General features: G+C 43.2%; 4 protein-coding genes across 7 annotated transcripts in view; 3 read left to right on the top strand and 1 right to left on the bottom strand.

Moving 5' to 3' along the window:
* Window positions 1-64605: 64605 nt before the first annotated feature.
* jam3b (junctional adhesion molecule 3b) lies at window positions 64606-98470 on the top strand. Its single transcript, XM_018755431.2, has 9 exons — window positions 64606-64744; window positions 91548-91616; window positions 91803-91916; window positions 92202-92354; window positions 93306-93508; window positions 94224-94323; window positions 94719-94848; window positions 95359-95413; window positions 95682-98470. Exons 1-9 carry the CDS (start codon window positions 64696-64698, stop codon window positions 95715-95717), a joined length of 909 nt encoding a protein of 302 aa, XP_018610947.1. The 5' UTR covers window positions 64606-64695; the 3' UTR covers window positions 95718-98470.
* An 87-nt stretch (window positions 98471-98557) lies between these two features.
* On the bottom strand, window positions 98558-114416 carry ncapd3 (non-SMC condensin II complex, subunit D3). The gene is made up of 35 exons (XM_018755432.2): window positions 114321-114416; window positions 113797-113951; window positions 113551-113713; window positions 112575-112750; window positions 112176-112346; window positions 111087-111148; window positions 109280-109367; window positions 108969-109102; window positions 108626-108698; window positions 108380-108505; window positions 107846-108098; window positions 107545-107583; window positions 107335-107430; window positions 107086-107159; window positions 106812-106946; window positions 106509-106729; window positions 106049-106240; window positions 105779-105876; window positions 105548-105657; window positions 105170-105277; window positions 104934-105048; window positions 104399-104497; window positions 103835-104073; window positions 103340-103419; window positions 103078-103215; window positions 102863-102996; window positions 102361-102566; window positions 102135-102245; window positions 101843-102037; window positions 101492-101616; window positions 101184-101311; window positions 99664-99744; window positions 99051-99113; window positions 98887-98944; window positions 98558-98695 (listed from the first exon to the last, which is right to left on the bottom strand). The coding sequence occupies exons 1-35, from the start codon at window positions 114370-114372 to the stop codon at window positions 98626-98628; spliced, it is 4368 nt and encodes a 1455-aa protein (XP_018610948.1). The 5' UTR covers window positions 114373-114416; the 3' UTR covers window positions 98558-98625.
* Window positions 114417-115233: 817 nt separating this feature from the next.
* On the top strand, window positions 115234-122971 carry vps26bl (vacuolar protein sorting 26 homolog B, like). The gene is made up of 6 exons (XM_018755598.2): window positions 115234-115663; window positions 117878-118034; window positions 118625-118789; window positions 119037-119212; window positions 119461-119603; window positions 120119-122971. The coding sequence occupies exons 1-6, from the start codon at window positions 115441-115443 to the stop codon at window positions 120251-120253; spliced, it is 999 nt and encodes a 332-aa protein (XP_018611114.1). The 5' UTR covers window positions 115234-115440; the 3' UTR covers window positions 120254-122971.
* An 8580-nt stretch (window positions 122972-131551) lies between these two features.
* Window positions 131552-144179, top strand: part of fez1 (fasciculation and elongation protein zeta 1 (zygin I)) — a 16913-nt gene continuing 4285 nt past the window's right edge. The window contains exons 1-5 of one of the 4 annotated variants that reach the window (XR_003797632.1): window positions 131552-132035; window positions 132259-132373; window positions 139134-139461; window positions 141949-142048; window positions 143354-143440. Coding sequence is in view for 3 of the 4 variants with exons in the window: in XM_029251327.1 (XP_029107160.1) it covers window positions 132343-132373; window positions 139134-139461; window positions 141949-142048; window positions 143354-143440 (546 nt within the window). In the remaining variant the exon portion in view is untranslated. The remainder of the gene's footprint in view (window positions 132036-132258; window positions 132374-139133; window positions 139462-141948; window positions 142049-143353; window positions 143441-144179) is intronic. The other 3 variants (XM_029251327.1, XM_029251328.1, XM_029251329.1) reach the window with 3 other exon arrangements.

Below are 144179 nucleotides of genomic sequence, written 5' to 3'. Positions count from 1 at the left end.
ATTTGTATCTGTCTCTTGGTGAAATGAACTTTTCTCTGAATTGTAAGTTGGTTTGGACAAAAGTTTGTGCTAAATAAATATATGCAAATGTAAATGCTATCTGTAAATAGTCTATACTTTTAAAAATGAACAAAGCTATGTTGACTCTAATTGGACATGTTGTTGACATGTTGCTGATGCCGGAGATGGATTTCATTGCTAACTTTAAATTAAACGTTGAGTGTTATGCTACAAGGGGGGTGCGGTGGCGCAGTGGGTTGGACCACAGTCCTGCTGTCCGGTGGGTCTGGGGTTCAAGTCCCGCTTGGGGTGCCTTGCGACGGACTGGCGTCCCGTCCTGGGTGTGTCCCCTCCCCCTCCGGCCTTACGCCCCTGTGTTCCCGGGTAGGCTCTGGTTCCCCGTGACCCCATATGGGACAAGCGGTTCTGAAAATGTGTGTGTGTGTGTTATGCTACGCTGCAAACAGTGATCACAGTGAGCACCTTCATCTTTTGAAAAGCATAATTTGTTTAAACACACACACACACACACACACACACACACACACACACACTTTCTGAACCGCTTGTCCCATTCGGGGTCACGGGGAGCCAGAGCCTAACCTGGCAACACAGGGCATAAGGCTGGAAGGGGAGGGGACACACCCAGGACAGGACGCCAATGTTTTTTTTTATTTCCATTTATTTTATTTTAGTGGGGGCGCGGTGGCGCAGTGGGCTGGACCGGGTCCTGCTCTCCGGTGGGTCTGGGGTTCGGGTCCCGTTTGGGGTGCCTTGCGACGGACTGGCGTCCCGTCCTGGGTGCGTCCCCTCCCCCTCCAGCCTTGCGCCCTGTGTTGCCGGGTAGGCTCCGGTTCCCCGCGACCCTGTATGGGACAAGCGGTTCAGAAAATGTGTATGTATTTTATTTTATATTTATTTTTAATTTTTAAATGATCAGCTCTTTATTTCCTGTCATATGTCACACAAAAAATTAGAATTCCATCTTTATTTTTAATGTATGGAATACCAGGTTCTTTCATTGTACTTTGACAACCTGGAACTGAATGACCTTTCCACTCTCCGCGGGGCTGTGTGAAGATTGACTGCAAAGTAATTTGGAAGTCTCTGTGAAGATAAAGGATGTGGGCTGCAATTTTGAGTTTTTGTCATTTTAAGTTTTTTTTTAACATTGTTATCACAGTTTTATCATTTTGTCATTTTTATCATTTTTAAAATCATTTTAACATACAAATATTCTGTGTCACACCCCCTCCATCACTGAATTGACAAGACCTGCACCGAATCAAAGGAGCAGTGTATGAAGGGAAGACCTGCAAGCTCCACCAATGCAGACCTTCATTTCTAAGTCACCTCAACGCTCCATGCTTCTTTGGTCTCCATGCCCCTTTGTTACTGTGCTCCCTGGTTTGACCTATCGCTTGAATCTTCTCGACCCTGAGCCTGTTTGTTCCCTTTGGAAGACAACTGACGTTTGACCGACCCTTGCCTGGACCTCGACTACGCACTTGCCCGTCCCCTTTGCTGATGAACATAACGAGCCCGCATCTGAGTCCTTCACTCTCCTGAACCCCTCCTCCGGCCATGACAGAAGAAAGAAATATCATAATCCACCAGAAAGGAACACAGGAAATTGTTCTGACAGTGCACATTAGACAGACTCAAACATCCAAAATTTCCATGAGAAACGATCAATAAATTTTAAAAACCACCTTTACAAGTAGGAAGATTATCTGAAACCAACCTACTGCCAGCATCTTGTGGCATGCAGGTCCACAGTGTGTACAAAATGAAATAAGTATCAAATTCAATTCAGCTATCATTTAGACCAAACTATTATGCAAGCAGCCCTGATGAATACATTTTCTGAGTTAATTGCATCAAAGTTATTGGAGATGTGACCTTACTCTATTCATTATGTGTCACAGAAGAGAACACTGGAGGAACACATCTCTTTACAATGAAACCAGATATCACAACTTAAAATGATCAGCAAGTTTGGACTGACATCAAAGCAATTGTTCCCAAGTTTAAAAAACATCATGTTTACTTTGTTTGAATGTGGTGGTTAGTTTCCATGACAAAGAACATTCATGTCCATAACTTTGGATATCTTTTGTTGTTGTTATATTCCTATTTTTTTGTTGTTTCCACCAACACTGACAGGCATAATCGTCACTGGAGGAGGTAGTTTACATTGGTAATAAATGCCAGCCACTGAAAATAACACTACCAGCATGAAGGTCCCTGACTGTCCATTACTCACCGTGCAAATGTAAGGGCCATGCTCTGCTGGATGAATATGAGTAAAATTGGAATACTGTCCCACCTCCACAGCAGCTGTTTTAGATAGAAAAAGGCTGAGTATGTTTGATCATGTCTTCAAATATGTGAGATGGCCTCAGGCTCCAGTGACATCGTTCGCTTGCATTTCCTGACCACGCACTCCTTTGCAGGCCTCTCAGACGTCAACCTTTGCTCTGACGTCAGAGAATGTGAAAGATCTTTCTTGAATGCAGGCCATAACACTTACTGTTCTAATCAAACCAGAATTTTAAAGTCTTTGGCAAGGAAAAACGTCAGCTCGGGATGATTTCAGTGTTCACTGTTCCTCCGCGAACATCATTCATCTTGAATAATTGTGCGACAGTGACTTGACAGCAAGGCTTTTCATGGTCCAGCTGTTCTTGCAGAAGGGATCTTCCCCAAATTTTAAATGTTTGTACTCCGATTTAAAAGCCTGAATGATGCAAGGTGATTAGAGGGTGAAAGCCCTGTGCTGGTTCATTTGCACATGTCAAAGGATCACAGGACAGGAAATAAAATGGTTCGGTGTAATAACATGAAGAAATCTGGCCAAGTGTGAGCTAAAGCAAAGCATTTTTTGGTTCTGAAGTAAAGAAAAGCAGTTAGACAGGTAGGCCCATAAGAGCGGTGCGACAGCCATAGACTAGACTTGAATTGTGCTTTACTATACATTACATTACAGGAGTAGCTGCATGAAGGTTTGCTCATTGTTTAACAGGTATGATCTCAAAATTACAGTGCATGAACTTTTACACATTGCATGAACATAAGAGATCGTGGGTGAAGTGAGTCTGGAAGAGGTGAGTTTTAAGACCCTTTTTAAACGTGGACAGAATTTCAGCAGTTCTGAGTGAGAGGGGGAGGTTGTACCATTACATCGGAGCCACAACCAAAAACCTTTGTGCTTTTGCTTTCGGGCCTGATGTGTGTGGGACCACCAAGCGAGCAGAGGTGGAGGAGCGTAGCAGTCTGGTTGGGATGTAGTAGATGATCAGGTCTTGTAGATATCTGGGAGCAGTTCCATTTATGCTTTTGTAGGACGTAACCAAGGTCTTAAATTTGATCCAGGCAGCTATAGGAGGCCAGTGCAGAGAGCCAAAGAGGGGAGATACGTCCTTACCTCACAACTGACTCTGCGTAACTAATTTCCAGGCCATGTTGACATCCCGTCTGGACTACTGCAACTCTCTTCTTTCTGGCCTTCCTGCTACTGCCATCAGACCTCTACAACTGATACAGAACACTGCTGCACGAGGTTTACTTAAGCATCGCATGTGTGCAACTATGTCTGTCTTTCTCCAAATGTAATGCACAAATTGTATTTCTCTGAGATGTACGTCGCTTTGGAGAAAAGCATCTGCTAAATGAATAAAAGTAAATGTAAATTTAATGATCCCCATTTTTTGTATAATTTTTGCTGACCTTCAAAGGTAATTTCAAATAATAATATTTACTATAAAAGAAAAACTTTCTGTGTGAAAAAAGTTTCACTGGGCACAGTATAGAAGTCTGAAGAGTGAAACAAATTTTGGACAAAAAAGTGCATTATGGAATTTCAAGGCAAATTATTTCAGCCTATTTCACAGAAATTTGCTTTTGATACACATTAGGAAGGAAAATTCATTTTGAGTGATTATGTTTTACTCAGACATGTGCTGTCATACTTCTATGTGTATGTTTAAGATTTTATTTCATTACGGATTTATTATAACATAAAGAAGTAATCATCCTATTCTGGTGTCATGTTTGCTAGGGTGATGCGGAACCAAGTGCAGTTGCACGGTGTTATTCTATACAGAATCGGCAGAATGCATTGTCGCAGTGAGGGTCACTGATGAGCAGATGTCAATACCTGGAGAATCCTAAGCCATAGTCCAGGAAACGAAGCCAATGGTCAGGGAATGAAGAGAAAGAAGAGATGGGGGACTGGGTTTGGGGAGGACAGGAACAGGGTGAGGCAGGAACAGGAATGGGAACAAGGAGGAGGAGGAAAACGGGGATCGCAGGGGATCGCAGGGGTGGGTGAGAAAATGGCTCAATGAGGTTCCACGATCTGGTCGGTCCGACATTATCCTTGTATGCTCAGTCTCCCTGATCACCCCCAGGTGCAGTAAGTTGTGATGAGGTCGTGGGCGTGACATCTGAAGTTTATGCAGCACACAGTGTTAGTGTGGGAAACTATTTTGAAATTCAGTAGTGGTTTAACAAGTCTAATTTAAAAAATAAAAAATTCCCCATGGTAGAATTATGAGAAAAAGCAAATTTGTTAGTCACCTGTAAAAAATTTTGGCAAAAACTGTTTGTATTTCTATGCAGAGCATTATTTTACATAACCTGGTAAACCTATTTAAAATCTTTTATTCGGCAGTAGTGCTGAACATAACCCCAAATAGTGCTATCCTATGAAATAGAGATAGATGGACATTTAATCAAACATTTACTCAAAGAAGTCATTTGAAGGCAGGGTGACAGAGGCACAGTGACATGAATTTTAACGTGATCAAATCAATGGAGATTCAACGCCTGCAGCACTTTCATTACCTCCCTGGGCTCTGAGACTTTGTGTTTAGCAGTCAGACCCTCACTGTGCTGCGGCATCTGGGACGAATGTGAGGAGAGCAAATACCTGTGACCTTTCTCATCTGATCCAGGATGCTGCGTGCATTATGGGGTGTACTCCTGTATGGAAATTAGACATAATGTCGAACCAGACCTCGCACCCCCGTGCCCCACCCCCAGCCCCACAATTCATCCACTGCTGCGTCTCCACCCAAGTTTGCATCCCATGGGGAACCATTACTGTGTTTAAGGGTACGCTCTGGAAAATCGCCCAGTAACATTTCTAATCATTTACACGTTTTCATGTTCTTTTATTCCTCTCTAAAGCGCCTTTCAATTTTACACCATACAACAGCATTCCTCTTTCACTCTCAGTGGCTTTCTGGAGCTACAGATAAAACGTTCATTAAGCTGAAAGGATAAGCAGAGAATGCTGAGGACCCTGTCGCTGTTTCCCACGGAGATAAATTATAGCCTCGCAGAAAACATATTTGCACTGTGTGTAGTGACATTTTTAATGCAAATTGGTTTCGGTTTATTAACCACAATGCTGCGGGGAGGTGCTCCTCAGCCCGAGTCGAGGAGACGCTCAGCTTCAGTTATAATCGAATAAAAATGGCGACCTGGTGATAAGCCTGTGTGATTGCAAAGTGCTCAAGCACAAAATAAACAGGCATTTTGAGGAAATGTAATTTTATGAGTGGGAATAAAAGACAGTGAAGGAAATTTAATGTAAATTTTAAAAATCATTACAAAATATTATTGCTCAAAACCAGCTACGTTAAGATTGGACTCTATAATGCAAATATATCTTTTACTTGTCTGCAACATACAATTATGTACAATTATTATACAACTGTGTTAATATAATTACCGTGCTAGAGGAATATTTAAAAATATCTTTGACAAATGTAGGTGTAAGTGCAGTTACTGTCATTCCACTAATGACAGACACCATCACATAAACTCACCATTGTACTTACATATACAGTATGTGGGAAATTTTGTCTTGCTCTACGTGTGTGACAGAAAAGATAACTGCAACAGTTGTCACTTCCAAGGGCAGATGATGGCAGATGAAAAAAACTAATTCAAGAACCACAAACAAGCACTCAACAGCTATTGACAGATAAACGTGATTTAAAAGAACGCCAGATGGTGGAGATTCTGGGGAACAGCCGTAATGATGTCACCTCACAGCCACAGGGTTGTGTATTTCAACCCTGGCAATATGTGCAGTTTGGCATCCCACACAGCATGAACTTCAGATTATACATTATTACATTTACATGTATTAATTGACCTGACGCTTTTCTCCAAAGTGACGTACATCTCACAGAAAATACAATGTGTCTATTAGATTAGCAGAAAGAGAGACTTAGATGCAGACATGTGATTCTTAAGTACAGTTTCTTTCCACCATATGAACCAATGTACATCACACGAGTTGTTGTATAAAGGTTTATCCAAATAATTGACAATTCCTAATCACATTCTGAACAATTATTATTTATTTATTTTTTTTAAAGAGACATTACATGAGTAAAGGGGGGGCGCAGTGGCACAGCGGGCTTGGCTGGGTCCTGCTCTCTGGCAGGTCTCGGGTTCAAGCCTGCTTGAGCTGCCTTGTGACAGACTGGCATCCCATCCTGGGGGTGTCCCCTCCTCATTCAGCCCTGCACCCTGTGTTGCCGGGTTAGGCTCCAGTTTGCCGCGACCCCCCTCGGGACAAGCAGCTTCAGTCAGTGTGTGTGATTACATGAGTTGCTGTGTGATGGTTTATCTGTTCTTTAACAGGCATGATCTCAAAGGTGTAGAACATGAACATTTACACATTACATGAATTGAAGAGATCATGGATGAAGTGAGTCTGGAAGAGGTGAGCTTTAAGACCCTTTTCAAATGTGGATAGAGATTCAGTAGCTCTGAGTGATAGGGGAGGTTGTTCCACAACACTGGAGCCAGAACGGAGAAACTTCACGCTTTTGGACCTTTTGTGCATGGATCCAACAAGCGGGCAGAGGTGGAGGAGTGTAGTAGTCTGGTTGGGGTGTACAGTATGTATGGACCATACTATACTGCACATTAAACATCACTATGAAAAATTAAATATGGTTTCATAGAGAATGCTCCATACCTCATGCACTGTCTAGTAATAGGTTCTAAGCCCCAACAACTCCATCTACACAGGCAGTTACTGAAAATGAGTATCTGAAATGAATATCTGAATAGTGGGGTTGCCATTTTAAATTTCCTGATTAAGATCAAATTTGCGCTTCATAAACACCTCATACCTCATCACGCTACCAGGTCTTTACTGCAACCTTGCCAATAATCTCTACCCATAAATAAATGTATGTCAAACAGTACTGCTGCAATGTTTTTAAATACATGAAATTCTTTTCATTTGTAGAGTGGACTTAAATTAGTCACATCAAGTCAAGTTAAAACTGATTAAAGTGACAAAGGTACGTGCTCTTCTTATATAAAAAGTGCTGTTGTAAGTAACATTGGAAAAAATAAGCCGCCCAGGAAGCATTTCCTTGATAAATTACAGTATCAATAATGCTTCAGTATATTTTTCCTTATGGCTGGTACATGTTGCCACTTATGTGCCGCTGGAGAAAATGGAAATCTTTACCCCAGTTGGCAACACGGAGTTCTGACATGAGGCCAAATTGGATTTCTGAGGGGTGGGAAAAAAATAATGAACACTGGGGACTGGCAGGAGGAAGAGGAGACACTTGACCAGCCCCTTTGTAAGAGCAATCTCACCACGTGCACATGTGACCCTGTGAGCCTCGGTTGTTGCTACATTTGGGGTTTTTCCGATAGAATAAATCATCTACAACATAAGCTCTGCACTGCATTTCTGGCAAAATATTCTAAATAATACACTGCATTATTAATGCAATAATATTACAAATTATTTTACATGTCCTCATTTTAACTGGACTGACACTTTATAAATTTACTGCATATCTTTACTGACAATGTCGTCAACATTCGGATAAAGTCTCATGGAACTACTTGTGTGATGTACATTTGGGTCATATGGTGGAAAGAAACAAACTAACTGCAATTATAAATCACGCATCTGCATTTAAGTGTTTCTTTCTGCTAATGTGATGCACCCCTTGTATTTTCTATGAGATGTACGTCGCTTTGGAGAAAAGTGTCTGCTAAATGAATAACTGTAAAAGTAATGTAACGTACTGACAATATTTTTACCTGAGGATGTGTAAAAAAAACCACATAATTTATGGCTATAAAGTGTTTAAAGCCATGACATTAAAACCTAAATCAACAGTGTCAATGTGCCCATCAAGATGTTCCTCTAATGTGGATATTAGTATTACATGTTTCCCACACTCAAGCCTCCCATCCCTATGGGGCATCCCATGGCGTGAGTCTTGTACCTTCACTGCTCACTGTGCCCCAGCTCTGTGGTGGCAGGTACCGCTGGGTCTGGAGGCTCCCGACATGTCAGGGCTGATTCTCCAACCCCTCCTGTCCCCTCTGTCAGATTGGGGTTCTTTCTCCTTCTGCAGGGAGAATAGGTTGCCCCTTGATTGTGTCAGGCATGCTAATGATGCTCCCTGTTCCACGTCTTCTGATGGTTATCCTTCAGTCCTATAGCACCGTACATAACTGCACTTTTATGGAGTGCTTGTTTCTCCTGCTGTCTTTTACATACAGCCCCAACTTCAATCATGCATAAAAATTTCATTTTCCAATATCACTGTCAAGTCCTGGTACACAGCACATTCCACATTAATAAATTCCAAGGATGTTATTTCCACATTAATAAAATCCAAGGATGTTATATATGATTCGGTGGTGCCATCAACGGAAATCAAAATGAGACTCATTTCCTCATCAGGGGGCCTAGTGAACTCATATTCATGTCCTCGAGTAACTGAGTTTGTTGCCATGGTTGCCATTTGTTTTTCTTTTTTGTGTGCTGACCTGCACCAGCACTCATAAGACCCTCTTGTGGCAAAGACCCCCCTCCCCCACATCTCCAAGGCAACAAAACAAGTATATGGACTATATTAATTAAGATTCAGCATCTCATTTAAGATCACAGCTCTGCGAGTTACATTGTGAGGAAGGCATAGATAGCTTTGGATATGCTTTCAGCATCATTTTAATCACAATGAATAATTAACACCTGATTAACTAAACAGAGATTCTGCATTGATAATGTTTATGTAAATATTCTAAAAATCGCTCCACTATTTGTCAGTACAATGGATGAGATGATTCTTGTTTAACTGCGTTAAGTAGCTGGAATGCATCCATTAGAGGTTCCGATGGGACTCTGAGTGTGTGTGTGTGTGTGTGTGTGTGTGTGTGTGTGTGTGTGTGTGTGTGTGTGTGTGTGTGTGTGTCTCTCATGTAGTAGGGGCAGGAGTGGGCCGAACAATAGATCAACCCTTCTCCTACCCTCCCACCCCTTTCCCTTTACTCAAGCCTTACAGTGATTCCAATTATGATCAGGACTGAGTGCTGACTGGCCATCCATCTACAAATGGACTCTTATCACTTCTGCACCGGGTCGTGCCACAGAGGGAAAATCTATTGATAAGACATCACAGTTAAATCAACCAGAAATCACAAGTGCACTCGTACATGTAGACATGGCCTTTTTGCTGCTACGCAGGCCTGCAAACCTAGAGCTTCTGGCAGTAAATATGCAGCTCTGTATTATCACCTATTGTATACCTGTTGAAAAGGAAGAATAAATCACAGCATCATAAGCATAAATCCCAATTAGACTTCAAGGTTATTGACATCAACCCTGCAGGACTGAAAATCACAGATTTTACCTGTTGTCTATGTATCTTCATGATGACTTAGTTTTTGAAAAGACTAAATCTTTTAAATGTTCTTATGTTCTCTTTAAAATCAGGGAAAAAGCTTACAATGAAATTGTGCAATTCAGCATAAATTAACTTTTTATTGTCTAAATGAAGGGGTGCAGTGGCGCAGTGGGTTGGACCACAGTCCTGCTCTCTGGTGGGTCTAGGGTTCAAGTCCCCCTTGGGGTGCTTTGCAATAGACTGGAGTCCTGTCCTGGGTGTGTCCTCTGGCCTTACGCCCTGTGTTACCAGGTAGGCTCTGGTTCCCCGTGACCTTGTGTGGGACAGGTGGTTCTGAAAATGTGTGTGTGTATATTGTCTAAATGAACACCTACTGTACTTTCACAATATGTATCATATAAATACAATACTTGGTTCAACTTGAATTTATTTCATCTTACTGCTATTAATATTGTTTAGTTCCTACTAGGCACATGGATACTTTACATGTTACAGGCACTGCTGGAATTTGAACAGGAAACCTTTAGGTTACAAGGCAATATTATTGATCAGTATGCAACCCACATCCACTGTTTTAACAGATTTTAAAACAACATGCAGAGACTAATTACAAATCTCAATTTTTCTTTCTTTCTTTCTTTCTTTCTTTCTTTTCTCAAAATCTCAAGTTTTGGTCTTTGGTGCCTTCAGTGCCTTGGGATCTTTGAAACCTGAGTCTGTGTTCACCCCACAATTTATGTTATAAAAAAAAATGGAAAAATCTGAATTGCAGACTGGAGTTGTTGACACCAACAGGAATATTTCACTGGACAGTTGGAGGGAGTGGCAAGTGAGAGAGCAAAGCCTTGAGCACATGACTACATGGATAAAGGACAGCATCTGCACTGACCAAACTGAAATATATGGAAAGACTGACCTGTGGAAAATAAACATACCCTGAAAAGCAAGGTATGTATAAGCTTATATTTATAGTTTTTACATACAAAGCCTACACAAGGTTTGGCACCTACCCAGCAGAACTATCCCAGTGTGAGTTGGGAATTCAGGAACACTTTCAAAGCAATTTTTGTTCTACAGTGCCAGCTGATGTAGCTTTGCTGTCTCTTTTCAGTGAATTGGATTCCAGTAGCCCATCCCATGAATGAAAGGAGTAGCACTTTACCACTTGTATTACTCTAGAAAATAAGGGTCTGGAACAGAAAATGCATGGCAGTCTGTCTCTGCATCGTGACTGCGGCAGGTGACCGAGAGCGACGGCTGGCCTGCGGCTGGGAGGAATAAAGGTGCACTATAACAAAGCTTAGTGTGAGATCTAACTCGCTGCTGTGATGTCCTGTCAATCCTGGAGACTGACAAGTAGGGGCCAACACTTAGGCTCATAGCAAATAAGCAAAGTGAATGTTTGCTTGAGGAAAAGTTTACAAAAAAAAAAAAAAAAAAAACACTTTACATTTAAAGGCGAGTTTTATATCTTTGCAAAAATAAATAAATAAAAGACCAAAAAACAATTATCAGTCTTAGTTCTGCATTTGTGTGCACTGATTGTTTTGAAATGTTAATGTGGCTCATTAGAATGTTTTCACAGCTTTCTAAAGAAAAGCAGATTTCGGCATTCTTTCCTTCTTTATGAAAGTCGGGCTTACAAAAACGATCCCCAGAAATTTTCCTAGGGATCTCTTTTGGAATTAGATTAGCAATCACTTCCTTAAAATGCAGTTTTGCATATTTTTTATTGCAGTCCATAAAAATATGTAAAAAATTTCAGTCAGCCATTTCACAGATTTTCACTGGGGTAATAATGGCATAATTAAGACTTATGTGCATGAATTGCCACAAACAAATCCTTGGGAAAATCCACTAATCCTTATTTGTTTTAAAAAAAATCAATAAGAGCTGCATAAATAATTTAAAAAATGCACACATATATAGATACTCAGCCAAACACACTTAATTCAGAGCACAGAGACCAGATAAGACATAACCATTAACAAGGTCAAAGCAGAAGGCTGCAAATTTTCATTCAGCATGCATGTCATGTAGTATTCTGGAGCCTCAAAAATGCATCATATCAAACTGTAAGACTGTTTCCTTATGTTTCCTCAAGTGAAGTCTCAAACCAGCAATGCTCACATGATGTAAGTTTTCACCTAAAAAACTCAATATGTGATCTATCCATTAACTCTATTCCAGTTCTCGCACAGAAACTCCTGGACAAGCTGAAAAATGAATGAGGGATAAACTCTCACCCCCCCCCCCCCATTGTATGGACGTTTAATTATGCAGGCCTGAAAAATTTGTACCACTCATACCAGTAGACAGACTGTTTCTGATTATTCAGACTTTTCCGTTCATAAGTGCACCAGACTCGAACATCAGCGAAGAAGCAGGATGAGACTCAGATGGTAACTGGTCCCAGCAGGTTAGCACACAAACTGCTGTGAGCACAGGCAGATGATGCTGGGAACAGATGTCTTGTCAGTCTGTGCTCACATGAAACCTTTTACAGTGTTGTGTTCTTGTGTATTTTTTCATTGATTTTTCTGCGTCATTTCCTTATTTTGGTTTGATCAAGGTCCCATTACAAGAAATACGCTTAAAGTATTGCAAAAGTAAAGAGTAGTGCCTATAATTAATAGGTAGTGCTCTGGATAGAGCTGTGGCCCCTGGTTCAAATCACCATCCTTCTGTCGTACACTTGATTCATGGATTTACACTGAACTGACACAGTAAGAACACACACACATACGCATTTTCAGAACTGCTTGTCCCACACGGGGTCGCAGGGAACCGGAACCTACCCGGCAACTCAGGGTGTAAGGCCGGAGGGGGAGGGGACACACCCAGGACGGGATGCCAGTCCGCCGCAAGGCACCCCAAGCGGGACTCGAACCCCAGACCCACCAGAGAGCAGGACCCGGTCCAACCCACTGCGCCACCGTGCCCCCTCATACAGTAAGAACACTCAGCAGCATAAACTGGTAAATTATTCTTGTATCATAATGCACTGTTGTCCTCGCTCCAGCCATTGATAAACCATGTTCACAGTTTGCTCCGTAGCGTGTCCATTCTTCACTTTAACACTTCAGTTAAATTTTGTCAAATACACACACACACATCTCTTAAATAGTGGACAAATAAAATGTTTAAAATAATGTTGTGCTACCATTCCTGTGTAACTGTAAAAATGAAAGCAGCCCTCGGTTGGTGGTGTATCCATAACACATCCATTCAGTCACATCAAACTGCAAGAATAGTACCTTATGGAACTGGACAATAAAGGCAATTAGCTTGAAAGGAGGACATTCTTCATGAACTTCATAACAATAATAATGATTTTATGTGTTTTGACTTCTGAGTGAACTTGTGTTGCTCTGGGAACAGATTAAAATTTTTCCCATAAGAAATAATGGGAATAGCTTCTTTGGTATCTGGATTTTCGCCTTGAGAACAGATTTTCAGGAGCAAATTAGTTTCAGACTAAGGGGGTTAAGGAAACTAGTATAAAAGAAGAATAGCAAAGACACTGACAAAGGCTTGCTTTTCATAGCCAAAGATTTGTACAATTAAATATTTTACTTTCCCACTGTTTTGGAATTGAATATGCCACATGGAGGCATTACTCTAGTGATCCAGGACGTGTTAAACCAATTTTTGTGCAAAATAATACAAATCACCTAGGGCTGAAGATCACCATCTCTCTGCATCATACAACACAAAAACACCTGTTTCTGCCATTTGTTTGTTTTGATTCCATGGCAACAATGTCAGTGAGCAGCCTAAAGACTATTGCAATAATTGTAAGCATTAGAAAAAAATGAACTCTTCTGTATACTGTACAATATTTTAAAGTGTAAAGATACATTAAGGTTGCTGAGACAAGCTGGATAGTACACTGACTTTAAGAATGTACACATACAGCAATGTGGAAAAGCACATGAAAGCCAAACCACGGAGTGCAAAGCAACGCAATCGCTCACTGACAGCTTTACACACAGAACGGCTGTGCGCTGTCAGACTCTGCTTTATGCACAGGTACGCTGTCTCCTGCTGCTTCCAAATGGCTGGCATCTGCCATCGGCCACATGGGATGCTGTTTAATGGAAGATGTACTGCTGCCTTGCTGCCACTGTGCTCCAATTACACTGCGCAGCTATTGTTCCTCCGCCAAGGCTGCTACAGAACAATTGCTCAGACATAAAGCACAGCAGTGCTCTGCATGGAAGGGCCCTCCGTCAGCACTTGCTGCAAGGGAACTGTGTCCCTTTTAGGCAAGAAGCTAAATCTGCCCTTACAGAAGGGACAGACGTTTCAGACAGTCTTGCCTTCTTGTTGAGAAAACAGGGACCTTGTTTACTATATGGGAAAAACTTTGACATGAAATCGGTTGCAAAGCTTATTGATGTTTTTTTTTTCCTTATTTGTGTTATCATTGGATTTCCTGAGTGATTTGGTTGGAGAACAAGACCACTGAAGAAAGTGTCCCCTGTGGGACATGAGGGTCATCTGCAAGTAATCTTGAGCCAATGGCATCATGAGGCCCACTTTGACACCAGTAGATATTACCTTACAGGAATATTTTACTGGGTGGTGAATAGTACCTGTTTTTGACACCAGCACTTAAACATGGCAATCAGCTTAGTTTATGATCCAGGACCTTTTACTGGAAACATGACCTTGAAAGACATCTGGTAGTGTTGTGGTTAGAGCTGCTGGCTTTGGACACAAAGCTTTCAGCTTCATATCCCAGCTGTAGTACCATTAGGTAAGGTACTAGGTACTTGCCCTGAAAACTGCTCTAGCTGTATAAATGGGCAAAGAATTATAAGTAGCCTAAAATTGTAAATCACTTTAGAGAAAAGCATTAGCTGAATAAATAAACGTAAGAAAATGCAATATAATGTTTTCATGTCAGTCAGGTGAAAGCAAACTACAATTTCTCTTCAAACCTAAAGATGCATAGGCTTTTCCATGCTTTCCATATCTGTAGTTTAATTCCATTTTTTTGAAAGTAACATTTCATGAATTTCATTTGAAAATAGTAATTCATCAGACTTTATTTGAAACATTGCATGACATTTGTAATTAATCTGGGGCAATGGAAAATATTTCAGGGCTTTTAGAAGCAATCTCTCTAGTAATTATGAAGTTTCCTTGCAAATGTTCAACAAACGGTGAGATATGAAAATGGTAAAGTGATGCACAGTGCTAAGGCTGCTACTGAACAGGACACCAGACAAAAGAATGCGGAAGTGAAATAAGAGAAAAGGAGTTTAACTGGATGCAAGAGCATGAGAAGAGAGAAAATGGAAAGGGGAGGAGAACACGAATGCCAGATAGGCATATTGCACTAGAGGGCCTCTCCACTGTTATGAGATGAAATAGTACAGTCGCTGTGCTTAATTACGCAGAAAACAAATGACGCTTAACGGATTATCCTGAACCGCAGCGGGTGACCATTAATATGTCAGACCACATTGTACAGTGTTCCATATGCACAAAGAGGGCTGCCCGAATTATGACAAGCTCTGCCAGTGATGGTCTCTTTTAAAGGATAAGGGAGGTTACGATGTACCACATCTATTAAACGTTCCCGTGTTTATTTTTTTTAATTTGCAAATGGAAATGTAGCTAGCCCCCCTGCCTGACTTTTAAACATTCTCGAAAAAATAAATTAAAAACCCAAGGTGGCAGGACAGTTTCCAATGTGAGCACTGTCAGAACACGTATTATTTGGTTTTCAAGTTGAGACTAAAAACCCCTTCCTTGTTTTTTACTGTAAAGTAATGTATTAGCCAATTACCATTAAAATGAACTATCCCTGGTCTACAGACTGGAAAGAACAAGTTGGGTGCAGCATAGACATTGTACAGGTTGCACTTTGAGAGGGAGATATAACTTGAACTAGCTACTAATAAAATTGGGAAAAAATTGTTTAAATAAAACAAAGTATTATCATTTACATTGGTTTTCTGTAGCTGCTGGCATCAAGTTCAAGACTCAGATTATGGCCTGCAAGACCATCTGCTCCCCAATTCCTGAAAGGTATAACTGCTTCCTACGCCCCAACCTACGCTCCTCCATCTCTGCTTGCTTGGTGGTTCATTTCTGACTCCAATGAAACAGAATGGGACAGCTGGTAGTTAGAGTGACTGCCTTTATACCTGAAGGTCACAGGTTTGATTCCCACCTCTGGCTGTAAAACCTTTGAGCAAGGCATTTAACCAAAAATTGCTCCCGTGAAAATCACCCAGCTTCATAACTGGGTAAATCATTATAAATACCTTAATGTTGTAATTCATGTTAGAGAAACTGTCATCTAAATGAAACAATGTAAATTATCCCTCTTTCACTCAAGTGTTGAACCCATGTCAATGTTCGAAAAGGGTCTCAAAACCTCTCTTTCAGACTCACTTCTTTCCTAATCTCTGTGCTTGAAAAATCTGTAGTATGTTGTCTGTTTACACACACACACACATTTTCAGAACCGCTCGTCCCTTACGGGGTCACGGGGAACCGGAGCCTACCCGGCAACACAGGGCGTAAGGCCGGAGGGGGAAGGGGACACACCCAGGACAGGACGCCAGTCTGCCGCAAGGCACCCCAAGCGGGACTTGAACCCCAGACCCACCGAAGAGCAGGACTGCGGTCCAACCCACTGCGCCACCGCACCCCCACGTTGTCTGTTTAACATTTTTTTAAAAAAAATCCTATATACAGCTACTTGCATAAGGTATACTGGTTTATACTGTAGTATACGACAAATTGACTGTACTCTAGAATCATGTGTCGGTATCATAATTTCTTCTTATGGTGTGATGTACTGTTGTATTATTCTCCGAGATGTATGCCTGCTAAATGAATGAATGTAAAGGTACATGAGGATGGCTAACCTATCTGCTGAGTGCCTTCCTCTAGTGTTACACCTCCAATGGCTGCCTTCATCTCAGCTCTGCAGATTTCTGTGCTCTGAGGGCTGTGTGCTGACCTGCTCGAGCTACTGCTTCATCACTGCCAAACCCCACCAGACCAAGGACCTTCCCTGTCAACTTCAGTCTGTCTGGAGCCATTGTGACTGAAGCTTCCTCTGTGGCATTGATGCTACTGTGTTTGCTACATCTTATGAGTTTGTGTAGACAACTACGCTCATTGGCCACTTTATTAGGTATGCCTGTTCAACTGCTCAACGCAAATATCTAATCAGCTAATCACATGGCAGCATCTCAATGCATTTAGGCATGTAGACATGGTCAAGACAATCTGCTGAAGTTCAAACGGAGCATCAGAATGGGCAAGAAAGGTGATTTAAGTGACTTTGAACGTGGCATGGTTGTTGGTGCCAGACAGGCTGGTCTGAGTATTTCAGAAACTGCTCATCTACTGGGATTTTCACGCACAACTATCTCTAGGGTTTACAGAGAATGGTCAAAAAAAGAGAAAATATCCAGTGAGCGGCAGTTCAGTGGGTGAAAATGCCTTGTTGATGCCAGAGGCCAGAGGAGAATGGCCAGACTGGTTTGAGGTGATAGAAAGGCAATGGTAACTCAAATAACCACTCGTTACAACTGAGGTATGCAGAAGAGCATCTCTGAATGCACAACACATCGAACCTTGAAGCAGATGGGCTACAGCAGCAGAAGACCACACCGGGTGTCACTCCTGTCAGCTAAGAACAGGAAACTAAGGCGACAATTTACACGGGCTCACTAAAATTGGACAATAGAAGATTAGAAAAACATTGCCTGGTCTGATGAATCTCAATTTCTGCTGCAACATCTAGATGATAGGGTCAGAATTTGGCATAAACAACATGAAAGCATGGATCCATCCTGCCTTGTATCAACGGTTCAGGCTGGTGGTGGCAGTGTAATGAAGTGGAGAATATTTACTTGGCATGCTTTGGGTCCCTTAGTACCAATTGAGTATCATTTAAATGCTACAGCCTGTCTGAGTATTGTTGCTGACCATGTCCATCCCTTTATGACCACAGTGTACCCATCTTCTCATGGCTACTTCCACCAGAAGTGCCATGTCACAAAGCTCAAATCATCTCAAACTGGTTTCTTGAACATGACAATGAGTTCACTATACTCAAATGGCCTCCACAGTCACCAGATCTCAATCCAATAGAGCACCTTTGGGATGTTGTGGAACGGGAGACTCACATCATGGATGTGCAGCCGACAAATCTGCAGCAACTGCATGATGTTATCATGTCAATATGGACCAAAATCTCTGAGGAATGTTTCCAGCACCTTGTTGAATCTATGCCACAAAGAATTAAGGCAGTTCTGAAGGCAAAAGGGGGTCCAACCTGGTACTAGCAAGGTATACCTAATAAAGTGGCTGGTGAGTGTATATAATGTAAAAGAGTCACATAACAGTTTACTCTTCTATTACTTACTTAGAAAACTCCTAAAAGTTATATTCTATTCAGAACAGTTTGGATAGAGACATTTTCCTCCATTTTAAATTATGGTGGTGTGGAATATCTTTTCTTTCTATGAAAGAAATAATACATATGAGATGAACTACTCAAACACAATTCATTGCTGTTGGATTGTGTTGCTATCAATATATTTTCAACTCAGGACTGAAGACTGCCGTCTATTAGTCTTTTTTGAATTTAGCACTAATTGCAGAAAGCTTGCTCTGGAGATCTTTTCCATTGCTTCCTATCACCCGGTTCTGAATATAGTATGAATGCATCCATTACTCCTTAGTGAGCACTTTCTGCTTGCCTTGAGACTTTCATTTTAAATGTAGAATACATTAAAGATGATATCCAGCTGTGAATCAATCGCTCCCAGCTCGAGTGTTCTCTAAAGATGTTTTTAAGGAACAGATGCACAACATTTTGAGAGTAATCTAAATTAAATAACATCTATGCCATTTAAGATCTTAAAATGTCTTATTCTTAAGCCTTTCTAATGTAAGGACAGCTACAGAGAATGTCTTCTCGGACACCAGAAATGTAAAGCATGGGCAGGAAAGTGAAAATCAGAGTGAACAACGTAATACAGTGTATTACATGGCTACATTTGCATAGCCAGATGTTTGTCCAGATGTTACACTGGGAAAAAATTGTTTTCAGCCAAGACAGACACTTGGTATGAATTTGTTGCTCTGGCAGAAAAAACAGCAGCTTCACATGTGAAAGATTCAACGTTTGTTCATGTTTTTAATGTTTAAGATGCAAGCAGCACAGGGAGGAGTGCAACTCTCCTGTGGCTGCAGGTCACATAGTTTTCCTGGACAGCCAGCATGTCCCTTCCGGAAAGTGCCATGCTGCTGAGGTACTGATCTGAGCTGGCACCCCTCTGAGAAGGGCTGTAATGAATCTTGGTCTGACGGGTGTGGCAGCCATTCCATCCCATAGGATTGGGTTTGTGGGACGGACAACTCATTGTGGCGGGGACCAGAGAATGCGGCTGAAGCTGCTTCATCTCATCTGTCAGAGCTGATCCAGTTGACCCCAAGCTGATGCTGACCATGACATGGGACCACAGCTGTCTTATTTAGTTACACTGCATTCCCCCACCCCCTCCTGGAACCTTCAGGTAAAATAGGCTTCCCAATCACTGTTACTGGTGTGGTCATAGGGTTTTAGAGCTGCCTCCTTTTGAAGTGAAATATGCAGGTTTTAATCCCACCTCCTGCTGTAGTAACAATGCCCAAGGTGCTTACCTTGAATTACTTCCGGTAAAATTTCCCAGCTATGTAAATGGGCAAATCACTGTAGGTTGTTTTGGAGAAAGTGTCAGTTGAATGGATGGATGCCCTGTCCATCACTGTAGTTCTTCATGGGGACAACTGGACAGATGTCCTTTCTGTTCCTGTAGGGGTCTGTTACTGTATGTGGAAAGCGAGTGATGTAATATCCTTCCATACAGAAGCTGGGATTCAGGGAATTAGCCACAACACCATAGGGCCTTGAAATGTATTCCACTGAGACGGTCAGCCCAGCAGGTAGACAGCCTTATCTCTAATGGAATCGAGGAATACAGGCCTATCTAGAAGCTGCAGATGTCTGACTTAATCGGAGAGCACTTCACACATTTTATCTCCTGTCAGCTTTTTTAACCAAAGGCCCCTTCATTCCTATTTGCATAAAGAGCACTAGACAGCTGACACAAAAACTAAGGACTTGGTATTATATCTCTATTATGCCTGAGCCAAAATGTGTTTAAAGATTTAAGTGCATATATTTCTTCTGTAGTAAAACGGGAGTATTTGCAGTAGAACTTCAACCTCAAAACACATAAGTGATAATTTCACACAAGCCTGCCTTGAGTGCCAAAGTATTATATTACTCCCTGCACACATCACCAACCCAGAAATGAAAAACAAAATACGAATACCTGTCCAAATCCGTAACAGCTGTCAGATGTGCACGCCTGTTTTCTAGACTTACCCACGTTACCCGCAAAAATATTTACTCCTGTTTTTTATGAAGTTCTGGACAGCTGAGTGAGGGCGGTACAAAAAGACTGGAATTTACAGAGGCAGAGAATCCAGCTGAGTGCAGTGGAATTGCTCACAGTCGCTGTGATAGATTGTTCCAGACAAATGGGGATAGATAACTGGGTGCTACCAAAGAGCACTGCTCTCCGTGTTTAGCAATATTAATGCAGTGACAACGATGCTTCTACCCCAGCAAAGCCTGAATGGGCATCCTGCTACCCTCTGAAGGTTTCCTATCTGGGGTAGAATGCACCTCCAGGCAGCACCCTGCTTCATGAGATGTGCCACCATCTCCACCTCCTTCAACATCTCCACCTGCCCTCTTGCAGGGCTCTCTCAGAGGGCCAAGGAAAAGGTCAGTCACAGTTTCCGATTCGCCCACGGCTGCAGGAAAGAGAGGACGTGGTCTCAAGGAGAATAGGCAGAATGAAACAGCAGAGCCACATCCACCGGCTCAGCCTCACCGGACCTCACCGGTGCCTTCAAAGAGACTGAAGGGCCACCAAGTATTATTGCTCTAGACTTACAATAAATGAGATCTGACAGTAAGGCTTTAAACTAAACAGAAACTTTTAAACAAGTATTCTACACTTGGAACTAGAGTAGAGAAAAAGCATAGGTTGAAAATTAATAACTTGAATCTCCTGGACACATCTATGAGACGTCTGCAATCCTACGTAGTACAAAATATAGCCAGTATACGTAAATACTGTAGCATTCAACATTAGGTATTTAATGGAAACAAACACACAATTAACAGCTCCAAACAGTGATTTCATGAACATGGTGACCACTTTTTCTAGTGAAACCTTTCCTCGCACAGCTGGAGCTCAAGGGTAAAACAGCATTCCCTTTTGTCCAGGTGTTTCTCCACAGCACCAGGCACTGCAATGCCATAGATATCAAGGTTAACGGAGCATTTGTGAAGCAGAGGTGACTGTATTGTGTTCTGCTTGCCCTTTAAAAGGCAAACCATCTGGATTTCCACTGCTTACTTTATAAGTAATCTTCCTAAAAGTCATGTCCTTTCTTTCAAATGCCAGTGTTTTCACTCAGATCCTTTTGTGTGTTTCAACATCTTTGGACATATAATCCACAGTGATTAAATTTCAGAAGGAATATACCCATCATGTACTCACAGAGCCATGAATTGCAGTGGATTCAGGTGTGAAGTTTATTTACAAGTGCTTTGTGTAATAATAGGGGGCAGAAGAAGTCGGTACTGTGATGCAATGGTGATTTGCAAATGAAGGAGCACAGGAATGAGGAAATAGTGAGTGGAGACCTTGGAGGAACATGAAGATTTGGGAAAGCAGGACCAGGGACCTGCTGCAATCAGTAGCTATGCAGGAATAGGACTCGATAAGGTCCTCTAAGCTAGGACCTGTATTCCCTTATATAGACCTGGTCATTAGGTGATTAGATCATTAGCTCATTGGGAAGAGGTGTCCCAAGTTCAGTCACCCAAACCTGAGTGTGTCCTCTGGTTGTCACTGGAGCTACTACAACTAGGGGTTGTGACAATGCTTATAATAAATATGAGAAATACAGTATCTCTGCACTCTCATGTGGGGGGTGCAGTGGTGTAGTGGGTTGGACCGGGTCCTGCTCTCCAGTGGGTCTGGGGTTCGAGTGCTGCTTGGGGTGCCTTGCGATGGACTGGCGTCCCGTCCTGGGTGTGTCCTCTCCCCCTCTGGCCTTACGCTCTGTGTTGCCGGGTAGGCTCCAGCTTGTCGCGACCCCACTTGGGACAAGCTGCTTCAGCCAGTGTGTGTGTGTGTGTGTGTGTGTGTGTGTGTGTGTGCGCGCGCGCACTCTCATGCAGTATCTTCACAGTAAAATCTCTGCACAGTCAACTGAGTAATAATTACTCTCAAAGAACCAATTTTCAAGAAAACTGGGCAGCTGTCTTATTTATAAAAGTGAAAGATACATGGGCAGTTTGGTGTCATCTACTACCCTGGAAAACACACACACACACACACTCACACACACACACACACACACACACAGAGTCTGAACTGCTTGTCCCATACAGGGTCACGGGGAGCCGGAGCCTAAACCGGCAGCACAGGGTACAGGGCTGGAAGGGGAGGGGACACACCCAGGACAGGACACCAGTCCATTGCAAGGCACCCCAAGCAGGACTCAAACCCCAGACCCACCGGAGAGCAGGAACTGGTCCAACCTACTGCACCACCGCACCACCACAACCCCGCCCCCCCCCGAAAAAACATCCTTCAAAAATATCCCACAGCGCTACAAGGGAAAACTTACAGGATTTCCAAAGAACAGTAGGACCTTTTCCAAAGACTCCCTGCTTGCAGAATCTCTTTGATACAACTGTCCCTCCTCCATTCATGAGGCTTCCGCAGTGCCTTACCTGGCTTCCTCTGTGTAGCTCCCTCCTTGTTCCCTCACCTGTCTCCTTGGCCCTGTTCCTGTCTCCTACGGCATCGAACCTTGTTTCACTACATCGACCAAGTCTTTGGATTCTCCTCTCAAACCATATTTGCACCTTGGATTTAGCAACCCTTATCCCTGACTATGAGTATTGCTTTGATCCTTGTATCTTTGCAATTAACGATCCCACAATTGGGTCCACACCCTGGCTCTCCAGTCCGCTTTTTGCGACACAGGTATCCCTTGAAAGAAATAGCTGCTATATAATTAAATATTTCCTTAGTAAAACCTGTAGGCTTCCGCAGCTGGTGTCAACTGACTCGGAGTTTTGTACTTCTGGATTAAACAGAATTGTACTTATGGATAAAACAAGCGATGCTGACGATGCTTCCAACAGGAGAAGCAAAACGTTGGAACCAATGTCCCACATGACGTGGTTTAATCCAGAAGTACAAAACTCCCAGTCAGTTAAATATTTCCTTAATCACTTTCCAGGCCAGCGTCCAATTTCCGGGAGATTATGGATCACGTACTGGAGACATGAAGGAGATGGTGATTTCTTGGAGTCTCTGCCTGTATGGGATAACCCCAGGTGTGGCCCCCTAGCAACTCCGTTCACACCACTAGTAATGGCTGTAATTACACTGCTCAGGTTTTTTACACAATGGCAGGATAGGTCTGTTCATACCTTGGCTAGGATTAGTGAAAAAGTAGTCACTTGCTTATGACCCATATACAGTAATTACCTTGCTGACCAAACTATTGTACTTTGAGGATCAAATACTTTTGTTACTGCTGTTTTGTTTCTGTTCTTTTTGAAAAATAGTTCATAGATTGGTATGATATTGCCCTGGACTGCTATGATTTCTACAGAAGTATGTGTGTGTAAATTATATTAATATATGATTTTTTTTTTTTTTACATTTGTTCTGTGTTGCACCATGGTTTCCGAAGAAACGACATTTTGTTCCACCATATACAAGCTATACAGAGGAATGACAATTAAAACAACTTGAACTTTTATCTCCATTACCTGTAACAGAATCCATTAATTTACATATATTCCAATTGTTTTCAGTACCCAGTTCACTTGAGTTATTTACTCATTTTCATTCAGTATAACTAAATAAGCACTGTATGCTGCATGTCTCAACCACAGGTAATATTACCCTGGGCATGTCTGAATTAAATAGCTGACACAAACACCCCATTAAAATACTGTATATTATTCAAAATATAATAAGTGTCATGACACATGTAATTGCATACGAGGTTTTATATGTACTGATTTGGTTAAGCTGAATAATATCAACATTGCTTAGGCTGAGGAAGCATAATTACAGTGATTAAATCTAAAATTATGATAATTATGGACACTGTCATGTCTAATATACAGGTCTTTCTATTTTACAAGATCACTTGTGGGTATGTACCTTTATCAAGGGTATTACAGGATTCAAGGTAGGGACTCAAACCACTGTGTTACTTGCTGGCCCATTTTATTATGTTAAAGATTCATTGTGAAGTCAGTTACCATGTTTAAAAGTGTGGCTGTATGTGAAAGCAAGAAATTTATATATTATTTCAATGCTGATTTGTTGACTTTCTGAATTATAACTGTGTCATCCAAAGAAATGCTGCAGAAATTATGCACTAACAGTTAACCAAAGAGCATTTACTGAATGTGTTGGCACACAAGGTGGTATCCCATAACATCAGCACTTCTGCTTGTCTACACACACACACACACACACACACACACACACACACACACACACACACACACACAGACACACACACACACGCAAATGTGCACAGAATTTGATATCAGACTTAATATTACTATTGCACACACTTACACATATATCCACTACTGCTCTAAAGTATGTGAACTCTATAGGGATGGTCATTATTCTTGTAGAAAACATTCTAGTAAACTTAATGTCTAAATGTTAAATCTTAAAATAAATGTATAAAATTAATGAATGACTATGATTTACACACCTGATTCTACTTACCTGTTTGTTCAACCACTACAACTTGGGGTTCACTTATTTTTACATCTGCACTACTTCTGTTTTTCTACTACACTAATGATTTCCTCTAAAGAAACATATGGAACTGTCTTTACACACCTGTTTTGTTAGATGAGAAACACTGCTTCTATTTAAGTTACAATTTTGTGGTAAAACTAAACACAAGAGATTGTGTTTAGTCAATGGTACTGTTGGGTGGGGAAAAAATAGTGAGATCTTACAAGTCAGGGTGTCACATCCCCCGCAGTCAGCACATCGGCGACACCTGCCGTTTCCTAATGGGAACGGCAATAAAGAGGGAAGCCGAGGAAGCCCAGATACGGAACCTTGTTTTGCCTCCTTTGTTTCTCTTCGAGCCGTGCTTCAGTGAACCTACTCCGACATCGACCTTTGCCTGTGTATTCCCGACCACGTTCTTTGCCTAGCCTTTTGTACTACGTTTGCTGATCGCCTGACCCACGCCTGTCCCTCGACTCTGCTTTTTGGATTCTGATTTGGCTTCATTAAACATCGGTGTACGACTGCACTTGAATCCGTCCTTGCTAAGCGCAACCATGACAGAAGGTTCCTCCAACTACCAGGACTCAGCGGAGTATGCGCAACTGCGTATGACGCTTACCACGCAAGGCGACATTTTGGGAGCACAAGACCAGTCACTGCAGCGCCTACAAGAAATGATCGAAGGATTGATCCAGGCTCTCCTGGCAAGAGGTATTCTCCAACCTGCCTCCCAGACGGCACCCACGACTCCTGCTGAGCCTGCCCCGCCCGCACCACCCAAGGCATCCGGTACGGTCGCACGGATCGCGAACCCAGAGAGGTATGACGGTTTGCCCGATCAATGTCAGGACTTTCTGATGCAGTGCGAGTTGGTCTTTGAGTGTTCTCCTCGCATGTATCAGACGGACGCAGCTAAAATCGCTTTTGTCCTGTCCTTGTTGACCGGTCCAGCCTGGGTGTGGGCAGCTGCTGGGTGGCACACTCGCCAAAGAACTACCTATGCCGCTTTTCGCGAGAAGTTCGGAGCGGTTTTTGACCACCCACATGAGGGGCGTGCGGTGGGTAATTGTCTCACCCAGGGAAATAGAAGCGTGGCTGAGTACGCTCTTGAGTTCAGACCCCTCGCGGCCAAGAGCGGATGGAACTCTCCTGCCCTCCTCACCTGTTTCTGCAAAGGGCTGAACTCCCGGATCCAGGACAAGCTCACGTACAGGGGTGAGGATGGGGACTTCGACCGGTTTGTAGAGACTGCCATCGCCATTGACAACCTTGGCAAGAGTCGACAACCCCGGGGAGACCAGACCCTCCCCCAGGGGCCGGCCCAGAGGAGGACCAGCTCAGGAGAGAAGAAAGGAGACAGCGCCTGGTGGGGAAACTGTGTCTCTATTGCGGGTCCCAGGAGCATCTCCGTGCCGCATGCCCAGTGCGACCACCCCAAGGGACCTCCAAAGACACGAAGGTGAGTCCGGGGGAGCACCAGGGACAGTTGCGGTTGCCAGTGAATATTTCCTGGGGGGCAAGCCGGGTGCAAGCAAGTGCCCTCATTGATTCAGGAGCAGCGGGCTGTTTTATGGACGTGGGCTTTGCCAAAGCGCACTGTGTCCCTCTTAAAACCTGTGAAGTCACCCTGAGCGTGAAATCCCTGGATGGTCAACCCTTGGGGAGCGGGGTGGTTGATACCCGAACTGTACCTCTCCTGCTCGAAACAGGAGCTTGTCACCATGAGAGACTTACCTTCTTTCTGCTCCGAGCTCCAGACACCCCGATCATTCTGGGTTACCCCTGGTTGGCACGCTATGACCCAGTCTTCAAATGGAGTACCAATGAGCTGGTTTCCTGGGGAGATTCCTGTCGCTCATCTTGCCTTACCCTTCCTTGTCGGGCCACGTCGGTGGAAGAGGTAGAGGGCCTTCCCCCACCGGTCATACCCCCGGACTATGAGGATATACGAGAGGTCTTCAGTAAGGCCCGTGCCACCGAACTGCCTCCTCACCGGTCCTGGGACTGTGCTATTGACCTCTTACCAGGTACCATGCCACCTCGGGGTCAGGTGTATCCCCTGTTGTTACCAGAACAACGGGCCATGCAGGAGTACATCAGGGAGGCCCTCGAGGCCGGCCTGATCCGGCCGTCGACGTCACCAGTGGCGTCAGGGTTCTTCTTTATCGTTAAGAAGGACGGGGGATTAAGGCCATGCATAGATTACGGGGGGGGTTGAACGCCATAACCGTCAAATACCCAACACCCGTTATCGTTGATCACCTCGGCCTTGGAAGGTATTCATGGGTTGACCTGGTTTACTAAATTAGACCTCCGCAGCGCGTATATCCTTATTCGAATCCGTGAGGGGGATGAATGGAAGACGGACTTCTCCACTACGCTAGGTCATTATGAGTACAGGGTCATGCCTTTTGGCCTAGTTAACGCCCCCTCGGTTTTCCAGGCCTTTCTGAATCATGTGTTGGGCGATTTCCTTAATCATTGCATCATTGTCTACCTTGACGATATACTGATCTACTCGAGGACCCGAGAGCAGCATATCCAGCAGGTCCGGGCGGTCCTCAGACGGCTCCTACAACATCAACTGTATGTCAAGGCAGAGAAATGCGAGTTCCACCAACGCCAGGTCTCCTTCCTGGGCTACGTCCTGAGCCAGGAGGGAGTCTCCATGAATCCCAGGAAGGTGGATGCGGTGACCTCCTGGCCTCGACCCACCACGGTAAGGGCGCTCCAGCGCTTCCTTGGGTTTGCCAATTTCTATCGTCGCTTCATACGAAATTTTAGCACAGTAGCCACACCCCTTACCGCACTAACGGCTAGTAAGGACCGAAGACTCCCTTGGGGGGTGGAGGCGGAGAAGACTTTCCGGGATTTAAAGAAACGGTTCACCTCCACCCCAGTGCTGAAACAGCCGGACCCTTCCTTGCCTCCTCGGTAGGGGTGGGTGCAGTCCTGTCCCAGAGGTAAGGGGACCCTCCGAAGTTGTACCCCTGTGCCTTCTTCTCCAGGAAGGTGACCTCCGCCGAACGTAATTATGACATTGGGAACCGGAAACTCCTTGTTATCAAGCTCGCGCTTGAGGAGTGGCGTCACTGGCTGGAGGGCACTGTCCATCCCTTTGTGGTGCTCACGGACCACCAAAACCTTGAATACCTTGAGACCGCAAAAAGGTTGAACTCCCGACAGGCACGATGGGCCCTGTTCTTCACCCGTTTTCACTTTACTGTTTCCTATTGACCAGATACCAAGAATAGGAAAGTCGATGCTTTATCGTGGATTCATGACCCAGAACCGATGCCCACCAACCCAGAGGGGATCCTACCTCAGGGATGTGTGGTGGGTCCTGCCACTGGCAACTCCTGCAGGACATCCAAGAAGCCCAGGACAGCGAGCCAGAACCTCCCGGGAAACCAGCAGGCCGCGTTTATGTGCCCATTTCCTTCCGCACAGCAGTGATGAAATGGGCCCATGAGGCTCCGGAGGCAGGGCATCCCGGGATCCGACGTACCCTCTCCCTAGTACAAGGACGGTTCTGGTGGCCTTCGATGTCCGGTGACGTCAGGGACTTCGTCCAGTCCTGCACCACCTGCGCTCCACCCAGGACCGTACCCGAAAAGGCGGCTGGTCTCCTACAACCCTTGCCTACGCCAACCTGACCCTGGACCCATGTGGCACTGGACTTCCAAGTGGACCTACCGGTCTCCGAGGGTAAGACCGTGATCCTCTCTGTCATAGATCGTTTCTCCAAGGCCTGTAGACTGGTGCCCCTTCCGAAGCTGCCTACAGCTCTCGAGGTATCGGAGATCCTGTTCGAACAAGTCTTTAAACTATACGGACTCCCCGAAGACATTGTTTCAGATCGGGGGCTCCAGTTCACCTCTCGGGTATGGAAGGCCTTTTGGGGCCGGCTCGGAGTAACGGTCAGCCTTGCATCTGGATACCACCCGCAGGCCAACGGCCAAGCAGAACGCCTACAGCAGGATGTATCAAGGTTTCTCCGAGCCTACTGTTCCCAAACCGCACCAATGGGCTTGCTACCTGGCCTGGGCAGAGTATGCCCACAACTCCACACCTCATACATCCACAGGTATGTTGCCTTTCCAGTGTGTGTTAGGCTACCAACCTGTCCTGTTCCCTAGAGAGACCTCTCCGTGTTCTGTTCAGGCCGTGGAAACGTGGCACAACGAGAGCGCCCGCGTATGGAGGACGGTCCGGTCCCACCTGCTCCGCAGGGCGGAACGCCACAAACGTCAGGCGGACTGGCACTGGCGTACCCTTTTGTTCATGCCCGGGCAAAGAGTTTGGCTCTCCACCTGAGACCTTAACCTGAAGATCCCCTCAAAGAAACTCAGGGCCCGCTACATCGGCCCCTTCAAGATAATGCGTCGCTTCACACCGGTTACTTACCGCCTTCAGTTGCCTCCTGACCTCCGAGTGCACCCTACGTTCCATGTCTCCCTCCTGAAACCGGTAGGAGTGCCCTTGCATCAGCCCCCAGTGGACACCACACCACCGCCTGCGCTACCCCTCGCAGGGGACGATGTCTACACGGTTCGGGCCCTGCTGGACTCTCGCCGACGGAGAGGTCGGTTGCAATATCTGGTAGACTGGGAGAGGTAGGCTCGGAGGAACGTTCCTGGGTAGCCACTTCGGACATCCTGGACCCCGACCTGATTGCTGCCATCCACAGAGACCATCCAGAGTGCCTGGCCCTGTGCCCTCAGGGGCACCCTCCTTCTTGGCCCAGGGCATCCGGGGCCACCCATGGGGGGGGGGGGGGCTTACTGTCAAGTCCCCCGCAGCCAGCACATCGGTGACACCTGCCGTTTCCTAATGGGAACGGCAATAAAGAGGGAAGTCGAGGAAGCCCAGATGCGGAACCTTGTTTTGCCTCCTTTGTTTCCCTTCGAGCCGTGCTTCAGTGAACCTACTCCGACATCAACCTTTGCCTGTGTATTCCCGACCACGTTCTTTGCCTAGCCTTTTGTACTACGTTTGCTGATCGCCTGACCCACGCCTGTCCCTCGACTCTGCTTTTTGGATTCTGATTTGGCTTCATTAAACATCGGTGTACGATAACGCTGCACTTGAGTCCATCCTTGCTAAGCGCAACCATGACACAGGGGGGTGGTGGTACAGCGGGTTTGATTGGGTCCTGCTCTCTGGTGGGTCTGGGGTTCGAGTCCCGCTTAGGGTACCTTGTGATAGACTGATGTCCCATCCTGGGTGTGTCCCCTCCCCCTTCAGCCTTGTGCCATGTGTTGCCGGGTTATACTCCGGCTTGCTGCAACCCTGCTTGGAGCAAGCTGTTTCAGACAATGTGTGTATTTGTAATTCAATCTTCTGAATTTGCATTTATGATAAATGAGCGCACTTAAAACAAATGTGCATAGTGATATATTACAAACTGATTTTTTTTAATCTCCAGTGGAGTTAAAATTGTTATTTTCTGATGAAGGTTGCTTCCTTTTATATTAATGTACTCATTTAAAATAAATGTTTGGTAATATGAGATTTGAGGTGACTTCAAAATGTGGTATTGATCACTACTTTGGAATATCTAATGCATTAATGAGGCAAAAAAATCATGTCTGTAAGCAGCTTGAAGTGAAAGGATTGCAGGTGAATAAAAAGTGATCTTGCTTTCAGTACTGCCAGATGAAAAGTTCATATACCACAGTAACATTAAGTAAATGAGATATGGTACATTAACTGCATGTCAAAAAATCTACTTTAATTCCACACCGAAAAATTAATTTCAAACAATAAGATTTTCCTTTTGAGAAAAAATAACACTAAATTACTTTTAACAAATTTAAATCATTTTAAATTTTTCTACAGCAATGATGGATCACAGGTAGATTGTTACAGTACTTGTTCAGATTAAAAGCATTAAGGCATGATTGCATAATGGCTTTTTACTGGCCCACAGCAAAAACATTTGGCCAGGTTATAAGTTTTGTTTTACCTCAGCCAAAAAGTCAAAGTGCAGGAATAAAAGTAGTCAGCATTTCTCTCCTAATCACCACTGCATTTATAACCAGTCACAGTAGTTTCAACGTTTCGTCAATACAGTATTTGCAGATTAGCTACATGCATTGCATACAGCTATAAGGGGAGATGATAGTAGTAAGACAATGCTGTAAAACCAGATTGTTGTCAAAACAAGGTAGGATGTCAAAAAAAAAAATTCTTTGCATTTATAAATATTACACATGCATTGTGTATGTATTATTACATTTATTTAGCTGATGCTTTTCTCCAAAGTGACTTACAATGTCAAGGTTACAGTTAGTTACCCATTTATGCAGTTGGGTAATTTTACTGGTGCATTGTCTGATGATGTACCTTGCTCGAAGGTATTGGAGCCAGGGTGGAGATCAAACCTGTAACCTTTGGATCAAGAAGCAGTAGCTCTAACAACTATACTATCAGCTGTCCCTCTATAAATGTGTGCCACATCATAGTGTTAAATTATTTTTCATTCTTACTGATTGAAGTCATCTTACTGTCAACAGCCACTCCTCCTAAGGTGGGCCCCAGCCTACCCAGCAGCGCAGGGCACAAAGCCAAAGGGGAGAGGGGACACACCCAGGACAGGACACCACTCCATTGCAAGGCATCCCGACAGGGCTTGAATCCCAGACCTACTGTACGGCAGGCACCATCCACAACCACCATGCCACCACAGCCCTCTGCCTGAAGTCTTCTGGACATAAATTACATAGTGTATGACATGAGACCCCAGTGAACAACTGGTCAGAGGGGGTTTGACAGGTTTAAAGGCCATACACATTTGTTTTATATAAAAACGGCTTTTCCTCCACGGTCCATGAGCCATAACAGAGCCAAGGGAGCCGTCTGCTGCCCGAAGACTGCTTACCCAGTCACAACTAAGCCACATGAGAACATTCAAAATGTTCATTGGCGGATACGTATCCTCTAATATCATATTCAGTACCCTGGGCCCCCCATCAGTACTCTTGTGGGCACTTGTCAGATGTGTTCAGTGACCACTGGTAACTGTATTTTCCTTGACAATATACCAGTAACCCATATATTTCATCTGCTACAAACCTCTTTATTTAAATGGCATATTGTCGTGTCACTTTTAAATTTGTGATGACAGTGTTGGTTTTTACTCTTGTTCTAATGTTGCTTTAGAGCTGCAATAACATCTTGGGTTTTTTTTCTCCACACACAGCATGTACACACACACATACAGTGTCTGAAACTGCTTGTCCCAAGTGGGGGGTTGCAACAAACCAGAGCTTAACCCAGCAACACAGGGCGCAAGACTGGAAGGGGAGGGGACACATGCAGGTCAGGGCGCCAGTCCGTCACAAGGCACCCCAAGCGGGACTCAAACCCCAGACCCACCGGAGAGCAAGACCCGGCCAAACCTGCTGCCCCACAGCCTGTGAAGGAGCAAAAAAATGGTGCAGCAACAGGGTTGCCAGTGAACAGTCACAAAGTACCCCTATGGCTCAGGGGCTTAATGATGCACAGGACAGCCATGGCGAGACTGCTGTCAATGCTCCATGCCTCACAGCAATGGAGAGGGCAATATCAGCCGCGAAGCAAGGCCACACAATTTAATAGACAGTTTTTAAACAATGAGCGAGACCTGGTAGCGTGTGCAATGCCAATAAAAAATAAAAGTTGAATGTTTCTGCCCAGGCACTTATCGCAGGCTTATAGTTTGAATAAAAAGCATTTAGTTCTGCATTTTCTACGCAGTGAAAATCCAGTGGATTAGATGTAAACACATCATTTTAATGTTGAAATTTACCAATTGTATGAGGAAACAACTCTGGACTCTGTCATTATTTTAATAAATGACTGTTTTATATCTTGCCAGTGCATGTCTGTGAAACAGCAGTAGACAGCATGGTGGTTAGAGCTGCTATTTCTGGACTCACAGGTGACAGTTTTGAATCCTACCTCCTTCTGTAGCATCCCTGAGCAAGGTACTTATCTTCAGTTGTTCTAGTAACAGTTTGCCAGTCGTATAAATGGGTAAATAACTGTAAATGCCTTAATATTTGAAGTCACTTTGGAGAAAAGTGTCAGCACAATGAAAATATGTTGACAGTGACCTTCAAGTGTGACCAACAGTTAGGAGGTGGATTAGGGTGGACATGGAGGACTGAGTCACAGTAGAGGCATCCTCGCCTGTCAGGCCATGCCTTGTGAATTCTGAGGTTTCTCGCCGTTCGGAGACGAAGGTGATGAGAGGCCTGAGTCATGGCTCGCTGTGCAGGCCCACAAGAGTGTTCACCTCACAGCATGTAGGCTTGTCAAGAGCTCACTCCACACCCACATCTTCAAGTCGGCCAGATCTTCGGTGTCTGAGCACATGCTGTTCCCAGATCTGGAGCAGTATAAACACCGAGGTGGTGACAGATTCATTCTGTGTCACACTCTTTTGACTCCTGTATCGTTCTAAATCGACTTGTGCATGTCTGATCTGAACAAGGTATAGAGATTGAACTTGTTGCTTAAAGTGAGCCAATGAATTTGCACCTAACCCCATGTACTCTGCCTTATTTAGGTTTTTTCCACCACTGAAACCAGAGAACCTGGGTTTTTTTTTTTTTTTTTAATTGAATAGCGAATTTGTGACCTGAATTGAATGGCAATGGAATGCATTTTATTTCTATGGTCTCTATCTGAAGTGCCCTTTGTAAATATGTGGTTGACCATTATCTTCAGCTAGAAAGATCATTGTTGGATCGACATGATAATTCAAAGGAATTCTTGAACAACTGGACATCCTTCTGGAATGCTGTGTGATTATATCTGTAAAATATTGCAACCTTTTGACCTTCTGCCCTTATTTTATGTATATAGATATACAGGTATACCTCTGTTTAAGAATGTAATTTTTCCTGAAAACCGTTCACATAACGAACATCCGTTTATCAAAACCCAATTTCCCATTATTTCTTATGGGAAAAATAATAATGCGTTCCTGTACTCTTATGCCCCACCTAAAATCTCTTTACATTCATTTATAAACACAGTTAGACTGTTGTATATTCAGTTATACACCAATATATGTTAAGAGAAGTAAAAGTAAACATAAAAGCAAAGTAAGACAAATGAACTAAGCAAGTACTGCACTGTAAATTTTATTTACTAAAACACAATGACAAGAGCATTCATAAAAATCAGAAAGATGCAACTTCAGTGATAACAGTAAATTATGCAAGGGTTTTTGAAGACTGTCCTACTTTTGTCTTTGATTGCCCTTATCAGTCAATAAAAACATGCCAGAATTCTGAAAGAAAAGAGAAAAAAATACTTCCAGTGTCACACACAATGTCTACAATTGCTAGCCCTGAGGCAAACTGGAGCCTCCCTCACCCAGCAACATAGGGTACATGGGACACATCCCACACAGGACACCAGTCTGCTGCAAGGTGGTCCCAGTAGGACTCAAGCCACAGATCCACCACAGAGGGGGGGCTTGACCAAACCCGCTGCGCCACCACACCCCGCTTAAGACAAGAGATGTCATGAAGTTCCTATTTTTCTGTAGCTGGCAAGATGTTTACGGTGTGGGGTAGCTAGCCCCACACCCAACCCTCCCCCTTTCTCAGCTGGGCTTGGGACCGTCCATGGCAGAGCTGTGATCGGTGTCACAAAATGAAAACTTTTGTTTCAAGCAGAGTATCTATATACAAAGGTCAATTGGCTCATTTGCAAAAATAAAATGTAACATCGCAAAATTTGTTTTTCAGTTGAGAAAAACGCCTAAAAAACATCCAGGCACACCTTTCCCTTCCTCCGGTGTGCTCACGAATACCTGTGATGTGTTTGGGGTAGGCCTCTCCAAGGCAGAGCTGTGGTGTGACATGCGGTGTGCGCACATACAGGAAGGGTTACTACAAAGTCAAACAGAAGAAAATAAAAATACCTTTCATTATACGTACTGTTACATGTTACTGATAAACACATGCCATTGTTATTATGCATTGTTTAAATACATTGAAAATAATGCAATATATAGCACTAATAGTAAAAATATAAAATTTACATTTATTTATTTACCAGACACTTTTCTCCAAATTGACATACATCACATTGTATATAAATAACAATAATAATAATAATACAGTCCTGGACATTACGTCTTCTTTTTGGTTTTTTGAGTGTAAATTTCCATTCTGGCTAGGGTGCATACTGATGTCAGGTTTGTAATTTTGAAACCCAATCATGTGCATATCGAGGGAGGGTATTACTATTAATTTTCTTACCTCATAACTTCAAAGATTCATAGAGCGAAGATTTGTATATTGAGGGATACCTGTATTTGCAATTATTTAAAAAAATAATATTTGTTGGGATCATTTAAATGTTGGTGTAAGTCTTAAAAGAGACTGAACTGGCATTACACTGGGCTGTTCATTTTCATTTCATTTCAGCATATGTTTTTTATTCTATGCAAGTTATGCATTTACTCACTAAAACAGTTTAGTATGTTTCTGCAGCAATTCAAGAATCCATCAGCAGCGTCCCTTATTGGACTTGAACTGATAACCTTTGGTTTATAGATCTGTCTCTATGGCATAGCATTGCCTGCTGCATCCAGGTAACCAGCTTTGAATAAGACCTTTTAAGGACTACTAGCCTACAAAGAAATAAATTGGAAGCGATCAAGTGGAGCATTTGTTCCCTAGTCATGGTCGCCCCCATCGCCACTCACAGCTTTGCAAACCCAGCAGGGTCTATGTTATATTTCAATCAGAGCTAGCACAACGAGTACCCTACCTGACATTTCTTGGCATGAGTCACCAGTCCATCTGTAGCGTGGAGTAGTTCATCACTGATGGGGGAAATGGGGAGGAAAGGGCTTGTTCACTCCTACTTAAAGCATTATACATCAAGTGTGAGTCAGTGAACCCCCAGCCCTGCCTCCCCCAGGACCTCCCAGTCACGCACAGAGGAGGCGCTCGCTTAAAAAGGACTAATTAGAGAAACGAAGGGAAGCACACCAATGAATCAGTCGGCAGGCCTACCTACAATGCTCGAGAGGTTAACTGTCAGCTGGCGAGTGCCTTTGGAGAACAGCGGCGCGCTCCCACTCCTGCGTTGCCTTGGTTTCCAGCGCATGCGTCACGAGAGCGGGTGAGTCCCCGTACAGAGCGATGCCAGACTGTTTCACGAGGAATGGAGAGGAGATCACTTGTTCTTCCAGTGCCATAATGTATGTACTCGCCATGCTGCCAAAAGTGGCGTATGCCCAAAACACTCGCAATTTTTCATTAACCGAGGCCCTGAAACAGGCAAAGTCTTGCACGCAGTAGCTAGATCAAACTCATCCCTTTCTGCTTTTTTACTGTTACTTTTTAAATTTTTCCTCTATTATAAAATGATGTGCGCTTTCAAGGTGTGAAACTAATGAGGGAAAGGCAAAATCCCTCTAAAGGTTTCGTCAAAACACGAGTGCCACAGTATTTATGCTAACTGGCTAAGTCATTATCAGTGCAGCTAAAAATAGGCGCACACATCACCTGGGACCCGACAGTCTGTTGGAGCACGTGGTGCACATGAATTACATCACTGAAAACAGAACATTACATCATCATTAAAAGAGCTACCGGAGCTGTCAGCCGACAGCAGCAGCACATGAGGTGTCCACCGTAGCGTATTCGGACTCTCAGAGCAGCTAAAGCACTGCTTCCTCTGGACTAAATGTCACAAATGTCACTTCTTTATTCTCTTTCTGTTTGAATATCTAGCTGAATAGTGTAGATGAGCACAGTCGAAAAAAGTATTCAGCAGATATTAATTTTCATTGTTCTCTCACCATTTCCACTGGGTAAATACTGAAGCTGCTCGTGGGTGGGTGTGTACAGAAGGGCTGACCCACCACCCGTCTACCTGAGGAGCCAGGTACCAGGAAGCCCAGAGCAACGGGAGACCGAAATGGAAGAACATGTAGAGATTTCATGTCTTTATTAACATGGGTGTCTCTGGAAAGGAGGAAAGGAAGGGAATTAGGTACAAGAACTGAAGTCGTTCCCTCTCAGACCCTCTCAGTCTCAAAACACATTTCTTTCAGGTGTACTTCTATCCGGATCTCCTGTTGTCTCCATTAATTTGTGTTATATTAGCTATAAGAAATACCTTTGTGTTAGCTACTCATGTCACATTATTGTTGGTTATAAAAAAATTGTACTCTCCACCAATTCTGTGGACAGCTACCCACGTAATGTGTACTGGTTTAAACGTGACATCAGACAAGCTCACTGTACTTCAAGAGTTGCATGTCTGTATCTATGTCTCTATCTGTTGGCGAGATGCCCTTTTGTTTATTCCGATTTGTACGTCCCTTTTGAGAAAATCGCCTGCTGGATGAGTAAATGTGAATACGGATGTAAATGTGGTCCTTCTTCCAGTTGCAGACCTGTGGGGTTTTTGAAAGGTCTCTCCGGAAAAAAAAAACTGTGAGAATTGACAGTACTGCTCAGTATAATTAGTATGTCCATCAAGTGCAGAATCTCAAGTGCACTTTCCATTCCCCCCAGTTGTGGGAGAAGTCTAAACCATGGGAAATTTAATCAATGAAGCAAGTAATGGAATCCTTCTCTTAAAGACAATGAAAGGTATAATTTCTAAATGCCAACAAATAGCCAAATGGAACAAAATAAGTAGCAACTATACCTGCTGTAACTGTAGAATAAGAAAGAAAATGACACAATGGAATTTCGTTGTATTGCCTTGAAGACACCTTCATTCGGGGAAAATTACACAGCTTATAGTTTTACGGTTTTGCAATTTAAAAAGTTTGAAAATTACAAAAGGAATAACTAAGTGTATCACTCAACAGTTCAACAACAATTAACCTTCATCCCTCTAGATATTTGAACCCACATCTCTTGGAAACAGATCCAATTCCTTACCCATTAATGATTATAAATACAGTTTCAGGTGTATAGTGAGAACTGACTGGAAATACAGTCCTTAGGAAAGGTGGCTGGATTCATTGGAATCATTCTCAACTTCACCACGGAAGCCTTGAGCTTACACCACGTAAACCATCATGATCAAGAGGGGATGCTAAAATGTTCTAATTCCCCATAATAAATCCAGAGGGATGTCATTGCCTGGCAACCAAATGATGGCAAGGCCAAGTCTGAGGTGGGTCACACTCATAGCAGCCTGTGTGTGACAGCCATCGAGAGCAAAAAACTCTGTGTTTGGCAACAGGTGTCATCAGCAGGATTGCGCGGTGCGTTGCAGCACTGTTACCTACGAGCGATGACTTGTGTAATAAGTTGACTTGACAGCAATGCATGATGACAGATCATTACCAGCTTAATAGGGTAACCTGTCAATTCTGGTAGACCTTCAAGGACAATATATCAGGCAATAACTTTAATACAGTCAGATCACTCACACAGGCATGCAGCCATTACCTCATGTTGTTTTTGGCTGAAAAAATATAGACAAAAACAAGACCTTTCGAAAAGCCCCGTCAGAAATTTGCGGAGCATTCCCACTGTGTTGTCACCGCAAAATAAGAGCTAGATAAACGTACCTGTGCAAGAGCAGCAGCGACTAAAAGGTTTAGGATGAAATAATAGCGGATTCGCTCCAGCGCTTAATGAGAGACGAGCGCTGCTGCATTAATGCCGTGCTTCATAATCTGTGCTGCGTTCAAATCTGAATTATGTCAAATTGGCCACACTTGGAGCAGAGTTTAACACAAAACGAGACGGCCATTGTGCTCCCCGCCCCGTGCGAGGAGACCAGTGATGCTTCAGCTTTGGCTCTCTTTGGGGAGAGGTTAATAAAATCCCCGCCGGCTCCAAACACGGCCTCTCTATTAGAGCGCGCATAAGTACGAGCGTTTGTGGCATTAATGAAACGATAAGCCGCATCCTGGCTCCCGAAAGCCCTAATTCCCAGAACTTTGCGAATGGACGCTAATCAAAGATGTTTCCACAGAAATGTGGCCTGCTCAGGACTGACAGTGGGAGAACAACTGCTTCATTAGGCTGACTCCAAAGGAATGGGGGAAGGAGCGAATAAGGGAGAATGAAGACTCTCTGAATATGGAAACCCGTCTGCTGTGTTAGTTTTGGGCTCCTTATGCTGATCGCTGCTCAAACAAGCCTGTGGGAATCCAGCAAAGTGAGATGAGGCTCTCGCACTTCTGTGCTTATTTTAAACACCGAACACTGCAAAGGCACACTTTCACCGGAGAGGAACGTGACCTCTGGCGTTATGCGAAACGCAGGACCCATGGTTCGCACCCAGGTTTATTTTTAGGAGTCGCCAATGACATAAGGATGATTTTTGCATCTTACTTTATCATGACACAACTCAATGCTCTGATGTGGCTCTAATGAGATGAAGAAGGGCACAGGAAGGTCATCGGTAGTGTTGAAACCACCAGTCAAGATGTTGTGGTCCTTTCCATAGAACCCATTCACTTATTTAGCTGATGCTTCTCTCCAAAGCAGCTTACATTGTCTACAGCTATTTACCCATTTCTACAGCTGGGTAATGTTCCCTGGAATCATTGAGGGTAAGTACCTTGCTCCAGCATTTTACAGCCCAAGCTGGGATTTGAACCTGCAACCTCTGAGTCAAAAGTTGGCAGCTTGAGGCATTACACTTCTGAGGAAACTAATGTCATATGAGCAATCACTAATGTGCACAAATCAGCGCAATGATCTTTCTCTGTTAAACCCCCTCACTGTATAGAGTAAAATAAGTTCACATAAGAAAGTGCAGCCAGTGGCTACTGTTCTATTAATAAATGTTTGCCATAAAATACTCTTATCCCTATTTGGATTTGAACACATTTCACAGCATCTTGCAATGACACGAGACTGCGCCGGGTTGCCTTGCAATACACTGGCGTCATGTCCAGGGTGTACCCTGCTTGGTGTTGTGCCCTGTGCTTTCCGGATGGATTCCGGACCATCACAACCCCAACTTGGACAAGCAGTTGAGTTAAAGTAAGCAACATGGCAGCACAGCGAGTAGCGCTGCTGTCTCACCGCGCCTGGGCGGCACAAGAGGATGTGGGTTCGATCATTTCTTGGTCTGTGTGGATGAGGATGTTTGCATGTTCTCCACCCTTTCTCTGCAGGTTTCCTCCCATAATCCAAAGACATGCTGTTCAGGTTCCCCCATAGTGTGTGAGTGACAGGGAGAGTGTGTTCCACTGATATATGGATGAGTGACCCTTTGTAAGGAATGTACCTAGCAGTGTAAGTCACCTTGGTGAATAAGATGTGTGGGCTGATAACACTACATAGAGTTCACTGGAAGTCACTTTGGACTAAAGTATCTGCTAAAGAAATAAATGTAAAGTGAGTGAGTGTATTAATTTAGTGCTGGACCATAGATATACCCACAAAACCCACAGAACTTCTTATACAGTCTGCTGAGTGGGATCTGGGTTTATGACCCTGAAATGCTTTGTCAATGAGCATACGCTTGTGAAATTAGCATATAGCATAACAAAATTATCATTGCAGCCACAGAGGTGGCACAAAGACTAGGAACCTGGCCTTATAATCAGAAGATTGCAGGTCCACGAGACCTTCATACCGTACCTCCACGTCAGGTACAGAAATCTGACATCCAAACACTACAAGGTGTACAAATTGCGTTGGAATTAAATAGAATAAGAGCAGTGTATTATCGCTGAAATGGACAAATATTTGACATTTTCTCCTTGGACACCTGCGCTTGCCCTTGCAGTCGTAGTTGTCGGACTGACAAGGATTGCCCTCTAGTGTACATGGGAGGAATTTCAGCTCCCAGTGCCAGTGCCCACATGCACCCAGTCCTGAGAACATGCCAGCTGTGACATGGGGCAGAACCGCTGTGGTGAACATCATCAGCTGGGTACAGTGCAAACATTTACACACTGTCAGACACAGTCTGGTCTAAATCACAGTTTTAGGGTCCAGCAGAGGGACACTGGGAAGCGAAGCATTTGTATTTGGTCCCCGAAAAGCCCATTTGCTCACAGGTTCTGGGACATCAGGCAGTGATGCACCATGTGCTCAGGTGGCATCCTTCAGAACAGGTCACATGAGTTATGTTGACCCTTATTCACTGGCATGTTATCGATTCCCTTCAGCAAGGCCGTTGCTATTCATTGATGCTGGGTTTTGAGCTACTTTCCTCCCACACCCCAAACCCATTTTTTTTGTTCCAGACCGTAACTAGAGACGACTGCATTACGAACATCACACATATGGTTAGTGATATTGGTAAAGATACACCAAGTGTCAAAATTTCCAGAAATATTACCTGTTATTTAGTTGACACCTTTGTTCAAGGCCAGTTTTAATGTTAGATAATCAACTTTACATGGATATATTCACCAGTGTACTTATATTATATCAATTCAGAGTAAGTACGTTGATCAAGGGTGCCACAGCAGGCGTGGGATTTGACACAGGAGCCTCTAGACTGCTAGAAACATTGTATTACCTGCTGCCAATGAAACATAATTTGCAAGTTATAATAGATGGAAATTATAACAGATCATTAAAATTTTAAAATGACGGGAGATTGGAATGAATAGATAGACATGCAAATTTTGCCAGCACACTGCTGGAGATTTCAAGAGGCAGAGTCTTACAGAAGGTAGTTCAACAGATGGGAAACAAAAATAGAAAAAATACACGCTTGTATACAGGACACCATGTAAATAAAATCCTAGATCTGCCGAGCTTGCTTTGTGTACAGAGGGAACTACTTTATGTATTAGATTTGAAATATGTCGAAATGTCATCCTAAGCGGATGCACATCAAAATGATTCTTTTCATAAGAATGCAAAATGTAAACCTTGTAAATAGATATAATTAATTGACACATATGACTAAATGGTAATGGCACTCATTACCTTCACATTACGCCCAAATAACATTGAGATGACCTCTGCTGGAAAGAGACATGCAGGAAGCAGCCTGTACACCATTGCTTCACTAGGTGTCAGTCTTCCTCCAAACCCTTGCCAGCAACACCCAGTTACTTTCAACCATTTACACCATTTTCACCCTATAAGCATACTGTATCTTATGTATATAAAATCCTGAGTAAACCTAAATGCTTAACACAACAGCTGCAAAGTGCAATGGAGTGAGAAAAATGTGTTATAATAAAAATATACACATACATAAATATATAAATAATATATACAGGTACAGAAAGGTGTTGTAATGTGTGCTGTGAGGTAGCCCTTGAAAAGCGACTACCTGGTGACATAAAAAGTATCTGAGTCCAGCAGCATGATGACGTGCCAAGTTTTGGGGGGACAAAAGGAAAGAAACCCAAGGTCTTATTGATACCTATGAATGAGTCTGAAGGAAACTGATGAGGTAAGGTCACATAAAACTAATATTTCCCTGTATGTGAAAAGCACATCAATTTTTAAACCAAGTCATCATTATATACACCGTTATGGTCTTAGCACCCAAACTGCCATATGCTACATCTTCCTTGGCTGGAGACTTTTAACAAAGTGCTAAAAGAAATGAACTACTGTGTGTGACTGTGTGAGAGTTTACTCTCCTGGAAATTACAGCTGGATTTATTACAGACATTATGGCGTATCTGTCTGGCCGCACAGTTAAATCAATGAGAAAGCAAAACTGACAACATTACAGTTTGGAGGACCACAGAGACAAGGCCCACTGTGCGCTGTGATAGATCGTTCCCTGTGGCCATCTCATTACCATGGACATGGCTTCCCCGAGTGGCATTTCAGCGTGGCACAATCCAACCCTGTCTCATGTCACCAGCAGACAGTGCACACTGTTCAAACTTTATCATATCTACTCATATGCACATAATAATTGTACATACATCTTAGGAAAATGTGTATGAAAAACCAATATACTCTACATACTCTGAGGTTTGAGAGTTGCTATATTTTTTAACATAAATACTGATGCTTTTCTCAAAAGCAACTGGCTACTTACAATTTACCTATTAATAGAGCTGGGAATTTTTTAAAATTATTTTTACTGGAGCACTTTAGAGTACAAGAGCTGGGGGCAGGATTCAAACCTGTAGCTTTTAGGTTCAACGACAGCAGCTCTAGCCACTACTCTACCAATAGGGCTTTAAATAAAGATGTCTTTGCAGCTAACATGTACTGTAGCAAAACAGGGCTAAATTAATTCAGTTATGAAAATCATGCATCCTCCCCCCAGGCTCTATGTGAGGGAAATTTAATAATCACTATAACTTTATTAAGACATAGATATAGAACTTAATTTGAATAATTAAATGTAGACTTACTGAAATGTGCAATGAAATGTACTGGAAATATTTAGTACGGTAATAATTTTGCATTGTATTAATAATGCCAATCCATAGAAGAAGAACAAGCAATAACCTGCTACACTCCAGTATGTTGTTCTGTTTTTCTTTTTTCGTTTTTTTTTAATAACAGATGTTTTGTTATCATTGTGTGCGTGTACCTGCAACATGCTGTAATTGATTTTAGTGTAACGAGTGTATTCCTTCATTCGAAGGACAACTATGTCATTTTAGAATGAGAACATTACCCTTCCCTCTTCCAACACCAGTGTGTTTTACATACCTGTATGGAAGCCAATTGGAAAAATAAATAAAAGGTTTTACACATGAACCAGCCACAGGCAATGAAATAGACGCATTTATGAAAATATTAAACAAATGGACAGCTTGATTGCCTGACCCGGTAACATGAGGAAAAAGTGTAAATCTTCCTGATTTAAATGATGACTGAACTCAAGGACTGTTGTAATAATTAATAGGGAACTCTAAGCAGTGCTTTATTGTAATTACTCATCACTATAAGTTTTACCAGCTTTACCACTAGAGGGGAGTGGAGAACCTAAAAAGATCCATAAAAGACAGTATTAATATTATAATTGTTGTTCACTTACTCAATATTGATAACCGCTGGTCCTAATGTAGGATCACAGTGGTCCGAGGCCTATCCGGGAAGCACATAAACAAGGTCTTCGCCATTATCTTTTTTACCTTTGTCCAGTGTCACTTAATTTGCAAGCCAACAGCAGGGGCAGCTGGCAATCTATCAGTGTGAGCTGATGCTTTATAACTGAAGAACATGGGTTCAGATGTCTGCTATAATATCCCGGTGCTCGGTACCTACTCTGGTTTTTTCCACCTTGCTAAGTAACAGCCTACAAACCTCAGAATGTAAGGCGCACAAAGGCATCACCTCAATAATGGTTAATAATCACAACCCATGTTGCTACACAACTTGCTGTAGGTAAAAAGAATTAAGATAAAATTATCCAGACTTGTATGAAATTGCACTTTTCTTTTCTCTGGGTCACTTTTCAGAAAAGTCTGTGTTACACAAATAAATGAACCGCTTAAAGGTACTGTTTCCCTCTCCTACAGTTCAAACTAATTCAGTGCAGCCTGCGGTATGTGAACCAGAACAATGTGGACCACTGCTGGGCCACACATGGAAAATGACTCCTATAATCTACATCTGGAAGGCTGCTCTGGCCTTTCTACTATGTTATTTTGAGTACAGCACACCTGGTGTAGTTATGTGAACGAGCATCTCATGAGCAGACCAAGAATGAAGGGTGTTGCTTTCCTGAGGATGTCAGTCTTTGTAGGGACCTCTTTGATGCTTTGTTTTGTTGATTTTAGACAGACTGGCTTGTGGCTGTTTATTAAGTAGTATAAAGTCTGGTGTAAAGTCAGGGTAAGTAACAGATCCAGCTCAGCTTTAGACCACCACCATGGGACCCTTTAGGAATCCTGAAAGCACCTGAAAGTTTTAAGTAAAGAGAAAACAAATCAGAGTGGGGAATTATATTATGATGTAATGCACAAAGTGTATTTTCTATGAGATGTACATCGCAATGGAGAAAAGCGTCTCCTAAATGAATAAATGTAAGTGTAAATGTAAATATATATAAATATATATATATATATACCAAGGACTGAGAGAGAAGCTAGAAAAGATGTGGAAGGTGAAGGCAACAGTGGTCCCCGTGGTAATCGGAACACTTGGGGCTGTGACCCCTAAGCTGGGAGAGGGGCTCCAGCAGATCCCGGGAACAACATCCAAGATCTCTGTCCAGAAGAGCGTGGTCCTAGGAACAGCAAAGATACTGTGCAGAACCCTCAAGCTCCCAGGCCTCTGGTAGAGGACCCGAGCTTGAAGGAGTAAGACCACCTGCAAAAAGGGGGGCGAGTGGGGAATTTTTTTATATATATATAGCCCATAGTCAAGCCCCTCCCTCCACACACACACACACACATATATATATATATATATATATAGTATATATACAGTATATATACACACACACACACACACACACACACACATTTTCAGAACCGCTTCTCCCATACAGGGTCGCAGGGAACCGGAGCCTACCCGGCAACACAGGGCGTAAGGCCGGAGGGGGAGGGGACACACCCAGGACGGGACGCCAGTCCGTCACAAGGCACCCCAAGCGGGACTCGAACCCCAGACCCACCGGAAAGAAGGACTGTGGTCCAACCCACTGCGCCACCGCACCCCCGTATGTATGTATGTATATATATATAGGGGGTGCGGTCCTGCTCTCCGGTGGGTCTGGGGTTCAAGTCCCGCTTGGGGTGCCTTGCGGCGGACTGGCGTCCCGTCCTGGGTGTGTCCCCTTCCCCCTCCGGCCTTACGCCCTGTGTTGCCGGGTAGGCTCCGGTTCCCCGTGACCCCGTAAGGGACAAGCGGTTCTGAAAATGTGTGTGTGTGTGTGTATATATATATATATATATATATATATAGTCATACCCATGCCATCAAGCTAAGCAACTGCACCTGACACAAATCACAGTAGCCAGGTATACAAGGAACAACATCAACAACGACATCGCAGATTGGCAGTAATACCTCCTCCCCACTGATCCTCAACACTAGCACTCCACAGGGAAGTGCCCTGAGCCCAGTACTATACTCCCTGTTCACGCATGACTGTGTGGCCAGTCACAGCTCCAACACCATAATAAAGTTTGCTGACGATACCACCATTGTGGGTCTGATCACCAACAACGATGAGATGGCCTACAGAGAGGAAGTGAGGTTCCTGGCAGAGTGGTGCCAGGACAACAACCTGTCTCTAAATGTCAGTAAAACTAAGGAGCTGGTGATTGACTTCAGGAAACAGGATACGGTTCAGGCACTCATCTGCGTAGGAGGGGACATGGTAGAGAGGGTCAACAGCTTCAAATTCCTTGGGGTCACCCTCACTGCCAAACTCACATGGACTGACCATCAAAAAGGCCCATCAACACCTCCATTTCCTCAGGTGTCTGAAGAAAGCCAGGATGTCCACTACAGTCCTCACCACTTTCTACAGGTGTGCTGTGGAGTCCATCCTCACAGGGTGTATTACATCCTGGGGTGGTAGCTGCTCCGTATAGGACAAGAAAGCCCTACAGAGGGTGGTCAAAACAGCTCAGGAAATCATCAGCACACAGCTACCAGCAGTTGAAGACACCTACACCACACGCTGCCTCAGAAAGACGATGCGCATCATGAGAGATCATAGTCACCCCGCATGGGCACTTTTCTCTTCCCTGCCATCTGCAAAATGGCTTAGGTCTATTCGAACTCGCACAGCTAGGTACAGGAACAGCTTTTACCCCACTGCTGTAAGACTATACGACACTAACCAATGTGCCACCTTTAGTAACTAGAGTTGGACTGCTCCTCCCAAGCACATTGGTAAATTACACTGTCACTTTCAGCATTCTCATTCTCTCGTTCTGAGTTCTCTGACTGTTACCATTATTGTTACTACTGTTACCATTATTTATTGTTATTGCTGTCATTGCTGCTATTGTTATTTACTGTCATTGACACTGTTTTGTTTGTCATTGTTTTGTTTGTGCAGTATTTCTATTGTCCTTGCCCATAGTCTGTGGAGAAGCATTGAGGAAGATTTTCATGGTACATCTACATGGTATTTGTATCTATGACAATAAACTTGAAACTTGAACTTGACTCAATGGGTTGTGGAATCTTACAGAGCCCATCCGCTTGGCTTGTGATTCAGCGTACCTGCTTCTTCCTTTTCTACATCCCTTGTCCCTCGTTTGCGGATCTACTGGCTTTTGACCTCCTGCTTGTCCTCTTGGTTTTGTTTCTTGTCTTGCCCCTCAGAAAGACATCTGCGCCTCAGAAGACCCATGCCTGCACATGACCTCGATTCCTGTCTGGTCCCTTGTCCTGTCCCGAAATAAACAAACCCACATTTAGGTATAAACCTTACCTCCTGTCTCCCATCTGTGACCGTGACAGAATATTCTGCCTAGCAATGGACCCAGCAGATTTTGAACATCTGCAGAACTCGGTGTCCATGCAGGGAGCCTTGCTTGGGTCCCATGACCAGACCCTGCGGCAGATCTTGGAGACTCTTCAGGATCTGGTGTGATTTGAGTTGCCTGGGAATGAATGCCGCACCCCTGGCTACCCGCTCCAGTAGCCCCTGCTCCTCTGGAGACTCCAGAACCTATGCAGCTGGGACAAGGGCACCTGACCCCCAAAGAGAAGCAGCGATGACTTCGGAGCCATCTGTCTCTGTACTGCGGAGGGTTCAGACACTTCCGAGCGCACTGCGCAGCCCGACCACCCTCCCAAGATCCCCTCTTGAGAGCAGAGGTGAGTGCTCGGAGTTGCTTTGAGAACCAGTTGACGGTCCCGGTAGAGATACTATCAGGGGGCCATTCAAGTGGAGAAGTGCCCTTTGATAGATCTGGGGGCAGCCAGCTGAATACGTGAGTACATAGCCGAGGCTTTGGTTTCTGGGATTTCAGCCATCATCACCAACATCTGTGGGATTTTTTTTCATAGAAAAGAAAGATAGAGGGTTATGCCCATGCATTGATTATCGTGGATTGAACACAGTGACTGTAAAATATCAACACCCCCTGCTTCTCATCACTGCGGCCCTGAAGCAGGTCCACGGAGCTAGGGTGTTCACTAAGCTGGATCTGCACAGCACGTATAACCTTTTTTGGATTAAGGAAGGAGGTGAATGGAAAACTGCGTTTAGCACCTCCCTGGGCCACTATAAATATATGGTCATACCATTTGGCCTGTCCAACGCACCCTCCGTTTTCCAGGCCTTTTGTTAACCATGTGCTGAGGAACAAGGTAAACTACTGGGTACTAGTTTATTTAGTAACATGTTGATATACTCCCACACGATGGACCAGCACATATGGCAGGTACACCAGATATTTTAGAGGCTATTGAAGAACCACCTTTATGTGAAAGGGGAGAAGTGCTTGTTTCACCAGCGACAGGTGACCTTCCTCAGGTTCATCTTGAGCGCTGAGGGAGTGGTTATGGACCCAAAAAAGGTAAAAACCATGCTGGACTGGCCTCGGCCAGCCAGCGTCAGGTCCCTGCAGCATTTCCTGGGGTTTGCTAATTTTTATCACAGGTTTATTCAGGGGTTCAGCTCAGTGGCTGCCCCACTTACAGCTCTGCTGCGGGGGAACGGGATGCGGCTAGTGCGGGCAGCTGAAGCAATGAAGGCTTTTCAGACCCTCAAGGAGAGGTTCACGTCAGTCCCAATACTTCGGTACCCGGAGCCTTCGCTCCCATTCTTGGTGAAAGTGAATGTCTTGGAGGTAGGGGTCGGCGCGGTCCTCTCACAATGACAGGGCACCCCACTGAAACTGCATCCATATGCAAACTTTTCATGTAAGCTGTCGCCAGCAGATGTAATTATTACATTGGGAACCAGGAGCTGTAGTTATAAAGTTGGCACTAGAGGAATGGAGGCACTGGTTAGTGGCCATTGCGCACCCATTTCTAGTACTCACGGACCACTGGAACCTTGAATATCTGCAGAAGGCCTGGTGTCTGAACCCCTGTCCAGCCAGATGAGCATTGTTCTTCACCAGGTTCAGGTTCACAATGTCTTACAAGCCAGGATTGAAAAACGCCAAGGCGAGCGCAGTGTCTCGCGTGTACAGCAAGGACCCTGGCTGGGGATCCCCAGAACCTATCTCACCTGAATAGTGTGTGGTGGCCCCGATCAGATGGCAGTTTCAGCAGGAGCTCCAGGCGGCCCAGGAAATGGAGCCTCGGCCAGCGGATAAGTCGACAGGTAAGGATTACGTCCTGGTCAGCCTGTGACCGTCTCTTCTTCAGTGGGCACACAACTTGACACTCCAGCCACCGACGGACCCTCTGCCTCCTCAAAGGGTGGTATTGGTGGCCTTCCATACAAGAAGACGTCCAAGAGTATGTTGAGGCCTGTGAAACATGTTCTCAGGCCCAGACTCCAAACCAGACACCGGCAGGTTTGCTTGAGCCCCTACCAGTCCCGGTGCAGCCCTGGTCCCACGTGGAGATTGATTTCTTGGTGGATGTCCCCATATCCTAAGGTAACGCCATCATACTCACCATCCTTGACCGGTTTTCGAAGGCGTGTTGGCTGGTTTCCCTGCTGCAATTCCCATCTGCTCTAGAGACAGGAGAGGCATTATTTCACCATGTTTTTCACATTTACGGCCTTCCAGAAGACATAGTGTTCGTTAGGGGTCCACAGTTCACCTCACGGTATGTAAGGAGTTCTGGCATAAATTGGGGGTCTGTGTGAGCTTGACCTCGGGATACCATCCGCAAGCCAATGGGCAGGTACAGAGACTGCACTAGGACCTGGGTAGATTCCTGCGCAGCTACTGAGGCCAGAAACAACAACAGTGGGCCCGGTTCCTGCCCTGGGCGGATTATGCCCATAGCTCACTCCCACACTCCTACACGGGACTCTTCCCATTTCAGTGTGTCCTATATTACCAGCCTCCCCTGTTCACCTGGCACCCAGGCTCCACTGATGTTCCAGCAATCAACGCCTGGTTCCAGAACAGTGAAGAGACGTATCAGGCAATGAAAGACCACCTACAACAAAGCGTAAGCCGTTACAAAGAGCAGGCTGATCGTCACCGCTGTCCTGTCTCCTTTGGTCCAGATCAGTGGATCTGGCTATCCACCAGAGACTTTAAACTGCGGCTCTAGTCCAGAAAACTCTGTCCACGCTACATTGGCCCTTACAGAATCAGTCATCAGGTCAACCCAGTAACTTACCGATTACGTCTGTCCCCACATCTCCATGTCTGTCCATCGCTCCATGTATCTCTCCTCAAGCCGTATAGGGCATCCCGACTGCAGGCACCTCAAGACACCGTGCCTCCTTCGTAGGTGCAGGTGGATGGGTCCCCGGCATATACGGTTTGGGAACTCCTGGACTCAAGATGTTGGCATAAGGGAATGTAGTATCTGGTACATGGGGAATGGTATGGCCTGGAGGAGAGATCCTGGGTCCCAGCATGGGACATCCTAGACCCGACCTTAATCTCTGCTTTCCACAGGGACCATCCAAGCTGACCGGCATCCTGACCCAGGGGATGCTCACCGAGGGTCAAAATGGCGGCTGGAGCCGCCCATAGGGAGGGGGTTACTTTCACGCCCATGCCATCAAGCCAAGTGACCGCACCTGCTGCAAATCAGACCAACCAGGTATAAAAGGAAGAACGTCTACTCAATGGGTCACGGAATCTTACAGAGCCCATCTACTTGGCTTGTGATTCAAGATACCTGCTTCTTCCTTTTCTACATCCCTTGTTCCTCATTTGCGGATCTACTGGCTTTTGACCTCCTGCTCATCCTCTTGGTTTTGTTTTCTGTCTTGCCCCTCAGAAAGACATCTGCACCTCAGAAAACCCATGCCTGCACATAACCTCGAATCCTGTCTGTTCCCGTGTCCCATCCCAATCAAACCCACATTTGAGTCCAAACCTTACTTCCTCTCTGCTCTGTGTGACCGTGACAAATGTATATCTGCATATATACATATATATATACATACACACACACACACACACACACATTTTCTGAACCGCTTGTCCCATACAGGGTCGCGGGGAACCGGAGCCTACCCAGCAACACAGGGCGTAAGGCCGGAGGGGGAGGGGACACACCCAGGACGGGACGCCAGTCCGTCACAAGGCACCCCAAGCTGTACTCGAACCCCAGACCCACTGGAGAGCAGGACCCGGTCCAACCCACTGCACCACCGCACCCCCTGTTACATATATATATATATATATATATATATATATATATACACACACACACATATATATGTAAATACAGACTACTACGTTCTGATGGGATTTTGGCACCCAAACTCAACCCTGAACATCAGTAGTTCCACAGAGAGTATTGATAGCAGTACCTCTCATTTTATACAAGGATCAAGAAATCCTGTATTGTGTGTCTTACTCTTGAGGGTTGTGAAGATTCTGAGGACTTCGGTACAAGAAAAGAGTAAGTTCTGTCTTCCATGCTTGCCCTTTCAGGGCTCTGGTGCCTGTGTGCCCTGTGGATACTCAGACTTGGCAGCAGGGATGTCCTGTAGCTCACTGCTTCACTTAGCTGTCGTTACTGCTCCTGTAGACACAAGCTGACATCTTTTGAAGTATACTACGGTGCAAATGGATAGGATTTTTTTTTCCATTTTCAAATTACATATTTGGCAAGCTAAGGAATAACAGCAAGTGACAAGCTGGTGTCACTGGCAAGAACAACCACCAGGAAAGTGTGACCTGGAGTGCGCTGAATAAAAGCCAGCTGGGCAAATAATCAGAATCTTCCTGTCTGCTTATGGCAATTATTTTTCATCAGGTTCAGTAAGCTAAATAAAAATTGGATGGTAATGTACGTGTAGATAGAGATGGAGATACTTCTTGCCTGACAGAATGGACCTCTGCATTTCTCTTTGTTACCACATGCTTCCTTATTCAAGCCCTCCCTCTCGATTCTGTGAGGTCAGGTGGCACAGACCAGCTGGTGCTCCATCAGGACTACCGCTTATTCCATGTATGCTGAAAATGCACGCCTCTTGCAAACACCCCATCAACAGTCTAATCTCTGTTTTTTACTGGCAGTTTCACTTCCTTTAACTGTATTTGAACACATATATGCTCACATGATATAAAAGCCAGTCAGACTTTCATGGCTCTTGTTCCAAATAATAATAGCAAACAGATGACATCTTTTGTAGTTTGACATACTTTACATCCATATTTTAAGTGTTAATTTTCAATATGTATCAAAAAAGTGTTCCTTCTCTAACTCTTTGAATTTTAAATTGAACCCTAATAATTTTAAAAAATGTGGTTGAGGCAGGACTAGATAAAAACTGTGAGCCCACCTCTTCTTATCAATTAATAAGCAGTTTATGAGTCAGACATTTAGAAATTCTTGTATTTCCTGGAAGCTTTTAGTGAAACATCCAACAAAGATCCCACTTAATCGCTATATTATAGTGTTCATTCTTCCAAAAGAAAAAAATCTTAAATAATCTATTGTGCTTGCTGTTTGTGCTGGAACATACACATGTATTAGTTTTCTGATATATGTCTGGAGTATTAAAGACTAATCTTGATGTGTTTCCACCTCCCTTTACCATCTTACCACTGTACTGAGAGCAATAAAATTATTTCCATCATGAAGTAATTAGTTCAGACACGTGCTTAATTGGTCAGGTAGAAAGAAAATGTCTGCACACCGAGGATCTGCAGGACTCACAGTCTACGATGGATCCTTTTAACCCTGCCAAGCTCGTTCAGCAATTAATATGTTTAATACTTGCAAGGGATCTCACACAGTAGCAATAGGAAGTCATTCTGAACTCATGCCCTGTGGCAAGAAGCGAAGTCCCTCTGTGCCTTCTCAGCTATTTGGACTCCAGCCACCTCCCAGAGTAAAAGCATAATAACATTTCATTTTCTACCCTTCATTTAATTTAATATATTGTATACTCATACTGTTCTTCTGAGATGCCCCTTGATCATTTACAATTTAGGTAATCACCTGCAAGTCAGGATCAACAAGAGTATCTTCTGAGAAAATGGGCTAATACTGATGATATGAAAAAAATGAAGCCCACTGCAATCTCTGTTGCTCCTTTTATCTATCCATCTATCATCCGTGTTCTAATCCGCTTATCCAGCTAAGGGTCTGTTCCTTTCAATTTACCGAATAACATTCAAACCCAGAAAATATTCTTATATACTATATACAACAACCCCATAAACATATTTCAGTACCTACCAGCTCTAAAATAGCGACTAAAATATTACATTAAAAGTACAGTATAGTCACCCTTCCAGCTCTGTCTTAAATTCGTATTGCACTGTAGGATTTTTAATAGCATTTATAATACCGGGGTAATGGGGATACCTGATTCACATTTAGGCTAATTGATGTAACTTCACTAAAACCCAACAGACAGAATTCACTTTGAGATCCATTGGCATGGATAAAGGAATAAGATACATAACACACACACACACACACACACACACACACACACACACACACACACACACACACAGAACCGCTTGTCCCATACGGGGTCATGGGGAACTGGAACCTAACCCGGCAACACAGGGCGTAAGGGCGGAGGGGACACACCCAGGACAGGACACCAGTCCGTCGCAAGGCACCCCAAGCAGGACTCAAACCCCAGACCCACCGGAGAGCAGGACTGTGGTCCAACCCACTGCGCCACCACACCCCCAGATACATACCAAACTCAGGAAAAATGTTTCTCAAAGCATTAGACATTTCAGTATGCTCAGCTTTCAGGGCTAAGAATTACAACGTATGGTTGGAATAGTTTCAAGGCTTTGAAGAATTCCTCAATGTCTTGGACTATGTACACAGCTCAAGAAAAGCAGCTGGGAGAAATCCACTCCCACTGTTCCCCGCTGATCACACTGGTATTTTAAGGTGTTATGAATAACGCAATACTGCATACAGTGCTGTCTGAAAGCATGTGAACCCCATGTGTCCCTTAGTTTTACCATGAAATGGTTATTTAATGAGAAGCAGTCTTTCTCATCTGACATAATAGGCATTTAATTGCCAATTCCATATGTTGCCTATGGAAGTTGTGCAAGTGTAAAAATAAGTGAACCCCAAGTTGTATTAGTTAAACCAAGTAGGTCAGTAGAATCATGTGTGCAAATCACAATAATTTATTGATTTTATAACTTTAAGATTTAGATTTTTTATTTACTTAAATATTTTATATAAGAATAATGAAAATCCCTATAGGGTTCACGCACTTTCAAGCAGTATAGATAAAACTCACAATATTAACCAGTAGCGTGAAGGTTCAGAGCCTTGTCCTTGGCAAGGTTCTCATATTAGTGAAAAGCTTAATTATTTGATCCTGTTTGATTATTTTCTCCTGGCTTCTGAGGTTGTTATAAGTCTGAACTGGAGAAGCTGAACTTGTTCCATGGTGCCAGAAGTCGATTTGATTCTTAGAGGGTGGGGGATTTGCATGCTGCCTTTCTGTGAGATTCGTTATAATGAAGGTGACACAGCCTACAGCTCTATTGCAAACATTTTTTAATTTTTCATTGTTGTGCACGGAATGCGGGAGGAAATGGCTGCATAAGGATTAAACATTTTGCAGGCCATAAGGGGAAATAGTGAGCACATCACAGCAACCATCTGGAACCCGGGTATGTTGTGGCACTGTGGGAATTCTGCACAAGATATGCCACTTGGAGCGATGCTTAGTTTCAGGTTTCTGTACCCATGCCGAACATCCCGCTCTGATGGCTGGCTGGAAGTTCTGAGAAATGAAAAGAGCCTCATTCATCCTGTCTTGGGCATGCAGTTTGCACTCTGTTTTGGACTGAGAATGTGTTTACATTGTCATTTTATTTATTGTAAAGCAGTCAGTCTCTACAGTTTCCAGTACTGTGCTGTGCATAGTAAGTGGGGACTATGAAAAAACAAAAGGGTCTCCATGCAAACAGTGAGAAAAGAGTCAAGACTACACTTGCACAGTTTGTGCACTCGGCGGTATCATTCTACATGGACGCAGTCTGCACAACACGAGCTTGTGTTGTCCAGCATCCTGCACAGCTGCCGGTCTCCAGAGAGTGGAGTCCTACACAGGGGGTTCCAATAGTAAAATGCTCAGAATGGTAGGTATCTGCAGTTTGCAGTCTGCTTATCACTGTACCACTGCAACGGGCATGTGGGACATCCAGGGTTATGGGGTAAGGAGTGGCACAGCAGACCGCAGTGGCATGAATGTGAGGGGACGGCTGGCCCTGGACCCCTGTGAGCTGACAAGCTGTGTGATGCAGATGTTCCAGATGGACTGGGACGAGTTGCCTAACAGAGAGAAATGCCACCACTTAGGAGCAGCAAGGAGTAAAACCGCCTGCCAGCCACCCCAAAACACACACAGACACACATAGACACACACACCCTTCCCCACTCCCAAAGTGGTCTGTGCATGCCTGGCATGCCAGGGCCAGTGACAGCTGTGGCCATGGGGGTTGCCACCCACTCAGCACTGTCAGGGCTTGGTGGACAGGTGGGCTACACTCGTCTGGAGTTGGCAGAGCTTTGTTGTGCTGAGTTCCCCCCCCGTCCAGGGGCCGCCCTTTAGCTATACATCACACAGTGATTTATGAAAGGTTGCCTAATGATCCACGCACAGGTAATTCATGAAAACAGGTAACCACAGGCCAAGGGAAAGGACTGTTGTGATTTAGAGCCCACAAAATGTGAATAATTTGTCATCAGGATAACTCTTCTCAGTTTTAAGAACCATCTCACAGCAATTATTACCAAAAAAAATATATCTGTTACCAGTTAATGCTGAGTTCTTTGTCTGAGATACTTTGCAAGAGCTTTTGGAGGATGGAGGGATCAGTTTTTTAATTCTGAATTCTTTTCTTTTTATATTTCAGATTAAAAGAATTCATCATTTTAACAGTTCCAGCCAAGCACAATAAAGCTTACTTTACATTTTGTCTCTGGAGATATAGCATGAAGAACAGACCACATTGAGATTACCCTTCTTTCATTTGCCACAAGAAAAAAAAACCTATTCAATCCTGCTTCACATTTAAGAGCTTTAAAAGAAAGGTGTAAGAGGTTTAGCATGTTAAAGCCCTTTAGAAATCTCCTCTTACGTCCACGGATGTTACCACCTAAGAGCATGGTCGCATCCCAAGAACACAGAGCCTGGATTCCGACTGAATCAGCCTCTCCTAATCCTGCTTAATTTAGGCATGTAAAACCACAAAGCTTATCGTTACCGTGACCCATCCACCTCAATGAATTAAGGAACTGATCCCCCTCCTGCATTATCCCTCAACCCAAATTATACCTGTGACTTTTAATTGGCGTACCTTTGTCCTGAATGTTGGCTTGAGAATCTATAAAACATTAATTTACACTTTTTATCCATTTTCAATGCAGCTTGTAGCCCCCCTCCCAAGAGAAAACGGAAATATTAGCCGAGCTCGACAGCTCATCGCTCCCCCTGCCTGGATCTCTGCGCAGAAGCCCTGTCAGCTTCCATTACCTAATTGGAATTGAGATGCAGCTGGCCATCCATCTCTGCACGTGCCAGGCTCCTGGTTCAGGGCAGGGCCTTGTGTTCCCTCTGCAGGTCACCAAATGCCTGCAAAGAAGGAGTCACCTGCACCAGCCCATCCAGCTCCTCTTCTTCTTCCTGAGCTTTGAAGCTCTCTTTCCAGAAGACCTTCCACATGGTTCAGTAGAATTTCTGGTTTTCATCCATAGGATGCTCACTCACTCACTCACTCACTCACTCACATTTGCTTGTCCTGGTCTGGGTCGCAGGGCTCCAGAGCCTATCCTGGGATTACCAAGAACAAGGTTGGGGAGGTACACCCTGGACGGGAATCTAGTTTGTCGTAAGGTAGCTACACACGTACACACTCACTTACCTATTCACACAGTATGCGGATATTAGCATCACCGACTCACCTGAACTGGATGTCTGCGAACTGCGGAAGGAAACCAGTGCACCAAGAGGAAATGCACACAGGCATGGGAAGATGTTATCTCCACACGGACTCAGTCGGATTCAAACCAATGTCCAAACAGCCCAGGCACTGTGAGGCCCTAAGGGCAAATTATTTAATGTAATTGTTATTTAAATGAAAGTGTACTTTCAGCACATATGTATCTCTTTGAAAAATCTGTTACAATCAATTACAAATTTTGACGCATGTTATAAATTTTCATGAATAGAAAATCTATGTCCATGTTACATTTTCACTGCTTGTGACCGTTTAATTGTTGAAAAACTGAAAATAGCAAACAACCAAAGGCAAGGGTAACACGATGGATCATGAGTTTGCCTTGTGTTCTTTGCTAGAGCCGCCCTCCGCCTCTCGTTCTCTCTCAAGCATTTGTCACGTCTTACCGACATTCACATTTGGCACCAGGGCCAGCCCAGCGAGATTCAGGCGCGTCACAGGACAAAAGCCCAACAGCCTGCCTTGTGGCTGAACACGCCGAGGAGTGAGGAATGCACTTTGACACAGCCCTGGCGTGTTTCTGAGGCTCCACACAGAGATGTACCCGCTTCACTCTCCTCTATTAAGACACTTTCTTCAGCCAAACAGGGACGGGCAGACCTCATCGCTGCCACAGACAGACTAGAACTGCTGTGCAAACAGATAAAGTGATTGTTTGTGACATTCAGGAACCTCAGAGGAAACTTTGGGTGGTACAAAGCCTTTTTAACATTCACAAGGTAAATCTGTCATGATGGAATGCCAAATTGCTATGTAGCAGGAGTCAGTAAAGCACCTTGGAAGACATTCAAAGAGACAATCAATTTATTAAAGGTAAGCACGAAATGTGTCCCCTCTTAGGTCACCCTCTTTCACCAGTCTGCTGCCGTCACACAGAGAAAACAATACTTACATAAACTTATTTTAGGTTGCTGCAGTCTTGGTTCATGTACTTATATAATTTGCTAGATACTGTAATGTATTTAATTTCTTATTACCTTATTTCTAAATAATTCAGTGTAGTAAAATTTGAATGTGTTGCACTTCTTGGGATTCAAGCCAAAAGAGTTGACCTTTGAAACCATGCTATGACACAACACTGAGCACAAATAAGAATCTTCATAATATAATGGGGATTTAACATACAGTATTTTCCTAGATTAATTTTATGTTATTCTAGGTGCTAACAGTTAACTACTTTTTGGCCTTTGTTTGCAAATGTCTCAGCAGGACTGCAGGGGATGAAATATGCCAGATATTATCTCCTCATCTGAGGACAAGATGTTGTTGGCAGGTAGCAGAGGAGCCTAGACCTGGAGCTATGAATATTTCCAGAGAGAGGCCAAGATGATTACATAAAGTAAAGGTGCTGAATCAGCAGAAACAATGGAACACCTTTAGACCGAGTAGGTATTTGTTGCCAGTACTCTGCTGACAAATTCATCAGGTAATGCAGTATGAGATTGCGTTTATGCTATTTTTAGACTTCCAGAATTCCATAAAAACATTTTTATTAGCAAAGCCTGCAGAGTGGACTGTTTAGAGAACAAGGAGTGTTCTGACTTTGGTATAGAAAAAAGACATTTCATGTTTGAACTGATTGAAATTTTTGGTAGCATGAACAGTAGATAGTCCAGGGTGTACCTTCACTAAATTTGTGTGTTGTGCTTCTGAGATAGGCTCTGGATTGCCAAGACCCTGACTTGTACCAACAGTTACTGAACGTGAGTGACTGAGTGAACTGTACATTGAACCAGTAACATCAACACCATATAGTTTCTGTTTTGAAAGTACATTTCATTCCTGGAGAAAGTGGTGAAGAAAGGCCATTTTTGTTTTTCAAAACTGATTTGAATCATGGCAACCATCAGCGTATTGCTATGATAACGGAGATTTTTTTAAAACATTGCATGGTCAGAAAGACAAAGATAATTGCAGCTTTGGTGATTTTCAAAGGAATATAACATTTCCCACCATTTTACAGATGACATTTGTTACACTCTTATCATTTACAGTTTCAAACAGGGAAATGATTCAGCATAATGACTCAAGCACAACAAAAAGCCCTGGGATGCTAAATTATGGGTGGAAAATCATTAGTCAGTAATGAAATTAATTTGTAACCCAGAAATCACAAGTTAAAACCACAAGCTCAACATCAGAAAATTTATTTTTTCCACTATAGGTCATATGTTTTATGAAATTCACGGCATCTTGCCTGAACATTGGCCAGGAGGGTCCATATAAAAAACCGGAACACATGTTCTTGTAAATTAGCCACTCTTTTCTATCTATGTGGGTCTTGTTATATCTATAGAGACCCTCAGATATGGGCTGCTCTTCTTTTACTTCTCTATAGCGCCAAAGGGCTGTGCTGGTTAGGTACTGCTGACAAATGTCTGAAAAAATCTGTTTGTTCCTTCATACAGCTGCTGTTGTGTTTTTTTTCCCTCACAAAGGCTGGACAAAAGATAAAATGGACCTGTCTACATAGAAGCTTGAAAATATGAGCCTAGTCAAGCTATAATTTATTTATTTCAGAAGATGTGATAGACTGACATTGTGTGCTACTACACCCTTGCTATATATTTCATTTTTTAATTAATGCAGATACTTGATATATTGTGCATTTTGATAAATGCATGCTTGCCATTTTTTCATTTGTAGTGTTTTGCCAAGTATTATAAAACCTGAAAACAAATGGATAAGAACACACTTATTGTGCAAAATAAATGTACAGCTTTTCTGTGTTCATGAATACTGTCCCTCATTACCTCCAATATCATGAATAAATAAGACATTATAAAATAGTAAAATGGAACACTGTAGACTTCAGAAGTGAGTGCCGGTTGTTTAGTCTCACCCACCCCATTAAACTATTGCTTGTCTCAGTTGTATTGCGTTCTGTTTTGAACTAATGGTTGCACAATAAGATCTCTGGTTACTACTTGGACTAAGAGGTCAATTGCAGTGCAAGCACTGACGATGGTATCCGCATCCAAATTAGTTTAAAACAAGCAAACACCTCCAAAACCGTACTGTTGTTTCCAAATCATACTATCATTAACACTCAGGGTAACCTTTGCTTTATTTTATTTGTGCTCCAAATGGAAATAGGAAATCAAAATGAGAATGAAAGAAGATTTTAGTTTACAATGGCAAAATTAATTTTTTGACCCTTAATTGTTTTTCACTAAATACCTTCCAAGGTATTAACTCAACCAGTACATTGGCAGGACTGTTTTTCTTGTGTGGTGTACTCTATATATAAAACATGAAACATCAGTGTTATAAATATACTTGCTTGATACCCTTATCTTTGGTCTTCGCCAGATAAAGTCTCACATTGAGATTCCCCCACCAGCACATGTCCCCAGCCTGTGGCCAAGGGATGATTGCCTGTCTTCATTTTCTCTTTTTTTCAGACACAGAAAGCTGCGTGTTGATGCCAGGAGTGGCGTGACAGTACATTACAGTACAGTTTACTGGTTCACTTCTATACAGTCTTCACAGTGAGAATGCACTTCAAAACCCTCACAAAGCCACTCCTATCAAAGGCAGTACTGAAAAAATACCTTGACTTTAATGTTGCCCACTATCATTTGTGGGTAGCTGGTAGCACAGTGGTTAGTGTTATTGCCTTTGGATTGATGGTTACAGGTTTGAGACCCAGCTGTAGCACCCTTGAGCAGGTACTTATCTTAAATTGCCCAGCTGTATAAATGGGTAAACAATTTTAAGCTTATAATTATAACCTTAACATTGTAAATCACTTGGAGAAAAGCATTTGTGAAATGAGTAAATGTAATTATGTATAATACATAATATGAGTATTTTCTCTTTACTTTTAGTTTTTTAATAATGTTAGGTGACAGAAAACTTATTTAGCCTAACTTCAGCTTCAGTTCTCCTTCCAGATGATTTTTTACTATGGTTATTCTTAGTTATTGAAGTAAAACTCAATGAATACTCAAGTTAGTGGAAAAACTAAAGAGGTTCAAATACTTGTCACAAAAAACACCCGAGCACATGACTTAATTAGCTAGTTTTGCTAATACTAGGCTGCCCATTTGTACAGCAAAAGAATCACCTGTGTTTTTACATTTTTTATCAAGTTGGCCAGTTCTGAACAGGGTTGCCAACCGTCCCATATACGGAATATTAAAACCATACGGAACGTGGTTTGTCCTGTATTTAAACCTTTCACACCCAGAGACATTTAAAAGTATTTATTACATATATTTATTGCATACATAAACTTCGCAGTTTGCATAAAAGTGTTAAAAGATTAGGAAAACAAATCGCAAAAATGGATGTGAAACAGACAGAGCTGTGTTGCGTGTGTGAGTCCGACTGTCATTGGGCGTTGATACGTTACTCAATCACTCGCCTCATGCAGAACTGGACTGCTCTCGACTCCTTTTTGGTAAGTCTTACCAGAAGTGAGAAGTACTCATAGAAAAAATAAGGAAGATCTAAGGAGAAGGAAAGAGAAGGGACTTTTTTTGTCTGCATTTTAACCAGTCAGAATATTGCACTTTTGTTTGTGCTGTTCATAAAAAATTGTGAAATGCAGTCTACTTTCAATGAGTTGCTGTGCTTAAAGATAAGTCAAGCTTATCAAAGCATCATGTGCTTTTCATTAATGCATTTTTTTTTCTTGAATTTGTGTCTGTTCATTAAAGTTAAAAAAAAAAAAAATCACTCAAAAGGACTGTCAGTCTGTTCCTCATCAGCTGTGTAACAAGTGTTACACATGGCCTAGGCAGACGCTATAGTGATATGTGTGTAATGGTAATGGTGTGTGAGACTTTAGCATGACATTCAAATTAATTTATTTTTTACAACTGAAATGTATGTCAGTGAGCTAAAAGCAAATTAAAATGTGTCTCAGATTCATTTCAGCATTTCATTCAGTCAAGCAGAGACTTCTTTTGTACACATTACCTACAAAGAAATTCCGAGTGTGCCTACTGTCCCTTTTCTTCCTAATAAAGAACCCAAAAGTGTCCCTTGTTTTCTTCTGCATGGGTTGGCAACCCTACTGAACACTGCTAACGTTGTGCATTCAGTATACTGGACAGTACACTATCTACTATGTTCACAAGCGAACAGCAGAGAAGACACGCAGCAACTCAACTGCGTTGTTTGCTAGCGTTTGCCTTTTTGCCTCAGAAAAGTGAACCATTTTGAACCATACTGTCATGGCGCCCAGATCAGGAGCGTAATAACTGATGAGGTCCTGGGCGGCACTAGAACATTAACAATAACATTCCAAGTAGTTCTACTGTTTATAAATACGGCAAATAAGCCTTAATGGACTTTACGAGGACAAGTCCAGACCGGCCGCCCCTTTACCCAGAAGGGCTGGAGTTATTACAGTAGCGTGACTACGCACAACGTAGCTACAGAGGCCGTTTTTAAAAACGCTTCTGAGCGACATAACATCAAGGTTTTATTTCAGCCCCGAACAGACAATCTCTGCAAACTTTCTCCGTGACTAATAGTATTGTCATCGCTTCATCTCTGGTTTTGTTAAAAACAATATGGCTGTTAAAAGACTGATAAAAAAAAATAGTTAATCGGCTAAAAATTAGCAGCTCTTTAGACTTATAGATATTCTTAATTAATGTCTTATCTCTGCGACAGGATTAACGCACAATTAATACTGACGTGGAAATTTTATAATTAAGTTCTCGTGGCGAAGCTCGTGTATAAATGATAGAAGACGGATTTTGTCATCGCAAATCTGTCATGCAGTTAAAACTGTTTCTAATGTTTACTCCACGCGTGAAGTCAAATTTATATTCTGTGTTGCATGTTTTGTTTCCGAAATTAAGGAGGAGAAAGGTGAGACTGATAAATTAGGACTAAGAAGAAAGTAGCAGAAACGAGTGTTTTCTCTTTTTTTTGTTGATTCATAGGAGACAAACAAACCACTGAGAAAAATTAGAAGATTATAGATGTAAAGAGAAAGCGAGGTTCTTGCTTCTGTCAGATATACTGTATTTCCTCTCTTGGTTCTCCGTGTCCTCCTCCACTGACCTCGCTGAAAAACCAGGCTCAAACGTAAAAACTCGAGCGACCGGGACAGGAATGTCAAACATGCTTCAAGGCAGCGAAAAAGTCATGTGAAATGTTTTATTGAACCATGAAAGTCATTTTTTCCCTCTCTCGTCTCTGTCCCTCTAACTCACTTCTGAGCACGGGGTGGAGGAGAGAAGCTGAGCTGTAACTACAGTATTTCACATTTTCACGGATAATTGGATGTGGCCGTGAACACCGCTCCACAGGATCAGTCACTACTTGGCTCTTGAACCCATTCGTAAGCGCTTCGTATCAAAATAAAATCAAATAAGATACGTTTTCACTGGGGCAAAACATATGAAAAAATAAATAAATAATACACTTAAATTTTAAAAGTGTATGATATGGGACTATATTACAGAGGACTAACAGTCGCGCGTGTGTGTGTGTGTGTGTGTAACAACAGACCTCTAACTTAACAGGATCTACTTTAGCAGGTCACCATGACTTGATTTTTTAAGGTGTATATTTACGTGCCTCCATTTCTTTGTTCTTTTAAAATCAATTTTATGCCCACTCCAGTAGATCTATTATACAGCGCTTTCGATCGATCTTCCATGTAGTCCATTATTTAAAGGGGCCATTGTATTCTACTGTATTATGCATGAGGCATTTTTAAAAGCAAAAAAAGAGGGGAAAAAAAAAACTGATTTACATCTAAATCGAAGTCTCAAAATGCCAACCGCAAGACAAACTGGAAAACGTACAACCAACGAGCGTAAAACGTAATTCCGTGAAACAATGACTGCCGGTGAAGTGATAAGTGACATGCAGGAACTGCCGTGTGATGGAGGTGTGTGTGTGCGTGTGTGTGCGGGGAGCTGCAGCGGACTCCGCTCCTTCACGGGTACTACCAGCACTGAGGCCGTGGCGCCGCACTGAGCCTGTGCACAGATACACAAAACAAAGTATATATATATATATATATATATATATATATATTAATGTTGGGCCGCTTCCAACATGTAATCGTATTTGCAGTTGTAGTCGCTTGTGTTTTACACAAGTGTAACTGCAATTGTGTGGTCGATATACGTTATTTGAACTTATTCATTCGTATGTATGTTAACTTTTCTCCAAAACAACAAACAAATAATAGTTTACAAAATATATATTCGTTAACCGGCAAACAGCTTTGCGATTATTAAAAAAATACCACTAGAGAAAAGAGATATCGGCTATAAACAGCACAAAAATATAACACGCGCTGTTCTAAAGCAAAACGACACGACTATTATACAAAAAAAGCGTCAGTAGCAACACTCCGCATGAAGTTGCATTGCAATCGTTACAACACAGTAATTGCTAAATAATTCAACTAATAATCTCAGTGCAGCCATGATTTAAAAGTAACAGTAAATTTAGCCCATGAGATACCTGAATATTGTAGCGTCCCCCCAAGACACACACAACTATGTACACACATGAACACTAACATCAACTATTTACACGACGCTGCTAGGTATAACTCCCCTCAGCGCCGTTACATTATCTAAGATTTATAATAGTCATGGCTGGAGATGTAGATGTTACAGCTATAAAAAATAAATTTCATGTATGGTGAAGCTGGAAAAATTAAAAAGGCCGTTGACATCATGCAGACGAACAGTTTAATGATGATAAAACAGCTATATTTCCCATTTATTGTCTTGTGAAAACAACAATAGCGCGAAACAAGGGCATAACAACTTGTCAGTTTCTGGGAGGTCTGTAAATTTTGAGCAATACAACTCAGTTGGGTTAAACACAAATTTTGGTGGGCACTTGCTTTAACATTCCCTGCCCCCAACCCTCTTCATCCCCCACCCAACCCCCCGTAACGCAAATGGCGCGAATACACAAGAGTTCAACCTCCATCAAATTTCCATAAAAGCGATGCTCGCGGTTGTCATGGAAACCGGATACAGCGGCTCGCCGTCATTCTGTGTCCGAGTCCCAAGTCTCGAGCCGTTGTCGTGGAAACGCGGTACAACAGCTCCCGCCCCCAACCCCCGCCCCCCCTCCTCCCCCAGTCTCTCGGTGCGCGCAGCGGGCCGGTCCTCCCCATCCCCTCCGTCCTAAAACGCCGTTATTTTGCGCATGTACAGGCAGACGGAGCGCTCGGCTCATAGTCATTCACTCCAAGATGGCGATGCCGCGGCTGTCTCGGCTCCTGGTCCTCTTCTACACACACAGTAAGTGCATGTGCAGTAGCAGTTCTTCTCGCGCACTGTGTGTGTCTTTCTCGTCCTTAGGTCCGTGGCGGCTCATTGTCTCTGTTTCGTCCGCGCGGTCGCGGTTTTTGCAGTTTCATGGCTCTCGGTTGGGTCTACTCTGCTGGTACCGTGGTACGGTCTTGGTTCGCTCAGTCAGCTAATCCCTCCGAATGTTATTCACAATAGGTTTTCACCGGATCCACAACTGATAGAAAGATGAATCTTACATGACATGTTTGTTTATTCATTTCGCCTGTGTTGTTTTGTGGTGTTCAGTCACAGTGTGTAAGCATCCCCCTCCTCGGACTGAGTCGGACTAGCTAGCTCGCTTTACTTGCTGATACCTAACCTAGTCTCTCCGCATTTTGTCTCAAACTTAGGCTGCAATGTATATCACATCTTTTCTTTCTTCACAAAACTCTGCGAGAAAGTGGACCGATCGTTTGTGTTCGCCGCCGACGTGCGCACTCGTGTTAGAAGTGCGCGGAACTCCTCGTTTGCGGTCGCTCCTTTTGTGTGTAGGAGAGAGAGCGGCGAAAGTTTGTGCTCCTCCGAGTGGTTCGTTTGCTCGTCGCGCAGCGCGGTGGCCGATCCGGCGCGCTCTACGAACATCGAGAAACGTCGGCCGGACACGCGGCCGGAGAAGCGGCGCTGGGACGGGGCGGTGCATAAAAACATAACGGTTTTCACCCTCATCTCAGTTTATCGAGACCGGCGAGACTGTGGACGCGCCCTGTTCGCAGCGCTCACGCGGAACTTTCTCGCGCTCCTCTTCGCGTGTCTTTATTCATTCATTGATTTGGTTACTTTCGGTGATTGATCGGCTTCTTCCGGTGATATTGATTTCATCTTTTCTAGCGTAGATTTAGGAAACTAAATCACAGTTCTAGAGATTTCTACATTTGTCTACATGACATGTTCAGTCATGAAAATTAAATACTGTCGTTTTCAGAACTGAATTAGGTAAATTGCCGAACAGATCCCATAAGCTTACGGGGAATATTATTATTATTTTACATGTAAACAAACGACTTAAAAAAAGCTGAGGATTTCCAATATACATCAGACGCGATTCATGAAGATGAATCCACTATTTTCTGAAAGTATAAATCCCGTTTTATGAAGAATACTGAAAAGTATACAGAGAATGTACACAGAGTTTGCCATAAAAATGCCAAAGTAAGGGGGGGGGGGGGGGGGGGGCACATCTCAACTCTCTGAATGTATTTCCGTGTTTCGCGCTGCGCTTCATGGCGCTGCGCTCCGCGCTCCGAGTGCGCGCTCGAGGCTCGGGCTCCGCGGAAGCGCAAAGACACCGCAGGAGATAAAGGCGATATAAAAAGGGATCCCAGGGACTCAGAGATACATCCAGTGACATGACATATCTAGTTATTACACGCTAAGAGAAATAATCATATTCATGATTTACTTCACTCTTTTTGGTATTGTAAATATTAAGTTATTTTTATTCTATTTAAAAACAGCTAAGTAGTTCTAATCTGAAATGCAAAAATAGGTTCATTTCAAAATACCTTTGGTATTGTCAAGTAAAACGTTTTCTCGTTCTGAAGGCAGTGACAGTAATAAGCAGAGTTTGAGAACTGATTGACCATAAATTGTGGTAGAGAAAGATAACAGGAAAGTTTTTTAATAGATGTTTGACAAACGGAGTGTTACATCACGATCACCCCAGCAAAAGCAGTTAAACACATCCTAGCTGGCACTTGGTTTGGTTTCTGACATTTTTATGAACAAGGCATAATGAAGAAGAGTGTATTGTTTATTTATTTAGTTACCATATGTCTTTGTGACTTCAGAGCTTAGAGATTGTCCTTTACAGAGATTTTCATTTATCCTTCATTGTATTCTTATGTATTCTGGATAAGTACCTTGATCATGGAGGCTAAGTTGTGGTGTTATTTTTAGGCTTATGGTTAATTTTTTTGTGTGACAGTCAGGTGAGAACTTGTCTGTCTACTCATCCTAGTTTGCTTTTTACATTAGATGTGTGTGAAGTCATATGGAAAGCACAGAACCACTGATGTGCCTGACAAGAGCAGCCGCTGTGAGACAAAACACTATTCCAGAGTTATTTTTATCTGGGTTTCATCACAGCCCTTTCAAGTATTAAGGACACACAATTCTCAGAAATTATGATATAGTTATACAGGGGTGCGGTGGCGCAGTGGGTTGGACTGCGGTCCTGTTCTCTAGTGGGTCTGGGGTTCAAGTCCTGCTTGGGGTGCCTTGCGACAGACTGGCGTCCTGTCCTGGGTGTGTCCCCTCCCCCTCCGGCCTTACGCCCTGTGTTACTGGGTAGGCTCCGGTTCCCCGTGACCCCGTATGGGACGAGCGGTTCTGAAAGTGTGTGTGTGTGTGTATGATATAGTTTCAAATCCCAGATACTAGATTGTTAAAAAACCAGTCTCTCTTTACCTTTTTGTCTGTATGTATCCAACTGGAAGGACAAAACTGATTTACTGACAGAGCCTCTCTGCTGTCTCCAGCCAAAACTTTGGGATGCCAAGATATTTTGGAGCTGGATGATACACGCCGTGGAACAAATTAAGCCTTGGTGTGGAGATTACTCTAGAAAGCTTCTGTAGAGATGTCTGTCCAAGTAAGGATGTTGGAGAATGTGCAGGGCTGAGTCTTTGTACACCCGCCTTCCAGCTCTCCTTCACTCCTTCAGAAGGCTGACAAGACTGTTAAACTGACGAAATGGCCTTTAAACACATAGCAGCGTGACAAGAGGCATTTATGCTTCTATTTACGAGTGAAAAAAGCGGGAACTTAGCAAAAAGATGTTTGTTCTGATAATTTGTGTGAAAGACATTGATTTTCTAAATTTATATCCAAACAGATAAAATCACAGGTGCCCGTTTAGGCTTCCGACATCGTCTTTCGGCGCTTTCTTGCGGCACTGCACGTCGTTCCATGTCGTTCCCCATGAAAGCTTTTTGGAAATATGTAAAGGGCAAGAGGGCTGCAGGTGTGAGAAGAAGGGCTCTGAGAGGAACAAGCACTTCACAAGGAAACTGGGTCTCCTGGGAACTGGAGAACAGCTGCTTTACAATAAGAAATGTTTGCTTAAGCAGTGATACAGAAATACTTTGGGTAACCTAACTGGGGGGGCAATTTCTTGAGACTATTAAGTCTGACATAGTCATCACTGGTATATCTGCACATGCTGTAGGTGTCAGAAAATGATAAGGATGAAGCAAAAATAAAGCAGAAGCTTCGAGGATGTATCTGCGTTTCCTTATCAGCAAACACGGGGACAGGATGCTTTTACGGGAAGTGAATTGTGTGGCCTCTGCGGAGCATTTCGATGTTTAGTGCGGCTTACAGTAGCGGGGGCACTTCCTCACGCTAGCTTTAGGGGAAAGTAGTGAGAGCTTCCCATAACCTCTCCCTTGTACCCCCAGCACACACAGCATGTGAGCAAATGCTTGGGGTCAGCACCGCAAAGGCACGCTAGACTCTCTTGGCAGTCCGCTAGAAGAAGGACGGCATTCTCCCCTCTGCTTAGTAAATGTTAGAGAAAAATGTAAGCTTCACTTTGACGGTGATTCGCCACATTTGTTTCTTTAACTGTTGTCCGAAAGCCATTGTTTGGCCATTCCGTTGCGATCAGATCTCCTCACTTTGTTTTGGTTCCAGGTAAGAGGCCGACAGTCTTGTAGAATGTACTGTTCTCGTACGATAAGTGTCAGACTCAGGAAGGACGCGAGAAGCTGCTCGCTGTGGTTTGTGAAAGAAGATGTAATTGAATCAAGACCTCCGTTTTGGTGATCCACCGGGACTGCACGCCCTTCTCTGCGTATGACGAAACTTGCTGAGGCGTTGAGCAACCCACAGCAAGTGCCTGCGATCGCATAATGTAATTTCTGGAAACAGCCGCGCAGATACGAGTCGAAGTGACCGGAGTGGTTTCCATCCTCATGAGTGGACCAGAATATCTATGTGCGGAATGTCGGCCTAGCCTGCTGCTAACAAGCCCACCGCCGACTACCAGCTGGCCGACTGGGCTCGGATCAGACCAGTATGTAATTTCCAAAAATATAACTGTACAAACCCTATTCAGCCAGTTTTTGTTTGAAAAAAGTGGGAGGTAATCCTGTAGAAAACAGAGAAGTTATTAAGAAATCAGAATAACCATCTGTTCAACTGATAAGAGTTATAGGAGAATCCCGATTGTGCTGTGCTTTCATAAGACAGAATGTATCTAAATTCTTTAGAAGCCCAAAGTTCAGCTGTCCTGCCTTTATTTGTTATTTTTTTCCTAGGCAAACTGAACAGCAGATGACAGGGAGGGTGGAAGGCAAGCGAAAGACAGAAACAGTCGTCTCCCTGGAATGGCAAACATGCACATTCTCTGAATGTCAATAAGTCTGCCATATGTAAGATGGGCAATGATCAAAATAGTGTCTGACCATCGTGCTTAAAATACTGGCAAAAACTGCAGCTGTGGCTTCTTCAAAAGGGATAAACATTTGTTGGGATTATAATAATTTCTACAGGATAAAACCAGGAATATTTTAGTGCTGGATGGCAGTTATTTTAGCATGCTTACAATTTGAGATGAAAATTTATTAATAGATTCTTCTGTTAAAACTGCTTGGTTGGTTGCCAGGGGAAATTGGTTGTTTATTTTGTCACAAAATTATTTAACGTTTACTCAGTGTCTGGACCTCGATCTTTGAAAATGTTGTTTTATCGTCCGATCAGTTTAGAGGCTGTTTATTTGTCAGTTTCCCGTTTGGGATCTGTTTCCCTTGGCACACCAATGAGAGCAATAGGTTGAGTTCAAGTCCCTTCCGAATGTATCTGGTACGTGGAAGGATGTTTAGACTGTGCTGATAGGTTTAGAAGAACAGACATTTTAACCAATTACTGGCATTTTATTAGGGTGGAGAGAAAATTAGAAATTAGAAAATGTTGTTTTAGAGCACTACTATGTGGTCTTTTTCTAGACAATTATCTGAAAAAAATGATATACATGTACATTCATACACACATGTACATCTATATACTTTATACTGTATCTTGCTGCTATTTTAATGCTATATATACATTACATTTATATGTATAATATATATTTATACACCCGTATATATAAGCAAAAAGCATTAATATCATTTCATATCAGGTGATGACATATAGACTGTCAAGAAACTATTGAAGTAACACCATAATCCATAATGACTTGACAAGGGTGACTGATGTTAAAACATTTTTGGTTTAGCTGAAAAGATTTATTTTAAATTTACATTAAATGTGTTAATTTCATTATCCAAGCTTGGTTGTGTCATTTTGAGATGAGATGCTGCATTTTCTGATATTGATTACCAGCAATGGGTGGATGATGTGAATGCTGATATATCTGACCGTTTTCTCTCTAGAGCTTCTTGACGTGTTTTTTTAGCTTTGCTATGTGCACTTGAGCAACACTGACACTGATACAAACTAAAAGTCTGCTGATATATCTGTGTGTATGTGAGGCACGAAAGCTGGCTGTGGTACGAGCCAAGGACACGGGCTGCGGATTCTTGAGGTGGACGCGAAAAACAGTTGGTTGTCATCCAAAGTGAGTCGTATTGAAGGCTCGGGGGATGAAAAATGGAGGCTGTTGTTGCTCAAGATTTCGTAGCTCTTTGGGCTGATGCCACAGCTGTGACATTGAGCCCATGAGAATATGAGCTCTTTGGGGTAAAAAGAAGCTGAAGACAGCCATAACTCTGACAGTCCTTGCATCTATCACACAGTCCATCGGGGGTTCTTAACTCTCAGAATCGTGCCACTTCTCACGCTTAGTGTTTTTTGTCTTTTTTTTTAAATGCTCACACACTGAGGTGGAAACCCCTGTTTTTGCCGTGCACAACTGTGACAACTGTTTGGGACTCTGTAAAGACAGTTTATATGAACGTAAAAGTCCGTCATCAGGTTCTTGCCTTCAAATCCCGCGAAGTGGGATTTCGTGCATATGACAGCAATTTGTTTTTTTTTTTTTTTTAAATAAAACCTTGTCAACAGGATGACATTGTCTCGCACTTCACCTGATATCTCTGTTTTGCAGGCACTGTTAACTAAAGTTTGTCCGTTTCAGACTTCAAGTTCATTAAGTTCAAGTTTTATTGACTTTCAGACATTAACCCTTGATCTGCTGGATCTCTTCACTGGGATAATCCAGGCATTCAGTGGCACCTCTGTAAACAGTGAAGGGGGACTACAATGACCAACCCTGTGGTTCTTATAAACCCCGTTCATGAAACGGTCTTCTCTGACTGTGCTTTCAGTAATGACAGCATACTGAATATATAAGAGTGGGACACGGCAATGACAAATGACGGGTGCCGTCGTGACACGATCTACCCCCCGGGGTAGAACCGCTGTCTCTGACGGTGTGCGTTCTGCCATCAGCATCAGATTTTCAGCGTAGACATAGCTGACTGGTCAGACAGGGATCGGGCATATTGAGAGCAGACCATCTGGTAATCCCCAGTTCAGATAACATAAACCGCGATGATTCCTGCAAGCATGAGGAGTGGCTGGAAATGGTCAAAAAGCAGCACAATGTGACACATTTTGGGAGTTCAGTGGGATTTGAAATGTGGCCGAGTATTTGCCTGATTAAAAGCATATTGAAATGCATATGGTTGGAGTCCTTAACTGAACAGTGAGGCCTTTTCTGCTAATAACTGCAAGAACTGAAGGTGATCAACAGGGAAAAAAAACATCTTATATTGTCACTTACTATATAGTGACAATATTCATTTTGTTATATGGTCAATGCTGGCACTGTCGTGTAAAAAATTCTTGGGTGTGTGAAAAGGGCTGAAAATATGCAGCATAGCATACCCACATTTTTTGGGGGCAGCTGGCACTGTAGTAGTTATAACTGATGTCCTTGCATTTGAAGGTTGCCAGTTTGAATCTCACTGCTATAGTACACATGACTGAAGTAAAATTGCTCCAGTGAAATTATCCAGCTCTGTAAATGGGTAAATCATTGTGAGTAGCTTAATTTTGCAAGTCGCTTTAGAAAAAAGCATCATCTAAATGAGCAAATGAATGAATTGGTGTGTTTTGGTCTCACATCAGTTTCATGAGGTATATTGAGGTATATGGCAGTCTCAGCAAGGTTACCTTATAGTGCTTCACATGACACACTGAAGCACTGAATGTATAGCAGATATTGTGTAATCCACTGGTACGTTGTAATGCGTGTGGCAGCAAAGCAATCTTTCGAAATAAATGAGTGCTTCACATTTGTGCTGGGATGCGCTTGATTGCTAGAAGTTTGCAGTGCTGCATGGGGTAAAAGTAGTGTAACTGGCAGTAAGTTGAAGTGAACTCTTGGCGACCACTCGTATGGTTTTCACAGCGGGGGGTGGGGGGTGGAGGGGGTACTGGGCGTCCCGTTAAATGCTGCCACTTGGGAGCGAGGGGGAGAAATAACGTTTCAAATGCAGAAACGTGAAAGTGTGGCGTGATGTTCCAGTAGCTGCGTTTTGGGGAGGCTCGAATCCGTAGCCGCGGCACTCTGTCCCGAGAGGCGGGTGACACCTCTGGATCAGGCCGTGACATGTCCGGGTTGCGATTTAAGTTTGCTCAGCATGCCAGGGGATGGGGTAATTTTAGTAGCAGGGCCTGGTACACACGAGGTGTTATCTGCACACTGCATAAGAAAGAGCCGTTGGCGGTTCGAGAGAAAAGCGTGAGGAGAGAGGGACTGCAATTTAGGCCGGGGCGGAGGGAAGGAGAGCTAGTGGAGACGGGGCGATTTGACCGGGGAAACGACTGCAAAAGGGTCTTCGAGACACAGACTTAAACACAGCTCCTGCGTCATAACTGTCAAAAACCTGTTTGGCTTTCCCCCATAACTGAGATATGATTGTTGCTACGTGTCCTCATTAGAATTTCTACGATCGTTCTCTTTGATTAAAATATAGCGAATTGACACCATTGTGACTGCTGTCTTATCGAGTTTCCTTCGCGGCAGACAACATTATAGCGTATTTTCCACCCGGGCCATCTGTTTACACTGCGCTTGCTATCGGAGCTAACAGAATGACCTTATAAGGTGCTTCATAGACCTTTATAATGTGTTCTTTGGGAAAATGTTTGGCGACAGTTGTATTGGAAAACATTCATCCAACCTTGAAAGATTTTCCAGTGCGTAAATGCGGCCCTCGGGCTAAGAACTGAAAAAAAAATAATTGCGATACTGTTATTTTACCACGCAAATTCTAATCTGCTAACAAACCCTTCAGTAAGGAGGACATAAAGTATGAGTTTAGTGACAGAACTTTGTCTCTGACCAGATGGATTCCCCAGTGTACAGTGTGTGTGTCAACATCTGATAAGAGGTATCATTTTTTTCCTGACAAGATTGCGGCAGAGAAATTAGATGACGAAGAACTGTTTAAACACCAGCATTCCTTCTGGGATGGAAATGCAGCCACACCCGGGTTTGTGGGAATTGAAGCAGCAGGAAAGACTCAGAGAGGACGGAGAGAAGAAGGACGAGCTTTCCTGGGCCATTCGCCGTAGGTGCCCGGGCACACACGCAGTCGTAGCGTCTGCAATAAGACTGACGCAGATTAACGTCGTCCCATTAGAACGCATTTAATCCCCCCAGCAGAAGCAGCAACAATGCACTGAATTGGGGATTACGATAGACTGTGATAGACAGTGACATGCCTCTCCCGTCCCCTTTCCGTTTAAAGAGGTTCTCAGAACGCAGTGATTGCTCTCCATCACTGCCAACACATTCTTCTCAGTTTGCAAGCCTCATTTCGAAATAATTATGGGTTCTTGTTAATTTTTTCCCCTAACCACGAAAGTGCATGTGCAAAAGATGCATAGAGACACTGATTTAACTCCTAGTTACGCAGAAGCATTCTGCGTTGTGCTGTGTGTCATGTCTTCAGTAATAAAAAATTTGATCGTGAAGGCTGTGCATGTTGATTTTTAGCCCAGCCTTTAAGTGTTGGTTTTTAATGAAGATTTAGAGTGCTTAAATAGTGGAATTATGATACGGTTTTGTCAGTTTGCAATTTACAATTCTATGTGTTCCACCTATACCAAGTACGATCATGTGTTCCGGATTGCTTTGGGTCGAACTTAGCAGCCTTATGTCAACAGTGCCCTATAGGAAGATTGAACTTACTGACGAAAATTTCAGAAAGGCCCAAAAAATGATGGCTCCGGTTAATGTATACAGCTCGACGAAGCAGATCTGTAGAGCATTAACTACAAACAGGGAATGTGGATCGTCAGCGCTTGGGTGTAGTGGAAGACGTCTGCAGCTCCTTCATCTGAGTGTGCAGCACCTTGAAATTGTTTTAAAATCTGCAGAGCAACGGAGGTAGCCCTCGAGTCACAAAGAATGAACAGATGTGCATGGCATGAAATATTGAAAAACAAAACATGCAGCCAGACACAATTCAGATGGCAAATAATTTATAAGGTAAGCTAAATAAAAGCAGTTAAAAATCTCAAGAACAAAGCCTTTCAGCCAGGACCGGTGGTGTTTGTGGGGTCAGTGCGGATTTGTGAGCATTAGAGCTCAGGAAAACTCCTGAGAAGTTTTTTTTTTTTTTTTTTTCCACCCGAGGGTGCCTAGAAATGTGTTTACGCAACCTGATTCTGGTTTAAACAGGAACGATGACCTCACAGTTTTTCATATTCATAGTACCTTCACTTGGAATTCTTGTCAGTCCGAAAGCAAACATGCAGTAGAGCCGGATGCCCGGCTCGTAATTCCTCACTAAGGAACCATCCATCCAGAAGCGGCCGACCACGCGCTTTTATTTCATATCGCGAACACGCGATACCGTCCCCTCTGCGTCTCCGAACAGGATCCCAGCGGCTGGGCTGGATGATTGCCGCTCTTCGGTACCATGATCAGACAAAGGTTCAGAGCCCTTCTTTGCCCCTCTCATATGCAGGTCACCGCGGGCCCCAGACGTCTGGAGAGGTATGTAGGTTAAAGCATTGGTTCTCACTCAGATTGTCATTTCCCCAGAGCGGTCCCATTTACAGCGATAAGATGGGCATCATGCAATCAGCAGGAGACACTGAGCGCTGTGGCACTTATCCAGGGTGGGGTTAATTGCTAGCCGCTATTAACTGCGTGGATTCCAGTGGAATCCAGAGAAACAACCTTACTGTATACGGTAAAGGGATGCTTTTAATGGGCTGCTGCCTAATTATTGTATCAGAGCAATTTCATCTGCCATGTTTAATTATAGTCCTGCCAGTAAAGGATGTCTTATATTTTCCTTGGCTTTTCTGATTTTCCTTGTTTCAGAGATTGGTATCTGTACTGACTTTGGGTCCAAACATTTTCCAGGTTTTGTGATGTAGAAGGCACTGAAGTACAGCAGCATTGATAGCACATATTGTTTCCATGCATCTGGTAAATCAACAGTGGGAATTAAGAAGCAGAACAGGTTTCATTGTGCTCTATGTCCTCCCTCCGTCACCCACAAACATTTGTCCTGAGGGGGGTTACAGCCTTACCCACCAACACAGGGTGTAAGGCAGAAGGGGACACACCCATGACAGGATGCCAGTCCGTCGCAAGGTACCCAAAGCAGGACTTGAACCCCAGACCTACCACACAGCAAGCACTAGCTGAACCCGCCATACCACCAAACTACTGCAACCCCCTGTCCTCTATGTCCTCTTCTTCTTAATTAAGCTCCAGATGTGTGTTTCTTCTTTTGGGATTCAGTCTCAACATAGAAATATGAATTGTATGTTTAATCTGTAAACTCAATCCTTTTAGTCCCCTTTATGAGAAGAAAATTTGATATTCATGATGGCAGCAGTATGGAATTGGAATGGTAACTGTTTTAGCGGGAACTTATGGTAAATTGCATTCCTTGTTTCCCGTTGATGTGCAGGAAAATGCAGAATGGCAAGGAGGAAGACCAGAATTTATGTTTCCTTTAGAAAGAGCTGAGATATTAACAAGGCGTATCCCTCATGTCTGATGCCAGGAGATACAGAATGTTAACAATGTCAGCAGTTGCCTCCTATTCCTGCAGCACAAGTGTTTTTCTGCGAGTTCCTATTGTCTTCAAGTGAGCAGGTTGCCCACTTGACATGCCTCCTTTTCCACCACAAGGCTTGGGCTTGGTGGCACGGGTCAAGAAAGGCCACCACCACAATCGGCACCGAGCACTCATCGCTTTCGGAATGTGCCGGAAGGGGCCTGCTATTTGCTGCCCTGGAGGGAGGCTTTGTTCAAAGCAGGTGACTGTGGAATTCTCCCACGGAGAGTGGTTTGTGGTGGTACTATCCCCCTCAGATGCTGTCTCCTTGTGCCCACCTGTCGCTGCAGCGACATTCCCAGCCTGTCTGTCCAGGCATCCAGTGCAAACTATTCGAATGCGAAGTACGCCTGCGTCCACATTTGTGATTATCAGGCGCTGTTCTGAGCCTTAGTGCCTTCTTGGCTTGCTCATCAAGGTGTTGTCCACTTGGAACTTCCACACTTTTTTGGTAAAAGCGTTTTGCTTTTGTCGTCTTCGATGACAAATCTACAAAGAAAGAAGAATACATATGTCTTTTATCACACTGGAACAAAGTACAGTTTACAGTTTTTTTTTACCCATGTTTATTCATTTGGCAGAGGCTTTTCTCCAAAGTGACGTGCAACTCAGAGTAAACAAAAGTACATGGAGCAGATGGAGAGATACAGATGCAGACACATGGCTCCTGCAGTCAGCTAGTGCAATACCATTGTTATTACCAATATGCATTACACAAATAGCTGTATATAGAATTGATAAGGGTTAGACTTTACAGCAGACAAGTAATCAATGTTTATGAAGCAGGTAGTGAATCAGTAAAAAGTGGGTCCGAGGGAGATGTGTTTTGAGACTCTTCTTGAGTGTTGAGAGGGATTCGGCAATTGTAGAGAGAGCTCATTCCACCACAGTGGAGCCAGAACTGTGAACCTTTGTGCTTTTAATTTTGTAACTAATTCAAGGACTTCCACACAGCTAGAGATGAACGAATATAGCAGTCTGTTTGGGGGATAGCGAGCAATCAAGTCCTGGAGCTATCGGAGAAGGTCCATTGATGGTCTTGTATTTCGTAAAAAGGCACTTAAACTTGATAGAACATGCTACAGGAAGCCAATGAAGAGAGATGAGGAGGGGAGACACATGGTTATGCTGCTCAAGTTATAAAGTTAACATCATATCCAGAACATTGAGTATTAGCCATAGTTTTGGGCTGCATTAAAAGGAAAATATCTCTACTGGGATATAGTTTATTGTCAACATCTTGCTGGGTTTACTGCTGATGTCAAGTGAACAATAGCAGAAGAGACTAGGAAGCTGTTCTGCTAATTTAGCGTGTTCTTTATCTCAGTTTGTCTCCTTTTAAACTAATGGTAAAGTGCCGAGTTGAGCGATTGCCCATGGAATTTCCCTAAGCCTTCCGCTGTCAAATCAGGGGACCTTCAGTCACAGATAACCCACAGAGCACTGCGTACAGATAATAAACGGTGAAAGTTGCTGGGCTTGTGGTATTTCCAGCCTGCTAAAGCCACCGCTTTCTCCTGCTGGGGAGGCCAGTGACAGCGTGGGGATGAGGTCCCCTGCCTTACAACCCCTGTGACCCGTCGACCGTTTGGGGCAGACACACTTTCACATTCTTCTGGTGTCTTCAAAAAATATCGTGCCAACTGTTCTGCTCTCCATCAAGGCCAAGCCTTAGACTTCTATACTCTTGGACTGGCAGAGTTTAGAGTTTAGTTTAAGAATTTATATTCAATACTACTGTATTTATACAATATTAATGTATTGCTACAGGTGAAACCTCCGCAGCAGTGCAATTTCTGGAAGCTTCTGTAAACTCTTCTGCTCCTCTGCTGGAATATGTTGTTTGTGTATGTAAATATATAAAGGCATACCGCCCAAATAAATTCTCTAAAATCCCTCTTTGATATTATGTGCACATTCATGCTTTGTCTTGGCTTGTATGCAGCACAGACATTACAATTAAAATTATTTCTAGTTGTCTGTTTTCTGTTAATAAGCAGGTTCTTGGTCAATATACTGAGTTAAAAATTACAATGAACTTGTGCACAGAGCTGAATAAAAATTTTGCCATTGCACTCATGCTCTGTGCTGCTCTGTGTTCGTAGTCTTCCGTTTTCACAATGAGCAGGAAACACGAGCACCCTGTTGCATTGAAGTAGGCCAATTATTACAACTGTATAAATAATTTAATGGACTTGCATATGGCATTTACATCCTTCAGACAAATAACGCATTTTATATGCAAACATTTGTTGTGGAATGAGGTCATGTATCCAGTGTATCTGCTGTCCACGCACTTGACTCTGTAGCTGTTGTTGGGGTTCTGTTAAGGCTCTAGACTGGGTAAGCCGTTTGGAAAATGGATGCGTAGACAGGTATTCAGTTTATACCACTTGGTGTAGCTCATGTGTATAGCAACATTTGCTGCTTTGAATATTTTTAGTGAAATAACATTTGCAGTAGAAGCAATGGCGGCTGTCCACAGGTGAGTGAGCTCACAGTAGTCCCATTGTTCTTCTGGACCAGCTTGAGGAGCAACCTCCAATGTAGTGGACTGGGTATCGGGAAGCAGGTTCCACTGATTCACTGACCCAGTATTTTTAATTTGCTCTGTACAAAATGGCATTTGTTCACAAAGTGTAAACAAAAAAAAATTAATGAGGGGATCGGGGGGATTCACACACCAAACACAATGGAAGTGTCATGTTTTGTGCCGGGGCTGCTGGTCAAGGCTCGATATGATCTGGTTGACCAGATATGGTCATATGTATCAGATATGATCTTCTGCTGACTGGTCGAGGCTCTTTCCAAAGCAATGTTCTGAACTTCTGGCAGCAATATCCTGCTTGTGAGGAGGATATGGAATATGGCATGTATACGTGGCACAAACTCGGCTGGTTTCTGGCATGATTGGTCTACTAGTAAGGAGGGGGATTAAATACTGTGCCCAAGGCCTGTCTTCTGCAACCAGCAAACCAGGATAAATGGCCTGGAAAATGGATGGATACAAAGACAAGCTTGGATCAGAAAGCACTTGTCTCGTGTCACATTTACTTTCCACTTACTCATTTAGGTGACACTGTTCTTTAAAGTGACTTGCAATATTTAATTACCTACAATTATTCACCCTTTGCAGGGGGTGCGGTGGCGCAGTGGGTTGGACCGCAGTCCTGCTCTTCGGTGGGTCTGGGGTTCAAGTCCCGCTTGGGGTGCCTTGCGGCAGACTGGCGTCCTGTCCTGGGTGTGTCCCCTTCCCCCTCCGGCCTTACGCCCTGTGTTGCTGGGTAGGCTCCGGTTCCCCGTGTGCGGCGGACTGGCGTCCCGTCCTGGGTGTGTCCCCTTCCCCTTACGCCCTGTGTTGCCGGGTTAGGCTCCGGTTCCCCGTGACCCCGTCTGGGACAAGCGGTTCTGAAAACGTATGTGTATGTGTATTCACCCTTTTTGTATGGGTACTATAGCAAGAGATGGGATTTTAACCCACAACCTTCAAGCCCAAAAGCAGAAGCTCTAACTAGTTTGCCAGCCTGCTCTGCAGGGGTTTTGGAGTCCCTCTGTGTCTGAAACAGTCTGCCCCTGTTTGGTGATCAGTCATCCCCTCATCCTTCCACATCATCAGACCCCTCTGATGCCCCTTCTTACTCAGCGCTTTTCATTGTGAAGCACTCTTTGGAGTAGGAAGTGGGTGTAGGATTAAAGCCTTCCCCCACCATTGACATCAGCTGTCCCCCCATCGCAATTTGGCTCTGCCGTTGTCCTTTTAGGCTGGCTTTGCCTCACAGGGGTCTGTGACACCCACAGTGTTTTTGACAATGACCCCCCCCCCCCCCGACCATGGCCACGTCAGCATTATTGCGGGTGTAGATTGGGTGCATGGGAGTGCTGAAAGGTCGTGTTGTAAAGCCACCATTGTTGTATGCTGTCACATTCATCTGCTCCCCATACAAACACACTGTAGCTCAGTGGCTACAATAAAGTTAGATAACATTTAAGGTCACAGCTGCAGGCTTCTGGTCAATTTCAGAAACCTCAGATGATACGTTTGCATTTAGCTGACACTTTTGTCCAAAGCAACTAACGCTTTTAAACTACATACGGTGACTTACCCATTCATACTTGTTTTTTTCTTGAGTGGAGCAATTCAGGGTAAGTATCAGCTGTAACCACTATGTCAGCTGGTGCTCCGTAATAAAGTAGCTCACGCTGTCAGCGGGAGCACCTCGCTCACCACAATGGAGAGACATAAACTGAAACAGAGCACTCTTGAAAATCGGTAACACCTGCAAAGGGCCTTCCTTTACCATTGACCGTCGCTCCCCCTAGGAAAGATGCTCACAGAAACAATGTTCCTAATTGGGATTAAGGCTGAGGTCAGTTTACTCGGATGTCTGCTTGAGCATTTTCAGTTCGCCGTGCTCGAGCCATCTGCGCATTGCACAGCATGAAGCTAATTCTGGCACCAGGCACAACACAGTTTACAGATTTTCCAGGAAGCCTTCTTTTTTCACTGTTAAAAAGGCAAATGCGGAGTGGAGCTAAGTCAGACTGTAGGTCTCCTAAGACTATCAACAGAAAAAGTGCTAGGATATGCTGCGTCTAAATTACATTAAGGTGCATTACCTGCCTGGTCTTGACCGACTGCTTTATTTCATTTGACAGGGGGAGCGAGCAACATCTGTTTTCTTGAGGCCAGCAGGTTGAAAAATGAGCCGCAAATTGATCGCACGGGAAGGGGGGTTGGAGGGATCCAAGCCGACCGCAAACGGCGGAGATGTAACGCACTCACTTCTACCTGAAAGTGCAACCAATTAGCGGCTCGTGTGGACCCGACCCGGCGATGACAGTTCCTATAAATAACTGCTGCTTCTTGAAGGCTAACCTGTTCACGCCATCGTGAAGAATAACTCAGTGACGATTCAGAGCCCCCCCCCAGGTCCTGCCCTCCCGCCCGATTGTCCACAGCAACATCACCCATCTGATGCTGTCATAAGAGTTATAATTACTGTATTGATCCAAAGGCTGCCTGTGTGCTTGTGCTGCTGCCCTGGAAAACAGAAAACATAGTTTACCCGAGGCTTTAGGCTCTAATTTGGTTATATGGTTGTCCGCTTGCAATGTCGACTTGCTGGATGTGGAATTAAGTCACCCTTCCAGACTGGGTTCTGTTATTAGGAGAGAAAATGACCAAGTAATTGTTCCTGGAGCTGGTTTGTTTGACATCCTTTGCGTTGTGTAGTAAAAACAGCTTCTATTGTTCATCAGATTATTTAATACCAATCACCACGCTGTGGAACCAGGAGCTGATTGCTTCGGAGAAAGCCATATTTCTTCTTATTTATTGGTCTATCCAGCTTGTCCGCTCTATGAGGGGCAGCTAACAGAAGGTGTTTTTGCCACAGACTGTGTTCACACAAGAGAGGAGCACTATCTGCAGCATGTGAATAAACTCACTGCTGGTTCCATCAAGCCACATTAGTGGGTATTCAACCTTTCTCCTGCTCAACACAGACATCTCTGCCTATGCATTTGGTTCATACAAATAAGTGCTCCATAAGATCCACATTTCACTGATGAGTATAAAGTCACTTCATCATCTGAACCGCTTGTCCCACACGGGGTCACAGGGAGCCGAAGCCAGCAACACAGGGCGTAAGGCTGGAGGGGACACGCCCAGGACGGGGCGCCAGTCCGTCACAAGGCACCCCAAGCAGGACTCGAACCTCAAACCCACCAGAGAGCAGGACAAGGTCCAACCCACTGCACCACTGTGCCCCCCTCTGAGTCTAAAATAAAATTGTTTATTCTAAGCAAGCACTGACTTTTTTTGTGCATAAGTGCAGAAGGACATGGGTTCCATCTTTAGCCTCACGGAGAGCTGTCATGGATTACCCCAAAAAATTTATGTCACTCCAAACACAAATATTCTATTGAGATCCTACTGCAATTTTCTTGTAAAAATATTTGGCCAGCGCAATGTCAAATTTCCTCTATGTGGGCCCGTTTTTCTAATAAACAATGAGGCAGTAAGAACTCCAGTCCCATGATTCTTCGGAGGCTCTTCACTATTGTACACTGGAGGATGTTCAAGTGGGTCTGGGTCACTACTCAGTGTCAATCTGGAATGCCTTTATGGGAGGCACACAATAGTAGTGCGCCATTGTCCTGTTGATGTAGCATTCATTCACTCCCACAGGCTGAATCTGTGCCGTGAAACAAAGCTCCCGATTGACATTTGTGGGGGAGCGGCCTTTGTGAAGCACGGCCAAGCTTAAGAGTGAGAGAGCGCAGTTTTTCACAGAGGACAAACAAGATCGCGATCGTATGAACGCAGTGAAATTCACATGATCAGATGTTGAAGTTATTAATTTGGTGACTTTTTAGAGGAAGAAAATACACATTGTTGACTTCAAAAGTTTAAAGAGTTTTAAAGTTGCGATGAAATGAGAGGAGGAAGTGGATCGTCTGCTGTAGATGCATGTAGGGGTTCCAAACAGGTGGGATCCACAACACCATAGGCCTTAGAGGACCACCAGCTAGAGTTAAGCTCTGCATGAAGAAGGATAAATGTAGAATTGAGGCAGTAACGCTGATGCAAAGTGACATATTCCCAGGCACTTTGTGACACAGCAGCTCAACCCCGCACTATGACCACTTCTTTGACCTGAATGGATGAGGGAAAGACAACCTCCCATGGCTCTGTTGGGAGCTGCATGAAAGCCCCAGTGGAGGGGTGGTGAGACCTGTTTGTGCACCCATCTCAGAAGCGGCAACAAAACCCCTCTGGGGAAGCGTCACATGAGAATGGCATCATTAAGCAGGAGGGTAATTAACCACATCTTTCCAGGAGACCCGGCAGCCTTATCGGTCGTTCCTTAAATGAGTTTAGACATTGCAACGCGTTGGACATGTTTGTTCAGCTGGTGTGTCCCTGAGCAAGCCAGGCTATTTGAAGTGCGTTGGAAGTTGCGCTGCGCTTAAGAAGTGAACTGCTGGTGTTGTGCACAGCACGCTGAAATTCGGGTGAATTGCGTCCGCTTGGAGGTTCAAAGCAAATACCACGGGGGGCTTTATGTTATCACTGAGGGTGGATCTATATTTAGGATCCCGTGTTGCAGCAAGCTTGCATAGCCAGACTTTTTGCTTTTTATTACTAACAGGGATTATCAAGAGAAATTACCTTCTTTTGTTTCCTTGAAGACTAAAGAATAACCAGGTCTTGACAGCTGTGAGAAATGAAAGATGGTAAACGAGAGATTATTTGAGGAAGGAATGCTCCTACAGATCATTCTTGTGAATTTTAAACTAAACCAGTTATGGTAATGAGAAGTCCTTAAGAATTGCTGCACACAGTGGTGGCAGCCATGATGATTTAGCAAAAATTTTGATAACATCGTAGGCTCTTTAATGTCTTTCTAAATGATTAATCATTTTATTTTAACTTCCTTAAGATTTTCAGCAAGATCCTGTTACAGTAATGAGAACCCATGATGCTGTAGTGGTTACAGAGAAGACAATCAGATTTTTAAGGCATGGAAAACAAAAGATCAGATCATTTTTTTTTTTCGTTTTTAATCTTAACTTCTTGTTGAGCATCATGGAAGAATTATACTTTATTTAAACCATGTCTGTCTAACTATGACAGGCAAATGAAACGGTAATGAGAAACCTGTCCAGACATAATAAGTTTACATAATTGATACAATAGTTTTTTGGATTTTTAAGATTTTTCAGTTTTTCTGCGTTATTTCATGCTTTTCAACAATATTATAATTTTGAGTTGCTACAGAAGGAGCTATTTGAAAAACTGTGTTCAATTGATTACAGAGAAACCCAGATGCAGTAATGATATTTTTAGTGAAATGTGTCACATATTTACCTGCTACTTTTCCAAAGCTACTTACAGTGTTAAGGTATTTACAATTATTTACCCAACTGGGTAATTTTTTTCCTGGAGTAATTGAGGCTAAGTACCTTGCCAAAGGGTGCTACAGTTGGAAGGGGGATTCAAACCTGCAACCTTTGGAGCTAAAGACAGCACCACTAACCACTACACTACCAGCTGTACCTGTAATGTTGACATTATATTGTAACATCCTGTGTTACTGAGGAGCGTCACGTTCAAGCAGGAACATCTGTTTATTGTAAATATTTGGAATATTGGGAATTGTGGGGAAAAATGTGAAATAGTTGTCCAACAGCCTTGGGGGCTAACAGAGATTATAAGAAGGTGAGCGCTTCTTGCGGAGTATGAGAAGGTTAAGAAAGTATGAGAAAGGCTTAAAAGGTTTTGGAAAGGCTGGTTTGAGGTGCAAGTCCTTGAGGAAAAGGGGTCCTTTGATGAGGAGCATTATTGATATGCACCTATACCTCTTGCTGTGTGCCAGTGTTCCAATAAATGTTCATAATGAACGCTGTCCATGTGCTCGACCTTGCCCCATCTGAACCCAGTATTTAATTTTTAAAATTAATGTTTATTTCTAAAATATGAAGGGTCATTATGTAAATACCTAGTTTTTCAAAATAATGTTCTAGACTGGTAACCAATTTATGTTACTACAGATGTCATTTCTGATTGTGTCATCACCCATACAGTCTTTCTGTGTTCCTCGATTTGCTGCACTGAGAGCCTAGGGCAGTCCATCAGATATCAGATATCCTTGAGCACCACCCTAGAAGCTGAAACCTGGGTAGGAGATTGCCAATAGATTTACTACCTACTAGAAACGAGTTATTAGGTCATTCTTCGCACTGTGCTCTCTTCTAGAATCTTCAAAGGTCCTTTTTTCCCCAATCCCCATGTAAAGAGATGAAAATTCAGTGAAAGACCCCTAATTACAGTCTTAGCATATCTAAAATGATAATCTGCCACGCTTATGTAAAGCAGCTCTGCCAAACCCACTGGCCCACAGGCCTCGTGATGACAAAGTGCCATAGGGACTGGATGTAAAAATAGTGCAGGTTTCCGTGGACGAGGGAGTTAACTGGTTAAGTCAGCTGCTTGGGCCCCGGGGGAAAGCCTTTTCCCACCGTCCACAGCTGTGACAACACGCCGAGTGGCAATGAGTACGCAAAACGCCTCCAAAGCCACCGGTGTAATTTTTTTGCTGAACTCCATTGAACCCGCGCCTATTTGACAGTCGACAACTTTGCGTTAAATCACCAAAAGCAGGTGAAGCCTCGCAGCTCCCGACTGTTTACGGTTCAGTTCGTCAATTTTTCACACCGCGTGATGGATTTCTGAGGGGTGTGATTTTTGAGTGGTGTTAAAAAAGAGGAAGACCTTGTAGTAAGAGCTTTTGGGGAGCTTGGAATGTTGTCTGTTTTTAAAGGAGATCACCGAATGCAGATTCCTAATGGCTTTTTTATGAATACAATTATTGAGCCAGACAATCTAAACCCAAGCTACAAATGAGGGAATTAGCACATCCATGCCTGAATTCAAAATTAAGATTGTTACGTTTTGCAAGTAACAAAGGTCCTCTGGTCCCGTTTAAGGGTTTTTCTGGCTTCCTTTTTTCACCATGCTGTGGATAATCCCACCACACTCTGTTTAAGAGTATCGTCTAAACACTCCCGGATTTAATGTCATAGAAACTACAATCTAATTTTGGGTTTAGCAAGTTGCTCGCAGGGCACAGAGCTTGAACGCGCATTGCCGTGGCTCTGGTGCAATTTAAAGTGGAATTGTGGCCCTGCCGCCCACATTGGCCGTGTTGGTGCTGCCTGGCGCGGACACCTTGCATCCGTCTGCGGCGGCGTTCACACTCACATTACAAACAAATGTTTTCACAGCTCCCCTAAGCAGGGCGAGTTTAGAGCACATCTCAGATGGGATTCCTGGGGGCATTGGTCTGCGGCTGCTTCCTCCGCATCATGAATTGTTTAGGCCGACATCCGAGCGGATCCTTTAAGAGCAGCCACAGAGTGCTTGTATCCAGATGATTCCCCAGAGTGTGCACCTCTGGGATCTGGTTCAGACATAAGCATGCAGCACTTATGAAAAGTACTTGTAGATATGATAAGATATAAGGGGCGCAGTTGCACTGTGGTAATGATGCAGGGCTTTCACATGTAGGTGCTCACTGAGATCCTAGGAAAGGCTCTTCTTGAGTACCGTAGACCAAGGTACTTTAGCCTGAATTTTGCTGGTAAAAGATCCTATGGTGCAAAAGGGTAAAACTGCACAGTGCCTGGGATAAAAGTGTTGACTATGCAACAGAATAGTAAGAAAACGGATGGATCAGCAGAATACAGGCAGTGTGGTTCAGCAGCTGGCCGGATCTAATAGAGTCCTCTGAGGGGACTGGGCCAGGGGAGATCTTTCTTCTTCTAGGAATTCGATCAATGCGGCAGTTTAAAAATAACAGGGAATATCAGTGGCTCCGCGTGCAGCTGTGTGAAGTGGAAGCGCTGAATGGATCCCAACAAGCTGTACTCATTCGCTTTCTATTCCTCATCAGATTTTGGTGCTTAGTCTCATTCAGTCAGATTCCACTTGCCCTTTGCACAAAGTGCCCATCTGGGCACGTAGCGAATGCCCCAGGAAGAGGGGCTTTTGTTTTTTGGTTCCTGAACCCGAGTTTGTCACCCAGTCCTCAGAATGCTTCCAGAGAATATTTTTAACATCTCAAAGATTTGTTGGCCTCCATTCTTGGTGGGTTTTTTGGGTTATAGAAAGAGAGTTCACTCTAACAGTTACATTTATTCATTTTGCAGACACTCAGAGTAAACAAAACTGCATTTCACCAACAGGCAAAGAGTTATAGATGCAGGCACGCAATTCTTGAATCACAGTCAATTTGTCAAGTACTCCCACTGTTGCTGGCACACATTACCAGAGAATCTCCATAGAATTCATTATATAGAAGAATGAATATAGAGAAGAAGAAATACAGAAATAATTGTGATGGACGGTATGATGTAAGTTCATGGAGCATATAAGAGATCAGGAGAAAATTGGGTCTGCATTTCAAGGCCCTTTCTTGAATGTTGATAGGCAGCTAGCAGTTCTTAGAGGCTTAAGTAGCTCATAACGCCACGTTAGCCCCAAAGCTGAGAACCTCCAGACTTTCAACTTTGGACATCTTGAGTGTGGGACCACCGAATGAAGTGGCCAGAGGTGTAGGAGTATGGGTCTCTTGCTGAGGTGTAGGGAGTGCTCCTTTCTCTGTCTAGTGGGGCATAAAAGTGTTGAACCTGAGTCTTGAAAAACTGTAAGAGTCTTGAACTTCATATGGAGAGTCACAGGAAACGAGTGAAGAGAGCCAGTGAAGGAGGATACATGGAAATATTTTGGAAGACCGCGCTTTGTCTTGCTGCATACCTCTCTAGGTTTTTAACCAGCCAGTTCAGGTTCCCCATAGTGTGTGAGTGACTGGTTCACTGATGCATGGATGAGTAACCCATTGTAAGTAGTCTATCTAGCAGTGTAAGTCACCTTGGTGAATAAGGTGTGTGGGCTGGTAACACTACATAGTATCCATTGGAAGTCGCTTTGGAGGAAAGCGTCTGCTAAATATGTAAATGTAAAATACTTTTATTGAAGCCATAAAATCCATAATCGTGGATGGATCTGGAGCATTGCAGGAGAGGAGGAAGGGATTGTTGCTGTATTATTTGTTTCTGTAATGCCTGGGATTTCATCAGGGCATTACATTGAGATTATAGAGAGGAGGCAGTAGCCGCGCTTCCCAAGGAAGAAAGTGGAAGATTAAAACTTCATGCTGGCCGCTAGTCCCCCCCCAACCCCACGCCACCCAGCTGCACTGATGGGGAAGGATGAGCATATGTAGGTCACAGAGCACCTGGGTTGTTTACGGGCTCAATTATCCCCCGGAGAGACCGGTGGAACCTCCAGAACCTTGCATAACTACACCAGTGGCCCTCAGCAAGAACAGTGTCATCCTGAATTAAGCCTGGCGGCTCTTACCTGCATGTAAGAGCGCGGCTTGGATCTGGGCAGGGCTGCACTTCAATACAATGTCTGAGGCATCGACCTCCCCCACCTCCCCCACACCAGACGTCCTTCCCCGACACAGGATTCGGGATGACAGGGACATCTGGGCACAGGATGTAGCAGCGGAAGGAGGGAGGGAGGAATGCTGGAGACACCTGCCAGGCGTTCATCGTCTCCCGCCCTTCATGCTCACCCTGCTGTTGGTGCAGTGAAATGAGGGTGTTGTTGTTCTTTCAGTGATTTTTGGCACGTTAAACCCACTGTATCCTCCATGCCGCACTCTCCCCGCTTCGTTAATGCGGTTCCATTCACACACAGTCTACCCAAAATTATATATAGGAGCAGAGAATTAAAATTATCATTGTTATACAAAATAAGTACACGAATGCATTGTCTTAGGATTTAAACATAACGAAGGAAAATGCGCGTGCAGCATGTGCCCGTCTGACGTATGTCCATTTACCGCAGCTTCCGTGATGCTGTTTATTTTGACCAAAGTTGTTTACGTGTTCTGGGAGCAACGCTCCATGTACCACAACGTTCACAGTCCTTTGTCCGAATGCAAGGCTTACTTTAGCACCGGTCCAACACTAACACTGCGTTGGCAGCCTGCTTTAAATAAAGCACGAGAGGTGCATTTTTGCTGCTGAGAAATTAACATATTTTCTTTTCTACATTTAGGACCAGAATTAAGGTAGCGGTAAAAAGTTTGAGTACACTTTCTGGATTTTTCATAATTGACAGCATTGTTTGTAAAATATGTTTCTGTAAGTACTTCAAAATGATAATGCTGGAATAGCCCTCAAATGTTGGATCCCTCTGTAGGAAGAGCTTCACAAACACAAGGCATTCGGTGAGCAAGTTGCAGCAGGTTTACTCACACTTTATTTATAATAAGGCACTTAATAATAAATTATATATCTGCAGTGGTGAGTGTAAAGATGCATAAAAAACCGAAAAAAGTTTTTGCACAACTGCAGTCTAAAATAGTGGTTGGACTGGCAATGCCAAATAGGAGTCTCTGAATTTTTGTGACATATCAAACAAGGATTAGAGAACATTTGAGGCCAATGAAGTGTTTGTATAATTGGCATCAAAAGCACTGTATTGTGAAATTTTGTGACCCGCCCACTAACTGTGATGTAATGACTACACTTTAAATGGCTTGATTTAGCCTCTAGGACAACTGAACACAAGGATATACAATTATGCTAATTATTGTGACTGCATATTAAGCAAACCAAGCATCAACAAGGCTCCTCCTGCATTATGTATTACCCTAATGCTGACTTTATTAGATGAATCCTCAGCAGAAGTCATGACAAATGGCATAGCTTATTTAATTAGGAAATACTAATCAGTGTCTTCCAGTACGCCGTTATTTACTTCTGCCTGGTTGCTTGGTAACGGTGAAATTAGAGCTGTGAAATCAGAAGGTTAGTACAACTGAAAAATGTATATGTATTCCTCTTGGGTGACTTTTTAAATAAAGCAGGAGAGGCTGTCATTTGGACAGGACATTTCAGTCACACATCTTTTGCTGGGAGGCCTTGTCAGGAACACTTTTTTCCTTTCATTTCAATGCACGCTTCAAATGTGCAGCTTTGGATGTAAAACATGGAAATGGCACAAAACCGTGGAAGGAAACAGCCTGCGGTCTTTGCCATTTGAGTTATTAAATTCCATTCGTCAATTATTAGCGCATGACACCCCTAATTAAATAAGCAGCTTTTCTGCTCCAGCTGAAGAATTGTCTATATCAGTATTTGACCTAGGCTTAGAAAATGTGGTCGTTAAAGATTAATTGAAAATAACATTACCAATAATGGCAGCACTGATCCCTCCTCCAGACTGAAGTTAGTGATTTAATTTTTAATTCTTAAAAGCCAGCCTCGGTTTCTCTTTGAAAGGGAGCGAAGGTTCGCATCGAACCGTGCAGTGATGGGAAAATGAGAAGTGGGTCTGCTTTAGTCCTTAGAAGCTAATCTTGCTTCTTCACATTGAGCAGCTTACAGTTTCTTGGGTGGGTTTAAAGTGATCGTGGGAGACGAGTGTTACCGGCGTTCGACACATTCGGCTTTTTTTGGGCCCAAATGTGGTACCGCTCTAGATAGCGTAAAGTGTAAGCAGATTAGACAGAAACAAGCTTTTTAAAACCAGAAGAGAAATAGTCTGTGAATGTTATATGAATGATACAGTGTTTGCGGTGCATCTGAGATAGAGGAATTTCACCGTGTCCAGTGATAGGAATCAGGAGTTAAGACCTATAATTGAAATGCCTCATAGCAGTAAAGCAATGGCTGTAAGTGCTTATAATGCAATTCCAAATATAGACCTATTGGTCACTTTGGTAGAACCGTGTCAATTAGGACCGCCACGATGGCATTAACTCGCACCACTTGTACGGTGCCGCTGCCTGTGCTCCCCGTGGAATGGGCTGGATTAGGACTGGGCAATACAGGACAACTGGGTGTTGAAATTCGGATGGACCATCGATCTCCTACTATTGGATCTGCTGTAAGATGGCTTCTGAGATAAACGTTAAAACATTGGCATTTACATGTGCATTTATTTATTTACCATTTCTCCAAAGTGACATACATCTGAGAAAACAATACAACAGGTACGTCACACCCACAGAAGGACAGATTTGGATGTAGACACGTGATTCTTGAGTACAGTCAATTTATCTCACACACACTTTCAGAACCGCTTGTCCCATACAGGGTCGCGGGGAACCGGAGCCTACCCGGTAACACAGGGCGTAAGGCCGGAGGGGGAGGGGACACACCCAGGACGGGACGCCAGTCCGTCGCAAGGCACCCCAAGTGGGACTCGAACCCCAGACCCACCGGAGAGCAGGACTGTGGTCCAACCCACTGTGCCACCGCACCCCTTCAATTTATCTCATACCACCTTATAAATCAGTGTACATTACACCAGTAGCTGCAGATATGTTTTTCATAAAATGTAAAATTTTAATATCCCTGCGCTGCCAGTAATGCAGTGACTGGTGCAATTGCCGTGAAGTCAAAGGATCTGAGTTCAATTCCCTACTCCTGCTTTGGAACCCTTGATTAAGGTTCTTACTCTGAATTGATACAGTAAAAATTATCCGGATTAGTCCATTAATGTAGGTTCAATAACCGCTCTTCCTGAGCAGGGCTTCAGTGGTTCGGAGCCTATCCTAGAATCATTGGGCACAAGACTGAGGGGGGTACTCCCTGGATGGGTCACCAGTTCATCACAGGACCCAGCTTAATAAATGGATAAATAATTATAAATTATTTGTCTGACAGCAGTTGTGGTTCTGCTGGGCAGCGATCGATGGAACCACCATCACACTGTGCCCGGGGCTGCAGGCCCACATGGGCCGAAGCCTGTTGTACCGCGGAGCCCACTAGCAGGCCACACACCTCCCCGCGCCATCGCCCACTGCTTGGAAAACCACTTCTTACATAACCAGACATTTGCATTCAGAACCAAACTAAACTGGATGGTAACGGATCTTGCCGGCAGCACGGGACGACACAAAGTGCGTGTCCAGCCTGCAGGCGGCTCGGCCCCTGGGCGTTGGGGGATGGGAGCTGCTAATCGCTATGCTACTCCAGTAGTCTGGAAACTCCTGGGCCGCAGCAATTAACATTTAGATAACGTTCATTCATTAAGTTAATGTGGAGCTGCGGTGTTTTAAACATGGACTTTGAAACATTACATTTCTCGGCGGAAGACCAACGGTGCTGTTTTGTCTGTCCTTTCACAGGCTACATCACCACTTTGGCTGTGGTTCTCAGGACTGACAACAGAACACCATGGGCCAACGAGTTTGAGAGTAAGAGCAGATGAAACCGTCTTTCTTACGCAGGATGACTTCTAGCGCTCTTTATTCTGACTCTCGACGTGCTGCACTTGAGAGGAACGGCCTTCTTAAGAGAGCGCGTTCCAGTATGACCAGCGCGACAAAGGTCATGTTTCCACGTGTGAGGCAGCGCTAACGTCAGCGCACCTCTTTTTGCAGGAATCGAATTGTCCTGCTTGATAGAATCCATCACCACAGTGAATCCCAGAATCGAATGGAAGAAAATAAAAAACGGCGAGCCCAGCTACGTCTATTTCGAGAAAAAGATTTCAGGTAAGCTCAGGTCGGTTTTGAGCGAAAATCATTGTGTTTGTTACGCCCAACAGCACGGCTGAATGGCTCACTGCTACATTTACGTTTGTTCATTTGTTGCAGACACTTTTTCCGCAAAGCGCTGTAATTGTACGATTCGTGGAATAGATGAAGAGCTGTAGATACGGACACACACCTTGTGATTGTTACCACCGTTTTGTTGGTACAAACTACTCAAGTAGCTGCCTGTATGATTTATATTCAAATAGGTTCATGCATCTTATTGTGGACATTTTCTTCTTACAGGTGATCTGGAGAACAGAGCTGTGATAAGAGAGCCAGCCACTTTAGTGATCACCAACACAACGAGATCAGACACAGCTCAGTATCGCTGTGAGGTCACTGCCCATAATGACCAGAAAATCTTTGATGAGATTCTGATCAGCCTCATAGTAAGAGGTACAGGTTCCCTTCTTTATCTAAAATCCCCTTAATACATCTTGCCTTTAAAAACGTGTCCTCTCCCTGTACCGTGTGTGTTGCTGTTTGTTTCATGATGTACAGTAAAACCCATGTACTGTACTCCATTTGGGTCACTATGTGAAGAGGTGCCACACGGTGGCAGGCACTGGAACTGCAGGTAGCTGCTCAGCAGGATCTCAAAAATACGATTTCAGATGGATGTCGTTCAGGTTCTCGCCACATTTGTTTCGGGACTACATGAAATCTGCATTATTATTCATTCTTTTAGATGTGAAAAGCAAAGGTTACCAGTTGGATTTGTAGACCAAGTTACTCAAAAATATTAAATATAGAGAGTAATCCTTAGTGTGTTGGTTTGGGGTAAGGACCTTGGCCAAGTGTACGATAGCGGGAGCAGAGATTTGAACTTGAGCCTTTCGATTGCAAGGCGATGACTCTGACCAGTACACTACCTGCTGCCCACATTTGCAGCCCTTCCTGTCGGTAGCAGTTCAGACAGTGGGTTGTCACTGAACTCTGAATGCAGGCATTGGCGCTGTTGTGAGACGGAGCCCGATTTTGATTCTCATCAATAGCGGTGTATGTCGAGGTCCCCCACCTGTGATAGTGTAAGATGAAACGGCGTGGACGGCCATGCCCACTCTTGGCCCGTGCAAGAGCTGCGTTCTGACAGGGCCGCCACCCAAGCCATGTTCTGGGCTATATAGGGTAAATGTCTGAAACTGCATCCGAGTTTAACTGCGGCTAAAGATGGATGGTGTAGTATGCTGGCTTGGCAGAGCTGCACCTTGGGTCAGAGAACAGGACGCAGGGCCTCGCAGCTCAGCTGATCTTTATTTGTCCTTCACACACTAGGGGTTATGATAAACTGACAGGGCCATGTTGATCAGAGTATGACGTCCGCCCTCTTTTTCCCATGGTCTGCAGTGAAACCCGTTGTGCCCAGGTGCAGTGTGCCCAAGTCGGTGCCCGTGGGCAAGTCGGCCGAGCTGCGCTGCGTGGAGGATGAGGGCTACCCCAAGCCACAGTACCAGTGGTTTCGGAACAAGGAGGAGATTCCCCTGGACCACCGAAGCAGCCCCAAGTTCTTCAACTCCTCGTACACACTAAACAGCGAAACAGGAACACTGGTCAGTGTGCGGGCCTGGGTGGGAAGAACCAATGGATGGGGTGAGGGGTGTGGTTCTGGGATATTTTGGGGATGTGCGAGGGGGGCATAAACTGAACGGGCAGTCTGCTGTCCTCGTTTTCACATTCCCGACCTTGCTGGTCTGTCGTTTGCAGTCACGCAGCCCGCCGGGTAACAAACCCTTCACTCGCTGCTAAAGATTGCACTTACCCCACTGTCCGACTTCCAAACGATGCTTGCAGGGGGGCACAGTGGCCCGGAGCTACTCACATAGACTCCTCATGTAGAAATGAGGCCTTCATCATGAGTGAAAGTCTATATCTACCACTTCTACTATTACGCTTTAATCCAATGGCTCTGAAATATCATCCGGGTCCCTGTTGGCATGGACTTTCTAGTCCTCCATAAACATCTGGCAGTCTTGGTGCTAGAGCAGACAGCTAAATTACTTAAATTCAGCAGTCGATTGTGGCGATCAATCCCTTAATTGCAGAACAGAATGACAACTTCATACGCACCAGCTCTCCAGGGTACGAATCCCTTTGAGGAGCCTCTCTTGAATTCTCAAAACACACTCAAGCCTACGCACATGTTGTTGCTGGCGTGGAGCAATGGCATTGCAAGATGAAGCTGTATTTGTTTTTGTTTGTGTGTGTGTGTGTGTGTGTGTGTGTGTGTGTGTGTGTGTGTGTGTGTGTGTGTGTGACTGTCCACAGAGATTCAGTGCGGTCAGGAAAGAGGATGCAGGGGAGTACTACTGCAGGGCGAAGAACGATGCGGGACACGCGCAGTGTGGCTCGCAAATGATGGAAATCTGTGAGTTGTTCAGCCGCCGCATCACAGTGTAAAATAATAAAAAATAATGATTATTATAAAATAATAAAAATAGAGCTACTAATAATAATGATGTGAAATGAATAAAATAAAAGCTGGGTTTGGTTTCTTGGGGTTCGGAGACCTACAAAAACAATATGCAAATCTGCTGTCACCGACCATCCTAGTCTTAATTCATATATTCTGATGTTAATAATATATAATGGGAGTTAAATTATTCCAGAGTATTCGTTTCAAATGTCTCCATTTGCTCTGTGCTTCACTTTGATTTGATTTTATACAAGTGGCCTTGCCGTACTGTGTCGAAGGTGAGCCGGAGCACACGGGGCACTGACAGAAAAGCCTCGCTTATCGCTTTTGCTCCTTGTCCCCGCCAGACGACATCAACATCACAGGGATCATCCTGGGCGTGCTGGTGGTGGTCGCCGTGCTCTTGGCCATAACAGTGGCCATTTGCTGTGCCTGTAAAAAGGGCTACTTTGCCAGCCAGAAACAAACAGGAAACAAGTGAGTGAGGAAGTTGATTTAAGTTTTATAATTACGTGTAGAGATAAAGCAGCCGAGCTCTCCAGACAACCTGGGAATCAAACAAAAAAAATCAGGTTTTGCATTTTTGGTAACAAGTCAAAGGGATTTTGTTCCTCGGTTTTTTACAAATCATCTTTTTTTCAATATAATTTTCTATGTAAAATACTGCAAAACATTTTTATTTTTACAGAGCCTGCCCTTCACTTCCTGGGGCAGCGTCACTTCAGGGGAGACTAGAATAGACCTCCAATCATAGTAATTAGTTCCTTTAAGACCAAATTGGAGTTGGCCTGGAGAGATACTCGAGTTGTTTGCCAAACCGTGGCTCAAACTTAGAATTACGCTGAATTCCTGCCTGCCTTGAGGTCCTCAAACCGACGTCAAGTTGCTGCTGTGTAGAAACGCTCCCCCACAAAGCTGCAAACTTACACTGTTTGTATGAGTCATGTACGGCACACACTCACTGGCGCTTCGTGTTTTGAACGGCAGCTACAAGGCTCCAGCGAAAGGAGACGGGGTCGACTACGTCAGGACGGAGGACGAGGTGAGAAAGTAGCAGCACCGGGAGAAAAGCCCTGGTGGAGTAAAGAGTAACTAGAAAAGCCAGTGTTCCAGGTTGCGTTTAAACAAAGGTCAGTTTATCACACTAAATCAACGTTAGACAAAAGGTCGATTCATGCAGCTCCAACATGTGACACGACATTTGCGCCGTTTCTGTGTCACGTCTCTCAAATGCGCAAGTGCGTAAGCTCCTCAAGCTGGATTGGGCTCCTCAAGAGCATAAAATTATTTTTCATCTGCTCTTTCCCCAGGGCGATTTCCGACACAAGTCCTCATTCGTCATCTGAGAGGAGGGAGATGGGAGAAGGAGTATGATGTCAAGGGCGCAATACCTCCTCCATCGAAGCGCTACGCTTGTGAGACAGCGTGTGAGGTGCTGCAGTGGCTTCCTCCCACTGAGGCCCATGTGCATCGGAAGAACTCGCTTGCCAAAGGTGACTCAACTCATCGCGCGAAATTGGAGAAAATAATTATCAAGGAAAGACACACGCACACACAACTAGCTTCTGTAAAACACACTAGCTAAACTGACACATTGATTCTGTCATCACTGAACAGAACGTTCGTATTTCACAATCCGTCAACGAGTTTCACGGTAACGGCACATTTTTCATTTTTAAAATGCTGAGACAGAGGATGTGAAGTAGAGGAAAACTCAAGCTGGCACAAAGTGTGTAAGTGAAGAATCGGACTGAGGCTTACATTACATTTCTACTGTAAACATTTTTCACCCTATTGTTGTCATTTCTATAACATACCATTTTTTGTACCAGCAAAATTTGTCAAACTATTTTTGATGGAATATATTTTGAAATGCCTATAGATAAAGGTTTAATTTTTTAAACGTTTGTAAAATACTAACACAGAAGTCACTGTTTTTTATTTGGTTGTGAAGAAAATGTAGTCAAAATTTCTGGCCACTCAGAATTCAGCCATTTTCTTGTTTAATAATTACTCGTTTAAAAAAAAAAAAGAAAGAAAAAAAAAAAAAAGCTTCGTATGAAGACTCCCATTCAGATCAGTGGTCTTAGTTTACTTTCTGCTGGTACTGAAACATGTTAATATTAAAAATGATACATGTCAATGTTTTGTAGATAGTCTTAGATGATAAGAAATACTAAAGAACACCAAGAGAAAGCTGGTGAACTCAACTATCAGCATATCCTTCATTTTAAGTGACCTTCTATACTTGCTGTTTATCTTGTAAATATTGGATATCCTGTCCAAGTTGGCTTTTTTTAAGTTAAAAATACTTTTAGTATCAAGGAATACTGTATTAAAGGACTTTCAAATGTCAGCTAACAGGTATTGTACTGGTTGTATATAGATAAGCTGTACAAAATTTGATTTACCCCCCAAAAAAGAAAGTAATGTACTACAGTGACAAATGAAATCCAAGTGTCACATTCCGTGTTGAGGTAATTTGACATTCTTTGACGTTTTATGAAAACAAACCCAGAGCACTGCTTGCAGTACAGGGGACCTGCATCACCTCATCCATAATGGGACATGCAGGGACTTTACATCATTGTTTTATTTCCTCTGTAAAAGTGACTAAACAAAACTAAAGTGATTAGTTTAATTAATGCAATTTCTGCTGCTACTGAAATATACTCGAGACACCTTTCTAAGTGTAATTTTTAAACAGTTGGGGAATAACTTTTCTAGTCATATGTTAGCAAAAAAACTTTAAATTATGAACACTGCTTTTCCAGTGCAGTCATTTTTTGTTTATACTTTTGACACATTTCCAGTGAGAGGAGTGCAAAAGTAATTTTCATTCATGTCAATTCTTACAGTATGTTTACATTTTTCAGAGGTAAAAATCACTGTATGCATTTTTAATAGTATGTTTTAAGCATTTGTATAGTGTTTAACATTAGCAGAACCGGACCACTCCTTTTAAGTGCCTTCTGCGTGTGCCAGTTGTAGTGTGTTGGATCATTAGCGGTACCAATCGGTAGGGAAAATGGAAGCCTGCTGGAGTTCAGTGGTGCTGTGTTAGTGCCCCACTTTGGAGTGTCTTGGATTCTTTGCCTCGCTTAACGAGTGTCCTTCTTGCATCCATTTCTGAACAAACTGGACCTTATTACATCAGAACATGGGAGTATTTTTTTTTTTTTTTTTAAACACAAGGACACAGCTTTGTAAGGTCAAGCCATCAAATGACATACATGCAGTCAGTCTGAAGTTAACTTTAAAAAAATAAAATTGAAAAGTGCTGTTCTGACAGTAGCTCTATAAAAAATCTGGGTGTTAATCAACGGATTCGTGTTCAAAGCCGTGATCCTTGTCCGATGCTGGTCTTCCCAAATGGGATTGACACATGTCAGTTGGATTAAAAAGGTCAGCCTCCACATTTTGTAAATAGATATCAGTACTTTTCTGAATAGAGTTGAAGGATTAATCTTTTTACTTTGGAGTAAAACTAGGTATTTTATTATTATGTCATAGTGCCTAAACATAGTGAAAAAATATTCCTGGCTAAGACATAGTATTAGTATGCAAATACACAAATACAGTCATACTGTATATTCACTGTAGAGATTGAAGCTTTCACTTGTTGCAAAATGAACCTCTTGACACACACCTCTGAAGTGATGCAAAGCTTAATTTATTACACTAGAACTTGTGCAACCATTGTGACTTAAAAATTAAGGATCCACACTGAAATACGGTTAAGAATTTGGGGGGGAAAAAAAATGCAGCTCCTATAGCTGTTCCTGCCACCTCCATCTACGTGCACAACAGAAGACTGAGAATGGTCACTCCGGACCAGGAACCATTCTGATGACGATACTAGAAAAATGACAACCACAGTGGCAGTGAGCGAGTTTCACACGCTCTATAATAACGGTACATTACACTTTTCTGGATTTTTGAAGCCTGCTGAAAAGGGAGGTGATTGCAGAGTATTCAGAATGCTACTATTACTGTCAGAATCCATGAAAAACAGAATTTTGGGGGGGGGGGGGGGGGTACACACCTTGTGTGAATTGAACTGTATATTTCTGATTAATAAAGTTCACTTATAACATGCTGTCAATCTTTATTTACATGAGCCACAATTGCACTGGCATGCCAGGTATACACAGAAAGAGGCTGTCCTTAAACGTCCCGATTATGTCTCTTTCTCCCAAAGATGTAATGCCGCGTTTTCTTAGGTGCTGGATGTATGTGGGGGCACTTGCCAGGCTACAGGCGCTGCTTTCTTCCCTTGCGAAGGAGAGGAGACTCCACATTCCACTGCCTGGGTGGGATTGTTCTGGAACATATAATTGGGGTCAGAGAAGATCATCTGTTAGCATCTTTTATTCACCATCCTTCCACACACAATGTATGGCTACTGACATTCACTGAAGAAGTGCCTTTGGTAGAACCTCAGAGAAGGGCCTGCAGGCGCACACACACACAAACACACTTACTTCCACACTCAAAATGTCATCGGTTACTCACGGTTTATCTGGAGACATCAAGAAAAGGACATTGTCTGTGTTCCCAAAATCCTTTGGCTCTGCAAAATGGTGAAATGAATGGTGAGGGAGCTGTAGCACATATGAAGATTGCTGAACTATTAAGCAAAATGTGTAGTTTTTTTTTTTAAAAAAAAAAAAAAAAACCTGTTCTGTGGGCACTGAAAATGGCACTGACGCCCTCGCCAAATGTCACCTCGCTCATGCTTCCTGCAGGAAAGTGAAGGTGAAGAGAGAGGGAGAGGAGCAGTGTGATTATGAAACTGGAGCAAAAATTTGCAGAATCTCATATAAAGATGGCCCTTTCTCGTCCAAACACATCGGGGTGATACTTGGGCATCATCAAAACCTGTGTCACAGATGAAGCCAGGACTCTGCGCTTTGTCCTCAGTGCCCCAGATAACACAGAATTCAAGCTGGACCAGTCATGCTGTGGAATGTCATGAACTACTTATGAAAGTACAAAGAAAGCTAATTTTGCTGAATGTTAATAATGTCGTCCCACACTGGCACTGCTCCCTTAAAAGTTATCTATGTTTATATTTATTTGTTAGCAGATGCTTTACTCCAAAATGAATCACAATGAACAATATGTAATGTTTAACTGATGCCTTTTATCTAAGGTGAGTTACAGTGGTAGACCACAGTACACTAGCTATACAGTCAATCACTCATCTATACACATTTTGTGTTAAGTGAATTTTATTGTGCAGTACAGAAGACTTGGTGCGACTGGTAGGGAACTGGGTGTCATATTTACGTTGCGGGGTGCTGATGGCTCTGTTGCCAACTGCTGAACCCTCTGTGTAAGAGCTCAGGTGAAGTTGTTGCTTCAAGATTGCTATGGGGGAGAGAAAAGGGGGGAAAAAAAGCCACATTAACCTGGACTCAAACCCAAACAAGAATGTTGGGGTTGTACTGTGAATTTACCCCCATTTTAATTCCTCAGTTTTTTTCCATGCATGACTGATTGTCACATTAACCAAAATACTGTACTAATGTCAAAGGAAAACAAAGTACATAAATGTTAATTATCTCCATAGTGCTGATGGTAAACCACTACCAAATATTGCCTCGTAAAAAAGTAATATCACCACTAAATTTTTCTGCCTCATTTCCATATTTAGCTACACTGGCTACAACAAAATGCATCCTGTAGTTGATCTCATGTGATTGTGGAGAAATTTTTGGCTCAACACACATCATCTTTTGTGCTGTAACACTTGTGTGTTCCCAGGCAAGAAATAACACTTTCAGGTGTTGCCACATCATCTCAGGGAGGTGAAGGTCAGGACAACACTGGGCCCTTTCTTAAACTTTTTTCCAGCACTTCAGATATTGATTTGCTTGTATTTTGAGTTCGCTGTTCTCATGGGTGGCCCAGTATTGTCCTTTAGAATTTTCTAATGGAGAGGTTTCACAGTTTGGCCAACAAAGGTAAGTTGTTCTGTTTTTGAGGCAGCAAAACTTCCCCAGACCATCACCCTGCCACCATGCTTGAATTCTGGCAATATGGAATGCTGTGTTTGGTTTCTGTCAGAGATAACAGGTCTCAAATCATCAAAAAGTTCCAGTTTTGATTCATCAGTCCTCAGGAGTCATTCTAAGGCTTTATCAAACCGGAGGTGACCTTTTATATTCTTTTCAGTAAGCAGTGGCTTCTGGTTTCCGCCCCTCCTGTGTATCCTATTTTGCACAGTGTTTTATTGTGGAGTCATGGTCACTCACTTTAGCCAAGATAAGAGCAGCTCCCTGGATGTTGTTCTGGGGTGATTTTCAGTTAATTAAGGATTTCAAGCCTAGTGTGTGGACAGACTTTGGCAGAACAACCACACCTAGGTATATTTTCCAGTTCCTCACATTGTCTACATTTGGTGAGAATAGCTCTAACTGTGGTTGTGTTGACGTTCAGAGCCCTAGAAATGGCTGTGTAATTCTGCAGACTGAGAGGTTTCAGAAAATACTCAAACTATTTTCAGAAAATTTGTTTGAGCCCAGAACCTGTATTCTACAAACTTGCTTCTGTTGGTGAAGCTTAGTGAAATTTACATTTAATCAGACACCAACACGGCTGGCCTGAATCAGATCTGATCGTTTCCAAAAGTATTCAACAGTTAACCCTAATTACTACTTCAAACAGATTGGTTTAACTTGGGTTTGGGGGGTGCGGGGTGGTTACATTTTCACACATTTGCATAAAATAAACAGATAAATTAAGAAAAGGGGCAATTATTTTTTCACAGCACTCCATATTATTAAATGTAACGCTTGTATTGGTACCTGACTCATTAAGGGGGGTTTTGTTTTCATCTCCAGCCAATCCCAAGTGACACCTGTGCAGCCCATGTCTGTCCACAGACCTCCTGGCCTTGGTGAGGACCTCAGTGGTACTTAAAGTTTGGCGCCTGCTGTGGAAAGGGCAGGAAAGCGGAGTGATTTCTGCTGGCAGGCAAAGAGTGTGCAAACATGAAATACAGAAGTTTTTAACTGAACTATTTAACTTAAAATACTTTCTATGGAAATAAAAGCTTAAAACTAATTCAAGGGATAAAGACATATGAGTTGCTTGTCTGCAAAGACTGGTTTACTTTTGTACTCCAACTGTCTTTGGAGAGAGGAAGATCTGGGGGGTCAAACATGGTGGTTGAGGTGTGGCAAACACAGACTGAGATCTCGGTCCTGCTCTGGCAGCAGGGGACGCACAGGTAGAAGCCTAAGTTAATAACAAAACATCATAAGTTAACAAGCCATAATGACTTAAATGAACACAGGCAATCACTGATTCACACAAAATGAACCACCACACCACCAACAAAGTGACAAAGAAACTAACTGAACTCTTTGATGCCAGTTATGCATATTTTCAAATAATTACATACAAACAGAACATTGGGGTAGTTTCTATATGTAAACATGAGAGTGTGCTTGGCTCATGTTACCGAAGCAGATTCAGTGGTGACTGCGTGTCCTGCCGCAGCTACTGGGACGGCCTCTGTGATGGTGCTGTTGGCCAGCTGCTGCACCATTTCCTGCTCCTTCTGGAACCTTTTCATGTCATACTCCAGCTCTGCAGCCAGCTGCTCATCTGCTGCAAAGAACTCCTTCACCTCGGAGCGGTAATCCTGCATCATCACCTACAACATGCAGCACAATTATTGCAGCTTGACTGGTCACAGCAACAGACAAAACTCCAACTGGACTTGGGTGAAAATGACAGGAAGCATCACTCACCTTCAGGTAGGTCATTAGGTCCCTCAGCACAGGGAAACGATTCTTCTCAAGCATGGCCTTCAGGGAGATGATGATAGGAATCACATTCTCAATGAAGTTCCTCTTTTGAACCTAGAGAAGAAAGGCCAGTGTAGCGTTGACTCAGAGCGCCCTCTGGTGGACGAACACACTATACAACCATGGTACTGTCAAAAAAAAAAAATCCTGAGCCAAAGGGGTGCCATGCCTGTGAGATCAGCTTCTTCTGGGCCACCTGCATGACTGCGTTGGCCATGGCCATGGCCATGGGCTCGTCCTCCATTTGCTCGTCCCGGTCAACCGGGTTGCACATGGCTGACAGCTTGATCTCCTTCAAGCTGAGCACGTCGAACGTGTCTGACAGCAGCTCTGCTCCCGCAGTGTCCAGAGGCAACACCCCGTCTACGAAGCTCGCTGTATTGGAGCAGTCAGTGTCAGGATTTGTCAGACAAAGCCAAAGGCAAATTTTGGCAGAGGGTCAGCAGTTGGCATAGATGTTAACTATATGCACCAGGTGACTGAAAGGCCATAAGTTCCATCCCTGGGACATGCAAATGTTGGGCAGACTGCCTCACCTCATTCACTTCAGTAAATATATAGCTTTGAAATTCCTAAGTTGTCCCAAGATGCATATGTCAAATTTAAAAATAAAAAAGGTCTGTACAGCCAACACAAAAACTATTTATAGCTAACAATAAGAGAGGTCTCACCAAGGATGTTTTGGCTTATTTTGTTGGTAATATTGAAGCGCTGCTCATCTGTGAAGTGCTCCAGCAAGAACTTGTAGAGCTTCATTCTCTTTTCTTTGTTTTTAGCACCTTGCAGGGAAAACCTAGCCTTCTCACTGAAAAGGCAAGAACAGTTTACAGCAAACAGAATACAGCTAAACCTTGAAACATGGTGCTGACACTGATGCACAACCTACCTGGCTGTCTGTAGAAACTTATTATACTTGTCATGCTTCTCATAACAGTTGAAGTGGAAGATGCACTCAATGAAGTGTTGAGAAAACATAACTGGGTTCCTTTTCAGGAGCAGGTGTATTAAGCAGAATTCACAGAGACTAAAACAGAAAATACATTTTCACACATCTCAATCATAACATTTAACAGGTAGTTACAATTTAATGAAAAATGAGAAGAAACAGAAATGAGCAAGGTGTTCAGGTGAGGAGAGACGGCTGGTACCTAGCGATGCTTGGCTCCGGGTCCACAAGTACCACAACAAAACGGAAGAACAGGGATCCCTTCCACTTGACAAACTCCTCCTACAAAATGCAGGACTGGGTTATTCTTCCAGAATACACTACCAAGTCTGATGAAATGCTCACAGCAGACCCACAGACCTCTTGAATATCTATTATCTAGGACCATTCTGGAGGGCTTGCAAATGCTTTAGGATAAAATAATTTTATCCCAGAAATACAGATCACTTGCAATTTGGTTAAACTTAGGTGTCCAGGCAAACATAGCATCTTAACACAAAGAGGCAAAGAATCCCTACCAATACTCTTAATTTTTATATTTGAAATTCCCAATTCATTTTTTTCTTTTTTAACAATTCACAAAATTACCATTCTCCACTCCATGAACTGATTGTGAACAGTGATTAGACTTTGCTCTGCTGCTGAGATTAGTAATTAAATTGCAGGAACCCAGCAGGGCTTTTATGAGTCAGCGCACCTGCAGCAGGTTGGTGAGTAGGATGAGGGTCTGTTGCCGGATGATGGGCTCCTCGTCCTTCAGGCAGGCGGAGATGTTGGGGATGTAGCGGTCCACCATGGTGGTGTAGCGCACGCACAGATCGCACATCACCATCACCACATTACTGCGCACGGGCACCTCAGTGCTCACCTCCAACTCACGGGCCAAGGCAGGGATGCAGCGCTTGGCCAAGTCCTCATTCTGCAGGCAAAGTTTGCCTTCCAGGGACAGGGGAATGCAGTCAGAAGACGAAACCACCACCCTAAGGTCCCCAACCCCAACTACCATGACCACAGATCTGTATTCATTATTGGACAGAAGTTAGGTCAACTGGTAATTGATCAAATGTAATTAACTCTAGAACACACAGCAGGTGATGTAATGACTGCAAAACAACTGAAGAACAATACTTGGGAAGAATGTGTTTAAGAGCTTCTCTGCTGAGAGCCAATTACTCAGCAATCAGAAGTAATCACTGAACCCACTGAGGAGAACAAAAACAGGGTAGCTCTTTGGGAGGTAATGGAGCAGCAAGGACAATACCCAGGGTGACGAAAGCATGGGCTCGGATCACAGTTGGCATGGATGAGGGTTTGAACTGAGGCACGGGCTGGGTGGCTGGCAGCTCCTTATTCACGTCAGCTGTGCAACATGAAATAAACCATCTCTACTCGCATCTGTGACAGCATATATTTTTAAGTTATTCATCCAGTAGGTAATAATCAGGGTAGAAATAAAGTATCAGTCAAAAGCTTGATCACACGTCCAAATGCCTCATGTTTCTGAAGGTGTTATTAAGGCAAAGGAACCCGAGATTGAGACCATTTTCAACTTAATTTAGCAGTAATTTTACAGAAAATGAAACAATGCAAAAACATTATTGGGGGGGGTGGATGGTATTGTACGTACTTTATGTAAAATGGACAAAACAAACCACATACGTACTCAGAACTCTGTACACGTTGCTGTTACTGTAGTGGCCCCCTCCAACAACTACAATTCCCAGTAAAACTGTGTACCAATATCTCTCTCTCACTAACTCAGAATGGGTGAAGACCCAGATGAAAATATCTCTTACCTGATGGCAGCTCCACATTAGAAGCCAGAATGGACTGAACAAGGAGGAAAATGCGCTTCCCCACCATGGCTGGGCACTGCAAGGCAGCCACTCCCAGCGTATACAAGTGTTTCACCTGATGGACATCATCAACGAAGGAGGGGTACAATTATGAAATTGTCTGTTTTACTTTAAATAATTTTTTAATCCTTTGAATCCCAAAGGAAGACAGCTGTTAAGCCATTAGTGATGCTTACCACCAAGTCCTCATTAAAATTCTGCTGCCCATCCTCACTCAAGATGACACTGGACAAGAAGGATTCAGAGATGGAGACAAGTTCTCCACAGTACTTGTTCAGTGACCTCTGTGTAAACAGAACAGAACTCAGCTTGAAAGTGTAAACAAACTGGCAGATCTGAGAATTTAGAAATTTTAAATTCAAGAAAACAGCCATTAAAAGGTATGGACAGTATTTTATCAACATTCAAACCAACATTTAAGGAAGAGCACTGAAGTTTTTATATTAACACAAGGATCAGTGTTTTAAAAAGAGGTGAGAAGCTACTGTTTCATTCCACAAGAACTCCTATGGAATGAAGAGGCTGTGATTTTGGTGCCTCAAGGCAGGCCTCACCTGGGTGTCTACGACAGCTTTGGCCCACACCAACTGCACCAAAGTCTCCACACAGGCACCAATTACCTCCAGAGGCAACTCAAAACTCTTGAGCCACTTCATGATGTCACCTTGGGGACAACACAGAGAAGACAGGAATTAGTTTCGTTCAAGGAAACGACCACGAAACAACTGAGGATCTCACTCTAGTCCACAACCATAACTGTAAAAACATATGCATCAGTAACACACCAACAATCCTGCTCTTAGTTTCTTCATTCAGATGTCGAGCGATTTCCCCAATCACACAAAGAATATGACAAGATGTGGAAACTGTCACATTGGTTTTCCTGAAATAAAAAAATACAAAGACATGCAATAACAGAAGCAATAGTTTCATACTTGAATTTGGATCTCTGAATATCTCAGAAAGCAAAAGATACACTGCAGAGGTTAAAAAAAAAAAAAACCATTTGCTTCTCTACACCACAATGAAGCTGAGAATGCATGTGCAACACTGACCTGATCATCTCATCCCAAGCATCCAGGATCTTGCTGTAGTTAAGTCGGGGGCAGGAGCCTGCCACCTTGGAAAGCAACAGCCATGCTGCAGGGGCATGCTCTGCCTCAGTGTGGGAGATCAGATTATTGACAAAGGTGGATGAGAACTTATTCTGCTTGGACCAAATGGCAAAGGCCTTGCTGAAGTAGCGGCTGTTGGAAAAAAAAGAATGAGAGAATTTAGAACACAACTACCCACTAATTTTTTTAATAGAATATCCATGTAAATGGAGACGCCGATATGACACATGAACTGTTCCGACTCTGCCAAAGACAGAGTCAAGCCAACTTTCTCAGAAATTAACAAAATACTTACTGCCTCAACCAACTTAAAACACTTTGTTTTACCTACTCAGATAGGAAGGAAAATCAGTTGGATTATGGTGGTTTACAACCAAAAAACACAAACAGGGAAGCTAACCCCAAGTCCTGGTTCTCTCCACAAAGCAATAACAGAAGATCCCAGGCTAACTTCTGAGAGATGTCTTGTTCTCTGTAGCTGTTGTAGCTCTTGATCTGACTAAGGATGGCTTGCTCCAAACACTCCGCAGCCTTCTCTTGGACAGAGCTCTCCGAGTCGATAACTGCAGGGACCACGCCTCTTAGCCAGGCCTTCTGAACTAGGCTGGATCCAGGAAGAGCCTTATGGAGAGAGGACAAAGTCTGACAACACTGCCAGACACACCAAAAGGCAAAGCCTGCCTTGGGGGATGGAGGTACTCACTAAGAGGAGGTCCATGAGACACTGGAGGGCCTTTTTCTTCACAGAGACAGCAGGGTCCCGACAGCGGTCTGACAGGATAAACAGGTTCTCCTGGCTGCAGGGGATCACGTTGTGTTTCAGAAGACTCATCACTGCCTAGACATGCAAGACATGAGGTTACATATGGATAAAAATAAAGCATTTGGATCCACAAGAAATAGAACAACCCACTATGGACTACTTGGCTGAAGGAAATCTGGAATGGATGCAGGTGAAAGTCTCCTCAGCTTATTACCTGCAAAGCTGACTTCCTTACATTAGACTTCTCATCACTCGAACGTCTCTTCAGCAAGGATATAGTCTCTTTAGCTGGATCAGAAAGATGGTGTTCCGAACACTGTCACAGATGGTACTAAAATGCCATTCCAGATGAACAATAATATTGAAATGCAGAATCTTGAATGCACAAATTATACTGTACAAGAGTCTGGGATCTTTTTGCCACTAGAATTATCCATGAACTGAAAAAGTCATTCCAACTTACAGTCAAATGTGGTTATGTCCGTTTTGCCCGTCATTTCAATGGTCTTAAAGTTCATACCAGTTCGCTGTATATTTGTGTCTTGGATATTATTGGTAACTGAAAAAAAATTCTCAGACTTAATACAATATAAAATAGACTAACTTAATGTCTTCTGGAACAGTAAAAATGAAAACACAGAGAATCAGGATGGAACTAAACAGTGGAACCTACACTCACAACCTTCTGCCTCCAGTACTGTCTGTGGAGAAACTGGAAGAAAATAAAGACAAACACAAAAAAAAAAAAAAACAGTAAATGAAGAATTGTTCTCGAGGGTTAAGAAACAATTTAAAAAATTCCAGTGCTATTAGAAGTACAAAAAAAAAAAAAAACTTGTATTAACTTCCAGACAGACAATAGAAACAAAATGATAAAGGCCATCATTTCATAAGTAAGTAAACCAACTAACCGTACGGAGAAGGCATGATAGCACATAAACATGACAATTTAAGAGCAAGTATAAGATACTCACTAGTAGAAAAGAGCTCCTGGATGCTCTCGGCAGTACTGGGGGACTGCAGCTCGAGGCACTGAGCCAGACAGGCTAGAGCATGAGCGCGTACTGTGGGGGCCCGATCTGAGCGTCGCCCGAACACCATCACCTGGATGAGGAACCTGTGCTGTAGATATGGCACCAGCTCTGCAGGGAGGGAGACTTCAGGCTGGCGCTCAGGTTGCTCAATGAGGGCCATGACCACGTCCAGCGCAAACATCCGGTACGCCACCTGACCAAACATAGACCCGCCACCCCGCCCACCCAAAAGCAGAGTTTGTTTTTCTGCCTTTGTGAAAGATTTATGAAAATTGTCACTCTCCTCAAAAATGTCCCCGCCCGCATACAGAGAACTTAATAAAATGTGTTAAAGGTTTAGTTACTTTGGAAAACTGATTTTTTTGGCCTAGCGGTCACTAATGTGATGCTGAGCAACAAATGGAACCAATAGTCTTGTCTTCTATGACAGAAACTGAAGCCGCTGCAATGACAGGGAACTGGTGGAAGACTCACCTTGGAGTGCAAAGAGAAACCATAGAGCCACTTGATGAAGGAAGCATACTCAGCACAGGGCATCTTAGCCAAAAGCTGCAACACAGCCTGGGCTCCACTGCTGCGGTATTCTGCCTTGTCCACAGTCTGCAACATAAACAAAACCCAGCTATGAACGGTTACGCAGGATATTCTCTGACGCAGAGGACAAACAATATTCAGCAGATACAGTCTGGTTTTGCATTGTCATCTATGTTATCTTTTTACCTGTGCACAGATATGCTGAAGCAGAATGCGAAGTGTTGGTAACACTGCTTCCTTCAACTCATCAACAATGTGACTACAACAGAGGAGAAAATTATATACAACAATGCTTGTTAACCCAACACAGTACAAATCAGATAACATGACAGTAAGAAAGGCAGTTTATTTATGTGCCTGATGAACACAATGTTGCCCAAGGTACAACAAGCAGTTTTTAACGGTCATCATGCTCTTCAATTCAATTCAATTTATTTTTATAGAGCGCTCTTCTCACGCAGTGATACAGAGCGCTTTAACACAGGCATAAGGCAAGAAAAACAGATACAAACAAAGAAGAGCTCTTCACCTCACAAACCGGACAGCCCGCCCTTTGGCAGCAAGAACAGCCTGCGTTGGAACCAGAGGTGTGGGCCTAGAGGAATTTTCCCCGTTCATCATGAGAATGACGTACAGGAGCCTGTGGAATACCTGCTGAACAGTCTGTGGCCCAGAGGAAACAGCAGAGGTTTAACGTGTGTGAAAATTCAAACAATTAGCTAGTAAGAAAAATTAAATCTCACTCCCACAGTGCACCACAAAAAGCACATTTAAAACACACACTATTATTTATTATTATATATACTGTAACAGTTTCATATTATTACTGCCATTAGATACCTCATTTCCCTCTCCGTGCTTTGGAGAGCAAAGCAGTCTCAGACCATGGTAAGCCAACTCTGGCAAGCTCTCAGTGTCATTAATGTTCCTATGAGGGGGGAAAAAAAAGCTTAATAATTACATATACACACTGCCTCATATAATGTGGAAAATTGCTATAATGCCATATAAAAACAAATACATTTGTTTACAACAGGATTTTCAGTACAATGGCATTTTCACCTAGTTAAACAGTCATTTTATCTCTAAAAACATATTTTGCAAGGATTTAACTCACTATCTACTACATCTTTCACTCTGCAGCTGATGACAATATGCCTCTTCCATAACAAAACCAAGTATTGCATGTACTTCCTACTTCCTTCCATGCTAACAGTCTAAATACATTGAATATAGGAAAAGTACTTGACAACTAAAACAGACAATCCTTACTTCCAGAAATAAACATGTAAATATTAATTACACAAATAATGTAAACAGGTTTTCTAATGAAAAACAACACTTTAGTAAATATGAATCTCAGTCGAACGAAGCTCATCAACGGTCAAACATTACACATTGCGTCTCATCTGTTCAGTGAAAGACAGTGATGTTGTGATTTCATAACATGAGTAAAATGATTTTTAAAAAAAGTTAGAAATCGGCAAGAGTGCTGGACGTGGTAAGAAGCCGAAATATGTCATCAAAAGCGCCGGTTTAACTGGTTATACTATTAGTACATTTTTTCAAAAATAAAGAAAAAATAAGAAACGTGATCAAACTTTAAATGGTGGTGACAAAATGTCAAAGGTTTCTGATTTGCGGCAGGAGAAGATAATGTGAAAAAAAAAGAATAAAAAGGTGGAGGAAGAAAAGCACAAAAAAGAGAGCACCACAAAAAAAAAAAAAAAGTAAAGCTAGTTATGATACACTGCTCGGCCCTGAACCGTCCACTTCAGGTCTCAAACATGTTTCTTTTGGGGTTTACGAGTTGCAGTGTCAAAGTGACAAGTGTGGTCCAAAAATTATGCACTCTCCAGCACAGTTCATGATACCCTATTAGTGATATAAAATATTTTATTTTCTTACAAATATTATAACATATACTAGTGCTGTCATTGTGATGTATAAAAAAAATACTTGTTTTAGTTTTATTAGGCCTATTTTTGTCAGGAACCCATTATGCCTCCCCCTTGAGAAATAATGGCAATTCAATCCTCCTCACCACAGGAATTTGCTTAGTGAGGTGACTTCATTGAACAAATCATGTCTGTTAAGCAAAAAAGAAGTGTGTACAGGCAGTCCCTGATTTACAATGGTTCGACTTATGATTTTTTCAACTTTACGATCGTAAGCTGGCAATAAACAGTCGGTAGAAACCGTACTTCAAATTTTGAATTTAGATTTTTTCCCGGACAAGCAATATGCGGTACAATACTCTCTTGTGATGCTCGGCAGTGGCAGCAATCCGCATCTCCCAGTCTTCCACAGTCACCATACAGAAACCCCCCTGTATCAACGTTGTTTTTTTGTGCATCTATAATGTCACAGAAAAGCCCATCTGTGTCTCCTGCTACTGGTCGAAAGAAGAAGAGGAGGGCAATTACTCTTGAGGAGAAACCGAAGATAATTGCCCAGCATGAATGCAGCAAGCCCATAATGGCCATCACACGTATGCTAGGCTATGATGTTCGGTAGGTTAGGTGGATTAAATGCATTTTTGACTTATGATGGGTTTTGCGGAACATAACCCCATCGTAAATCGGGGACCACCTGTATACAATTTTACAGCACCTTTGCCTTAAGTAAGGGACGCATGAAAACTTACGTTTCTGATGCAAATGAGAGGTGTCCAGGAACTGGTTCAATGGCAGTGAGCTCTGTAAAAACCTGCAAGGTAAAGGCATTTTAGAGGAAAGGGAGATAAAATCATGTCATTACAAAAATTTTATCTACTGTGTTCATACTACACATATAAATAAGCAAGTAGAAAAGCTATAAGCACGATACATAAAGACCACAACACTAAGATGAAATCTTATCACTTAACACAGTCCTGGTGATCACTTTTTTAGAGCACAAAATATCTCTTAACATGCTGACTAAAGGCAAAATTAAGGTTGAGACATCCCTGTAATTCCTTGCATTATGGTTATTACTATAATAGGATAATTTGTCTACTTACAAATCGACCTGCATACGAGTAATTTTAGTGTGCTGCAATAATCATTAATTATAAATTCAATTCAATTTATTTTTATAGTGTGCTCTCCTCACACAATGACACAGAACACTGAATAGTGGAATAAGAGAAGTAGAAAAATACATAAGACAAACAGATAGTTGGCTATATATTAAATTACTACAGTATACATGCAGTTATCAAGATTGTAAGTATGCCTGCTGGCCATAGAGGAAAGGAACAAAAAACTCCCAACAAAAAGGCAAAGGAGGGGGAAAAAAACCTCTGGGGGTCCAAGTGCCAGTGGCTGCCCATTCCTCCAGGGCATTCTAGATTAAAAAAGACTTTTAAATCAATTTACAACTAAAAATAACTTTATTATGAATACAAAGAGACCCTATTAAAGAATTCTTTTCTTTGCATCCACTTTGACCTGTGGCTACAGTTGGACACTGAATACACTAACCACACACTCACACAATGTCTACAACTGCTTGTCCTGAGCAGGGTCGCGGCGAACCAGAGCCTAACCCGGCAACACGTGGCGCAAGGCTGAATGGGGAGGGGACACACCCAGGATGAGACGCCAGTCCAACCCAAGGCACCCGAAGCAGGATTCGAACCCCAGACCCGCCACAGAGCAGGCCATACACTAAGCAGTAGATCCATAAAAACCAGTTTCTCTGTAAACATTCAGTTAAGAACTGCAAGGTTGCCTAGATGAAGAGTACAAACCTGGGCACAGTTTTGAACACACTGGGGTTTGCCTTTCAAGGAGAACTTTGTTAAGAACGTCAGGAGGGTCTTGACCAGGGAAACCATTGCCTTTTTGAGTGCTAACAGCTCCTGGCCAGAGAGAAATATCTCTTCTCCTTGATCCTCTTCTTCAAATTCATCCATCTCCAACTGTCGAAATGAAGTTGACCCATACAAATAAAATACATTTAAAAATAGTTAGAGCACAAATGTAGCTCACAGTTACAGCAACAAGAAATTACCCGAAATGCCCCAAAATTTATGAACTACAAAGAAAAGGTACAGTCTGACCTGGTCCTTTTCATATGATGTGAAAGGAAAGACACCCAGTCTTGAACATTTTACTTAAACTTAATTTACAAAGTGATAGCTCTTTACCTCTTCATCATCCTTCCTAGGGGGCTTGGACCGTTTCCTGGCTTTAGAGTCTGCCTGAGAACTTTTAAATGAATCTTGCTTGCGCTTCTTGCCTGCATCCTGGGGCCAGCACTTCTTCAATAAACCCAAACAGGTGTCGAATACAACTGGATGGAAAACTTTGTTGGCTACACTACCTTTAGTGTGAAACAAAAAAGCACCAAGAAGTTCAACTAAAATTTGTGTAAGCGATATACTGTATCGAGTCAGTGGCCGACATACTTGCTTGAATTAATACAACCACTGTCTGTTTCTCCACAGACAGTACTGGGGCAAACCGCAGTTTTTGGCAAGAACAAGCTCAGCAGCGGATATGCCTTCTTGCCATCTTGGTACCCAGGTTTGAATCCCACCTCCTGCTGTAGTACCCTTGAGGACGCACTTACACTGAACTGCTGTAGTAAAAGTTACCCAGCAGTATAAATGGGTAAATCATAGTAATTTGCTTTGGAAAAAAGTGTCAGCTAAATGAATAAATAACTTCATAACAACAAACAAGTCCTTCTCAGTTGTGGTAACACTACCTAACATGTAACACCTATCTTAAACATACTGAAGTTTTTCTGACAGTAAGAGACATTCATCTTTATTATTATTATTATAACTATTATTATTAATAATCTTAGTTTACTTGACTTCGATGACCAAGCTGAGTAATGCCACGGCACATGGAGGTAAAACAGCCAAACCCTGGCTCTCCTGGAAAAATGCACCATAAAACTGCGTAGTAGTACCCAATTATACAACTGCTATTCTAAGTGTATGAAATCAGGGTAAATACCTTGATCAAGAGTACTACAGCAGGTGTGGGATTCAAACCAGAGAATTCTGGAGTGCAAAGAAACAGGTATACCTCCTAGACCACCAGCATGTCCACCTTTTACTTTTAAATATATACTTTGGTTAGTCTGTATTTCTGAAAAAGGAGGGCACTTGCCTGGTACTCCCAGGAGGAGCAGATAGAGAGAGGCTGCCTGCAAGGCGCAAAGCCGCTGGTTCAGGGTGTTTGTTTTGGATCTGATCGCTATGATGAAGTGGGACAGAACAGCCACCAGGGCACTGGTTGAGACCCCATTCTCCCCCAGAACAGCCCACAAGCTCTGCAAACCAGAGACACACACACCATTAAACACACTGCAGACACCCCAGCCATATAAGAAGGGGACATGACACAGTCACCTACTTCAGCTCTGCTATCACTGTCTGTCGCAAAGCATAGCAGGTGTGTGTGCAAGGTTGAGAAGGCCTGGGGTCCAAGGCTCAGGATCTCCTCCTCTATGCCAGGATCCAATGGCTCAGCATCCATGAACTCGACATCCCACACAGCCGTCACCCACACTACAGTGAACAGACAAGTGATAAACTTATCATAAAGGGAACATACATATGATACACTCATACATACAGTGAGTGAACATGAGAGCACAGCAAACATGCAGTCACCGTCAAACGTGCTTAATAATAAATTAAATTAAATTAATGGATTTTGCTGATACTTCAAACATAGAAAAGTCCACATTAGGTAGGTATGTGACAAAAAAAAAGTTTAATGAATTCTTTTTTTCTTTTCACTAACAACTACGACGTGACGTAACGTCTGCTAACCTTCACCTTGCTTCCTCCTAGTGTATTTATATTATGTGCAACTACGGTCGTTTTTCCTTTAAAGTATATAATAAGAAAAAAAGAAAACCGTTATCACTTTACCTTCTGAAATACTTTTTATTTTCAGCAATTCCAACGCACTTACGAACTCCATCGTCACCTTCCATGTACTAGGCGCCAAAAATCAAAACATATCCGCGCGTGCGCAAATGGTTACTACCGGCAAGCCTTCTTCTTCGTGTCCTCCGTTTATGAGGAGCCACCTCAAACACGTATATCGCCCCCTAGTGGTCCAACAATCGTTTACCTTGAAGACCATACAACGCTCATCTGAAGTTGCTTATGTTTTGCTTTTCTGCAAAATACAGAGTTAATAAATGAGCGCTTCATGGGGACTCTATGTAAGTATAAACAAAATTCACTAAATTATTTGTGATCACAACTACATAGTGCACTCAATTATATTATCAATTAACTACGATCAAAACAAGAGGTTCTACACACTAGTAATTCGTCCACTACCTGGATTAACTTTCCGGATTAGCCTTCTTCTTTACCAAATAAGTATTTCTTTATATATTTAAAAAAAAAACATGCTTAGCTCCTTGCTCCATTTACATGTTGTTCTATCCTAAGGTCTTGTGATAGTGCCTTTTATTTTGAAATTCTGCAGTAAATTTAATAACCCACTACATCTTCCCAAGTCAAACCTTTCTTTAGCAGGGAGTTATGTCATAATATAAGAGAGCAAGCGCTAAAATCATGGACTGTACTCTGCAAAAAAATAAGCGTAAGAATTTAAAAACAGAGACTATTAACGGTCGAGGACACGAGTCGATAGGATAATTTTCAAAATATTTGACTAAAGCACATCTTAAATTATACACAAATATAGGGAAAGTTAAGCCTTAAAAACTGTGCACATAAATGATTCTTCTGTTTAACAGCACTGCGTGTGACACACGCCATCCATCTCAGCGTTAGTGCGAATACGGTGCTCCGCGCATGCGCGGTCTGAGGGCCCGCTGCTCGGAAGTGGTACTGTGATCCCTGATCACAGTCAGCACACAACACACGCACGCAGTGCCTCTGGTCGCCGAGCTCCATTTAAATACGCATTATTAAAAGAATAAATCGTGCGGACTGTAGTTCCGAGGCGCAGGAGGCTCTCTTGATGAGTGGTTGAATTAGGATTTGTGTAGTGATATCTAAGGGTGCAGTAATGAGCTTCTTTAGTTTTGGTCAAAGTGCAGAAATTGACATAGTGCTGAACGACGCCGAAACGAAGAAGAAAGTAGAGCACAAGACGGAGGATGGCAAGAAGGACAAGTACTTTCTGTTCTACGACGGCGAGACGGTGTCCGGCAAAGTGAACGTGACGCTCAAGAACCCGGGGAAAAGACTGGAACATCAGGGCATCAAGATCGAGTTCATCGGACAGATCGGTGAGCGGAGGCGAGCTGCGCGGGCCCGTCCGTACCGCGCGCTCCCGGCCTAAATATCTTTCACATTGCTCCATGCGAGCTAAAATCGGATTTAGCCGAACCGTACATTTTGAATGTGTCATTGAACAGCTGCTCCATTTCGATAGTAAATATAAGAACGGAGTCTCGCGGTTGTCGGAGGGGGGGGGTGAAAAACCGCGACTGCAGTCTCGTGACAGAGGGTCGCGCACCGTCCATCAGAACGCACCACAGCGATGTGCGGCTGGGGCGTTTATTAAGAAAGATAATAACCAGATTTAGGTATTATCTCGGCAGGAGGATGACAGTCGTGCAGCTTAGACGCGAAAACATTAAGGAGCTTTATCGCTTGTCCGATATACTGTCATCTGCACGTGCAATAGCAGCTTTAATCGTCCCGGATGAAACTATCGCGATAAGAAGCTCGATATCGCGGTATTAGCCAGAGTGGAGCGAATGAGCCTCCTATACACCTGTCCCTGTAGCCAGAGCTCGGCCGTTCGTTCGTCACAGCACTTTTCCCATGGCGAAGTGGGTGTTTCTGCTCGAACTCTCCCGAATGCTGTAAAATTTGAGAACGTAGATGGCATAATATCACTGAACTTGCCATCGCCGTGTCGTTGTTTCTTACTGAAAACGTTTATTTAGATAAGTCCGAGGTAATATAAGTGCAGCAGTTTGAGTAAACTGGAGCACACACCCGGATGAGGAAAGCAGCCTGCAGGTCGATGTTTAGTCAATAAGTGCAGGTAATGAGTCACAGATTTTTTAGTAGTGTATTGTAATTTATTTGTAAATTTCTCACACGAAGTAGTGCTTTCAAAATGTCTGAACACACAAGAAGAAGCAGATCTCTTAGTCACTTTCACTTTGCTTTCCTCAGACGGTTGGTATGCAGTGGATCTGACTTTCCATATATTTATTAAAATATATACATTTACTGCATTAGAGCTTATTTTATCTTAAAGAATGTGATGGAATTTGCACTGCAGGGTAGCCTTTACGGTTAGTTAATTACGCTCTTAGCTTAATTCATCTTATGAGGGGGTTGATTTAACATTTTCCATGGAGGAAAAAAAAATCTTTTCCTAAAGGAAAAAATTTCACTTTAATTAATACACCAGAAAAGGAATGCCATGCATGAAAATGATTACATCAACATATTTTGTAATATTTGTAAATTATGGACACGGGACAGCAGGTTTTCCCACCAAAACAGGATTTATTTGCAAACAAAAGCCGAAATGGGTAAAATGACCCCCTCTCCGTGACAAACCCGCAATAACTAAAGTAGTCGGAAAACGGACCAACAAAACCCCCAGGGGAAATGGCCCATAAACCTGGGTTATTTACAGGGAGGCATTCTGTAAAGGCCAAAGGCCCCCAGACAGTTCTCTTTATTATCGGACCAGCTGCTTTAAATGTGTTGGCTGGTTCTGTCCCTCACAAAGGCAGCTGGTCATCATTAGCCCCTTTGAGCTGATCCAGGGATGGGCATTTGGCAGTTGTCCATCAGTTCAACCCTGTCTCAGCTCACAGTATGAATAGGTACATCACTGTGAGTAATTTAACATTGTAAGTTTCTTTGGACAAAATGAAGTTAATGAAGAATAATAATAGCGCTAATAATTGCTTTGAATCTGCTGTTACGGTTGTTATATTGCATTTACTGTGATCAGTGTTTGTGCTCCAGAAGAGCAGCAGCAGAAAGAACACTTGAGACAGAAATAAACAAATATCTAAATAAATATTAGATTGAATTGTGGAGTCCTCAAGGAGTTTTAAGTTTTGTTACACAAAAAAATTGCCGCTGTGTTAATAAACTGAAGGAAAATGGCCAGGCTGACCCAAACGACAGACAAATTTTTTGGGTTTGACACACAGAGTATGTATCTAAGTTCCAGGACATCTGATACAAGCTTTTATACAGAATAAAACGCCTGTTGTTCTAACGCTGAGATTAGTTTCTTCATCTGTTAAAGACAAGCAGGGGTAAATAATGATCAGGGCACTGTTCGTCCAAAAGAAACATATGTTGGTCGCAAGGAAGCAAGCAGTGTTATCAGAGCAACTCAATTCCCAATGTCATATCCAGCGTTGCAGATTGGGGCTGTGGTGTGCGTCAGGTGTCTGTGTTTTGTGCAAACATGGTTTAGATTTGTCGTCTCTGACTGATATTGTTTCTGACTTCCACAGAACTGTACTATGACAGGGGGAACCACCATGAGTTTGTGTCCCTGGTGAAAGATTTGGCACGTCCCGGCGAGCTCACACAGTCTCAGACGTTTGACTTCGAGTTCACGCATGTGGAGAAGCCCTACGAGTCATACACGGGACAAAATGTCAAACTGCGGTAAGCGCTATCCTTTTTGTTTCTGCTTTAATCTGCGCATCTGCACGTTTCATTTGTTAACCTGAAGAGATCACCTAGATATGCCCTTCGTATACAGGCCATTTGTATAATGTCAATGTTATTTACATACACAAACTTACTAGGTTTATCTTTTCTGAAATTTTACTGGCCTACCAAGCCAAATTAGCAATTGTCATCCCATTTCTACTTTGTTCTGCAGCTTCATACCACTATCAAATGAATAGTGTTAGCCTGCAAATTATAGTCAAGACTGACATTATTTTGTCAAACTAAAATTGAAAATGAAGACAGCTGTTGCATGTGAGCTGTGTCAAAGACAGTTTTCCATGTTCTGGAAATGTGATTGTGCTGTAAGCTTAAGTTTGACTGAACTAGTCACACAGCACAACATTTCACTATAAGAATTAACACAGGGTTTCAGGCTTGAAATAAAACACCTTAAATTGAGTTAAGCAGAAACAGTGGCCACATGACTTCAGATTTAATTTACATGACTTAAATAATTTAAAAGGTTGAGTGCATTCTTACATATGCGTAATAAATCCGCATGAATTGTCTGTGTATTTAAGGTATTTCCTGCGGGCAACCATCAGTAGAAGACTAAATGACATCAGTAAGGAGATGGATATTGTAGTCCATACCCTCAGCACATACCCTGAGCTCAATTCCTCCATCAAGATGGAAGTGGGAATTGAAGACTGTCTACACATTGAGTTTGAGTACAACAAGTCCAAGTAAGGCTGAGAAATAATTTTTTTTAAATGAATATATGTAGGTCTTGAATAACTGTAAAAGAAGAGTTTAAAGGTACTAAATTACTTTATCAGTCTTGCCATTTTAATAAAGTCAGTTATATATTGGGTTTGCCTTTCTTACCTTGTAGTTCAAACCGTTTTTTTTTATTTAAGATTAGCTGCATGTCTGTACATGGGAAAAGTAAAGAAAAATTAATTAATTCCTTTTTACCCCAAAAAACCACAGGTACCACCTAAAAGATGTAATAGTAGGGAAGATCTACTTTCTTTTGGTGAGGATTAAGATAAAGCACATGGAAATAGACATCATCAAACGCGAAACTACAGGCACAGGCCCCAATGTGTACCATGAAAATGACACCATTGCTAAATATGAGATAATGGATGGAGCGCCGGTGAGAGGTAAGACAGATCACTGATAAGCTGTCTCAATGACTGAATCAGACTTTTCCATTTAGTTATATTTTGAGCTATGCTCCACATATTTTCACTCGTTTTCTTTATCTTGAACTGTCCTGCTTCTGTTTCCATGATAACTAGAATACGCAATTTTGCCTTTAACACCAACAACAATATCTGTTTCAAGCAAATAAGTAATCTGGGGAGACTCCAACTGATTATAGATTTTTTTTATTTTGTTTGTTTTTCAGGAGAATCTATCCCTATCAGGCTTTTTCTGGCTGGCTATGAGATGACCCCCACCATGCGGGACATCAATAAGAAATTTTCCGTGCGCTACTACCTGAACCTGGTGCTGATAGATGAGGAAGAGAGGCGCTATTTCAAACAGCAGGTAGAGTTCTGCTTCTGTTGACCCACCCTAAAGACCCTGGGAACTCTAAAAGCAGTACCATTGCATGTGGGTTTGAACCCATCTCGGTTTGTGTGGAGTTTACGTTTGCTCTATTTGTGTGGGTTTCTTCCGACAATTCAAAGATGTGTGCAAAAGAAGGCAATGGTATACCTTGAAAGCCTTGTGGGTAGTAGATTGTCTCTTGGCACTTAGCCTGCTTAAGGAAGTTCATTTAAAAATGTTTATAAGTCTTCACATTAACAGGTCTATTTCTGCAAAATTAAAGGTAGATTTTTGTGAACAAATATTTCTCTGCACAGCTTCTTCTGGAAATGTATCAGGTAATTTTCATCAAAACATGTGACCAAATAATTAATGATTATGAACAGTCTCCTCAAATGGAATTGGAAATTGTGGCTTATGAAATAGGGGAGGAGGTAGAACTTCTATGAACCAGTCTTGTGTGCCTCTGCTACTGAGTGAGGTCACTGACAAGCTTTGTGTCCCTCTTCCAGGAGATCACACTTTGGAGGAAAGGGGACATTGTGAGGAAGAGCATGTCCCACCAAGCAGCCATTGCTTCACAGCGCTTTGAGGGATCCTCCAACAATGAGAAAGCAGTTGCTCAAAACAAGGAGGATAGCAATTGAGTCCTGCTGCCTTGCCCCCTTGGTCTCCTGAGGAAGACAAGACTCTAACATGTGTGTGCGTTTTTGAAACTGGGGTCATAGGGGTACACCATCCCACTGCCCAGCTCCTTATTTACCGCCAACACTGGTGAGGCCAGTCTCTCTTCCAATCAGTTACTAGGTAAAGGGATCAGAGAGGCCAAGAAAGAACTTCTGGGTTCATACTTTGGGAACATTATAGGAAAGTAAAAAGCTGCAATTCTCCCCCTCCCCCGATTCTTTAACTTTCATTTCCACCCCATATCCTCCCTCAGAGTATTTTTGCTTTCTTGAAAAGCAACTTGTATGCTTAATCCAGTAATCCTTTAACAGGGTTTTTTTTTTATTTTTTAAAACATCAGTGCAACCGGTACTTACAATTACATTCCTCAATTTCGAATGAAATTTCACCAAAATTAGAAAAAGGGAAACTCAAATGCTTTGTTCATCTGTTCTGAAATCCGTTTCCTGTTTTTTGCTTCTAAACACTTGTCATTGTGTGGCACTATCATACCAGTGTTTGCCGCAGCCACACAGCAGCTCTTAACCCGTATGCCTGTGCAAAATGCTGTACCAATGATTAAGTATTGAAGTGTTACCTCTCACATAGTTAGCGATTCCACACATAGTGTTCCATTAGTGCCCATACATTCCTTTGTCACAACTGAACAGACTAGTTTCTACAACAAGTTCTTTACATGTAAGAAGTTATTTTGTCCTATGATAAATCTAGACTTCCACAGTCTTTTCTCAGAACAATTGTCTGGATTTTCAGAATACAAAATTATACGATGTGTGATAACAGTGATATGAACTGAAGTAAAAATAATAGCAACTTCTGCGTTAGACCTTAGTTGGTGGAATTTTTTTTCTTTAAAGAAATTTTGTGGTTTGTATAAATTGATCTAAATGCCTGTTATGAAGTATTGACATTAACAGTGAATTTGGAAAAAGGTACCTGATTTGTGACAGTGTCAAACCATTCCGAAAATACTTTTGGTATCTGTAGTAGGACATTTTCCAGTATAATGCCTTTTTTTGTCATGAATGTTTTCTTTTTACTATTAGATCATTGAGATGATTGAAGTTTTATTTCTAGTAGAAGGGAAGTTCAAAGGAGGCCTTAATTGTAAGGAATTAACTGTAGGTAGTTTTTTCCACTTGTGTATGTCTTATGAGAAGCAAAACAATAACTTTATAGGTGGCCTAAGTGTCATCAGTATTAAAGATAGGAATGATATTTTAAATATCAACACTCTTCTTTTGAGGGAAGATGAGACAATAAAGCGTGCAGCTGTAGACTCAATGTGGTGGTCCATTACCACTATCCATAATGTTGTCCCTTAGCTTCTGAGGTTTTACATGAAGAGAATCTGAAAGTCTCCCAGTTTGCTCTGGTTTTATGTGTACTGCTTCAAACCATTTAAAACTTATCAGCATTTCATTAAAGTAGCAGCTCCTGCCTTGGTCCTGTCTTAATTGCCTGCCAAAATTGTTTTCTTCGATGTATGTTGTGTATCCTTACATACATACACGTGCTGTTTCCTCCGAATTTTTTTTTTTTTTTTTTTTTTTACAGTTTTGGTGGTAACATGTGAATAGTATTTAGTTTGAAGAAATGTGGAGCACCTATTCTAAGTTCTGGGTGGTGAGGGGTTATGAATCTTTTATATAAAAGCGATCATTATCCGTTGCCATGCTGAAACAATGTTAGGGGTTTAGGACTTGCAGGCTTTGTTTGTGTTGTCATTGATGGCACATCTTTTGAGAACAAACGGACATGTGTGATCTTGTTCAAGGTCGTCTTGGCCAGAACCACTGGCCCCTTTCGCCAATAAAGGACTCACATTCCACGGACTCTGAGTTTCACGGCAAGAGACAAATTTTTCCTCCTGTAATGTTACCCGCTGCTGTGCATTCATTCATCACCTTCAGTCACTGGACTTTGTTGGGTTTCTCAGAGGAAGACTTTGCAGCGTGCCTGATTTGTCTACTTACAGAAAGCTTCTGTTTGTGCTGTTTTGTGTGCTCTGAGTAGAGGTGCTATGGTTATATTGTACAAATACACAGCAAATCACACTCTGGTCCACATAAGTTTGTGCGCTGTTTTAGTTCCATGCTTGTGTGAACCCTGTTCTCTGGGAATTCCACGGAGCATGTTCTAACAACTAATTGTCACATTTCAAATGCTTGTGTCCATTAACCTGTTGTCATCCAATTTAAAAAAAAAAAAAAAAAAAAGACTGGAAGTAAACGTGAAGTATTCAGTATGTAAATTTTAAATCACCCTTGCATAATATTTTAAAAGCAAAGTTCTCTTTATTTTTACGCTTGGAAGTAGATCGCATTTCAGTCTAACATTCTTTATATATTGTGCAAAAACTGCTTTAAAATGGCATTAGAGACATACCTTTTATGATTATAGTCCCATAATGTATACTATATGAGTATATATTTACAGAGTTGTAGGTATATATGATTTTAAATGTAAAATATGTTTAATAGCAAGCTTTAAGGTACCAGCCAGTTTGTGAAAAGGGAAGTTCAGCACACAAGTCTTTGGAAAACTATAACTTTAGATGTTAATACAGAACATAAGTACAATGGTTTCTTATCTTTCAAATAGTTGTATTTTGTGTTTCTGTATTTTAAAGTTTTTAATCCCATGTCTCAGATTAAAAAGAGAGCTGTCTAAAAGCAGAAATTACTGTTGGCCTCTTTCTTCACCGGTGATGTGGGTGAGTTTTTATGGCCATTGAGCTGACAAATTAGCATTGGTTTCTCAGTTTTGTCATGTCTTGTTACATGGAAACGTGGTTTCATTTACATGTTCTCACATTAGCACGTTCCAATGACATATAAAATGGGAGCAAAAGGCTGCCCTTTCAGAGCTTCTGTTAAATATTGTCAAATTTGCTAACCTGTTAATGAATGACTAGAATTTATTCTGTGTATGTAAATAAATATAACTTAATTCAGGCTAGCCAACACATTGCTTCATGCCTTTAAACAATGTGCTTTTACATTTGTTAATTCAGCTGCTGCTTTTCTACAAAGTGACTTAGATACAAGACTACATTACCAATAAATACCCCTGTGGTTTTGGTTTCTTTATGTAAGGTTATACCTTTGAGCAAGGTACTTACCCTGGATTCTTCCAGTATACTGTAAATTACTCAGCGCTGTATAAATAAGTTAACACTTTAATGGCCAAGTACGCATGCACACACAGTTGATGCTTGTTCATAGACAAATTCAACATAAAGAATAACAAAACATTCTTCACTCCGTAGCTTAGTATACCAGCCTAAGATTTTAAGTTGCCTTAGGTGAAGGTGTCAGCTGAACGGCTATTAATTATAAAAACGTATATACCCCAATAGGGTGCGGTGGCGCAGTGGGTTGGACCGGGTCCTGCTTTCCGGGGGGTCTGAGGTTTGAGTCCCGCTTGGGGTGCCTTGCGATGGACTGGCGTCCCGTCCTTGGTGTGTCCCCTCTTCCTCCAGCCTTTCGCCCTGTGTTGCCGGGTTAGGCTCCGGCTCCCCGCGACCCTGTATGAGACTAGCGGTTCAGATGGTGTGTGTGTATATACCTCAATAACGTTTTTGCTTATAAAATGACTGCAAAAAATATAACTACACAAGAATGAAGGAGGAAGATCTGGGGTAAATGTTAAGTGTATTGTGCTAATATTTTATCTTGTGAAAGATGGGCCAATGCTCCACATTCCTTTGCTGCAAAGGTATTTGAAGCCACAAATGAATTTAACTGTGATTTCTACTGTCTTTCTAACATGTTTGGTTGTCACTGGAATTATTTAAAAATATCATTATTGGCCTAATTTCATTACTGTAAGGTGTAAATGTATTAGAAATGACTCGTACAATGAGATAAAGGATTTCATGGAAATTTCATTCTTTGGTCGTTACAATTGTCACTTTCAGAGCCTCTTGTCCCATACGGGGTCACAGGGAACCGGAGCCTACCCAGTAACACAGGGCGTAAGGCCGGAGGGGGAGGGGACACACCCAGGACGGGACGCCAGTCCGTCGCAAGGCACCCCAAGTGGGACTCGAACCCCAGACCCACTGGAGAGCAGGACTGTGGTCCATCGTTACAATTGTTTTATGTATAATTTTGTACTTGAGAACAAAACTTGGAACTGTTGCTAGTTATCACACAGTAAATGACATTTGGACACAAAATGGTTTGAGGTTTGGGACTGAAAGTTTTTGCAACCACCCGACCATACATCCATCAATCCGTCAATAACTGCTTGTCCACTGCAGTGTTGCAGGGGTCTGGAACCTATCCCAGAAGTACACTCATGCTTCACATAGCAGGGTCCCATACAATAAAAAATTTCTGGCTTGTGGAAATATAAACTCCTTCCTCCATACAACAGCCTTATGAATTCAGCACAGCTGCATTTTGCCCCATATGAGGTCATACAACACCAAATGTGTGTACTCAACCCCATCTAGATGATGCCAGACAGCACATCTCCTGTCCCTGATTATTGGTTCAGCGTAGTCATTCATCACAGCAACGACAGGGTAAACACGGAATAAACTGTCATGGGAACATTTACGGAAGTTACAGAATGATTAATGAACTATTATTAATCCCAGAGGGAAATTCTGTTTGGTTGCAGCAGCATACAATACACAGCGAAGGCACACATGAACATGCATATCAACATACATTGAAGACACAGATAAATAATCAGATAAGGTACGTAAATGAATGATATACGTGTACATGAATTAGCAAGTGTATTTCCACAAGCTTCACTCCCAGAATGGAGACAGACTGGCAGAACATCCTCAACACTCCTGCACACTCCAAATGACCTGAGTGCCCTAAGAAGGTAAAAGCAGCTCTGTCTTTTCTTGTACAAGGCCTCCGTGTTGCAGGTCCACTCCAGCCTATTGTCCAGATGCATCGCCTGGTACTTGCATGTCTCACTATCCCCCCCTCCACTCCATCACTTCCTACCAGGCTCACCTGAAACTGCTTGAACTCTACCATCATTGCCCCTTTTGAATATGATATATTAACCATCTACAGAAACTTAGTTATGCTTAGCGCAAGATATCATTGGAGAACATCCTGTCATAGTGACAAAGTCAACTAATCGCAGTTATTGATTGTTAATATAATATCAAAAATGTGTTATTATTATAGGCAGTGATCTGGGGAAATTTATTTCTTTGTAACATAAACATCCATGAGCCAAATGATTGAAATTTCTATATCTAGTGTATCCTGTCTTGTGTCTTACAACCTGTGCTTGCGTGATAAAACTGGGACAAGTGTTTGCTGAACATGGAAGAATTAATGACAGTATAACATTAAAAGACAAGCTACAAATAATACTTTTTGTTACAAACATTATAAATATGTTGGTGTTTTCATTGCCATGCATTGAAATGCCTTTTATTTTGCTTTTTCCTGACACATTATGGGTACAGCAACCCAGTATTTTGTTGATTGAATTCTCTCACAATGTGAATTTGTCGAGCTGGGTGATTCCACTGAATGAATTAACCCCCCTTTAGGTGAAGGATTGGTGTACCGGGTGTGAGACATGGTACACCCTGGATAGGGCATGAGTCCATCAAAGGGTAGTCACACACACACACACACACACACACACACACACACAGTCTGAAACCGCTTGCCCTGAGCAAGGTTGCGGCAAACCGGAGCCCAACCCGGCAACACAGAGCACAAGGCTGGAGAGGGAGGGGACACACCCAGGACGGGACGCCAGTCCATTGCAGGGCACCCCAAGCGCTACTTGAACGCCAGACCCACCAGAGAGTGGGCACAGGCCAAACCCACCATGCCACTGTGCCCCCTTATTCCTTCCCAATAAGGGTAAATTAAAGTCAGACTTCTTGAGCCATATATGTTGCAATATGGGCCAGCTGGTATTGCAATGGTTAGAGCTGCTGCCTTTGGACTCAAAAGGTCGCAGGTTCAAATCCCATATCTGGCTGTAGTACCCCTGAGCAAGTTACTTACCGTAAATTGCTCCAGCGATGTTACCCAGCTCTATAAATGGTTAAATAATTGTAAGTCCCTTTGGAGAAATGCATCAGCTAGATGAATACATGAAATCGGCAGTTTGTGACTTAAATGTCATTGACCCCTAAATCTCACCATTAGAACTGATTACTTCATGGTGGGAAGAGAAATTATTAGGTCTGTTTTTGTGCAGGTAGTGGAATAAATAGATTTGTCGCCTTGGAGTCTGAAAAGTCAGAGTCTAAATCCCACTGTAGTAGCCATGATAAAAGTAAGAATACTCTGATGTATAAATGGGTAAATCAGTGTAAAGTTGCTCATCTGATGTTTTACATTGTCTTGGTCAATGCTGTTAACTAATCATTCGCTATCCGTAACATGTGTCCAGTTCAGGTGATGGCAGTCCAGAGCCTATCCTGGAAGCACAGGGTGGCAGGCTTGGTAGTGGACACCCTGGACAGGATGCCAGTCCATTGCAGGGTAGCCACACACATACACTGCAGCCAGTTAAAGTCACCGTTTCTCCCACCAATGTGCTAGCGAGATGTCAGCTAAATAAAAATTATTAATAATGAGGGCAAATTAGAGAGTTTTTCAGCATATGAAAATGGATTAGTTCATCTAGAGCAAAAATCCTCAGCACTGCTTATCCGTTTTGTTGCAACATTTTGAATGGCAAAGCGGAAAATTATTACTTCCACATTTAGCTTTTTCTCTTCTCTGTAACCCTAAGAAGTTGTGCTGAAATATGTCCACTAGGAGGCACACATGGAAACATAGTGATCTTGAGAGAAAGGAAATGAAACCATGAAAGCATCGGTACAGTGAGATTCCTACCAACTGGAGCAGGTGGTGTTTAAGTGCCAGTTAATTCACACTCTTTGATTCCTCTGACGGTGTTCCAGATTTGCCAGAGGTTCCCGATTCTGTGACTCTATCAGCTTTGAATACAGTTCACAACGAATATAAATAGAACCCTTTTAGAAATGTGGTTGACAGCTTAGCAATGAGGGATTTATTTTTAGAACAGTCTAAAATATTCTTCCTAGACCTTGGAGCAAATTGTAATAAATAATAATTGTCATAAATCCATGAAGATGACATGATTTCTGAGTTACACAGTGACAAGAAATTTGTTTCATCTACTAGCAGTTATTTCTGCATTGCTCTACATCACAGTGCCCTGCAATAAAATTAATTCCCTCATTTTTTGTTAATTATATTGTATGTAATGTTCTTTTTATGAAAGAAACAATATGAAGATAAAATTTGTGATATTCTTTTATTTCAGAAAATGCACAGTTTTTAAGATACTTTTTCTAATTACAAATGACTGAACGTGAAGCGCATGTTTCCTGTATCACTGTGCAACTGTATCAGTCATATATATTGGAATGTGAACTATGAATAATGGGAAGACTAAATTATGAGGGATTGCATTAAAAGTTGATGAGCAAAGCATTTTGGGGAAAAGAGCTTCCAACTTAGTAATACCAATTTACATGGAAAAGGCTTTACTCGGTAAGCCCTCATAGCATACAATTTACATTTTTAAATTTGGATTTAACCGGGTCGTGTCCACTAATCTGTTTTCCAAAAAAGGGGCAATATTGCATGAGTTCTGGAAAATCAAAGATAGACAGCTGAGTCAAAGCAGGATTCTGCACCTGTCATTACCTTCTCATGTTCCTGCTAAGAGCAGCAATGTTCCCACAAGATATAACAAATTTTCAGATGGCTTTGACTTGTCAAGTCCTGCAGATTCAGATGAGACTTGAATTCGGGGGGAAGGCACGGGGGCTCCCCCCCTTCTTTCAGCTCCTACCACGGCAACCACCTCAAGTGCAATGCTCAGCTGTGCAAATGGGGTTGCTATGGCAACAGAGCCTCAGCCATTCAAAGTCCTCACCGACTGTGTAATAGAGGGGTGTAGGGATGGAAGCTTATTCAGAAAAATCAGGTCATTGCTGTTTTTTATTTTTCTCTCTACAGTTGCAGAACCTATTCCCACCAGCGTCTGTGTTAAGACAGTATTTAAATGTAACATCCTTCATGGGTTGTATTTCAAAAGTAAAAACAAAAACAAGGTAATATTCAGAATATATCACATTTGTTATTTATTCTCAGTGTTTCAATATGTTCATATACCTATTATATCCTATCAACCTCTAAATCCTCCACACAAGAGACGTTTCAAGATAATACAATTTGAAACCCATTTTTGGCTGAACTGCCAGTGTTCAGGGAGAATGGTTAGGCATAATCCTCCTGTCTTCATCTCTCAGCTCTCTCTTTCTATTTCTCTTGCTCTCGCCTGGCAGGTAAATTGAATGTCTCTGGAGTGATGATGTCATTTTTGGCTGCGATCTTGATAAAGAAGCCCTCTCTCACCACATAGAGCTCAGCTTGTTTTTCTCGTCACATGAATACAGACAAGACATTACCCATAACATAGTGGTAGAAACACGGAAAGTTCAAACATGACTTAAAAGCAATACAAAAACAAAAGGATGCTCAAATTGTAGTTTTGCATGTGTTTCCTAAACGAACACCTCATGGAGTTAATGAATGTGTGGATATAATAAGCTAAAAGGATATCCATCCGATGCCGTTGAACTACCAGTGCATACAAAGTGTGCCTAAGTCACTCTCACGGGGTTACCAGACGAGATCAAGCACAAGAATGATGCTAAAAGGCAAATCACCCAACCATGTCACGCTCATATCAGGGTGTTCGGAAGACCATTGCCTTTTCTCCCTGCTCTGCTGCCTACGCAAGCGGCACTTGTCTGGTCTGAGCAGTTTGCACACAAAGACCCAGCTATAGCCTGCAGCCCTAAAAAGACCCCTTAGGACCAAAATAAGCAGTAAAGAACACTCACAAGCATAGACTAAGCTCTATCCAGCACCCCTTTTCCGTTGGATATTGAAGTATGTTGTCATGAGTTTGGGAAGCAGTGTCACAACGGGTTTTAGGTGTTTCAGGTGGATTGGTGACTGTGTGAGTGGATGAGTGTGTGCGACTGTCCTCCATTAGATTGGCAGCTTGACCACAGTGTACCCTGTCTTATGTCCTGTGCTTCTAGGACAGGCACCAGACCTGGTACAACTTGGAGCAGTAGCCATACCCTACAGAACAGACATAATTATTGGGCTTAGTAATTCTGGAAACATATAATGCTTGAAAGTGAAAGGAAAGTGATTGAAAAATCAAATCCTTTCCTTTGCAAGGGCTACTTAGTGTTGTTTTAGGACTTTTCACTTGTGTTTGGCATGTTCAATGCGCATGGCACTGTGCTTAAATCATAGATATACTTGTCTGGTTTATGCAAAGAAGAATTTTCAGTTCAACTGAACTCATTTTTGTAGAGTAAAGCTGAACATTGCGCAATGTTATGGGAAATGATAAAGACAGTTATGGTTAAATGTGAACTAAACTGGCTGGCAGCTGAGGAGAGGAAAACAAAAAGTTCCAACTATGAAGAAGGTGAAGAAAAATGACCTTCTGCGGGTTCAACTACTAATGGCTGCCCACCTCTCCTGGAGACTGTGTTGTGGTGACAGGGGACCTGGATATGTCTAATACAAAAACAGATACATCTGCTAAAACAGAACTACAGTCTATGGAAGATAAACTTGTCCAGGCCCATGGTTGCTGATCCTATCGGTCATTATATTGGGTAGTGTCACTGTGGCCCTCGCCAGGGAGGCTGGTGTTCCCAGAGCACTATAACACTCCAGGGGAATGGAAAAGAGTAAAAGTTGAGTTCAATAGTAAGGTTCTGTTACTAAAAAAATGTGTTGATCCTGATAATTACACCCCTTGGTCCCTTTCTCTGATATAAACTAATGGGTAAAATACCACCATTCCTGTGGCGTAATCAACTTTTTTGCATCTGTGTTGATTTGTGTTGGTCCTTGTTATTCTTTTTTACACCTTTCCAACTCAGAGTAACCTCTTAACGCCAGAGACTAATAACATGCAAACAATGCCAGGACTACAAGAATGAATTTGCTGTCATGGAGGACTTGGTGAATATTTTAATGGTTATAGTTAAATTTTCTGTCTCAAAAAATAACTTAACCATTGATACAGCTGAAAAAGTCACTGATGGGTCTGATTAGCTATGTCAGTGGGCGACAACACAGAAACATCTGAGAGCTCCAACCATACGTGTGTGTGATCTCTGAAATAGGCTGTACGGCTCGATCTTACGCGGGAACGCGTGGGCCGTCAAGCTGAGACGGGACCTTTAAATCCCGCTGATCCTTTTGCCCCTGCAGGTTGTATAACACACAGGTCAGACTGACGGAAAGCATGTTAAAGGCTGCTGAGAGATGCCCTCTTTGACACCTTCGTGTGAAACACTCCAGTGGGACTCAGACCAGACCATCTGATTGCTGCTAGCAGAGGAGATGCAGGTGCATGCACACACACACACACACACACACACACACACATACTGTCTGAAACCGCTTGTCCTGAGTGGGGTCGCGGTGAACCGGAGCCTAACCTGGCAACACAGGGCACAAGGCTGGATGTCAGTCTGTCACAAGGCACCCCAAGCAGGACTCCAACCCCAGCCCCACCAGAGAGCAGGACCCAACCAAGCCCACTGTGCCACCGCACCCCCCTCTACACACCACCCAGCATGCCTCTAAATATATACCTACTGCTGCCTTGTAACAGGCTTCTCATCTCCAACACAGATTAAAACCATTTGAGGATTAGCAGTGTTGCAGGGACAAGCTGGGATGTGGGAGGAGCTGTGCATCACGCCCCGGTGATGCGGGTGGGGGATCGGTGACTCACAGAGCGACTCGACTGGGAAAGCAACGGCTCCACCCCCCATCTCTGTACCCCTCCCTCTCTCCCTCCCTCCCTCTCTCTCTCCATCTCCATTGTCCAGCCTCCCGCCTCCTCTCCAGACCTCTCTAAGCTACATCTTGGCTCTTTGCAGCTCCCAAATACTCCCCTCCCCCTCTCCACCTCCCCATGCATTTTAATGGAGGAGGAAATGGAATGAAGTTTCCCCCTCCCCATCTGATCCAATTCCCAAAGATGGATGTGAATTATAATGCAATTGCTGCAATGTCTGTGCAGGAAGATCCCATTTTCTAAGGATGCTCTGCTTGACCTCTGCTTTTAATCGCACGTTTGAATATTCAGCCTCCACATTTCGCAGTATTAGCCGGGAGCCTGATGGCGTAGCGGAGGCTCTGTTGACAGGTCCAGGATGCACAGTGACTGCCTGCAATCCCTACATCCGCAGCCCTGACGCTCATGAATACTGAGGGATTTGAGCCGTGACGATGGCGGAGGAGCAGGAGGAGGCGGAGTCAAGGGGAGGGGAATAATTCAGCCAGTTGCCGTAGGGATGCGCGCAGGCTCACTAAGTAGGGCTGCCGCTTATTGACTCAAACGCCGCGGCCGCTGCTTCTGCAAGCTGACAAACCAGGGAGCGCTGAGCTCGGCGCTGAGTGGAGACCGGGGAGCGAGAAGAGGGTTGACGAACAGATCCGCCATTGTCTCTTCTGTCCTCCCCCAGCCCTCCCCACCCGCCAGCCTCCTCGCAGCGGCTCCGCGGACGGGTGATGCCCGTGACTGGCGTCGTTTCGCCAGCGCTGGGATTTTTTTGCTTGGCCGATGAAGGTGGCGTAGCTTGGATCCGCATCTTCTACTAGGAGGGGCTACAGCCACAAAGCCAGGAGCTCGCTCGACTGCTTGCAGGTAACGCATCCCCGGTCCTCCTTCCAGCCCTTGTAGTGTGTTTCTGTTTCTTTTCATTAATAATTTCATGTACCACACTGATTCCCCACTTCTCCTGCATTATCCAACCCCTCCGGTTGTCGTTTCCAGCACTAGTCATGCTCAGTCTATGTTCCTCTCCCTCTCTGTCACCCTCCATCTCTCTCTCTCTCTCTGTCTCTCTCGGCCTCTTTCACATTGGCAGGAGTGACACACCGTTTCCCTGAACCGTTCTGTGCCCGAACCGCCTCTCCCGCCAGAACCACCATATGATACCCAGACACACCTGATGTTCTCTCAGCGAATATATCCCCTCAAAGGTGACAGATTCAGCATTTGATATTGGACTTTCTTCAATATATCATCATGTTTAAATTTCCTCAGAGACCATTTCTTCTGCGTGTCCATGGGACTGACATGCCTGCCCTTTGAACCGTTGAACACGGATATAATGTTCATATCCAGTATTGTCAAATGCAAGGAGCATTATACTGGATATCAACATATCCATGTTCAGTGATAAAGGTCAGCAATACAGGGAATATTCCGGTATACCTTGAAATGCACAGTTTGTGTACGGTCTTAATAAGACATTAAGAGCTTCGCTCCATTGATGAGGCGAAGTAATCGAAATAATACAATTACAATTAAAATGTCGCCTGTATTTGCACATTAGTAATCCATTTCACTGTTCATTTTTCATACTGGCAATTACAAAAACCACTGAGGTAAAGATTCCGCTGAATCACGTGTTGTTTATGTATTTCGAATAAATTCGTGAATAATTCGCTGCATCTGAAACCAGTTCCACCGCTCCTATACGTTCTCCACACGTTTTGAAATAAATAACCACAGACATTCAGACTCCATTTCCTGCGTTTTTTTTTTTTTTAAAATCCGAGTGTGTGAAACGGGGACACTGAATGTTGTACGTGACCTCTCCTGTAGAACTCTCACTGGTGTCACTGTTTGGCATCGGCGAAGCATGGATTTGGCCCTGGGACCCTGAACACTGGGCCCAGTTGGAGATGACATCGTGTTCCTTGGGATCCCAGGGCACGCGCACACACACACACACACACACACGTGCATACACACACACAGGTACAGCCTTGCACGCATTCAGAGGCGCCCACGCGCACGGACAAAAACACTGTGTTTGCCCCCCTACGTGTTGTGCCCCCACAATTTCACGCCTGTAGGCTGCGTGACAAAAGATGACGGAATTGTCTCTGCGGTGCCTTGGAAAATTCCTCTTTTCTGCTCTCAGCGAGGCTCAGAACACGATGTGATTGTGGCGATGGCTGCACGAGAGTTTCGAAGTGAACAATGAAAGAATGCCCTGCTGTTTCTCTTTTCCATTGTTCATATGACTGGCGCCCCAGCCTTGGAAAAGCAGCGATCCTCTACTGCTTGCTGACAAATTGCTTAATTTTTTACTTATCCAGTGCTTTAATCTAAAGCAATTTACAGGTTTACCCACAATAGAGCTGTGAAATATATTATTGGGACGATTAAGGTTAAGTACCTTTCTCAACAGTACTCGGAAATAACAAATCCAGGTACTTCAACCAGCAACGTTCAGGATACAAGTCCACTCGTATATCTCCAATATCTGACCGTGGATAAAAAAATGTGTTTTTATTAAATAGATATATACCCACTAGTTTGTTTCCCACAATGTAATTTGGTGTAATTATTGGTTGCTTAGTTAGTGCTTTTACCTGAAGTGAAATACACATTTGACCCATTTACAAAGCTGTCTATTTTGACAATTTAGGGTTGGTGATTTGCTTGAGAAGACCACAAAATCTGAAACCAGCAAGCCATTTTCTATTAATTTGTTGCTTAGCTTATACTTTTGTTTAAAGTAACTTATAGTATCTGACCCGCTTACACGAGTGTTTGTTTTTGCTGGACTAATTCAGGGTAAATGGCATGAGTAAGGGTATTGGTGTGGAAGGAGAAAGCGGGGCTTGAACCAACACCTTTCCAAGCGTGCATCCGGGACTGCCGTTCTTTAGGTGGTGCCTTGCGTGTTTGGTAGGAGAAGCACACCCTGGCAGGGAGATGAATAAGCAGGAGGAAGCTTCTGGCATGATATCTGCTTCCTATTACCCAGCAGTCTGTTGAGTAATGGGGTTCAATGGGGGAGGCTTACACAAGCTGCTTTTAAATGGATTTTTGTCTCCTTTTTCTCCTTTCTCCAGTCAGGATGAGCCACTAAATGCAATTTGTCTCTCACGTAGCTCGGCAAAGAACACGGCTCATAATACCATCTGATCTGTCTTATTTTTTTATTTGTTATTATACAGTTAGGATTACCGATAAAGGAATACAGAATATTCAGTGACTGCTGAGCAAACAAGGCATTCAATAACATTACTCGTTATACAATAATATAACTCATTTTTAGTATATTCTCTATAATGTATTAGGGGAAAAAACACAATGGAACTGTAACATGTTGCTATGAACGATCTTTTCTATATATGACTTAAAATGAGAGAAAAACATACTAAAATAAATATGTATACTATGACTTTATAATTGTTTGTTCTATAATATTTGCATAAACAAACAAACAAACACCGGCCAATATCCTGTATTTTACATATGTTACAAAAACAGATGAACACTGTATACACACACACACATTTTCAGAACCGCTTGTCCCATACAGGGTCACGGGGAACCGGAGCCTAACCCGGCAACTCAGGGCGTAAGGCTGGAGGGGGAGGGGACACACCCAGGACGGGACGCCAGTCTGTCGCAAGGCACCCAAAGCGGGACTCGAACCCCAGACCCACCGGAGAGCAGGACTGTGGTCCAACCCACTGCGCCACCGCAACAGTGTATATGAATGATGAATATATAATAATGAATAATGAATATATAATAATATTTAAACACACACATACTTAGGGGGCTGCAGTGGCCCAGTGGGTTTGGCCTGTGCCTGCTCTCTGGTGGGTCTGGGGTTCAAGGCCCGCTTAGGGTGCCTTGCAATGGACTGGTGTCCTGTCCTGGGTGTATCCCCTTCCCCTCCAGCCTTACGCCCTGTGTTGCCGGGTTAGGCTCCGGTTCACTGCAACCCCCGCTTCGGACAAGCAGTTTCAGACAGTGTAGGGGGCATGCTGGTGCAGCTGGTTTGGGTGGGTCCTGCTTGGGGTGCTTTGCAGTGGACTTGCACCCTCTGTTGCCAGGTTGGGCTCTGGCTTGCCATGACCCTGCTTGGGACAAGTGGTTTCAGACTGTGTGTGTCTGCATAATTTCATGTTCTTCTTTTCAATTCCAATTGCTGACATTTATGACAGGAACGTATGCACAGTTTAACCTGTACAATCATTAAACGCTTAATTATACAGACCTCTATTAAAGTGTTTATGGGTCAACTTCTTAAAATCTTGGATATCGCTACAATTAAAAAAACACAGTCAGACCTTTTATGCCCCTTCCATACAAAGTCCTACTGAATGCTTGATATCTTAACAGTGAGCACTGACAGTGACCACAAGCAGACACAAACTGTAATCACTGTGGAAGCAAGTCGAATGAGTGCAGACCCACGCTCCCGCTTGAACATGTTTACCAATGACTAGGTGTGGAAACGCAGGTCATGTTCACTCCACAACAAACAGAAAATTCTGAAAATAACAAAGTGAATCAAAGTCAGGGAAATATATTTCAATCAAATAAATAAACTGGAAAATGTATCTTAGAAATTTTGTAACTTAAACTTTCATAATTTGAGCCAGTGAGTTTCGAAACAGTCCTTTTTAATAACATTTTATCATAGTATTATACTTTTATTACTTTTATACTTTAATTGCACTTTTGCTGAGAGGTACGTCGCTTTGGTCAAAAGCGTCTTCTAAATGAATAAATGTAAATGTAAATTAACTCCCAGTAATGCAGGAAAAAAATCACCAAATCCCATTACAATTGACACAACCACACCCACACACACATTTTCTGAACCGTTTGTCCCATACGGGGTTGCGGGGAGCCAGAGCCTAACCCGGCAACTCAGGGCGTAAGGGGAGGGGACACACCCAGGACGGGACGCCAGTCCGTCGCAAGGCACCCCAAGTGGGACTCAAACCCCAGACCCACCGGAGAGTAGGACCCAGTCCAACCCACTGCACCACTGCACCCCTTCTTGACACAACCATTCATTAGTTAACATTAGTTACCATAGCACAACATAACAAAGCAGGATCCCTTCCCAAATGACTCCATGACACTGTAAGGCTATGTACCTGTGCTGCTTCAGCACTCTCATAGCTGTTTTGTACCATACCTTTAACCAACGCTCACAAATAAAATATACATACACATGCTACTCTATGTTTGTATATCAGCTTAACTTTTAATGCAAAAAACCACAGCAGTCCAAACAAGGGCCATGATTACCAAGGTTAAAATTGTGGTGCTGATCTCTGGTACATGGGGTGCGGTGGTGCAGTGAATTTGGCTGGGTCCTGCTCTCTTGTGGGTCTGGGGTTCGAGCCCTACTTGGGGTGCCTTGGGATGGACTGGTGTCCTGTCCTGGGTGTGTCCCCTCCAGTCCTGCACCCTATGTTGCTGGGATAGGTTCCGGTTTGCCGCGACCCTGCTTGGGTCAAGTGGTTTCAGACACTGTCTGTGGTATGGGAGATATGGTGACACAGCAGGTAGTGCTGGTGCCTCACAGCACCTGGCTTGTATATCTGGATGTGGGTTCAGGATCTGCTCAGTCTCTGTAGAGTTCTGCTGGTTTTTCCTGTATTTGCATGTGTTTCTTCTCCATGCTCTGGTTTCTTCATATAGTGCAAGGATCTATTTCATGTGAATCTGTGACTGTAAGCAACCCGTAGTGTGTGTGCGACTGTGTTTCATTACTTTTCTGTGCAGAAGGGTGAATTACTGTAGGGTGTTTAGTGCAGTATATCTAACACTGGAAGTCACTTTGGATAAAGTTGTAAGAAACACACTATTTATTAATCACTGTTTTGGAGGAAAGCGACTGCTAAACTAATAGATGGAAATGTAGATGTCTTGTGCTGCTCTACTGTCAAGGGAAATGCCAAATTCATATTGGATCTTTGTAAATACTAAAGAAATGTCTTGTAACATGACGCAAGGGGGTGAATGAAATCTGTTATAAAGTCAAATTTTCGGAACTCGAATGGTTGCATGTCTTGGTATGACTTCAGGGGGTTGTTGGCTTCAAACAAATATGTAATTTTCTACTTTTTTTGCATAAGCCTAAGAATTCACCGTTACGCTCTAGCTGAAAGGATGCGTATTGTATAACACATCTGTAATATCACTGTGGATGTTGTAAATAGGGAGGCAAAGACTGTGTCGTGATGTAATTGATACGATATTGAATTTATGCTCCATTCCAAATGATTTTTTTTCCAGCTGTGTGTCACCTCTGGACAGGCACTGTGCGAGACGAGTTCTCAGCGGGCCAGGTTCATTGCTCTCTGTACTCATTGTCAGTTACTGAGCATTTTTCATGAGCGCTCAAGCCAGCTGGGGGTGGGGCACATCCCTAGCTACCGGCACATGACCACCCTCCCCAGTGTGAGGACAGTTCTTACATCATGGAAGCAAAGACATGTGAAGCAGCCCAAGCTCTGTCTCCTCAAGGGAGAAGCAATTCTGATGAATTCTGCTGCTCTAAAACTCTTGGTCTGTCAGATTCCATCCTTAGCCTGACCTTCAATGTGGGAGGGCAACTTTACTGGCCCGGCCACTTGGGAGCACAACCCTTACGGTTTTAACAAAGTGAAACAATTGGTGGGGCTTTATCTAATTTGTGTGGGATTTTATTCCTTTCATTATCCGTGTCCCTGAGTCCCATACTTCATCAGTGTGCTCACTCTAATGGTCAATTTGATTTCGGCTTTCTGTTAGTTTCATCTGGGATACCGTATCTGGTCCCTCGTCATCTATTTTGTTATTCAAGAGCGACTGAAATGAGAAAAAACTGATTGTATATATGTTACATTTAAATATTTGTTTAATATTTTCAGTATTCGCCAAATATTATTTCCAGTTTGTCTTTAAATGTATTTCCAGTCATGCATTATCAATAAGCGCTTGTCCGGTGCAGGATTGTGGAGGTCCAGAATTTGTCCCTGAACACAAATTTGGCTCACAAATGTTGATGATATACAGAAATAAAGACCACAACATTATTGACTTTGTCTTCTACTCTACAAAGTACAGCAGCACTACGCAGTTTTAGGTGCTGCGAGGCGTTATTACCAAACTTCCGATGCCGGATGATCTTCATTTGATTGCGAGATGAAGGTTTTTTTGCGCAATAGTGTGAGGGTACTCATGTTAATACTTGTTTATTATTTCTGTAGGACTACGGTTAGGCTCCGGTTCGCTGCGACCCCACTCGGGATGAGCGGTCTCAGACAATGTGTGTGTGTGTGTGTGTGTGTACAATAACCCAGGTTCTAACTCCATTCCCTGAATTACCACAGCTAAAGTGATCCTTAAAACTGGTAAATCATTGAAAGTACTTTAATACCTCAAGTCACCTTGGAGAAAAGCTAGGCGAATTAGTAGTAACCCGAATGAATCTATTATTTCATCTGTCATTGCTTGAGAATGTCAGTGTGACAGGAAGTTGGAGGGTTAGAGTTGGTTTTGTTGTTTAAGAAACGCGACCAAAACTGATGGAAAGCAGCCAAACTGACACCACTGAGTGACGAAAATCATATATGCTTAAGACACCAAATGTGTATCTCTGTCCCTAAACATCTGAAGGAAGTCCTTTTGCACCATAAAATACCTTTTTGTGGCTCTGAAATGACTGTGTAATGAGCAAAAATGCTGTTGCTTTGAGCAGTAAGCTAAATATACGAAAAAGGGTATATTTTCATTTCCAAGTTTTTTGTTCACGATATCAGAATCAGAATCAGAATCAGAATGAGCTTTATTGCCAAGTATGTTCACACATACAAGGAATTTGCCTTGGTGACATATATGAGTGTCTATGTACAGACCGTACTCTATATGTAATTTATACACTGTCTTTGGTCGCTGTCTTATAGCCAAACGTTTTCTCCACAGTTTTGTCTCTACGTTGCGCAAACAAGATGGAGGCCCCGCTCGTTTGTCTAGATGAGGAGTTCGAGGACCTGCGGCCCTGCAGGGTGGAGGACCTGGAGCAGACACCCAGGCGTCCCTATGGGACTGTCCCCATAGCCCGGGAGGACTTCTCCGAGTTGGAGAACTTCTCTGAGATGATGAGCTTCAAGTCCATGGAAGACCTCGTCAACGAGTTTGACGAGAAGCTCAACGTGTGCTTCCACAACTACAACACCAAGACGGAGGGCCTGGCCCCCGTGCGCAACCATTCCCACACGGAGGAGGACGAAGAGAGACTACAGGACGAAGAGTGAGTACACCTTCATCACCATGTGCTCTTTCATTAGCAGCAGCTTCTTTGATGGCTGTACGAGCAGTGGCTATTAATTAATAATGGATAGACAGTTAATAGACAGAAGGAAGGACTGATGGATTGGATTATTAATAATTAATTAATTATTAATAATTCAATGTATTTTCATATACCTCTATTTTTATACAATTTAAAGATATATGGCCTTCTCTCTCAAACACAGGTTGGCTTCTGCTCTTTAATACAGATAAATGTTAGAAATATAAGGCCCTTATACACTGTTTCAGTGAGCTACCTCCTGGTCACAGCTGAGTCACATGCACTGTAGAACTCAAAGGCTAATTCTGGCCTTGAGATTGCACGCTTGATGCTGAGTTTGTGTGACACGGCCGCAGTCAGCCGAGCGGGCAGTCATCCGTGTGACTCCGCCACCAAATTACACCGATATACTCGGTTCTGCATTATTTAATCATGGTCTTCTGTGTTTCACCCGTTCCGATTGTCTGCGTTGGCTACCCTACAGTCAATCTACCAAGTGTGCTGAAGGAGGGATCAAACCTTTTTTTGGCATCTAAAAATAGCCCCTCTTCTGTCAAAAATAGTTTGCTTCTGTTTGCCATGTGAAGAAGCACCTGATTATGAATGCTTTTCCAGAAAGGTAATATACTGTGTATCAGTAAATTACATTAAATTAAATTAAATTTAAATATCCTCATGACCTCCAATGCACAATGTGCTTATGAATTGTTTTGTCTGTTTCATAAAACTGTCTCTGTCCCCCTCTCTTTATGATTGTGATAAAGTATATAAAGAAACATAAGTAAATATGTCAAAGAACACTATTTATGCACAACAGCTCAAATGAACAATTTCTCACCCTATACAGTAGTGCCTCGATTCTCCTGCCTGAACTGGTAAAGCTGTGTTAATCCAGAATCGTATGTAATATGAGCTGTATTTGGAAATAGATTATTAGATAGGGTTAGTAATGAAATACACAGCTATAAAAACATTCATTTATTCATTTTCGACTTAAGGAGGTAATCATTATTTGAATGTTTTTAAAATAAAACAAGTGACTAAACAAGTCTCTGTGTGGAATAGAGAGATGGGCGAACATCACTGCTTGGTGCAGCGTGCGGCTCTGAACTGGAAGGGTTTTCAATCCCACCGAAACACAATTTTACAAACGCACAGGAGACTCGACAATCAAAGACTGTAGGGACTCTACTGTACTGGCAAAACTGATTCATGTCTGCCAAAATAACATATTCACACCCTGTGCCACAAATATATGTGGAAAATCTGCGTAAAAGCGTATAGCAAATCTAAAATAATGCATCTGTTTTTATTTATTTATTTAGAAGCATCAACTAAACAGCAGAAATAGATTATACTAAAACACATATCCCTCCGTTCTCACAGACGTGTTTTTCTTTGCCTCTGGTGCTGCTGCCGTGAAGCTTTTCTCGTGGCCGGTTGGCCGTCGGCTCGGCACCGACTGGTACCAGCGAGCCCCCGTTGCCCCGGAGAAGCTGCAGGGGATGTTTGCATGCAAATGACAGAGAGGCGGGCGGGCGGCCGGCCCATGAATAGCCGCTTGTTCTTAGCAGCGCTGGGCGGCACCGCCTTGAGAGATGGACACAAAGGCACAGGAGGGAGGGTTGAACCTCCCGTCTTTGTCTGATTCTCCACGGCAAACAAGCGGGGGTCCTGTCACAAGAGGCCAAGAACCCTGGACCCACAAGGGAGCTTTCGGGCCGTCTCCGGGTTACTGTGCAATTTAAGGGGTGGGGTGGGGCGTTTAGCACCGAACTCGGTCTCAAAAACCATTGGCTTGTTTCGGCTTTCAACAAACCAGACGTTAAATTTGTGTGCGCTATTAATTATTTATTGGTGTGTCGCAGGAAATGCCGAATAGGATGTAAGACGAACAGCAATGCCATTTGTTTGTGGTGTCATTTACGATGATTAAAAACTCCCCAAAAACGCTGCTCAGGGAAGCTACATGAAGCTGTTTTAAGGGTCCCTCGCGACCATCTCATTTCTCATTTTCTGATTGCATTTAACTTTTCTTTTTTTTTGTGTATTTTATACATTTAATAGTTTTTTTTTAATTCTCATCTACTATATACTCTAATTCTCCATTTATGTTTTTTAAGGTCAATAACAAGCATTTTTTATTCAATTCAATTCAGTTCATTTTTACAGAGCCCTCTTCTCACGCAGTAACACAGAGCGCTTCGACACAGGCATAAGGGAAAAAAATATATCTAATATTAATAACAATACCATAACAAACATTTATTTTAATTATTCCTTTCTTCTAACCGTAATCTGTTCTTTGCGGTAATAACCACAATAATGTGATTTCTTAGTTTATTTTAAGCAAAGGGGTAGGTAACTGCCACAATAAGCAAATGCCACGATTTGCATTTGACCTTCTGCCCTTCGCACCGCGTTCGACTCTCCTCCCCCTCTCAGTGTGTGGGACGCGCTGACCGACAACTACCTGCCGTCCTCTGGTTCCAGCTGGGATGACCCCAACTCGGAGGGCCTGAACGGAAACCTGTCCGACCAGGAGGTACGGCAGCAACCCGCCTTCACGCCTTCATTTGCGCATCTCTGGAATTCGTCTCAAGCTGAGCTGTACTGTACAGACCGTCGGCACATGACACGCTTTGTGTACACAGTACAGCAGGAGTCCCATATTGCAGCGCGGCTGATTTTCAGTCCTTTGAATCGTGCGGTGACGCTCGTGTGTTCGGACTTGACATCCGCTCGGGTGCTGGCGCGCTCCCAGACGGACGGTGAGCCCTCGAGCAGGGTCAGGAGTGTGAGAGTAAGTGGGGCTTGTGGGTCCGGTGAAAATTACCACGGCTGCAGGCTTTACGCAGCCTCCTTGTGCAATGGATGGAGAGCAGGAGGCGGTGGGGGCTGCCGGAATGTATCTGCAGTGTGATCACCGCACAGCACAAATCCAGGCTGCATCATCACTCCCCCACCCGCCCCGCTGCTCATCTCCTTTGCTCACACACCGTGTATGACTATGCCATTTGTGAGCTCCTCTGCAATTATTAATTCATCAAAGGCTTAGCATATTACCGTACCTCTTCCTAAAACCCGGGCAAAGCACGCAGAATTGACCTCCCATCCTCCCGCTGAAGTCAAGCCTGTCCATAACCTGAACTCCGAAGACACTTACTGCTTCGGATTTTTTTTACTGTTATATAATTTCATTTCCTGCACATCCCTCCAGCCATTAAACTCGAGTGTGACGTCAGCCTTCCGAACCATGTATTTTTCTTCAGGCTCTGAAAACGTACAGCATGTAAGGTTAAAACGATTATCGAAAAATGCACATCATAAGGAGAAGAGGGCAAGTGCACTGATGCTGTCCTTGTCGAAAGCACACAAGTGCCTAAGTACCTGGGAAAGTGATCAGGCGGCACCTCGCAGACATGAGCATCGGTACATAATGGACCGACGACGAGCCATTACATCATTCACGCGCTTCCCACTTTGAACCTGCTGCTGTGATCTCTCCTCTGTCTGCTTGCGGAATAAAAGCGCGGGCGCCATAACGTCAAAGCCGCTTTGGTTGTTTACTTGTGTTCTCGAGGCTGGTGTCTTGTAAAATCCATCGCTGTCTGTGCCGTTGATGCAGTTCAGAGGATCGGGATACGAGTGGAACGGTGATGTTAAACACAGAGAGGGGGATGTGATAGAGGAATTACCTTCACCCCAAACTGTGACCCTGCAAGTACATGAGAAGCCTTCTGGTACAGAGGATGTTGTGTATCTGGTACTGTGCCATGTGAAACCAAGAGTGTTGGAGACCATGTAAGTGTAAATATGACTCTAAATGGACTCTTGTTTTTCCTTCAAGATCCATGAAAAAGAGGAAGAGGAGATGAACGAGAAGAACGACAACATGAGTTGTCTTAGCGAGGAACCGCTCATCACGGCAGACCAGGTGACCTCAAACAGCCACACACTATAGGGTTATAGCCGCACCTAGGGCCTGATGAAATGCAATGCACAGTATACAGGTGGTCCTCGGTTTACGACGGGGTTCCGTTCAAATGACCTTGCCATGCGTCGACTAAGTCGCTGGTCGCAAATCCCTTATATTGTTTTATATGAACCGTAAGGATATAGAAACAATTAACATGCATGAATGTATAATGGGGCTTTGATATACTTTTTCACCAGTTTCCTTGCACATTATTCATTTTCATAATAATATAGATATTTTAATATAGGTCTTTTGGTGGGTGGAGTCGCCGGGATGGCACTGGGGGCATGGAGAGGGGTGGGTCTGAGACGCCAGATCTTGCCGTTGAGCCTTCTGGAGGTGTCGCGGGCTCAATTCAATGAAACATCAACGAAGGAAGATGCCCACTTTTGACAAGCCCAACGAAGTGTTCGCCGTGGCTCCCGGCAAGGAGGATGGTGCTTGCCCATGATGTGGGCTGATTTTTAGTTATTTTTTTAAGTGGAAGGAACTGTTTGGTGGGGGGTGAGGGGTATGTGGGGTTTTGGGAGGGATTGAGTACTGGTGGCGTGGTTGGTTTGTGTCCAGCCCCCCTTGATTTTGGCACGAGGGGTTGAACATCTTTCCCCGTGTATTATTGCATATAGATAATAATAAGAAATAATAATGAGAAGAAATGATAATAATAAAGAATAATCATATAAATGCAGTACAGGAT

The sequence above is a fragment of the Scleropages formosus genome, chromosome 4, assembly GCF_900964775.1.
Source record: "Scleropages formosus chromosome 4, fSclFor1.1, whole genome shotgun sequence".
Taxonomy (NCBI): Eukaryota; Metazoa; Chordata; class Actinopteri; order Osteoglossiformes; family Osteoglossidae; genus Scleropages; species Scleropages formosus.
This window is presented reverse-complemented; position numbering and strand designations above follow the sequence as displayed.

Excerpts from the sequence above, each read along its gene's own strand:
- jam3b (XM_018755431.2), top strand. The coding sequence starts at position 64,696 with ATGGCGATGCCGCGGCTGTCTCGGCTCCTGGTCCTCTTCTACACACAC. Across the intron at positions 91,617-91,802 it reads ATGGGCCAACGAGTTTGAGA|GAATCGAATTGTCCTGCTTG; the intron begins GTAAGAGCAGAT and ends CTCTTTTTGCAG. Across the intron at positions 91,917-92,201 it reads TTTCGAGAAAAAGATTTCAG|GTGATCTGGAGAACAGAGCT; the intron begins GTAAGCTCAGGT and ends TTCTTCTTACAG.
- ncapd3 (XM_018755432.2), bottom strand. The coding sequence starts at position 114,372 with ATGGAGTTCGTAAGTGCGTTGGAATTGCTGAAAATAAAAAGTATTTCA. Across the intron at positions 106,730-106,811 it reads GTCTCATGGACCTCCTCTTA|GCTCTTCCTGGATCCAGCCT; the intron begins GTGAGTACCTCC and ends TCTCTCCATAAG. Across the intron at positions 99,114-99,663 it reads AGCCATCAGCACCCCGCAAC|GAAGCATGAGCGAGGTGACA; the intron begins GTAAATATGACA and ends ACTTTCCTGCAG.
- vps26bl (XM_018755598.2), top strand. The coding sequence starts at position 115,441 with ATGAGCTTCTTTAGTTTTGGTCAAAGTGCAGAAATTGACATAGTGCTG. Across the intron at positions 119,213-119,460 it reads GGATGGAGCGCCGGTGAGAG|GAGAATCTATCCCTATCAGG; the intron begins GTAAGACAGATC and ends TTTGTTTTTCAG. Across the intron at positions 119,604-120,118 it reads GGCGCTATTTCAAACAGCAG|GAGATCACACTTTGGAGGAA; the intron begins GTAGAGTTCTGC and ends TCCCTCTTCCAG.